This window comes from Saimiri boliviensis, chromosome 1 (assembly GCF_048565385.1).
Source record: "Saimiri boliviensis isolate mSaiBol1 chromosome 1, mSaiBol1.pri, whole genome shotgun sequence".
NCBI lineage: Eukaryota > Metazoa > Chordata > Mammalia > Primates > Cebidae > Saimiri > Saimiri boliviensis.
This window is the reverse complement of record NC_133449.1, coordinates 258,481,348-258,625,526: the sequence shown is the minus strand read 5'-3', so window position 1 is coordinate 258,625,526 and position 144,179 is coordinate 258,481,348. Positions and strand designations below refer to the sequence as shown.

At 35.1% G+C, this 144,179-nt stretch overlaps 1 protein-coding gene and 1 pseudogene across 1 annotated transcript; one reads left to right on the top strand and one right to left on the bottom strand.

Annotated features, from left to right (window-relative positions):
* Positions 1-40,473: 40,473 nt before the first annotated feature.
* FGF10 (fibroblast growth factor 10) lies at positions 40,474-126,390 on the bottom strand. Its single transcript, XM_003925876.3, has 3 exons — positions 125,356-126,390; positions 48,839-48,942; positions 40,474-43,860 (listed from the first exon to the last, which is right to left on the bottom strand). Exons 1-3 carry the CDS (start codon positions 125,681-125,683, stop codon positions 43,663-43,665), a joined length of 630 nt encoding a protein of 209 aa, XP_003925925.1. The 5' UTR covers positions 125,684-126,390; the 3' UTR covers positions 40,474-43,662.
* On the top strand, positions 51,973-52,703 carry LOC101046917 (small ribosomal subunit protein eS6-like; annotated as a pseudogene).
* Positions 126,391-144,179: the final 17,789 nt, after the last annotated feature.

The following is a 144,179-nucleotide window of genomic DNA, read 5'->3' as shown; positions in this document are numbered from 1 at the left end:
AATTGCCACGAAGACCAAGATGAAAAGATAAAGTTAGCAAAAATCATTTGACATGCCTATCAAATCTGTTCTCTGAAAGAAAAATTTCAATTATTTAATGATGAAATCAATATTAGAGGAAATGCTGTAGATTTCATTTTGTCCTATAGTCAAGCAACAATTCAATCTCTATATCTGTTCGTACTTTAGGCAGAACAAAATTAAAATAGACTCTTAAATCTTTCTTTGAGTCAAACTGTAGAAAATTTATAAATTTTTAGTTTTTCTTGGCCTTACATGTTTCCATCTCCCCTTTCACAAAATCAATCACTGCAGATATTCTAATTCCATATTTCTTTATTACATTATGAAAAGTAAAACCAATTTGGGCCAAAGAGTATACTATTATTATGGGAAGATGCTGATTGTTTCCTGGGACGTCACACAGCAGTCCTGGAGGCAGTCTTGGGATGCTTTTCCTGATCCCAAGTCTCTCTAAATTGATGTCTGTGGGGTTCAGAGGCACCATATAAAGCCCAAGAGTTCCTGTATCTTTTTGCACTTTAATTTGGAATGCTTAAGTTGGTGTAAGGCTTTTTTTCAGTGTACCTGAAAGGAGTCTATAGTTACCAGTTTTAACTCACCTGTGCAGAAGATCTTTGAGGAAATATGCCAAATCCTTGGTTTCATCTGTATCTTTACAAAAGGATCTCCCTGAGCCAAAGTGGAGGAATGTTCTCTGTCCACACTGTTGCTAAGAGTTTGTTCTTCATACCCTGCAAGCTCTGCCTTGGGACAGTTCACCAGAGCACCATAAACACTTTTACTTGGAGGGTTTAATGGAGAGATCCCAAAAGAGTAAGACCCAAAGATGGTTCTTGTGGTCAATTATTTGTCAGGAACCCTCCTGAATATAGAAAAGCATATGAATGTGAAAGAAATGGGAATAAAATGTCTGATTACACAATGAAAATGAGGTATCATTTGTTCCTCAAATATTTCTTCGGCATATTACAGACAGCTTATGTCAAATGCAGAGAAGAAATTTTAAGACCAGTTTTAAGTAGAACCTTCAACCCCTAACTAATGCAGACATAGATTTACCAATAAGAATGCAGAATATTAAGGCATCTTTTGTTTGTTTTTTTTAGAGGAGCCCTCAGCTTTTGTTGTGAAATTGTTACTAGAAAGATATCATGCTATTAATAGATAAAGTCAATGACAGGGCTCCAAATTATTGGTAAGTGTTAATCCCCATGCTCTCTGATCAATATGTGAATCAACATGTATTCAACATATGAATCCATCAATATTTGAATAGAACTTCCATTAAGTGATGACTTGGTCGACATCTTGAAAATTCACTTTTCTTGTTATGATTTGTGCACAGTAAAATTGGTGTTGAATAGAGAAACAATGAACAGTAACTTCAGCTGGTAAAAATCCAAAGCCCTGTTTTCCACAGACACATAAAATTAGTTGAGGGTAGCCAGTATTCTAGCCTCTACAGCAGTCTGGATGTGCTCTGTGGGCTTCTGTTACTACATCCTGTCTGCAAACCAGGTGCAGAAAACCTTGCAAGGAAGTGAAGTCTGGTTGCTCGTAATTAATGGAGTTGTTTGGTGAATAAAGTCAAAGTAGTAGCAATATATTATTCTGGAGAGTGTTAGGAAAATTTTCCTGAAGCTACAACAAGACCTTGCAAATGAAAGCTTCCAATCTCAGTGAACTGGGATATTCTTACACTCAATTAAAATTCAATGTTTAATTATCAACCCCTGCTTAAAGAAAAAAAGAGGGAAAAAGACTTTTATGGGGTGCATAAAATGTTCCCTACAAAGAAAATAAAGCAAAATTACTTGTACTGCTCAACTGTGAAAATAATGACCCACTAAACATCTTACTGTGCTTAAGGGCTAAAATTAAGGTTTGTCTCATCTCTACTCTCCAAATGTCCTCTAGATAAGCTGGCTCATGATTGGTGCTAGAATATACACTTTATGTTCTCCCATATTTGTAATTATTTTCTGTAAATACAATCATAATTTGAATCTTGTTTAAAGATAAAGACGTGAGTGCTTGTTAAGAAAAAATGGAAAGAAGTATTAGAAGGCGTTTGTTATAGATAATTTGATTACTTGTGCTGAATATTACATATTTTTTCTTTCATAACATAGAAATGTGTTAAAAATAGTGAGAGTTTTTGGAAGGTTTATGGATCATATATTCATATAATAACTCTAAGCCTCGTTTATAATAATCATGTCAAAGACGATTGAAGGATATGATTCTATGGCTACCAGAGAGTCATCCCATTTGGATTGAGATTCAAATAACTATAGTCGATAATAACTTAATTGGACATTTAAAAATAACTAAAAGTATGTAAGTGGATTGTTTTTAACACAAAGGATAAATGCTTGAAAGGATGGATATCCCATTCTCCATGATGTGGTTATTTCACATTGCATGCCTATATCAAAACATCTCATTTACCTCATAAATATGTACACCTACTGTGTACCTACAAAAACTAAAAATTAAAAAAGTTTAAAACCAAATTGCTAAACAGTAAATGAAAGCAAAAACAAAACAATAAAAGAATAAAAAGAATAAAAAACCTCCAACTTTCTTACCAATTAGAAAAACTGTTACTCTTATATATGAAATGTTTGGTCAAATTTCCAGCTGTTTTTACTAGGAATTATTTTCTCAGTTAACAAGTGCCTATCAGTCCTACTAGATCTTTAACACTGGCCCAGGCTGTGATACTGTGATTTGTAATGGAATCATCTGGGCAGTTTGTAAATGTAAATGACTGGGTTAGGCACCAGAACCTGTTGTTAATCCAATTTGAGCCTATTATTTTAGGGAAGTTATTATAAAGATATGAAACACCTAAGTGAGACACTTTAGTCTTTCTGTAGGGTGAGGTGTCAGGAGAGCTTACTGTATAATTTAGAAGGTTAGATCTTTACACAGTTACAACAGCGGGTAATTGACAATTTGTAATTCTCCTTTGACTGTAAATGTTACCTCCTGATTTTTCCCCATTACAACAGTAAGCTGATGATTAAAATTTAGTCAGTCAGTAAGAGGTGACATATTACTTGCCTAGACCAGTGATGTGTGATCTTTTCTTGATGTTAGTCCCCTTTTGAATCTGATGAAGATTTGAAACTTTTTACAAAAATGTGTATACCAGTGTAATTATTGTAGTTTTAATCAAAAAGAAAAATATTAATAACTACATACATTCAAATTATGACACATATACAATATACATACATATACAAATATACATACATATACATATATATATACATATATATATATATATATGTATATATATACCTGTGTATGTGTGTGTGTATTTTCTATATATAAAAAAGTAGTAAAAACCTCTACTTTTAAACAAAGCAGAGAACCAGTTATTTGGCTTCACTGATAGGTGAATTTAAATTTATTCAAAAATGTAAATGAAAATATCCATGGGAAGTGTTTAGAACACAAAGACAAATGGAATCAGATGAACACTGGAAGACACAAACCATTAGGAAGAAAGGAAAAAGAGAAGTCCATGAAGTAGAATAACAGACAAGAGGAGAAAGGAAAGATACCAGAGAGTATTATGACAGTGATGGGAGAGTTTATCATCAAGGACAGGGTGAATACTAGCACTAAGTGTTATTGAAGTCAGGTAAGATAAAGAGGGCAACCATGTGGTTGTCTGCTTCAGAGAAATAGAAGTAAAGTTTCTAGGATTTGAGGATGTCAAAGATCTACACAAATAGAGCTCAAGTTGTCTTTATGGATTTTGAAGTCCTCTGACATAACAGAAGGGCTTGATGTGAAAATGGTGACGGATCTAGGACTTTTTCATCCTATGTGAGTTAGATTCTGGGAAGAGGTGAATGATAACAATAAGTAAAAAGACAGATCCATCCTGACGTGCAGATTCAAGCCAAAATTGATAACAGAAACCAAACAACAGATCAAAGAGAACACCTAGGTGGATAAATACCAAAAAATCTACATGTAAGTATATTCTATTCAAACTACATAAAACCAAAGACAAAGAGAATATCTTGAAAGAAGCCAGGCAGAATAAAACACTTTACCTATAAGAAACACAATAAAAATTACACAGACTTTTCTATAGAAACCATGCTTACAAGAATACAGTGGAATCAAATATGTAAAGTGTTAAAAGAAAAACTCATTAACCTAGAATTCTATATCCACTGAAATTCTTTTTCAGTAGTGAAGGAGAAATAAAAACTTCTTAGGCATTTCAAGTTGACAGCCAAGTTTGGGAACCACTGGTTTGGGGAAGGTGGCTTATATTGCAAGAATGTATGCAATTATTCTCATAAATAATGTTAGAAAATTTTAACTTAAATTTGCCCACAGCTCTTCCTCTTTCACTGACCACTAAAAAGAATTTTGGCTTTGTGAGACATTTCTCTCCCTCTTACCTTTTTGGAGTGTTTTACATAACACAAAAATAAATGGAAGAGTGGGTAGAGAAAAAGATTAATCGTGACTTAGAAAAACGTTTTATTTCTTTCTCTTGTATATGTGTGTTTTGAGAGATAGCAGCATAAAAGCAGTAGCAATATATAAACTAAATGAGAAAAACTTATAAACCACAAAGGGAGTTTTCAAATAAGTGTTGTTGTAGAGTTTATTTCTTTAATGGTGTTTGAATGATGTAAGTACATAGGTTGAGTTACCTTTTACTTATTGCTCTAGATTCTGTCTCTGGTCTAACACTGGATGAGTTATGAGTTGAATAAGTTTATAGTAAAGATAAATTCCACAGTTACCTGCATAAGATTTTCTGTAAGCTTACTGAAATCACCATATTTGTATTAAGATTTCCATTCTATAGTTGATAGAAATTTTGTTGTGAGCTTGAATTGCCATATATTCAGGGAGGCTTCTACTTGTTTTGGCAAGACATGGCACAAACATCTCATGGGAAAGGCTGCTTCATACCACTTGATTTACGATCCACAGCATATTCATTACAAGGATAATTTGACCACAGAGATATCAATAGATTACTTTAAGTATTTTCAGAAACATTGGGCAATTAAAAAAATTATTTCACAAAAGAGACTATATTGTCATTTTAATGGGATTCAGTTGTTGCACAAGTTTGCCTGAAAACTAAAAATGCACCTTGAGCTTCCAGGGGTCAAAAATAAAATAATATTAGAAATTAGTCAAGTATTAGTTCTTTTCCCAACATTTTAGTCATTTTTCTTTGATTTTATTTTATACCATTGAGGATATAGCTGATAGAGTCTAGGATTATGAAAGGCATTGGACTTATGTACCTTAAGAGTTTGAAACTGATTTGATCTTTTTTTTTTTTTTTTTTTTTTTTTGATATTTCTTTTGCGAGATGAAAAGACTGAATTCATGCTTTGGAGATGAAACTTTCACTTTGACTGTTTCTTTTCAACTCAAACAAAAGCCCTGCACAGGCTACTAAACTAGAGATAGGCCAAGGGGTTTGGATCTCTTAGCAGGAGTGGTGTAGGTCTAGAGTAAACACAACTGTGTTTTTTTGAGCTCTTACTATAGTTGGAATTTCTTTATCCCAGCAGTCAAAGGCTCTATCCAGTGTAAAGTGTTGAAGGAAGCTGGGAAATTTGGCCATTTGCTTATTTCTTCTGCATATAATTAAATGATGTGTTATGATAACTAAGCATATTAAAAGGACACACACAGATACACAATGTAAACACATATAAGCCATATATATATATATATACATACACACACACATATACATATAAAACCTTATTTAATTTTTTAAAAACTGCTAAATTGCACAATATATCTGGGTCAATGGATATACCTGCAAAACAGGTAAGTTATGTTGTATAATAATAAAATGCTTAGGTATGAAACCCAAATCACTGAAGGCTCGTGTGTTCCTCTTTCATCCTAACTCCTTTCTCTCCCTACATCCACTTTACTTAATGTTGTTTATCATTACCTTGCTATTAAAATAGTTTTTCTACTATGTATTAATTCTTAAACAATTGAGCTTTATAAAAATGCTATCGTGTTATGTGTAGCTTTCTGGGCCTCTTTATTTTATTAGTAAGTGTTATGTATCTGTAACTTATCCTTGTTTTTGCATTTCCTGTTAATGCTGAAGGACATTTCAGTTTCCATTGTTTTACAGTTGAAAATAATGTTGCTGCTCTGAATACTTTTATACATGTTTTCTGTTGTACATTTCTTCTGGTGCACATATGTTAAAATTTCTCTGAGTGTTGAATTGCTGTGTTTTAAGGCATACAAATGATTAACTTTATAAGGTAGTGCCTAATTATTTTTTTAAATGGTTACAAAAGTTTACTTTCCCAAAAATAATGTGTAAGGGTTCCTGTTGATCCACATTACCCTCTAATGTTATCAAACTTAAGCACTATCAAACTTAATTTTTGCCAAAGTAGTTGAAAAACACACTCTTCAGAATGTAGAAGAGAAGGAAACACTTCTTAATTTATTTTATGAAGTCATTATTATTCTTTTAAAGAAACCAATGACATTACAAGAAAGGAAAACCATAGGCTGATATTTGTCATGAATACAAGTGTGAAAGTCCTCAACAAAATGTCACCAAATTAAATTCAGCAATATTTAAATATATTACAACACCAAAATTGAGTGGATTTACTCCAAAAAGGAAAGGCTAGTTCAACATTCAAAACCAATTTGGTAATTTAGAAAGTCAATAGACAAGAAAAGCCAAATGATTGTATTTATACAGAAGAAGCATTTGACAAAATTCAATAACCACTCATGATAAAAACACCTGACAAACCAGGAATAAAAGAGAATTTTCTCAACCCAATAAAAGGATATGCAAAAAAAGACACTAAAATAATACTTAAGTTATGTGAAAGACTGAATTCTTCCCTTCTAAGATTTGGAAGGAGAAAAATGCACTCACTCTCACCACTACTCCTATTTAACATCATATTGGAGAACCTAATAAATGCAATAAGGCAAGTAAATTAATAGTTATATAAATACCATAAATATTGGAGAGAAAGGAATACAACTCTGTTTAATGATAAGTTTTCTCATTGTCTCTGAGGTATCTACAAAAAAGATAAGAATTAAAAAGTGAGTTTAGTAAGATCACAGAAAACAAGGTCAAAATATAAAAATTAATCATACTGGCACATATTACTCATGAACAATTTAAAATTGAACTGAAAACCTGAAAAGGAATGTAACTAGTAGCTAGCTACTCATTAATTCAATTAACCTATTTTTCCTGTATAGTATGTGATTAAAACACTTGGTCAGGGTTTGACTTGGATTTTCAGATCTCTTCAAGGAAAATAATTTGTTTATTGGGTTAGATTCTCATGGGTCAATATTCTCTTAGTCTCATTTTAAAATTCTGCAACACAGATTTACAAGAGCCTTTATTTCCAAAATTTGGTCTGAAATAACTTTAATCAAGTGAAAATAATTTGTGGACAGAAAATGCGTCTCATCTGCATCATGGCATCTCATCGCTCAAGAAAATAGGCTTAATACGTTATTTTTTTAAAAGACAGAAAACGAAAGATGTCCTGAATAGAGTAGTTGAAGATAAGATTTAAAAAAACCTCCAGGTTTCTTTGGAATCTAATATATCACTATACATTTCATAAAACAGTGATTGTCTTTCTGAATTGCTTACAGGGTAAAACAAAAATTATTAAATAATAACTTGAAAGTGAAGCACAGATGTGATCTGGCTATGGTTCACCTATTGTTTACTTTTAATGGAAATGTATTTTCTTCAAATCACTGACTTGAAACATGGTGGATTTCTATCTCTTTAATATAGATTTTTTTCAGTCTATGTTCTACAAGTTACATGTTACACTATGGCATTTCCACATTCCTAGACTACTAAGGTGCTTCTCCCAAGTTGCCTTGATGGTAGATGTACTTTTATGTGTCTTCGCTAAAGCTATAAAGCATTGAAATCTTTTCTCAAGGCCCTCAAAAGAGGAAGTAATTATTTTTAAGCCTCCACAATGACCTAAGTAAAAACATCTGGTATTTCTATACTATTATAGTAAAAGGGAAGCCACCCTAGGAGCTACCCAATTTCTGGGTGCATAGTTACTTAGAGACCATTATATATTCCATAATGACATGCTTTTGGTTTTTTTCCCTTATGGATTTTTCTTCCTTTTTTTAAAATTGCATTTGAGGTTTGGGGGTACATGTGAAGAACGTGCAAGATTGTTGCATAGGTACACACATGGCAGTGTGGTTTGCTGCCTTCCTTCCCCTCACCTGTATCTGTCATTTTTCCCCATGCTATCTCTTCCCACCTCCCCACCTCCCTGTCCCTCCCCCACTTACCCCCAACGGACCCCAGTGTGTAGTGCTCCCCTCCCTGTGTCCATGTGTTCTCATTGTTCAACACCTGCCTATGAGTGAGAACATGCGGTGTTTGATTTTCTGCTCTTGTGTCAGTTTGCTGAGAATGATGGTTTCCAGGTTCATCCATGTCCCTACAAAGGACACAAACTCATCATTTTTGATGGCTGCATAATATTCCATGGTGTATATGTACCACATTTTCCCTATCCAGTCTATCATTGATGGGCATTTGGGTTGGTTCCAGGTCTTTGCTATTGTAAACAGTACTGCAATGAACATTCATGTGCATGTGCCTTATAGTAGAATGATTTATGGATTTTTCTATATACATTATTTTATTTGCTAATTCATTCCTCAAATATTTGAGGACTTAGTATGTGTCAGGCAATGAATCAAGTTATGTGAGTAATTGTGTAGGAAACAAAGTGAAAAAGATTATATGGAATTACGCCTAAGAACTAATCAATCCAGAAGAAGCAAAATCTTTAAATCCATAGGCAGTAAAATACTCAGATTAGTTCTGTATAAATACAGTAATGTTACTTTTCCATTCTGCTCTCTAGTACAGAAAAGTTGTCATGGTGCCTAAGACTATCACTGTTATATGGCTTAAATATCATGGGCAATTTTATTACTTCTTTGTTTCAGAGAAGAATGTCAGAGTAAACAGACATTTAAAATATGTTGCCAGAAAGGTAGAGGTCCATCTAGACTCTTATTGCTCTGTCAAAATAACTCAAAAATATACTTGAGCTGGAAGAAAAAGAGATTGACCTTGAATATGTGTATTGGATAGTTGCTTTATCCTCTGGATGGGGTAGCATCAGTTCAGAGACAGAAAAAGCAAGTGTTCAGTAAGTGAAGTCTAAGAAATTTATGTCATAAATGGTTGCTATTCGTGTTCTTGAATTCTGTATACCCAAAGGAAAAACAAGGTCAAAAATCACAGAAAATTTTCATAGGCAGTTTTTGTAGTTCAAAATCAGTTTATTTGCTTTGGTGGCTCTTTTTAAACAAAAATCTCAGTTTTTCCAGCCACAGTAGTCAGAGGAGTATACTCTCTGTAACATATTAATAACTAGGAGTGAATAGCTAGCTGCCACAAATGTGGAGAAGAGAAGAAATAAAACTTAAAACAAACATATTTCTTTCGTATGAATGATGCCATTGGAAAAATAATTGTATTAAAATTAAAGGCAAGACTTAGTACACATAAATGGCATCTATTACTTTTTACAAGGTTGTTTTGAACTCACAATTTAAGTCTGATCTAGTTAGCAGAGTGCATTATTAAAAATCTGCAATCTGGTGATCTCAGTTTAGATAAAGCCAATAAGAGTATATTAAAATTTTCAATAGGGTTTTTTTTTTAGATGAATTTAAGTATTTGCACCATCCAAGTTGATAGGAAGGAAAAACATCACTTTGGTAATAGTTCTTTAAACCAAAGGCTCTTTTGTGGCCAGACAGGATATATTTAAGCTCCAAGAAGTATTGTAATATCTATGGGAACATATTTCTGCTGAAGTTATTGTACCTCTAGTAAAAGACTACTTTGATCAGTTTGAGCTGTCCCCTAGATCTCTAAGAGCATAATGCATATTCTTCATTTGTTAGGCACAGAATATGAGGTCACATATCAAATTGTAAGATTTCATTGACCATGAGAAGAAATTTTAGGACATTAAAAACATCTTACCAAAGATTATCTAAGTTTGGGTAATTATGCATTTATTTTACTTTATTTCAGGAGATATGACAGAATATAAGGAGAGGAGAAATAGCAGAGACTGAAGAAGTGGCATCACAATGTGATGTAATCATATAATGGAATTTGAGTTAGAAGCTAACGTATAGTCAACACAGTGAAGTGTAGATTCCAGAAATACAAGTTCTTGCTTTGGGAAGCAATTCTGCCTCTCTGAATACAGAATTCTCAGATGCAAAATTGGCGAGTATATAGCTTGCAAGATTATGAAAAGCAGTAACATATTTCTTGCTTCTAAGCTTGAAACAGTATGTCTCTATTAATATGTCACTATTACATAAAGCATTTATTGTTCAGTATGGCAGTTATATTTTTAGCATGATGCACTATGAGGTCATTGAGGAATGAACCATTTCTCATTTATATTTATAATTTCAGTATCTTATCATACATCTGGTGATTATAGAGCTTAAAAATATCAAATGAAAGTAGGAGAATTGTTGGTGTATAGAAAGACCATGAAGGGAAATATTTCAAAAATGAAATGTTAAAAGTGATCTAAGCATTATTGGTACCATTACAATGGTAGTCATGTTGTCAGAAAGTCAGAAATGGTTTTAAAATGTGTTGAAGGATTTGAAAGCCAATGAAGTATGGTTCAGGAGAGCTGTTTATCAATCACTAAAAATGTTCATTGGTTCTCAGCAACTCTGTATCAAAAATATGCTTCACTATTCGAATCTCAGTTGCTCCAAGAAATCTTTCCAAGCTCACCGGATCAAATTAACTTTCCCTCTTGGGCTTGCTACCATATTCACAGTGAAAAATATGGTCAGCAACTGTTCAGTAGCAATAGAGTTTGTTGCTACTGTGTTCTAGGCACTGTCCTAAGGTCTGAAGATAGAGCTGAATAAGACAGTCACTTAAGGATCCTGCTGCCATGGAGCTTACATTCTTGCTGGGGTACTAACATTAGACTGAAACCTGATTCACACTTGGTTCTTTATTTCAACTGTATAAATCTTATCTCCACTTTTTTGAATTCCCAATAAAAAATAGCTCCATGAAAATAGAAAATTGTCATATCCTTCTTCCACAGCATGAACTCTTTTTAGGAATAAATGTCTAAAAAACAAGCAAGACAAAAAAAAAAAACCGAGCATCTGGAAAGACACAAGTAAGGTCTCAATTTGCTGCTCTCAGTCCCACCATTTCACCTTGGTGTCACTTGGATAGATTGAGGTTAGGAGATAGAGATGGGTTACTTAGGCAGAGAAGTGGCTAATAATCAAAAGAAAATACGTGAAGTATCAAGTCCACTGTGGGTACTCAATTGACGTATCTTCCAAAATAATGGGTTGTCTTAATTATTGGTCATACTCTTCACTACATATCACAATGTGATAGAAGTTACAAAAATTTTTTTAAATTCTAGCTTGTCAATGAAATTGATCCAGTGACATTCCAAAACCTACATGTTCATAATTATTCTACAAACTATTGAGATGCAGCTGAATTCTTTTTATCCCCTTGGATCCAATGAGCACAGTTATGATGTAACATAGTTGAGAGATTTTCAAATTCATTTTACAGGGTACTCATCTATGTTATGGGTATTATCCAGTACAAAAACATAAAATTATTTAAAAGGTATTCAACAACTTGAAACAAAAAAAATTATAAAATTCTCCTTTTCTCATTTAAGAAAAAAAAGTGCAGCTCACTGAAAGCACTTAATTTTACTTAAGCATGCTCTTTAAGGCTAAAGCAAATATGACTGATATTCAATGTGAAAATACAATATAAAAACTGTTCTTGTAGTTATTTCTAAACAGAATTACCATTAGAATCATCTGTTTTGGAAAAATCAGATTCCTCAAATGAATCTTCAGTCAACCCTTGTTCGAGAGTGATGTTGTTAACATCATACATAAGAATGCTACATTTTCTAGGATGTGACATTTTCAGTGATTGAGAATTACTATATTTTGTAAATGGAAATACCGCTACTAAAAATAGAATGTTATAAATAGAATAATTTCTTTTGCTCCCAAAGTTGGTATGAGCAATGCAAAAATAATAATAAAAGTGAGATACTTTGTGGCAAATTCGTCTTGGGATAGATGCTGCAACCACAAGCACTGCTGGGGAGTATACTCAGGACAAATAGGAAGGTGGTTAATGAAATAGAAAAATAATAGGAAAATAAAATTGTTAAACTCCAAGAAATAATTAAAAGGTAATTAAATTACCTCAAAATAGAATTATATCATTATTTAACATACAGAGATTAGGTTATGCTCAAGCAATAATATCTATGAGCAGTAATTTTCACACATGCGGAAGGTCAAATGAAGTAACAGAACACTTTTCCTAACAAAATATATTGACACAATTAAGGTAAAAAATTATAGAAAAGATTGTTCTTTCCTCAATATCTAGCTCTGTATTTCCAAACATAAAATAAAATCAATGAATAATTTCACATCTAGCTTTAATTGGTAGTGCTTAATAATTTAAGGTAAAACACAAAACATCAGACATTTTTTAAAAATCGAATCTATTAAAATATGCTAAAATTAGACTAAAAGTTTTGCTTCACTGGATTAAACTCAAGGAAGATATCAGATAGGTTAAAATTTTGAAAGAGAATATGAGAATGGTAAACAAAGAAATCATCAGTGCAGTACAGCAGCACCTCACATTAAGAACTCTGGGTAAGGCAAAATTATATCTCTCATCTGTTTCCTTTTAACTGTTCCATATGATAAACTGTTGCGATGTGTTTTGAAAATAACCTGAGTTAACCATTATGGAAGAAACTCAGGGTAAGGGTGAACCTTGGTATTTGTAAAACAGAGTTGAAGCCATAGTTGCAACTTCTTACATAGAATAGGTAGTATCTTAGAATGGGCAGTCATTATTGAAGTGATGGTAAACATGCTCTCCTAAATTAGGCAGTTGATGAAAGTACCAAGATGTTTTTCAGGTTCCTGTATGGTTGAGAGCAACAGGATGAAAATGAGACATATTTTTGTCCCCAGTGGGAAGAACTGATCTTTCTGTTATGCGTAGAAATGTGCTCAGAGAGTAAAGTTGAAGATAATATACAAATACAAGCAACTTCAAAACATAATTATGTTGAATATTAAAATTTATAGATACTATGCAAAAACATGTCTAAAACATGGAAATAACATGATTTCAAAGTAAGTTCAGGGAAACCAAAACAAATAGAGAGGTTCTAAGAAACACTTTCACACTCTGAGTTTTATGAAGGGAAAGAGCTCATTTCCCAAGAAAACCTCTTCATCTCAGAAGAAAAGTTTCATTTGCTTGTGAAAAATGACATGATCATACTTGGATAATAATTTTTTGATATGTAGAATCTAAGAAATCATAGGCTCAAAATCTGGAAGATGTATTGAGGTGGTGGAATTAATAAGAGAAGGAGTTGCATATTTAAAGACCTGGAGGCACCAAAGGTCACAGCACATTCAAAACCTGAAGTAAATTCAGGATGGCTAGTCTTACGTTTGATTCAACAAAACACTGGGGCATTTCTATAGTGGGTATAGAGCAGATAATCACAATGAATCTGTGGTCATGATTTGTGAATATTCATGTGATCTTTAACTACCTATATGCTAAATAATGATTAGTAAATCTAATCTTATGTTGCCTATAGAATAGTTTACAAAATTTAAGGGCAAGCTAATTCTATCTTAGCAATACTGTAATTAGAAGCAAACGTTCTTGTGTATCCAGAGCAAATAAAGAGAAAGATTGCAGCTTAATAAGAAACATACCATTCTACTTTATTTTTACTGAATGAATTACAGCCCTAAAAGATATTATACACCAACATTTTACAAATAAGATAAGCTTGGTTCTCAAAATCCTTTACACTCTAAGATTAGTAGGATCTTGTTATAACATTATTCGTGATTCAACAGAATTCATATAATACTGTTTGATAGTTCATTTAATTCAGGAAATAGTTATTGAAAACATACCTTGTGCCACAAATGAACCTTAAGCATATGAAATGCTCTTTTAAAATTTGATATTAATACTTTAATTTATTTATTATACTTTAAGTTCTGGGGTACATGTGCAGAAAGTGCAGTTTACATTTAAGTATACACGTTCCATGGTGGTTTGCTGCATCCATCACCCTGTCATCTACATTAGGTATTTTTCTTAATGGTATCCCTCTACAATTCCCCCACCCTCTGTTATCCTTCCCCAACCCTCCATCCCCTCGACAGTCCCCGATGTGTGCTGTTTCCCTCCCTGTGTTGATATGTTCTCATTATTCAACACCCACTTATTAATGAAAACATGCCGTCTTTGGTTTTCTGTTCTTGTGTCAGTTTGCTGAGAATGATGATTTCCAGATTCATCCATGTCACTTTAAAGGACATGAACTCATCCTATTTATGGCTGCATAGTATTCCATGGTGTATATGTGCCACATTTTCTTTATCTAGTCTATCCTTGGTGGGCATTTGCTTGGTTCCAAGTCTTTGCTATTGTGAACAGTGCCGCAATAAACATACATGAGCATGTGTCTTTATAATAGAATGATTTGTAATCCTTTGGGTATGTACCCAGTAATGGGATGCCTGGGTCAAATGGTATTTCTAGTTCTAGATCCTTGAGGAATTGCCACACTGTCTTCCAGAATGGTTGTACTCATTTACACTCCGACCAACAGTGTAAAAGCATTCCTATTTCTCCACATCCTCTCCAGCATCTGTTGTCTCCATATTTATTAATGATCACCATTCCAACTGGCATGAGATGGTATCTCATTGTGGTTTCGATTTGCAGTTCTCTAATGACCAATGATGTGCATTTTTTCATAATTTTGTTGGCTACACAAATGTCTTCTTTTGAAAAGTGTCTGTTTACATCCTTTGTCCACTTTAAAATTGGGTTGTTTGATTATTTCTTGTAAATTTATATAAGTTCCCCATAGATTCTGGATATTAGCCCTTTGTCAGATGCGTAGATTACAAAAATTTTTTACCATTTTGTTGGTTGCCAGTTCACTCTAATGATAGTTTCCTTTGCTGTGCAGAAGCTCTTAAGTTTAATAGATCCCATTTGTCTATTTTGGCTTTTGTTGCCATTGCTTTTGGTGTGTTAGTCATGAAGTCCTTGCCTATGCCCATGTCCTGAATGGTATTGCCTAGGTTTTCTTCTAATGTTTTTAAGGTGTTAGGTCTTATGTTTAAATATTTAACCCACCTGGAATTAACTTTTGTATAAGGTGTAAGGAAGAGATCCAGTTTCAGCTTTCTGAATAAGGCTAGCCAGTTTTCCCAACACCATTTATTAAATAGAGAATCCTTTCCCCATTGCTTGTTTTTGTCAGGATCATCAATGATAAGATGTTCGTAGATGTGTGGCATTGCTTCTGAGACCGCTGTTCTGTTCCATTGGTCTATTTCTCTGTTTTGTTATTGTTGTTGTTGTTGTTGTTTGTTTGTTTGTTTTAGCTTAGGATTGTCTTAGCTATGCAGGCTCTTTTTTTGGTTCCATATGATGCTTAAGGTGGTTTCTTCTAGTTCTGTGAAGAAGGTCAGTGGTAGCTTGATGGGGATAGCATTGAATCTATAAATTACTTTGGGCAGTATGACTAGTTTCACAATATTGATTCTTCCTACACAGGAACATGGAATGTTTTTCCATCTGTTTGTGTCTTCTCTTATTTCCTTGAGCAGTGTTTGTAGTTCTCCTTAAAGAGGTCCTTCACATCCCTTGTTAGTTGTATTCCTAGGCATTTTATTCTCTTTGTAGCCATTGTGAATGGTAGTTCACTCATGATTTGGCTCTCTATTTGCCTGTTATTGGTGTATAGGATGCTTGTGATTTTGGCACGTTAATTTTGTATCCTGAGACTTGGCTGACACTGCTTATCGGCTTAAGGAGATTTTTGGACTGAGATGATGAAGTCTCCTAAATACACAATCATGTCATCTTCAAATAGAGACAATTTGACTTCCTCTTTTCCTAACTGAATACCCTTTATTTCTTTCTCTTTCCTGATTGCCCTGGCCAGAACTTCCAATAGTATGTTGAATAGGAGTGGTGAGAGACAGCATCCTTGTCTTGTGTCAGATTTCAAAGGGAATGCTTCCAGTTTTTCCCCATGCAGTATGATATTTGCTGTGGATTTGTCATAAGTAGCTCTTAATATTTTGAGATATGTTCCAATGATACTTAGTTTATTGAGAGTTTTTAGCATAAAGGGCTGTAGAATTTTGTCAATGGCCTTCTCTGCATCTATTGAGATAATCATGCAGTTTTTGTTTTTGGTTCTGTTTATGTGATAGATTACATTTATAGATTTGCCTTGTATCCCAGGGATGAAGTCAACTTGATTGTGTTGGGTAAGATTTTTGATGAGCTTTTGGATTCAGTTTGCCAGTATTTTATTGAGGACTTTTGCATCAATATTCATGATGGATATTGGCCTGAAATTTTCTTTTTTAGTTGTGTCTCTGCCAGGTTTTGGTATTGGGATGATGTTGGTCTCACAAAATGAGTTACAGAGGATTTCCTCTTTTTGTAATGTTCGAAATAGCTTCAGAAGGAATAGTATGAGCTCCTCTTTGCACCCCTGGTAGAATTTGGCTGTGTGAACCCATCTTGTCCTGGACTTTTTTTGATTGGTAAGCTATTAATTGCTGCCTCATTTTCAGACTTTGTTATTGGTCTGTTCAGAGATTAAACTTCATCCTGGTTTAGTCTTGGAGGGTATAAGTGTCCAGGAATTTATCCATTTCTTCTAGATTTACTGGTTTATTTTCATAGAGGTGTTTGTAGTGATTGCTGATGGTAGTTTGTGTTTCTGTGGGATTGGTAGTGATATCCCCTTTATCATTTTTTTATTGCACTATTTGATTCTTCTCTGTTTTCTTTTTTATTAGTCTGGCTAGTGGTCTATCTATATTGTTGATCTTTTCAAAAAACCAGCTCCTAGATTTACTGATTTTTGGAAGGGTTTTTGTGTCTGTTTCTCCTTAAATTCTGCTCTGATCTTAGTTATTTCTTGTCTTCTGCTAGCTGTTGAATTTGTTTGCTCTTGCTCCTCTAGTTCTTTTACCATGACATTATGGTGTCAATCTTAGATCTTTGCTCACTTCTCTTGTGGTCATTTAGTGTTATAAATTTCCTGTAGGCACTGTTTTAAATGTGTCCCAGATTCTTGTACATCGTGTCTTCGTTCTCACTGGTTTCGAAGAACATCTTTATCTCTGCTTTCATTTCATTATTTATCTAGTAGTAGTCATTCAGGAGTAGGTTGTTCAGTTTCTATGTAGTTGTGTGGCTTTGAGTAAGTTTCTTAATCCTGAGTTCTACTTTGATTGCACTGTGTTCTGAGAGACTGTTATGATTTCCTTTTTTTTCTTTTAACACCATATCTATATCTATATCTATATATCTATAATATCTATATCTATGCCTATAGAAATTATCGTAATATCTATAACTATATAGATATTATAGATATAGATATTGTGTTTTAGGTTTTGGGGTACATGTGAAGAACATGCAAGATTGTTGTATAGGTACATACATGGCATTGCAGTTTGCTACCTCCATCCTGATCACCTATATCTGGCATTTCTTTCCATGTTATCCCTTTCCATGTTGGATTCCCCACTGTCCCTCCCCTAGTTCCCCTTGACAGACCCCAGTGTGTGACGCCCCCCTCCCTGTGTCCATGTGTTCTCATTGTTCAACACCCACCTATGAGTGAGAACATGCAGTGTTTGGTTTTCTGTTCTGTGTCAGTTTGCTGAGAATGATGATTTCCAGGTTCATCCATGTCCTACAAAGGACACGAACTCATTGTTTTTTATGGCTGCATAGTATTCCATGGTGTATATGTGCCACGTTTTCCCTGTCCAGTTTATCATCGATGGGCATTTGGGTTGGTTCCAAGTCTTTGCTATTGTAAACAGTGCTGCAACAAACATTCATGTGCATGTGTCCTTATAACAGAACAATTTATAATCCTTTGGATATATACCCAGTAATGGGATTGCTGGGTCAAATGGAGTTTCTATTTCTAGGTTCTTGAGGAATCACCACACTGTCTTCCACAATAGTTGAACTAATTTACACTCCCAACAACAGTGTAAAAGTGTTCCTCTTTCTCTACATCCTCTCCAGCATCTGTTGTCTCCTGATATTTTAATGACTACCATTCTAACTGGTGTGAGATGTTATCTCAATGTGGTTTTTATTTGCATTTCTCTATTGACCAGTGATGATGAGCATTTTTTCATATGTTTGTTGGCCTCATATATGTCTTCTTCTGAAAAGTGTCTTTTCATATCCTTCAACCACTTTTGAATGGGTTTGTTTGTTTTTTTCATGTAAATCTGTTTTAGTTCTTTGTAGATTCTGGATATTAGCCCTTTGTCAGATGGGTAGATTGCAAAAATTTTTCCCTGTTCTTTTGGTTGCTGATTCACTCTAATGATTGTTTTTTTTTTCTGTGCAGAAGCTCTGGAGTTTAATTAGATCCCATTTTTCTATTTTGACTTTTGTTGCCAATGATTTTGGTGTTTTAGTCATGAAGAGTCCACCTATGCCTGTGTCCTGAATGGTTTTGCCTAGGTTTTCTTCTAGGGTTTTTATGGTGTTAGGTCTTAGGTTTAAGTCTTTAATCCATCTGGAGCTAATTTTAGTGTAAGTTGTCAGGAAGGGGTCCAGTTTCTGCTTTCTGCCTGTGGGTAGCCAGTTTCCCCAACACCATTTATTAAACAGGGAATCCTTTCCCCATTGCTTGTTTTTCTCAGGTTTGTCAAAGATCAGATGATTGTAGATGTGCAGTGTTGCCTCCGAGGCCTCTGTCCTTTTCCATTGGTCTATATCTCTGTTTTGGTATCAGTATCATGCTGTTTTGATTACTGTAGCCTTGTAGTATAGTTTGAAGTCAGGTAGTGTGATGCCTCCAGATTTGTTCTTTTTCCTTAGAATTGACTTGGCTATGCAGGCTCTCTTTGGTTCCATATGAAGTTTAAGGTGGTTTTTTCCAGTTCTATGAAGAAGGTCATTGGTAGCTTGATGGGGATAGCATTGGATCTATAAGTTACTTTGGGTGGTATGGCCATTTTCATGATATTGATTCTTCCTAACCATGAGCATGGAATGTTTCTCCATCTGTTTGTGTCCTCTCTTATTTCCTTGAGCAGTGGTTTGTAGTTCTCCTTGAAGAGATCTTTTACATTCTTTGTTAGTTATATTCCTAGGTATTTTCATTCTTTTACATTTATTGAGGAGTGTTTTACTTTCAATTATGTGGTCAATTTTAGAATAAGTGTGATGTGATGCTGAGAAAAATGTGTCTTTTGTTGATTTGGGTTGAAAAGTTCTGTAGTTGTCTATTAGGTCTGCTTGTCCAGATCTGAGTTCAAGTTCTGGATATCCTTGTTAATTTTCTGTCTGACTGATCTGTCTAATATTGACAATGGGGTGTTAAAGTCTCCCATTATGATTGTTGGGGCATCTTCATCTTTTTGTAAGTCGGTAGGAACTTGCTTTATATGTCTGTGTGCTCCTGTATTGGGTTCATGTATATTTAGGATGGTTAGCTCTTCTTGTTGCATCGATCCCTTTACCATTATGTAATGCCCTTCTTTGTCTCTTGATCTTTATTGGTTTAAAGTCTGTTTTATCAGAGACTAAGATTGCAACTCCTGCTTTTTTTTTTTTTTTCTCTCTCTCTCCATTTGCTTGATAAATCTTCCTCCATGCCTTTATTTTGAGCCTACATGTGTCTTTGCATGTGAGATGGGTCTCCTGAATACAGCATACTGATGGATCTTGAATCTTTATTCAATTTGCCAGTCTGTGTCTCTTGATTGAGACATTTAGCCCATTTACATTCAAGGGTAATATTGTTACGTGTAAATTTTATCCTTCCATTTTGATGCTAGCTAGTTGTTTTGCCTATTCATTGATGCAGTTTCTTCATAGTATTGATGGTCTTTACAATTTGGTATGATTTTGCAGTGGCTAGCACTGGTTGTTACTTTCCTTGTTTAGTGCTTCCTTCAGGAGCTCTGGTAAGGCAGGCCTGGTGGTGACAAAATCTCTCAGCAGTTGCTTGTTTGTAAAGTATTTTATTTCTCCTTCACTTACAAAGCTTAGTTTGGCTGGATATGAAATTCTGAGTTGAATGTTCTTTTCTTTAAGGATGTTTAATACTGGCCCCACTCTCTTCTGGTTTATGGCATTTCGGCCAAGAGATTCACTGTGAGTCTGATGGGCTCCTTTTTGTGGGTAACATGAAGTTTCTCTCTGGCTGTCTTTAGCGTTTTTTCCTTCATTTCAACCCTGGTGAATCAGATGATTATGTGCCTTGCGGTTGCTCTACTTGAGGAATATCTTGGTGATGTTCTCTGTATTTCCTGAATTTGAATGTAGGCCTGCCTTGCTAGGTTGGCGAAGTTCTCCTGGATAATATCCTGAGCAGTGTTTTCCACCTTCATTTCTTTCTCCATGTCACACTCAGATACACCTATCAAATGTAGATTTGGTCTTTTCACATAATCCCATATTTCTTGAAGGCTTTGTTTATTTCTTCTCACTCTTTTTTCTCTAATATTGCCTTCTGGCTTTATTTCATTGAATTGATCTTCTATCTCTGATATCCTTTCTTCAGTTTGATTGATTTGGCTATTGAAACTTGTGTATGTTTTATGAAGTTCTCAGGCTGTGTTCTTCAGCTCCATCAAGTTGTTTATGTTCTTCTCTATGCTGGTCATTCTACTTAGCATTTCATCGAACCCATTTTCAAGGTTCTTAGTTTCTTTGCCTTGAGTTAGAACATGCTCCTTTAGCTTGGAGAAACTTGTTATTACCCACCTTCTGAACCATGCTTCTGTCAATTCATCAAACTAATTCTCCATCCAGTTTTGTTCCCTTGCTGGTGAGAAGTTGTGATCCCTTAGAGGAGAAGAGGCTTTCTGGTTTTTGGCAATTTCAGCCTTTTTGTGCTGGATTCTTTCCATCTTCATGGATTTATCTCCCTTTGGTCTTTGAAGTTGGTGACTTTCAGATGGGGTCTCTGAGTGGACGTCCTTTCTGTTCATGTTGAAACTGTTTCTTTCTGTTTGTTAGTTTTCCATCCAACACTCAGGCCCCTATGCTTCAGGTTTGCTGGAGTTTGCTGGAGGTCCACTCCAGATCCTGCTTGCCTGAGAATCACCCACAGGGGCTGCAAAACAGCAAAGACTGCTTCCTGTTCCTTCCTCTGGTAGCTTTGTCCCAGACAGTACCTGCCAGACGTCAGCCAGAGCTCTCCTGTATGAGGTGTCTCCCAGTCAAGATACACGAGGGTGACGGAGCCACTTAAGGAGGCAGTCTATCCCTTATCAGAGCTCAAGTGCTGTGCTGGGAGATCCATTGCTTTCTTCAGAGCTGCCAGGCAGGGACGCTTAAGTTTGCTGAAACAGAAGCCACAGCTGTACCTTTTCCCTGCTCAGTCTGTTCCAGGAAGGTGAGAGCTTTATTTATAACTTCCTGACAGGCTGCTGCCTTTTTTCAGAGATGCCCTGCCCAGAAAGAAGGGAGTCTAGTTGACAATCTGCCTGCAGAGGCCTTGCTGAGCTACTGTGGGCTCCACCCAGGTGACTTTGTTTACACAGGCAAGATTAAAATCACCTATCCGAGCCTTAGCAATGGCATACGCCCCTCTTCCCACTGAGCTTGAATATCCCAGGTTGAGCTCAGACTGCGGTGCTGGCTGCAAGAATTTCAAGCCAGTGGATTATAGTTTGCTGGTTTTCTTCCCGCTGAGCCAGATCACTTGGCTCCCTGGCTTCAGCCCCCTTTTTCATTGAAATGAGTGGTTCTGTCTCACTGATATTTGAGAAGCCACTGGTGTATGAGAACAAGAAAATACTGTTGTGGCTAAAACAGCTACCCAGTTTTGTGCTAGAAACCTGAGGCGCTGACATTATAGGCACTGGAGGGAATCTTTTGGTCTGCGAGTTGTAAAGACCATGGAAAAAGTACAGTGTCTGAGCTAGAGTGCGGGAGTGTTGGAAACATCCCTAATGGCTTCCCTTGGCTAGGAGAGGGAGTTCTCTGGCCCCTTGCACTTCCTAGGTGACTCCCCACCCTGCTTTGGATTGCCATCCTTGGGCTGCACCCACTGTCTAACCAGTCCCAGTGAGATGAACCTGGTACCTCAGTTGGAAATGCGAGTGCAGAGATCACTTGCATTCTGGATTGCTCTCACTGGCAACTGTGGACCAGAGCTGTTCCTGTTCAGCTGTCTTCTCATCTTTATTAATACTCATGGAAATAAAAGGTAAAACATGAAGACAGGTTGATGAATGGGTAAAAATATACAGCTAATGTAGAAGAAATAAGACCTACTATTTTATTGATCAGTAGGGTGACTATAGTTAACAATAACCTACTATAAATTTTTTTAAAGTGCTAAAAGAGAATAATTCAAATGTTCTTAACATAAAGAAAAAATATGTAAGGTAATAAATATCTTCATTATCCTGATTTGATCTTTCTGTATTATATTTATCAATCAAATTGTCATGTGCACATCTATGGGTCAATTTTAAAATCTGGAAAGAAAATACTATCAATTGTAGAGCAGAATAGTTAAAGTAAAACAAGTTATCTGTTCACATTATTATGTTCCTAAAAATAGTTTTTTTTTCAGTTCTGAAAATACATTGTTGGTGAAGATGTGCTATAATAGGAACACCATAGGAATATAAAACTATTATCACTATGAAAACTCATTTTATATAATCTTGTAAGTAGTAAATGCATACACCCCAACAGTTCTACTCCTAAATGTATGAGTAATAGATGTGTTCACAATAGCAAAATGAAAAACAAAACAAAAGTAAGCAAACAAACAAAATTTAGGTTCTTTAATTACAGAATAAATAAATAATTTCTTTGCAAAAACACGCAACAATGGAAATGAATTAACAACAGCCAAACTTACCAATATGAATGAGCGTCAAATCCAGTCTTGAGAAAAAGTCCATAAAAAAAATATGTAATTTCATTCCTTTGTACATAAAGGTCAAAATCAAGCTGAATAAAGCTGTAAGTCATCTAGTGATGCATCAATATAAGTATTATGAGAAATAAGCTGTTGGAGATTGCAACATTCCTTTTTGTTATTATCCTATCCTGTCTTCCTTTGATAGCAGTATTTATTCTGCTTTTTGCTTCTCCTCTCCTCTACTTCATCTAATATTCCTGTATCAATCTTATCATTGTTTAATATGCAAATTTAAATGCCTTTTCTCTGTAATTCTTTTTCTTTTCTGTAATGCTTTTTTTTTTGTATTATTTATCACATTATATCTTTACAAGATTATCTACTTGTCTGTTACAAATTTTATATTGCAGCCATCTCAAAGATTACAGGGCTTTATTTTTACAGTCTTACAACTTTTAGCAATGTTTAGCATATACTACAAACACATACACTTTGTCTGAATTCTATTTAGACTTAAAGTCAGTTTGTTGTAAAAACCTTTAGCAAGCTTCATAATGAGATTTTAGGGTAGGGGAGCAGTTTGCTGAGTGTTTGTAAAGTAAATGAAATGTAAAGTGAGAAATTGTTTTAGATGCAAAGCTATGAAAGTAAATATAGTGAAAATGGAATTAGGAAAAAAGGATTCACTGTATGGATATGTGTGTGTGCATAATGTATATAATTTTCAACATAAAATTATGTAACAATATAAGCATTTCCAAACACTTGATTTTCAAATTATTCTCACTACAAAATTAGTATATATATTTTTAAAAGCTTTACTTTCAAGATTATTGATAAAACTACTTTTAAGAAATAGTGTTATTTTTAAAAAACTTTTATGAAATTATTATTATTGTTTTCAACCTTGTAGTACAGCTAAGAACTTGTTCTAGGAGTACAAGTGTCAGTTCTACAACTTTTTTGATGTTTTCTTTTGCTTCTATTAGTAATGTAATTTTTTATTGTGGCTATTAATAGAAATCTTTTAAAGTCATCTTGTTAGGAGTCATTAAATTAAAAATAGATATTATAACTTATAAATCTACTTAATTGGCCATGTGTAAACTCCACTATATACTAATCTGCTAAAAGCAAAGAAATCTGAAAACAATCACCCTCCTCTTTCCTCGAGATTCCTCACCTACGATTGCTCTTGACAATCAGACAAAAGTTGACAACGTCTGTGTGTTTGTTAGATATTAGGAAAACTTAGTTTCTATATTGTGTTTTCATTAAAATATATAACAATTTTTCTTGTGGCACACAAATTATGTGGCTTTGTACACCCCACTTTTGAGCCTCTATGAATTTATCTCATGACTGTCAATGGAGGGTGGGGAAATGAAGGCCCAACAAGAAATTTTTTGCCTCTTCACTACCCCTAGTTAAGGACCATCATATTAGGTTATAGCAGTCTTTTACTCTAATTAAAGAAAAAAGAAAATTCCAATGAAATGAGCATAAACGTGAAGACAAATGACTGGCCGGAGTTTAAGGCCTTCAAACAACAGTAGTTCCCCAAACAGGATTTTTTAAATGTGTTTTCTTCTACTACATCTTTCCTTCCCTCATGTCTTAACTCATAGAGTTAAAAAAGAAATGTAATAAAATTATGTGTATCAAGTGAGAAGAGATGGGAGGGAAAACACCAGAAAAATGAAAGCTATTGATCATAGAACTATGAATTTCATTTTAATGAACTTTTGATTATTACAGTTAATTTAATTTTTTAAAATTGGAAATTACAGTGTATCAAACATGAGTTTATGCTTAACTCTCTGTAGGAAACAGAAAAATTCATAAGAAACATTCATAAAAATCTATTTCATCAAATTTTATATTAAAACAAGAGTAAATATACTCATGCAGGTGTATACAACACACCAGTGGAGGAGAAAGCAAGATTTCTGGGGCTTTTTGGAAGAGTGGAACATTTGAAGCCAGGCTGCCCAAGACATGTCCTTTCCATCACTTAACTTCTCAGGACCTCGGTTTCATTGTGTCTAAAATGAGTGAGTTGAAGTAGTTAATTTCTAAAATCCCTTCCAATGCTAGCATTATATGAGGTGTATGTGACTGGAAAATTTGCAGGGCAATTCAATTTTTCATTTGAAACAAATATGAGTAGGAAATCTTTTATATTTTTCTTCTTCAAGTACAAATCGTTTCACAGTAACTGAACATTTTCCACAGGCCAGAAACTGTGATAGGAACTTTACATGTATCATTTCAAATTTTTATAAAATCCTTCAAGGATGAATTATAATCTCTATTTTGTCATAAGTAAACTGACCATCAATGCAGCTAAAAAATGACCGAGTGAAGATTTAAATGTAGGTGTCTGACCCCAGTGTTTATATTCTCTCTACCACAGTGAGATTGCTTGTTGAAATAAATTTTGAAAAAAAAATATATTAATACTATTTTACCTTTAGGTGAGGGCAATAATTAAAAGAAATGAGGACTGATAATGATTTTCATTATTGCAGGGTATACTCTTACATTACTGGAAGGAATGGAGAACAGCCCTCTTTCTCAAACTTAGCCACAAAGTTTGGTTTGGTTTATAAAATATTTTCTACATGTGTTTTATTTTTTATTTTCTTGGATGTTTGAAAACTATCATGTGTGTAGACACACCATCATGTATATTTATTCTTGAATCTGAAATTCCATCTAGGTGGCAACAAATCTGTTGCATATTTTATGCTCAATTAAAAAGAAATCTTATGAGATTTCTATGTATTACAGAAAGATCACCATCTGTCCCCTTTTTAATTAGGTCCATCCCGACTATGTTAAATGAATTCTGGCTCCCTTTAAGAAAATTTTCTACATATACATGAAGGAGAAGCTTGTTAAAAATGAATTATCAGCAAGAAACAGGAGATACTTAAACGAAGAAACTCCAAGAAAACCTTAGTAAAGAGAAATATCTTAAACCTGAATGTTTAGATTCAATAAAATAATAACCCTTCCCCTTCACCTCTCATGACTTCCACACCAAAACACAAGTGCAACTTGAAACCAATCATTTCAGAAGATTCAGGAGTTTAGTTAATTTTTCCTTCCTGTTACTTTTCACTTTGGAACACCTTTAGGTTTTTAAAACACATTTAGCCAGGAGGAGAAATGCCAAAATACTATAGGGAAGACTTGTTCTTAGGTTAATTTAGACTTGATTTGAGGAAGTAAATGTTGCTATAAATTTTATGTTAAAAAACAAAAAACAAAAAACTCTGTCCCTGAAATTTCCAGTGGATTTAACAAATGCAAGAATTTCAGATAATAAAAAAAATATAGATTATCATGCAAAAGTAGGGAATTGTTAGAGGCTTCAAGGGAATAAAGGATAACATATTAAGCTCTGGGTCCTGAGGCTTGGGTCTTCTCCTTTGCTTTGTCATTAATTCTCTGATGTTTTCAAACATTTACTCTGAACTTTCCTACTTTAATAATATGTAGCAACAAAATCTCACCATGCCCAGTCACTAGAGATATATAAACATTGTAAGGATGTGAAAATTCCCTTTTTCATTCATTTACTCATTTGTTTGCCAACTATACTCCAGGACTCTAAGTTCTAGAGATATAAAATTAAATAAAAAGTGTCTTCTCTTATGGATCTTAAATTCATTCATTTATACACTTGGTTGCCAAGTATACTCCAGGAGTCTAAGTTCTAGAGATATAACAATACATAAAAAGTGTCTGCTCTTGTGGATCAACAAATAAATATGTAGTATGTTAGATTGTATTAAGTAAACTACAGAAAACTAAATCCATGTAAGAAATATTTTTTATAGAATGTTTAGCAAAAGCCTTTCTGAAAAGTGTTATTGAAGCAGATACCTGATGAGTGAGTGAGCCATGCAAATGTCCTGGGGAAGAGCGCTCTAAAGTAGGATCAACATGTATGAAAATCCTGAGGTGCCCCACATATGTGGGTTTTGAAAGCAGTCAGTATAGTGGAGAGGAGTGAGCATGGTAAAGTGAATGGGAAAGGACCTATTCAGAGTGTTAGCAAGAAACAAACAGAATTCCTAAGTCTAGAGTACATGCTAGTGAAAGAAATAGTAAACAGCAAATTCACTAAAAAGTTGCTATTCTATTACAACACAGAACCATAGCTGAAAGGACTTTGATACTTGATTTTAGAGTTGCTGAGTTTACTCCACACCAAATTGGTCAAGGCAATTGTTAGGAATGTAATTAAAATGGAGGAAACGTGATGAGGCAACTGGCAAAAATTTCCCCTAATTACACTCTGCATTTTGAATAATTCAATCTACCTCCCCAAATGGTGCTGCTTATTCCTCTTCTTTCTTTTCCAAGCCTTGTGTCGCCTCCCCTTCCTTTTCATTCTCTTTGCTTGGTTCTCCTTCCCACCTGTCCTCTTGCTTTTCTTTGCATCCCTTTGCTCCCCCTCTCAAAAGGTAGCATGCTGTATGATTTCATTTATATAACATCTTTGACATGAAAAAAATTGTAGAAATGGAGAACAGATTAGTGGTTGCAGTTGTTAAGGAATGGGAGGAAATGGGCAAGAAACAAGTGCTATAAAAGGGCAAAGTGTGGGGGATTCTAGGACAATGAAAACGTTCCCATACCTTTAATTCTAATACCCTGTTCCTTATGTCATACTGTAGTTTTTCAAGATGTCACCACTGGGAAGAATTAGATAAATTCTGTATTATTTCTTTTGTGACTCTACAAGTATCTTAGAATAAAAGTTTAATTTTAAATAATGAGCATCATGATACTAGAAGACATTTTGAGACACCTGAACTCCCTCACTCACAACATACTTCCCTTATCATATTCTGCTAATGCTGCCTTGGCACCAAATATTTTCTGATATGCTTATCTTTAGTGTAGTAAACTATCATTGTCAATTTAAATTGATGAATCTACTCTCCTAAGCAAGCAAGCTGTGAACTGTGATGGATGAGCTTTATATATTGAGGCTTATGAGTATAGCCAGTTGAAAGCAGAAAAAAACACTCAGATGAACAAAAAAGTTTTTAAAGGAACCAGATAAGCTGATCCAAAGCTCTTATAGGATAGTAAAGAATGAAACATATGGAACATTTTGGTGAAGAAGAAGAAGAAATTAATTTTACTGTCTTCCTCTTTGCCTCTTTCTACCAAGACAATGGCAGTGCATGAGTTTTTCCACTTCACCAAATCTTCTCCAATACTTGATGTTATCAGAATTTCTGATTTTTTTCTAATGTGATGGGTAAAAAGTAGTCTTTTATGTTGTTTTACTTTTTAGGAATTTGTAGAACTTCTTGGTATATTCTGAATACTGATCTTTTTCACTGAAATGTGCTGCAAATATTATTTCCCGTTCTGAAATGTGTATGAGTTTCTATGTGGTTTTGTCTTTTTTAGAAAATGTTTTGCTAAAGCTTACCTGTAACTATTAAAACCTTCGGTCACTCAAACTGTGTGTACAGCAGTAGAAATTGACAAAAATTTAATAGAAGAGGCTAAAGTTTCAAAAAATAGACTCATGTATATATATGTATATGTATGTATATCTATGTCTATCTATCTATCTATCTATCTATCTATCTATCTATCTATATATGAATCCGATTTATAAGTAAAATGGCTGTATGTCCCAGCTTGCTGGTGATACTTCCCACTTATGCCAGCTCTCCAACCATAATTATTAATAATGTCCCCATTCAATTTCAGAAACTTTTCAGTTCAGATGAAATAATATATATGGTCATTCTATGTATGACAGGAGTAGTCTTTAAAATATATAGGGATACCATGGTTATCCATATCAAAAAGAATAAAATTTTATCCATAGCTTACACTGTAACAAAAATAAATTGCACATGAATTCAAAATATAAATGTGAAAATATAGCTTCAAACTTTCAAAAATAATTATGAGAAAACATTTACAACTTTAAGATGGGGAAGAATTTTTTTTTTTATTTATAGGAAAACACAAACCATGTAAAATTTAACATTTAAATATTCCCTTTTGGAGACACTTTAGAGAGCAATGTGACAACCTGTGTACAAGCTCAAATACACTCAAACCCTTGAGTCCACCTTTTGTTATACACTGAAGAGGCTTTCTGCCCTTGTACACAATGGGCCTTCTACAAGACAGTTTACTACGTCAATGTTTATAAATATTTAGAAATTACCTATATATGTATCAGTTTGAAGAAAGATAAATACATTATGGTATCTCATAAATTGGAATGCATTGCATCAGGTAAAACAAATGAACCAAAGAAAAATTTGCACAAAATCATAGGGGCAGATCTTGACCCTTTACTCTCCAAACTGACTGGGTCACCTGTTTGCTATCATCTGCATACAGGGAGTGGTGAAGGCAAATGCACTTTTCATCAAAGGCTATTTCTGTAAAAGTGGGAAAAAAGGAACAGGAGATTTTTTTTATAGCTTACAATTTCTTAGCAAACAGAATTTTTTAAATAAAGCCTGTCTATAGAACATTCTGTGTTAGCCACCAAGTGATATCTTAGATATAATGAAAAGTGTGATCTTAGAAAAAAGTTCAAGGATACATTTTAGAACTTAAAACACTTCCAAATTGCTGTCCTATCCTATAGTAAACAAATAAATATCTCATATTAGTTCATACAAAACTTTGGAGCTCCCAGAAAAAAATACACATGGAAGATAAATTAAATATATATTATTTTCACTTTTCTTGGGTCAATCTGTTATTTACACCATATGATTACTTCTAAAACTTATTTTAATCTAAGATTATTTTTACTTTAAAAGGCTTTTTAATTTCTATCTATATTTCTAACTTTTGGCTGTTGAAGTGTTTTCTCTGAACTATTAAACTAATATTTGCCCTTGCCTCATGGAGCTTTGGTTATCTCCATTGGGGTTAAAGAGTATTTCTGTTTTTCAACTTTGGTTTCACTACTGGCCATCAGCTTAGCATGGTGTTAAAACTGAACATCAGGATGCAATAGAGGTGTCAGTCCTGAAAAAAGTCATCTGCTCTCTGAGATTGGCGATTTGGCATTGACAATAAGGAACTTCTCCATGAACTAAGACTCATCTGTGTCATAAATAGTATTGAAGGTGCAAGGTGGTGGTGCAATAGTTCCTTGGTCAGTTTTAATTTTGCTTCTTCATCTCTAAGCTGAAAGTCTCTCATATTTCTCATTTTTCTTCTAAAAAGCCTTGTCAGATGTCTCAAAGATGACAAAGTTGTTAATGTGAGTATTTGGTGCAGGAAAAATGACAAGGAGGTTTTAGTAGAATAATCAAAAACCTATTTTTCTCTACTTCATATTTTTATTAGAAGTTGGGTTATATTGTCGATAATATGAATTATCCTATTTAGGAACTATTAAAATATACTTTAAAAACCATCTTTCATAAAAATAACCATACTTTGCATTTTATTCTGTGTTTCTTCAGCAGCATTCAGGGTTTGCTCATCAGAACCTAAACTGGCAAATACCAACATGCTTAATGACAGTGTTGCATGCCATTTGACTTGTGAAAAATGCTGTATCTCATTTCTTTGACTTGCTTTGGCTCTTTGGTAATTGTTAGGGAAACATCTGGTTATTGTCACATACTTTAGCATCCAATCTCATTGCATGACATTTTGTTCTGTGATATTTAGGTCCCGCTTGGGACTAGGAATTGGAAACCTAAAACTAAGTTCCATTTCCAACATAATAATAGGGAATTGTCCTGAATAATGATGCTTGAGGTTCCCAGTAATGAAATTTCAACACAGCATATTGAAAACATTGGGAAAAAAATTAGCAAATTGTTATCAGTAATTTTCTTTACAAAAATACAAATATGTAATTAGGCCTCAGAAACTGTTTGAAGAGGCCACTCTGGAACTTTTCTTAGTTTTGAAAATATTACCTTTTGGTTTTTGGACTCAAGATAAATTCTGATGAACTCTTTTACAGTGAAGTTATATATCTACATACCTTTTATTTTTCCCTTTGTATAACTTTTTATTTTCCGTAAAGAAACATTTGGGAATGTTCCTTTTGGAATATCTGAGTATATTTTTCTAACCTTTAGGTTTCCTGCACCATAACTTGTATATTCATAGGTTCTCTTTGCTGTTTCTCCAGTAAAACAAAGTAGGAAAGAACTTAAGAGAATTACCATTTTGCCTCTGCCTAACTTGGCATAGCTCAGTGCCCATGAGCCTCTAATTCATATTCTGGAACCGGATTGTAAATGCACTCTAACTATCCAATACTGTTGCATCTCTCCAAGCTAGTCCTAAAACCTGCTGCTTTCCTCATCTATTTGCTCCTAGATAGAATTGTGTGATTTCAGGTTTCTCCAGGAGACTTATTAAATTCACATGCTATTAGGCTAAAACTGAGGCAACCATGATTCAGAGGAAGGGATAAGCTATTTGCTACAGTTTTCTCAAATAAACCTTTTCCTAAAAACAAAATACACTTACAGAATGTCTTAGAACTAATTCTAGAGGAAGTTGATTTTTGTGGAGATTTTCCTGTAGGAAGTTTATTGAGGAGTGTCTTGGGAGTATGTGAGAAGGAGTGAAAAAATAGGATTAAGAAAAGGAAAGATCTGACATGAGACCAAGACACAACAAATGTCTTAGCTGATCACTCAGGGGATGACTTTATAGAATCAACCCCAACTGAGCAAGGGGGGCACAACTTATGAGCCTTCAATAGATGTCACTGTCCTGCTGGGGACATGCAACTTGCCTTTAGCAGTCAGGGAATAATGCCTCGTGTCTAGAATCTAGGCAGTGCTCCACCCATGTACCACCCAGGATTTTAAAATTTGAATTGTTTACTTAGAGATGATAGGCATGCTTGTCCTCATTTCCCAATTTATGTAAGGATTAAAAATGTAACAGAAGACAGGTGGCTATACAGAGCATAATATTCAAGGTAGATTTGTCCATTTTCCTGTGCCTCTTATTCCCTGAGGGTTAGACAATTATCACTTTCACTTTCTATAAAAGTGATGCTTTCTGTTGGGGTAAAAAAAACTACATTATTGTTAACCCATTGTTGTTTTACTAAGACATATAACTTTTCTAGAATCATTCATGCTGGTAGGGCTCACCCTTCCTTTGAAAAGAACATTATGAAATACCAGTTTCTCTTGATCTTTAAACCAATCATCTAACAGACATTGTCCCTTCCTTGCCACCTCCTGTGGTAAGAATGCCTTGTTCATGCTTTGGTTCTTTGAAAGGCCATATTCCCAAGAGGAAAAATTGTGGTTCAGGAACAAACTACCACCTCATGAGCTGGCCCCGTGCCCCGTAATCCATAGTGCTGAGAGAGACATGATTTTAACATAAAATGATGATCTAGTCAATAATCAGAAAAAGATTTTCTGAAAAAGAAATATTACACAAATCAAACTTCAAATCTGTGTAATAAAGTAATCCCTTGAGAAAATGTGGAGAGTTTGAGGGTGACCCAGTCATTACTTTAGCACATAAGGAAACTTTAATAAATGTTCACAACTGACCAGAAAAGGGAGAAAATCAACATGTGCTGAGCACTTAATTCTGGCCAGGCGTTATACAAAACAGTCAACAAGTAGGATAATATTTAGTCCTTATGACTGTCCCAAGCGTTAGGAATGATTATCCAAGATCTTTGTTCATTTTTCACCTTAAATGAGGTAACTTTTCTGAGTTTACTTCTAGAAATTGGCAGAGTTGGGATTAAAAGTTATGTTTTTCTAATTCAAAAGTCTATGTTATTCCTCCCCCAAAGTATCTGCAATGTAAGAGGTGTCATTAAAATGAAACACCTTCATTATCCTTAGAATTGCATTTCTGAAAATTGAACATTGGGCTATAGAGAATATAGTTCTGATTTATTTTATATTTTGGAAAGTGCATACATAATGGAAAGAAGAATGATTTTAGTTGGACACCAACTTCATTATCTAGCAGTAACCTATAGGAAGTAAAATGAACTTCAGTTTTCTCATTTATAAGATTAATATATTAAAGTAGAAGGATAGGACAGGTGCAGTGGCTCACGTCTGCAGTCCCAGCACTTTGGGAGGCTGAGGCGGACAGATCACAAGTTCAGGAGTTCAAGACCAGTCTGACCAACATGGTGAAACTTCCTCTACTAAAAACACAAAAATTAGTAAGGCATGGTGGCACACGACTGTAACCCCAGCTACTCAGGAGGCTGAGATAGAATTGCTTGAACCTGGGAGGCAGAGGTTGCAGGGAGCCAAGACTATGCCACTGTACTCCAGCCTGGGGGACATAGCAAGACTTAGTCTCCAAAAAAATAATAAAATAAAATAAATAAAGTAGAAGGAGAGCAATAAACATTTCAACTAATTTGCTGCATTTGATACAGCACCCAAATTTTAAGCAAGTTTTCTGGTAATAAAACTATGTTGTATCTTAAAGTCTATTTATGGTATTTTGAATGCTGAATCCTCCTGTAATCATTTAGCATTGGGTTATCCCACCATAATTTTATTTCCTTTGTAGAGGTCTAATTCGTTGAAGGTCTGATATCTCTTTCCTTATTTAACTACTAACAGTTCAATGGAGAGGGAATTTCACATGGTGAAGATAGGAGAATAAGATACAAAGCACTGTCAGCATTTTAGATATTATTGGCTTCACCAGTAAATTGTCAGTGAAGGATGGATTTTTGCCCCAAATATCCACTAGACAACATATATTTCCATGTGAACCTAAAATTACAAACTCATGGTTAGTCAAAATATATAATGAACAAAGATCACCACCAAAACGGAAATCAAAATGGTAAAGATTATCAAATACTTAGCAATAAACCTAATGAGAAATGTGTAGATCATATAACAAGGCTTGAGGAAGTGAAAAATTAAGTATGTGGTTGGTGAAAACTCAGTATTATAAAAATGTTTATTTACCCCAAATTAATGACATTTTTAGCTGTTGCAACTGGTAGAGCATTACTGGCATCTAGTTGGTAGAGGCCAGGGAAGCTGCTAAATATTCTACAAGGTACAGGGCAGTCCAGCATAAAATAATAGCACAGAGGTTGTGAAATCCTTGCCTTGAACAGTGTCTTTAACAGAGAAAATCATTAATATAGACTCTCTCATGGGTCAATTATAATTTGAAAACAAAGGTTCTTGGCCCAATAGTTTAGATTTTTAGTCAAAATATTAAATTCAGCAAACTGACAAAAGAACAGAAAATCAAATACCACATGTTCTCACTCATAGGGAGTATTAAACAATGAGAACACATGGACACAGGGAGGGGAGCATCACATATCTGCTGGGGGCAGCTAGGAGTGGGACAGTGCGGGGTGGGGAGGTTGGGGAGAAATAACATGAGGAGAAATGCCAGATATAGGTGATAGGGGGATGGAGGCAGCAAACCACATTGCCCTATGTGTACCTATGCAACAATCCTGCATGATCTGCACATGTACCCCAGAACCTAAAGGACAATTAAAAAACCAAAAACAAAAAACAAAAAGAAAAGAAAAGAAAAGAAAAAAGTAAAATAATAATAATTTTAAAAAGATATTAAATTTGCTTTTACTTTCCTATAACATTAAAGGACAGTTTGAGTTTTTTGTGTTTATGAAGGAGGAATGATAGATTAGAAAGGCTGTGAAACATTAGGTAGTGATTAAGGAATTATAGTGCTAAACCTGGGTAGATGTTAATGGATCAATTTTATATATATATATATATATATATATATATATATATTTTTTTTTTTTTTTTTTTTTTTTTTGATATGTAGTTTCACTTTTGTTACCCAGGCTGGAGTGCAATGGCACGATCTTGGCTCACCGCAACCTCCGCCTCCTGAGTTCAAGCAATTATAGCCACGTATGGTGGCTTACACCTGTAATCCCAGCACTTGGGGAGGCTGAGGCGGGCAGATCACAAGGTCAGGAATTCAAGACCAGCTTGGCCAACATGGTGAAACCCTGTCTCTACCAAAAGTAAAAAAAAATTAGTCGGGGCATGGTGGTGCGTTGGGAGGCTGAGGTAGGATAATTGCTTGAACTTGGACCCAGGAGGCAGAGGTTGCAGTGAGCTGAGATTGCGCCACTGCACTCCAGCCTGGGCTACAGAGTAAAAGTCCATCTCAAAGAAAAAAAAAAAAAGAAAGAAAGAAAAAAGAAAGAAAAGAAATAAGATATAAGATTATTAGGAGAGAAGGTTTGGCAAATGTAACTGTACTTACAAAGGTCCTTGTAGTTTTTGGCAACGTAACACAAGCATTCCTTTGTTTTATTTATTGTTTGTTCCAGATGAATTTGCTAAAGTGTTCAGAGAAGGGAACCCTTATTATTTACCTATCTTGTAGTTGCACACAGTAGGAACACAGGAAAGGAACGAGTTTAGTAATGCATTTAGACTCAGAAGTTAATTCTGCAATTCTTTTGGGAAAAGGAAGACTGAAAAAGACAGAAGCTAGGACTGTAAATGATTGTGGGACCAGGTACCTCCCTGGTATAAACTTCATGGATAGGATGCAAACCACTGGGATCAAACACATGCATTGGCAGGATGTAAGAGTTGGTTAAGAGAGCATCTAATTTCTAAGATGAAGGCTAATAATATCAATAGTCTTCTAATGTTCTAATCTGAAGTGGGCAATATTTATTTGAATGTATAAATTTTGATATGTTGGCCAGTGTAATTATTTTGTAGTCATGTCTCCTTGATTGTATAATTTCAAACATTTTTGTGTAAAAAATCATTAAGAGATATGTTACTCCATAGAAACTATTATAAATTATCGGAAGTTAATGGAGACAGCCATGAAAAGATTTATATTGTTTGTAATGGTTTGATTGTATTTTTTCTTGTTTCTCTAGTAAACAGATAAGGTCAAGAATTTTAAAAAATCAGACCCTCAATAGCATATCTATTCCACACTCAATTTTCTGGCCTACACCAAACTTACCTAATTTGAATATTGAGATGTAGGTCAAATGTAGTTATTCAAACCTATTATGTGTAGGGCCATTGGGACAAGCATACAAAAACTTTGAGGGAAAAGTGTACCATGGTCATATGTCATCCCTGTGACTATGGGGATACTGCAAAAAAACAAACAATCAAACAAAAACTATGGGTAAAGATTTACTAAGCAAAACTGTACATGCATGCCTTAGGAGGTTCATGTTAACAACGAAGGCATTTTTTTGTTAATATGAAGGTTAGATAAAACAATTCCTGCACTGACTGAAAGCTTTATGATTCCAGGTGTGTCAGACTACTTCCCAACTATAAGTTCTGTGGTCTTAAGTTACAGGCCGTGTATTAGTTTCCTAGGATTTCTGTAACGAAGTAACTGGATGCATTGAACAACAGAAATTTATAATTTCACAATTTTGAGGGCTAAATGTCTGAAATCAAGGTGTTGGCAGAGTTGTTTTTTCCTGAGGGAGAATGTGTGCCACACCTCTCTCCCAGTTTCTGGTGGTTTACTGGCAAGGTTTGGTGTTTCTGGGCTTGAAGACTCTCCACCCCTGTCTCTGCCTTCATGTTCATCTGGTGTTCTTGTTGTAGGCTGAATGCTTGTCTCCCCAAAATTTCTATGTTGAAACTGAATCCCCAATGCAATGGTAGTAAGAGGTGGATGGGGCCTTTGGGAGGTGATTAGGTGATGAGGGGAGAGCCCTCTTAAATGGGATTAGTGCCTTTATAAAGGAGATCCTGGAAGCTTCTTCCTCCCTTCTGTCTTGTGAGGATACAGTGAGAAGGCAGTCATCTATGAACCAGGAAGCGGGCTCTTACCAGAATTCAGCCAAACTGGCACTTTGGTCTTAGACTTCCAGAATTACAAGAAATAAATTTCTATTGTTTATAAAAGCCACTATTTATAATAATATTGTTATAGCAGCTTGAATGGATTAAGACAGTTCTACCTGTGTAAGCACGTCTCTAAATTTTCCCTTTTCATAAAGACATCATTCAGATTAGAGGCCCACCCTATTCTAGCCTGACCTCATATTAACTAAATGCCCTGTTTCTAAATAAAGCCATTGAGCCTGTTTCTGAATAAAGCCACACTGATAGGTACTGGGAATTAGGACTTCAACCCATAATAGTCTTTATGTTTAATTTTTTTCCAATACTAGGATTAATTAATTTAAATGATTAGGGATAATTAATGTTATCACTAGGGAATACTGATACGTGGAGAGAAACAGAAATATTTAAAAATTGGTAGGGAAAATGTAACAATTCTAGGTTCTCATTACTAATTTCCTTTAACGATCTTTACAAACATTACTATGGGGTCTTTGCTCATTTGAAGCAGCCGAGGTAGATGATTGGTCCAAATAAAGTCTATCACTTTCTTGTGAGTCTAATAGAGGAATACATATTACATAGTTACTTATCACCTGGCACTGAAAATGAGGAGAAAGAGAAAGATAAGCTAATTGCTGCAGTTGAAATATACTGATTTGACTATTTCTTAGATTATCTTGGAGGAAGAAATGCAGAACTTTATAAGATGAGGAAAATGATTGCTGACAGTGACTTGAAAATCGCATTTAGTTTCATGGTTTGCTGCATGACAGTAAACAAGTTGTAAAATGTGTTTCATGCCCAGTATCTAATTTGTCAGGACAGCAAATAAGATACCGTTTGTATCTTTATTTACATGCATGCCGTCTTTCAGTGTTTCTCTTTTGTTTTCCTCAGTGGGAAAGCTCCCTAAAACAGATATTTTTCTCATAACAATTTATAGGTATTGACTTAAATACCATTGATATCTGAACATATTGACATGTCACTGAAAAAAATGGCTATCAAGACATTTAGTGTTTATATACCTGATGTTAAAATATTTTTAATGCTGATTTGATTTGATTAGTGACACCAGCCTTAATACTTCTTGATACCATAAAAAAGCAGTCTTTTAAAAATTGTAATACCTCATGAAACACTGGTTTTAATTTGCTTCTCCTTGAAAGACCTCACTAAGAATATTTGCATTGTCAGCAGCTTAAATTGACCACGGAGATAATAACTAAATAATTTAGAAAACTGTAAGATGATTTAGTCATTTAAGATGTGTATAAGGTAATTAAAACCAAACTTTAGGTGGGCTAAGGCTACACTGCAATTGGTTATTCTATATCTAGGGTCACTGCCTAAGTTGTATGAAGGCGTATGTTCGATTTACAGTTGTAATGAGGAACATGGGGTGTTTTGATTCTTCATTTCTTGTGCTCATCTCTAGAGGATGCAATTGCCTGAATTAAACAATGAACATGGTCTCTTTTGTGGCGAATAATAAAAATGTATAAGATAATACATGCCACATGCATGTATGGTTGGCATGTGGCTTTTCTCTGTGTATGAAATTGTTGCCGTTAGTTGCTATCATGAAACAGGCTCATGGAAAACTGTAAGATGATTTAGGCATTTAGGATGTGTATAAGATGTGTACCATTATTAGCCACGTAGGAACAAGACCCATTCCTTTGACATCTTTAGCTAGATCATGATTATTCCATTTTAACTAATACGTGGTATTTATGAAGGTGTTAAGTGCATTTTGCATTTTATTTTTTACTCTTCTGCAAAAGGATAGATAAACTTTAGGTGATAAATTTTTCTTTTGTCACATGTTGAATGTAGTAAAAGACATGAAGCAGGTTTTGTCTTTTTTCTTTTTTTATTTTACAAATGAATGACATCAGGGTTTCAGATTTTTTTCTATATGTTGATATACTTGAAAAAATACGTATATAACATCATGTTGTGATACAGGCTGAAGTAGAAGGACCAGATTTTTATTCAGTGAAAACTTGCATTCATTCAAATGTAAATTTTGCAAAACCCCAGTGAGCCTAGTTGTATACAGGGCCCCACTCTTGGCTTAAAACAAAGCAAAGCAAATATAATCTTTCAATGATAAAGAACATATGGAAGAGAAAGATCTTGAAACCTCTTTGATTTGGACAAATAGGTGAAGACTAATTGGAATTGGTGGGGAATAATTGGAATTGGTGGGAAATAGAAAATGTGCTTATGTTAATAGTCTTGTTTAATAAGATGTAGCAAACAACCATTTGGTTTTTGCACCTGCCTAGCATTGCTGTATCCTTGGTGTACTATTCTTCACTAGTTGCAGTTGTGTGGGCTCCAAAATCTGCACCTTGCCTCTCTGTGGTCATGTCGCTGAAGACTGGCCGATCACAATGCCCAAATTTCTTATACTGATCGGTCTAGAGGTTGTTATGTTATTCAGACCTGGCCAATAAGAATTACAACTAGGATGTTTACCTTTTGGATCTTGTAGTAAAGGAGTTCGGGGTTTTTCAGTTTGGAGTAGGAAAGAAGTAGACTAGAAGCAGTCAGTAGCCAACTAAATAAAACCAATAAAGGGTAAGTAAGAGAAAACGAAGTCTGAGAGGAAGCAGATCTTTGTTGCTTCATTTCTAAGTACTCATAGAACTCAGAGTTCCTTTTTCTCCTGAGCATCCTTCAAAGGTACTTCTTTTCCTTTTATATATATTTTTTGTTTAAGTTGTAAAAGTCCTGCTTCATGAAATAAATAAGAACTCTTAATCAATATGGTATCTGTTTGCATGTTTATGTACTACTTCTAATGTACTAGACATCTTCTCTTAAATATTTTGAGTTTCCTATGTATATGTACATATACATAGGAAGGGTTTAGCTGGCCCAAACTTTGTCTAAATATATATATATATTAGCTGGCCCAAACTTTGTCTAAATATATATATACCCTTCACTAATATGAAAAAGTTAAGTTTTACATTGCTGAATAATTATAAGCCTTGAATTAGCAACATCAAAATTATTAGAACTGTGCAGTATTAATGCTGATCTATTTAAATTGAGTTCATAAACTTGCTTGGGTCCTGGAAACAACTTGCATTATTATGTATTTTTTCTCTCTAATTTTTAAATCAAATTCATTAGTCAGTCATCCCCTTGAAATCAGATTCTGCAACCACCTGGCTATTCTCCAGAAGTCTTCCATTGTTTCACGAGCCATCTTCGTTTCCAATTCATTTTTCTTTATCCACTGTGTAAATTAGGTGGACCTGAATACTCAGAAAAGTTTGAAAGCATTTGGTTGTTATTAGAGTAAGGATAGCTAACTCACACATGTGAAACATTAAAGAAACCTTACAAATCTTTGAGTAATTTTTTTTTTTTTCTGTTGTTGTTTGGGACTGTGGGGCATTTAACCACATCCTGCCATGCACAAAACAGTTGAGCTTCTCTCTTTATTACCAGGTAGAGTTTCTGACTAATAAAACAAACAAGGACAATACTTAAATTTTCTTTTCCAAGCATTTTTATTGTTTTTATTTAAATGTAACATACTATACACTGTGCAGCGTTTTGGGAGGTAGGAGGAGGGAGCGATTCTGTATCTTTATGAGGAGTATTCTCAGAACCAAAACTCAAATGGACACATATTTGTGGCTAATATACCTTAACTGTGTGGGCTGGGACCATGCTCCTGCAGTGGCAGAACTTTCAATATCTCCCATTTTTTTTTTTTTTTTTTAACCTACAACATTCAGGGCTGAAACTTTTTTTTTTCAGTAGTTGCAATAGGAACCAGAATTCTATTTCAATATCAAGCAAATATGACACTTTTAAATGCAAAATAATGTCATTACTCCTTACCAATCTTTCTTTGTCATATCATTCTCTCTCCTTCCTTCCTTTCTTCCTTCCGTCTGTCCGTCCGTCCGTCCGTCCGTCCTTCCTTCCTTCCTTCCTTCCTTCCTTCCTTCCTTCCTGTCTTTTCTCTCTTTCCTGTCTTTCCTATCTTTCCTGTCTTTTCTCTCTTTCCTTTCCTTCTGGCTCTTTTTCACCCAGGCTGGAGTGCAGTGGCAAGGTAATAGCTCACTGTAGCCTCAAGCTCCTGGGCTCAAGAGATCCTTCTGCTTCAGCCTCCTGAGTAGTTGGGACCACAGGTACATGCCACCACACATGACTATATTTGTTTTGTTTTGTTTTATTTTAACAGAAGGATACCTCACTAGGTTTCTCAGGCCAGTCTACAACTCCTGGTCAAGCCATCTTCCCACCTCAGCCTCCCAAGCTGCTGGGATTACAGGTGTGAGTCACCGTACCAGGCCAGTTTTTTGTCTTTCTGTAAGTGGGGGCTGGGGGGTGGGGCGGTTGGTGTGGGAGAGACAGGGAAATGTTTTCTATTTTTGGCCTCTGCAACCTTTAATACATTTTGCAAGAAGCTGTTTCAGTGTCTTGAGTACTATAATGATGACTGTTTACACATAGTCTCTTTGGTAATCTAAATGGCTATGTAAAATAAGAATCCAGTCTGTGCCCTATTTGCTGTCACTGTGGTTATCCAATGTGTATTTATCTCACCAAACATTTAATTTTGGTTGTGGGTGGTCTATGTTCATGTGTCAGGTGCAATTATTGTTTTAAAATAAAGGAAAAAAGATACCTAGTTTTGATAGGAATGCATTACATTATAGCTCACAGACTCAGTTACCAATTAATTATTAACATCCAGATTCCAACCACAAAAATTAAACATTTTTAGAATCTCATTCGTCAAAAAGCAAGTTGGAAGCAAAGTATGATGAAATGCAATTTAAGCTATAAGCCAAAACACAGTGCCTCAAATATGTTTCTTCTGTAATACAAATTTTTTTTGAAGAATAGGAGAAATAATGACCTTTTATGGGATTACTTTATGCAAAAAATTTCTTAATAAAGCAGTTTTTAAAATAACAGATTACCTGGAAGGACTGGTTAAGCATTGACACAAATAAGTTTGTAAGAGAATCACAGAATATCAGCCTTTCCAGAGGTTAAACTTTAGAAAAAAGACACATTTAATGAGTCTTTTTTTTGTACCAAAATACACTGTCCAAACAATAAAAATAAACACTTTTCAAAACAAGAAATATGAAGATAAAACTGTAGCATCAATATACTCTTATAGTTATTGCTTAAAAGTATTTAGAACAAATAATATTTTTCTACATTTTTAAAATCACTACAGACACTGCAAATAAGGCTTATGTATTTATTTAGTGGAATACAATGTGATGATGATTGGTAAACTCTTATGTACTGTTTTCTATACCTGCTCTAACAAAATGAATTTTGATATGATTACATTATAGAACCTTGTAAAGCTCTTTAAATTTATAGAAAACAAGTTTTATTTGGTTTTGTAAAGACTAGATCATACAGCTTGAACAGGTTTTTGTATATGGTTACATGTACACAAGTATATATTTAATTTGCTCAGTTTAAGCCCCTGGGAGAGTTGCACTTCATACCAAATTCTTTGATAGTTTATTTGGGAAAGATGCATCATGCGGGACTTACAGAGATTTTTTACAAATGGAAAAGCGTCTTTACCACCATGACATACGGCAAAAAATCAAGAGTAAATAATGAGGATAGGCTACATAAATGTATTTAGCAATTAATTTTCCTTTTTTAGCATATTCTTGGAGACAAATTGATGTATTGAAAGGGAAGAATTTGGCCTTCTGGTCTATTTCTTGAGACAGGAAGCCTCCGGAGTAATATATGCTTTCAAATGATAGCAGACATCTCTCACTCATGCCATGGCACAGCATTGCCATATTTATTGTTGATGGTTATTACTGCAAACGTGCAAATTAAGTCAACTGATAGCACACAGGCACTCATACTGCTTCCCTAATCTCAACTCCTATTCTTGAAGTGTTGGCCAAGTTTTAAAAACACTTTGTCATGAACATGCGTATGGTGTGCTGAAGAAAAGGAAAAGATAAATCAGAAGGCAGTTGCTGAGGATACTCTTTAAAACCCCAAAAGATATTTAACATCCTATTAAATAAATAACTTAGAAATAGAAAGGGATGAAGGCAGAATGCACAAGCATACCATACTATTTGTATTGTTAGAACAGTTTCACACTAACATGTTTATATTTTTAAATTCTATTCAATTCTTCCATGAGACCACATCCAAAACTCCTTTGGTTGTGCATATGATTTGACCCAAGTGCTTTCCAGTAAATGCTTGCATGTATTACTGCTCATTGATTCATTAAGCTTGAATGATCAATGAAGTCTTTGATATGAGTTCTTATTCCATAAATAACTTTCCCGAAGATCATTCATTCAACAGATTGTTCTATGTCCTTTAAGTTCTATCTCAGAGGTTTAAAAACAAAAACTTAACTATAACAACAACAACAACAACAAAAACCCGGCCACAGTGTTTTTCACTTGGGAATAACATCTATCCCATTCGCTCTGCCTATATCTTGATTATAAGACATGACACAGAACTAATTAAAAGAACATCATATGTCAGCAGTGAGTACAAAAAATCTTCAAAGGCAGGCTTTCTTTTAAGCAAGCAGACATCTGCAATGTGTCTTTGCCTTTCGAGCTACTGTCTTCATGAAGAATATCCACTATTCCTGGCAAAAGAGCCATTGGTTCTACTGTATCCACAGACATTGCCTTCCTCTATGAGTGAACCACCATTGGAAGAAAGTGAGCAGAGGTGTTTTTCCTTCGTGTTTTCTGTCCTCTCCTTGGAGCTCCTTTTCCATTCAATGCCACATACATTTGCCTCCCATTATGCTGCCAGTTAAAGGATGCGTAGGTATTGTATCCATTTTCCTCTATCCTCTCCTTCAACTTACAATCATTGTTAAATTCTTTCTGCAAAGAAAAAAACAGACTCTTTTATTCCTATGGTGATTGTACTTGATTTCTTTTGATACAAACCATCCAGAGAACTCCAGTCCAAGGGTTCTGTTTGTAGTTGCCATTTGTACATAAGTTGTGCACTTAATACATAATGTCAACAATAGAAGAGTAAATCTCAGAACCACAAAACACATTCTGTTTGAAAGCACATGATACATTTTAATTGATCATCATAGTCACTTTTTGAAAGCCCTTTTAAAAGCTGATGTGCTTTGAATATGACATAGTTTAAGTACCTAGAATGATTGTTAAGAAGTAGACATTCCGCTAACAATATTTGTGATGAGTCAGTAATAAAGAATAGTGTTATAGTGCTGCTTTTATAGTAATAACCAGGGGCCTCATGTGAAAAAAATAGAACTAAAGGAAAAATGTGGGCTTATCACATTTGCAAACTTTATCTACAAATCTACGATAAATACACACACAGATTCATAAGAAAGCAGATCTTATTGTAAAGCCACAATAGTTCTATATAACCAAAAAGGGGCGGGGTCTATCTTTCTTTCTTCCAAATACCAAATTTCTTAATTTCAGTAAATTATTTGCAATGTTCTATAGCTTGGAATTTTGACAGATTTTGCTCTGAACTCTAGGAATGATTGAAAAATAGGACATGGGATTCCTCATTTTGTGAACTACTATGTTAAAAAAAACTATGAGCATGGTGAATAGCAATGCCTATGTTGTATAAGCCTAAGGACTTTGATCCTGGAAAGTTTCACTCTACAGCAATAGAGCTTTGGTTTTGTTCAGGAGGCCAGTTGGATTTGAGGAGATATGCCTGGATAAGGCTTCACTAACACTCGCTCCACAAATCCAGGATGTTACTCTGGAGTTAATAACAAAGAGGAGGTACCTCAATGATCTCAAGACTCTGGCTTTAGAAGTAACCCTCTTTTCTTATTCTCAAAGTAATTAAAAAGCTAAGGAATTGGATTACTTGACCTCTGGTTCTACCTTCTTCATCCAAAGCAAGGGCTCCGTGGAGATAGTTCAGTTGAGGCCTCTACTTGGCAGTTTTTCTCACCTTGAGACTTTTTGAAATTTCTACAAGATTCCAAATTCCTGAAAAGTATATGTTTATATACTCAGGTGTCTGTAGGACTGATCAGAATTTTGAACATTATCAGAACCAGAAGAAGCAGATATATTTTATATTAATGTTACCAGCTTAAGTTACCTATCCTGCAATGTATTAGTCTTAAATGCTTCTCTTCTATAAAGTAATATTTAAATATAACATCCAAATGATGACTTAACTGGCTCAAAATAAGAAGGAAAGGTAAATTATTTAAGGTAAGGATTTCGATAAAACAAAAATAATTCTGCATTTGAAAGGAATATAAATCCTTAGTATGGATTTACTTTTATTCTGTTTATTTATCTCAGTTTGTCTAAAACTATAGTTTTCAAAGCAGAGATGATTTTTAAAATATGTGTAATTATATTCATTTCAATAAATGGGGTAGAGTTTAGAGGCTAATGAAGGACTGAGATTATTCGAAGTGATTTCATATTTGAGATGAAACTAACTATGTATAGAAAAGTGGGAGTATATGCTTAATGAATTTTTGTCCCCAAAATTAATTTATAGAGTAACGTTTCTTAAAGTAAAGTGCTCATGTATCGGCCTTTTTATTTCAGGTATTTTTAATATCTGGGACATAGTTCAAAGGTAGCAAAATCTCTAGAGAACGGGGCCTAGAAATATGTTATTTACAGGATCTAAGCAAATCATAAACAGTAATGTATAAAAAGAAAATTCAGGCCTAGAGCAAGGTCTACAAAGCAGGGTTTGGGAAGTTTTTTAAAAGAAGTCTGGATTTTTTCCAGCTACCTGAAAAATTTCTTTGGTACTTAAATCACGCTCTATTAAGGTGTTCATTTAATTCAGTTTTATAATTCATTTACAGAATCCTATCAGTCAGGAGAAAACTCAAAATACCATAGATACATTGCTCAGAGAATGAATAATGAAAATTTAAGAAAGATATACAGTTTCCAAAAGGGAGTAGAGGAAAATAGTTCAAGAGAATCGATACAGAAGTGGTTTAATCAGTCAGCCTGCATGTTTCCCCAAAACAGTTTTTAGGAGGGCTTATGAAATAGATGGATACTATATGAAAAAAAAAAATGAAGGTAGGAATTGTAAGAGTTGTCACCTAATATACAGAATTATATTAGATATGTACTCATAAATTTTGATGTTAGTCCTATTTCACTTTGAGCAGAACATTGAACTTCAGTAAATTTTTTGTTTAATTTGAACAAGTCATAATTTTTTATTATTCCTATTAGAAATGTAAAGTCTCATACACACAAAAAAATAATGTTGTGGGTAGAGAATGAGTTTTCTTTCTGAGACAGGCTGGAATTAGAAACATGTTCTGTAATTGGCTGAGCTACTAGGAGTGGTTAGGTTTATGCAGTGTATAACTGTGCATAAATGCACTTATAACATGGTTCTAAGTGCTGAACAAATAGTGAGAGAAAAGACTGACCTCACCCTCTCCAAGGTCACAATCTGTTGGGAAAAGACAGTGAACAACAAACACATTAATGAGAGAAATCTTACATAAGTGCCACTGCAGACAATTAAAATAGGGTGATGTGATAGAAAGCAACTGGACTCTACTTTAGATAAAGAATTTGAATGAAATAATTCACAGAGCTTAAAGTTCAAGATGAAGCATAAGCACAGTCCATGAGCTATGTTGGGGCACAAGAAAAAAGAAGAGAAATGTAAGGAAAAGTATTAAATATTTTTACGTCAGAGTTTATTTGAAAGTTATCTATTTCTCCTTGATGTCATGTTTTTAAATAAGTATATTTTATCAATTAAAATTATTTAAAATCTTTTATATCAATTAATATTTTCTTTCTTCATCTAAATTAGTGTTAGCTGGCTTTAAGACCCTGGATCTAGACTAAGTATGTGTGTTGATATCTCTTCAAAGAATATATACCTGGTTCTCTTCCTCAATAATTCTGATACAATAGATCAAGGAAGAACCTGGCCATGTTTAATGAAAACATTAAACATGCCTCAAAAGTGATTATGATATGAACCCCTAAATGGCACCACTTTTTATAATTGTCTGTTATTCTTCTGGGCTCATTAGAGGAGCAATGGTAATGGAAAAATTTTAGTAAAATTTCTCTGACCCCCATGCAAAAAAGTATTTATGCTAGTCCCAGGGACCAATTCAAAGTATGCCTGACTCCCCAGTTAAAAATTGACCTGATACTAGTAAAATGGAAGGCTTACTCTATCTATGTCCAGACCAGTGGTTCTCAAAGTGCGGTTACTACATCAGCGGCATCAGGGACATCTAGGACCATGTCAAAAGCTGAAATTCTTGAACCCTACCACAGACCTACTGAATCAGAAAATATGGCTGTGGGTCCCATTATTCTGTCTTTTAGTAAGCCCTTCCACTGATTCTGATACATACTCAAGTTTGAGAGCTGCTAGCTCTAAATGGTCACAACCATCAGCCTTATGCTAATTAACGTAGTATGTTTATTTACAAATTTAAAGTGAAATTGTTTTTGATTACATAAAAGTGTAAAAATGACAGGATCTGTTTAGAAATGATATAAAATTATTTAAGAGATTTGTGTCACAGGTTTATTTCTGGCCATAGATATTATTGCATGTCCTCCAAAAAATGCAGTTGAAATTTTTCCAAGTTTATAGCTGCCTTCAGTATACTCCCCTGGAGTAGAATCCAGAGGAAAAAAATGAAATTCAGTTAGCATTCCCTTGATCTACCTCTGGGAGGGACACAATGAGAAGTATACATGCACAAACTAATATACTCCTGTCATTATTCAAATGACAGCTAAGAGATTGAAACTTTGTTCCCAGCTTTATCATAAGGCTACTTTACTATGCCTGATCTTTTCTTACATGTAACAACCAATCATGCTATAATTATTTCATATTTGTTAATGTTTTCCCCTAAATATAAATTATTTGAAGTCAAGGCCCATTTCTATATTTCTTTCTTGTGCATCTTCGATATGCCAAACAGTATCTGGCATATAGTAGATTTTCATATGATTGACTGTTGTGTTTTTTTCTAAGGACCTGAACAAGATAAATTGTCTCACTGCTTGTAATTTAATTATTATTACAATTTTAATTATAAAACAACTATTTGTTATTTTAAGTGAGATCTTAAATTTGTAAGAAGTTGGTTTAAATGAGTTTGATCCAAGATTGCAGAAGTGGTATTCCAAATACTTAACACTTGGCATGGGATACAGGTGTGGATGTGTCCAAAGCACTGCAGGGATACCTGCTCCACAAGGACCCTATTGCAAGGAATGTTTACACACACACACACACACACACACACACACACACACACACACACACATATATGTGATTTGGAGGCATAATTTGAATTAATGGTTATTGTCTAGGTAAATAAAATTCTAGAGTTGATTGAACAACATGCAAAATAGTGTTTCTGATACATTTCCCAATTTCAAATTTTAGCAAAATGCAAAACATCTGAGCCCTTGTTTTATCTTCAGCCATAACACACACATAATACATGGGTTTCTACTCAATTCAAGATCTTTGTTTTTATTATTTTTTTCTCCAAGTTGTCTGCAATTCCCATGCCAATCTGACCAGATGCTTCCGTGAGAGCCTGAGTTGGTTAGCAGTTTAGAACATTCACATACAAATGCCAGCAGCAGCCTGTGTGGTAGACTAATGGGTGAACAACAGAGGAGATTACAGAATTGGAAGAGATGCTTTGCCAGCCCTTGAAACGGTGGTGACGGAACCACTGTGGCTCTGTTTTACTAGCAATAGAAGGATAACAAAGCTATTCAATGGCTGGAGGAAACATTCCAAAACTGTGGTAATGATGTTCTGCAGTGGATTTGAAAACAAAAGCAGAATACTTACTGAGCCATAGAGTTTCCCCTTCTTGTTCATGGCTAAGTAATAGTTGCTGTTAATGGCTTTCACGGCAACAACTCCGATTTCTACTGATGTTATCTCCAGGATGCCTAAAACATACAATTTTAAAAGGGTAAATATAAAGAATCCTAAATACATTTGGGGAAAAAAAAAGGTAAAATCAAAAGAAACTATCGAGGTTTTGTTTTGTTTTGTTTTTGTTTTTGTTTTTGGTGGTTCTAAAATCAAAAGGCTTAAAACATTGGGAAATAAACAAGCGAACCTTTTTTCAGTGTGTCTTAAAACGCAGCAAAAATATTTCCAGCAAATATATGGCAAAAAGTAATAAGGCTTTAAAAGAATTCCCCTTCATTTTACTCTGAGTATACATAGAAAAATGTTGTTTTAATTAAAATGCTTCCTTTGCTAACTCCGCATTTTCAACCCTATAAATATTGAAACAACTCTACTCATCTTAACCTAGATTTCAGAATAACTTATCAGAGCCCGTATCTGTACTATGGTATTAAATTAAATCTATAGCACCTGTCAATAATATGCCAGACTACCTCAATCTGTAAAAACAGTGGTAAACTATTTCTTCTTTGTAGTACATAGATAAACTAAATCTCTTGGCTGCATTTAACTGATAAATTCATTTTTGGTAAATGTGTTGACATTCTGAGATACAGAGAAACTAATCCCAATATCTCTACTGTCTCTGAACTAGCGGAATCACTGCTCTGTGTTAGAAGAAAATCCACCAACATGGATTTTTAAAGTTTTTTTTTTTTTTTCCTAGGAAAAGTGAAATTCGAAGGAAGTAGTAAGAGATAGACAAGAGTTCCTTTTCCCCTTATACACAAGTTTTGATTGCTGCATCTAAAGGTAATTTTCTTGGAAAAGTTTGTAGATCACTATAGGGAAGGCAGTTTATAGTCTGCTCAAAGTGCTTACTCATTTTAGTTTAAGAAGACCTAAGGAACTAAAACTACTTATTTCATAACTCTAGGCAAAGTTTGTTCAGGGTAGAGAAGTAGCATTGTGATTATCATGTGGCCTCTGGAGCCAAAATGTCCAGGTTTGACTCCTGGCTCTACATTTATTAGTGAATTACCACAGGAGAAGTCACTGAACTCTCCCACGACTCAATTTTATTTGTAAATGGGCAACATATAGTACCTCCCTCATAGTTTTGTTGTGAATATTAAATGATATAGCACCTTTAAAATTACTAGAATTTGCCTGGAGCTTAGTATCTTCTTAATTATCATTAGAGGGGAGTTTTCTCCAACAGTTCTAGATTTTGGAAATTCTTCAGTGGGCTATGTAAATCCTGAACAATACATACAAATTCACATTGGCTTAGTACATAAAATATGAAAGTTGAGCATGTTATCATTTGTCATGTATCATGAGAAACACCTAATGTATACTACATCCTAAATGTAGTCTACAGATTATATGTTTACACTCTGCGCATAGACATAGAGTGGCTTAGCTTATTCTCAAGAGATGCATACCTTCGCTCCTATTCCTTCACAGGTTAGCCTTGTGGATGCTAATAGAAATGCTTGAGTTTCCCTATTGCAAAGTTGACACGACCAGAAACTGCCAAGACTAAATGTCAGAGAGCCTTCTGTCTATGTATCTGTAGGAAGTCTTTAGCCTGACACAGCACTCCTTTTCATCAAAAGAGATATATCTGACTCTATTTGCAAGCCAAAACCAAGGAAAGATTGGGAAGGATGAAGGAGATGTATTTGTTTTTTAACATCCATTTCCCTTATGCTGGTAGTTCCCATAAGGTGTACACACACACACACATACACACACACACACACACACACACACACACATTTGCATATTCTGAGAAGTATTTTCTTAATTCACGTAATAGCACTCTAAGGAGGTATTGTTAGTCTTGATTAGAAATTTTAAAAAATGGAAGTTACTTAGGTTATTTAACTCATATACACACGCAGGTGGTAAGTTGGCAAAGGTCAGTGATAATGGATGTTAACACTTAAGCCTCTGACTTTTAGATGCTCTCGCTCTCATCTCTGACTGCTTTGCCTCCCATTACGTCTTTCCCCTTTCCCACTCCTACAAGGGAATCCTGTTGCAAACCATCTGACAAAATGACTCATCAAGATAATTTTCTTTAATGACTTAATGTGCTGTTCCTCCCAAGGATGATGGCATGCCACAGAGGATAATGTCTGAATTTTAGAGAACAAAATCTAATATACTTTATTTATGTCACAAGCAGAAGATACAACGCAGAGCAGGAGGTAGAATTCAGGGGCAAAAGATTAGGCAGCTGCTTACTTTGGCCAAAAGACAAGTAAGTGCTGTTAGTAAACTGCAAAATATTCCCTAATACATAATTTTAAAACTGAAAAGTAATAGAGCAAAGAGGAATGAAGGAAGATTTTAGGCAAAAAATAAACCAGTATTTTTGAAGGTGCATGTAACGTCGTGGGATCAAACTATCGTAACAGACTGAGCTATAGTAATAGTATAATATCTATTTCTGAATTTTTGATCAATTATTTCTAGAAATGCACTGCATGTGATATTATAGATTACATTTAGCTTAGATACCCCTTGGTTTCTTTCTGATTTATCTGAAATGGGAACTCAATATTCAAAGATTAAATCAACCATTTTTTTTTCCCATGCTGCAACTAGTTTAGGCAAGCTTAAAAAGTTTTAGTTATTATTTTTACATTATTTGGTTATTGTTGTTTTAAAATAGAAAGAGGGAACATATAGGTGATTTAAGGTCTTTTCAAATTTGAAAATAATTTTTTGGACGCAGCATATGGGTCAAGTAAGTTATAATTTGATCATCTTGTGGGTAATGGACAATGACTACACCTATTATAAACATCTGTGAATGTGAAAGGAGAGTTCTGCCCGACTGAAGCATAGAGGGCTTTTTTACATTTCAGAAGGAATTACTCTAGTTTTTCTGTTCCTTGGTGAGGATGATCAAGTTTGCTTATCAAATTATTTTTGGGAAGAAGCTCCAGAACTTTGGGGATTATTGAATCAGTAGCTTATAGTTCTATATGTGTATATATTGAAGGAAAATTAAATGTCAATTCAAAGATCCTCCTGGCAGCTGCTTCAAGATGAAGCTGCACATCTCCTTCCCAGCCACAGGCTGCCAGAAATTCATTGAAGTGGATGATGCCTGCAAACTTCATACTTTTTATGAAAAGTGTATGGTCACAGAAGTTGCTGCTGATGCTCTGGGTAAAGAATGGAAGGGTTATGTGGTCCAAATCAGTGGTGGGAACGACAAACAAGGTTTCCCCATGAAGCTTGACCCATGGCCATGTCCACGTGCTACTGAGTAAGGAACATTACTGTTACAGATCAAGGAGAACTAGAGAAAGAAAGAGAAAATCAGTTCATGGTTGCATTGTGGATGCCAACCTAAGCATTCTCACCTTGGTTATTCTAAAAACAGGAGAGAATGATATTCTAGGACTGACCAATACCATGGTGCCGCATTGCCTGGGGTGCAAAAGAGCTAGCAGAATCTGCAAACTTTTTAAAGAAGATGATGTCTGCCAGTATGTTATAAGAAAGCCCTTAAACAAAGAAGGTAAGAAACCTAGAACCAAAGCACCCAAGATTCAGCATCTTGTTACTCCACGTGCCCTGCAGCACAAACAGTGGTGTATTGCTCTGAAGAAGCAGCTTACTAAGAAAATAAGGAAGAGGCTGCAGAATATGCTAAACTTCCGGCCAGGAGAACGAAGGTGGCTCAAGAGAAGCCCCAGGAACAAATTGCGAAGAGATACAGACTTTCCTTTCTGCAAGCTTCTACTTCTAATCTGAATCCAGTCAGAAATAAGATTTTTTAAGTAACAAATAAATAAGATCAGACTCAAAAAAAAGAGCCCCCTGGAAGAAAGTGAGTGAAGGGCATACTGGGTCTCCTCGTGTTTCTTAAAAGTTTATGACTCCACTATTATCTCAGTATTTGTTTTTTTTTTTTTTTTTTTTAACTCAAACACCTGAAAATTATTAATGAAAGGACACATGAATTATATTTCCCATTCATGTAAATCAGATATTTTGTAAGTTTATAGGCATATTCTTGTAGTGAAATTCTGTTTTTTATATTAAGTTGTAACTCTATTAATTTTTATGTATCTTAAAAAATAAGCCCAAATAGTATTGTAAATCTATTTATGGGTCTTTGGACAGTTTAGTTCAATCACTTAGGAAGACCTAGGAGGAAAAGGGTACTTTTTTTAGAAAAATGAAAATATAAAGTCAAATACATAATGGCTTTTCTCTTGAAAGTCTATGTACTATTGGGAATAAAAGACAAATACACAGAGAATTACAATGAAACATGTTACATGACAGTAAGTGATGACTTAAGATGATGACAAAGGGACTATGGTGCAAAGATAAAGGCAGGTCATACTGACTGGGGCTCCACGATCAACTGACTGCTGAAGATGAGACCTGAACTGAGTGATGAAGGTTGAGTAAGAAGTGTCCAGGGGAAGGATGGAAAGGCAAGAGCAAAATCATTAAAGCGAAACAGTGTATTTTCAATATCCTAAGAGATTTGATTTACCACTGGAGTACAAGGAACAAGGCAGGAAGTTAGGAAAAGCAAAGCTGGGAGATAATGAGAATCAGTTTAGTAAACGTCTTATGCAGATTATAAGAATTTTGACAACTGGGAAGGATTTTGTCTACAAATCTGAAAATTCTTTGAATAATACACTAAAAAAGTAATATTTAGCAAATTTCTTCAAGTAAATAGTAGCAATCTTTAAAGCTTATTTTAGATTATATTTAAAATCTTACAAAATAAAGTTTGATGGACTATATTACAAAAGTGATTATGACAAAAATCAGTTCATGTTACTTTGCAGATGTTCCCTAATGACACATCATCACCTTAGTAATGGAGAAAATTTTGTGACCTGATAATCTCTGAGAGGAATAACTTTGAAGTCACAATGTTCGTGTAAATGCATTTTTTTCTTTTAATACCCATGTATGTAATTGTTTGGGCTGGTTATGTTTTAATGAGTGACTAGTTAATCTGAGAAGGTGGCCATTCACAAGCATCTTTCCAAGCTGCTTCTTCTCATTCTTCTCCTGAAGAGGAGCATTTAACCTACTGTCCCCCTAGCAATCATATTGGACAAAGGCTACTTCTGTTTTGGTGCTATTAGAATAAACAAGCTATTGTCTGGATGGTAACTTTCTCATTAAATATTTTTTCATAAACATAAAAGAAAGTAAATGGCAAATAAAACTTTTATTTAATAGAATGGATATAGACAAGGAAAACTAGATGTGAAAAATTATGCAAAATCCTCCTATCCATTCCTAGATAAATGGAACCAAATATATAATGGAATCCTATAGACTGAGTAAATTAATTTGGCTAATGTGTATTAAGCACTAATATGCAGGGTAGGTATTAGCTCTCATACTGAAGGTTACAAAGGCAAATAAGATATGGTCTTTGCCTCAAGGAGTTTTAAAGCTCTGTAAGATAAGGACACCAATAAGTAATGACAATACAAAAAAAAATGACAATGAAAATATATTAAGTGTGGTATGAGATAAAATATGTTATACATGACTTTAAATAGGGAAGTCAACCTGAAGAAGACAGGTGGTGTTTGAGTTGACCTTTCAAGAGTACGGTTCTAATAAGGGGGATTTAGAAAGTTGAGAGGGAACCTTCCAGGGAGAGAAAGTGCATGCATATAGACAGACATGGAGAGAGAAAGAGCTCAAGTGCTTGAGCAACATTTCTCCCCACCTCCCCCAATTGGCACTTTGCACTTTGAGGTGGCTGCTAGCTAAAACTTAGGGTTCTGCTTCACTGAGTGGTAGTGGTGCTTTTCTGGGTGAGGAATGTACTTTTTGGAAACAATTATTGTGAAACGTGGAAAGTCTCATTAATTCAGGATCAGTCACATCTACTATTTTTCTCTAAACATTTTAACTCAGAATTGATTATAATGCTATATAGTTTTATAGTTTCAGTCAATGTGCTGAAGTATATCATGGTTAGCACAATGTAAGACACAAATACGAACCTCTCTAAATGAAATCTCTCTCTTTCTCTCAAGAATTCTTGTCAAGATCCTAAGCTGATCTATTACATGCTAGCATAGAAGGACCTAGGGAGCTCATTAGGGTTGTTATATTTTTGCTAATACCTCTGGGATTATATGGCCATATCATCATGTGAGTCCAAATGGCTCTAAATGTGGTTTTACCTCACTTTAAAAATGAAACAAAGTTAAATTAACTGAGGCCTCAAAGCATGGGAACTGTAATCGCATGGACCAATACTGGAACTGGGCCACACAGCAGGAGGCAAGCCATAGGTGAGCGAGAGTGAGGTTTCATCTGTATTTAGCCACTCTCCATCACTAGCATTACTGTTTGAGCACTGCCTCCTATGAGATCAGCAGTAGCATTAGATTCTCATAGAAGTGTGAACCCTATCGTGAACCATGCAAGCAAGGGATCTGTGTTGCAGGCTCCTTATAAGAATCTAATACCTGATGATATGAGGTGGAACAGTTTCATCCACAAATAATCCCTCCTATCCGCATTCGTGGAAAAAATTGTCTTCTACAAAACCAGTTTCTGCTACCAAAAAGTTTGGGAATCACTGGCCAATAGCTCATAGGGTTGCAAAGAGTCTCAGAGTAGGTGCTAAATATATTTACTGTCTGCTCAATCAGAATAGTGGCAAATTAACCAATCTTCTATACCAATGGTTCTCAAATGTGAACCTTCATTAGAATCATTTGAAAGACTTGCTTAAAGACAGATTGCTGGGATTTTTGACTTAGTAATTCTAGATTGGAGTTAGAAAATTCATATTTCTAGCATATTTCCAAACAATGCTGATTCTGCTTGTCCAAGGGCCACACACTGTTCTATATGCTATGATTCAGAGACGGACCGGAGCTTTGATGCAAAAAAGTATTGACAGAACATGTGCATAGAAGCAGAACCACAAACAGGAATAGACAGAAGTAATAGCAGCAGCTTAACAACAAGAAAAATTTTAAACAATGTGGAAAATGAGTAACCTTATTTTTGAACAAGTATGGGATTCTTAACATCTAGGTAACTATGATATTGTGAATTTGGAATCTGTGTAAAAATATGCTGTCTTGTTGTTGATAGTCAGGTTTTTAAAGACTTAACAAAAGATGATCAGAATCTTTATTTTCTTCTCCTTTTTAAAGTGTGGAAATGTTGGTGGAAACTTAAGTGCCTTCAACTAATAAGAATTTTATAGGTTTTTTTCAAAGGGCTAATTGTGTTAACATCAAGAATTAAAGGACTGTATGGCCCGCTTAAAGATATGCACATGGTCAAAAAATTGTCTCAAAGCAATAGGGCTTCACTTTATCCCTCACCCTATACACAGAGTTGAAGACATATATTAATACTTCCTCTAGAATGATCTCATTACCATTAAAAGGAGGGTATCAGACTGGGCTAATCAGTAATCTAGGTCTAGTCCACCTTGTACTATTATAACCTCTGGCTGCCTTTCAGTATAATGTATTTGAGTTAGTTTCTCTATCTGTCACAATTCTGTCAATACACTTGATATGCATTTTAGAATTACAAATAGAAATGAGATCTGAATTAGCAGAAAATCCTTTCCATCTCTAGGTAAGATATTATATCTTTCCCAGTATGCTAAACTCCAAAATGACCTTTTACCTTCTCTCCCTATAATTCAAGTCATAGGATAAATATAGTGCTTAGCTTAGCCTTATTGATGAGCACAGTGGCAAATCCTAAAACACTTGTCAATTTAAGGCTATATTTAATTAACCTGTATTGTCATTTAAACATTGTCATTGACCTAACATTAGAAGTATCAGAAACTTTCAATGCAATACAGGGACAATATTCTCAAGTGGTAAATTAATTGTTAAAGTGAGTGAAAGATCAATTTCTTACTGTGTTTTTATTACAAATGAAATGTGACTCCAGATCATTCACACTGATCATAAGTAAACAAATATTTGCAGATAGTCATCTAATACATTTCTTTATAACACTGCGCTAGATGAATAGATTTGGTAAACTTGACATTTTCCTTCTAATTTTTTCCTCACTGGTAGAGATTTTAAAAATGTATTCAACATTATGGAAATACTTCAGGAAATAATAACATCAATATTGTAATAATGTCATGTTTTTAAACATTAGCTTCTCTGTTCTTAGGATATATTCACAGTGAGACATAAGTGACATGTGTCTAGGACAGAAATGGATTTGTAGTTCTTGGGAATTGTCCATAATATTTGCTGATATAAATTTAACTCACAAAGTGAGAAATTATTCTATAGCTAGTTTTGGGTGAAATAAAGATCTAGAAAAGCTTGTGCGCCTCTAGAGATAGAAACTCTACCCTTATTCCAAACTACCAGCAATCCAGCAAACAAACAAAAAAACATATACTACTGGAAACACTTATATGTTTGAGTCATTTGCTGTGACCCAAGATAACTGACATTTGATCTCATTTTGCAATGGGATTAATTGTGGGAAATGGTACAAAACAGAAGAATTAAGAAAGGAAGGCTGAAGATTGCCTTAGAAAAGCCCAGCACAATTTATCTGAATGAGAAATGTTAACAAAGCCATGAGCAAGGCCAAGAGTAATTACTGAAAATATTTCTTCCTGATAGATAAAGATTTCTGTATCAGAAAATATACTTCTATATAAAGTTTTATGTAGCAATTTTTTGGTTTTGCCTTCCCCTCATTTCCTTTAGTAGATAAATCAACCCTTCCACAATTCTGAGAAGTTAAAAGATTTTGGCTTTTTGCCCAGGCATGATGGCCACATCCACTTTTGTCCCTATTCTTATCTCCTGTATTTTACATTTTAGGGAAAATCCCAAGGGAATCTTTGTGTGGCTTCTGTCTTCTCACTGATCATTGGAAGGACAGAAAGTCTGCCATTCTGTATAGAAAGAGTTTCATATACTGACAGTGCAAAAATAAGGGACAATCACTGCATGTTCTCACTTCTGGAAAAATCTATACAGAATGCAAAATAATTTTATAAACATTTTATGCATCGGTAGAAGCCAACCAACCGACTGCCTAGATTAAATGTATTATGATTCAGAAGCTTTGGCAAGCATCTCAACTGTCATACCTTTCCCCAAAATACTAAGTTATTATACATATTTTGAGATATCCTCTATGTTCAATTAAAAACCTCTGATCAATCTAATTTAAAGCATGGATTTCAGAGCCTCAAAATGAGCTAAAAATTACATTTAAAAATAGTAGTTATTATTTTAGTGAGAAAAGTTCAGATCATTTAAGGCTATGTCTTAGCCAATTGTAGAGTCAGAGAAGAGTTTGAAGAAATCTAGAGATTGTCTGTTTCATATTCAATTATCTTTCATAATAGATTACATTGGGAAATTCAGAGAGATTGAGGGACTTATCTGTAAAGGTTACTCAGAGCATTAAGTAAATACTTAGTCTGCCACACCCTGAGGCTCCTGCTAACATTTATAAACAGTTGGCAACCAGGCAGGTATCTTATATCTTATTCATTACACAAAAACAGTTCATTCGATTTGGGCCTGGCCACTGCATTTTATTTATAAAGAGAGAAAAAAAAATTAAGCCAACATAGAGAGTTAGAAGAATTACTGCATGGCATATTTCAATAAATGATCAACCTGTTAATATAGACATTTGCCCTAAAGACATTGCTATAAACTGTCTACCACATTTACTCAAGATTTTATGAATTTCTTTAATATAACTAATTATAATATAGAGTATCTTTTCTCCTCAATTTAAGGAAAAGAATAAAATGTGTCAGTAGAGCATATCTTGATATTGGGTTTCCTGTAAGAAAAAGTCTTACTTGATGCATTAAAGTGTTCACAAATTAGCTAATAATGAATAGCCCTAAGTAGTTTAAAATAATATGGAACAAGTTTGATGGGTTCAAGCTGTAGACTCACTTTGAACATGTGTATTGTAAATTTGACAAGCTTCCAACATGGTATGGAATAATACATAATTGGCCTCTTTACTCCTTCAAAAATTGTTTCCATAATTACTTAGATAGTGGGTAATCATAATACTTATAAGAAATATATATTCCACTGTGTGATATGTGAATTTTGATTTGATTGTACAGAAAGACAATTTATTTATGTATACTTGACAAATGACAACATTGATTTATTTGCCATATATAACTGTATATTTTTGTAACTCAGGGGTCCCCAGCCACTGGGCCATGGACCGACAGTGGTGCATGGCCTGTTTGAAACCAGGATGTACAGCAGGAAGTGGCTGGGGTGGTAAGTGAGCAAAGCTCCATCTGTATTTACAGCCACTCCCCAGCTACTCCCCATCACTCCTTACTGCCTGAGCTCTGCCTCCTGTCAGATCAGCAGCAGCATTAAATTCTCATAGGAGGAGCTCGAACCCTATTATGAACTGCATAATCGAGGGATCTGGGTTGCATGCTTCTTATGAGAATCTAATACCTGATGATCTGAATTGAAGCTGAGGTGGCGATGCTAGTACTGAGGAGCAGCTGCAAATATAGATGAACTGTAGCAGAGATATTTGACTGCACAAAGACAAATATCAGTTGCTTGCAGACTCACATAAAAACCCTATCCGTGAGTGGCAGTGACAATTAAGCTGCATCTAGTGGCAGGCTTTATAGTGGCAGGTGAGTTGCTGTACTTCGATTGTACAGCTGCATCTGGTGGCAGACTTTAAGTCAGAATCTGGCACTTAATTTAGTCCATACATGGCCCATCCATTATTGTATTTACCATTTCCGTCCATGCTTCTTTCCTGCCCTATGGACTTGTCTCAGTCACAGTTTTGGTAAACCCACAAGCTAACCCGGCCAAAATGAGTAAAAAACAGACATCACTGGAGAGCTTCTTTGAAGGAGGGAAAGACTCAGTGATGATAAAACAGCAAAAGACTCTAAGACTGCCTATAAATATAAAGCTTCATTTAAAAGAAAATAACAAGAGTTCTACTTAAATTATGGGTTCATTTCAACAGGTGAGTCATATTCTGCAAGCCTACTTTATATAATACATGGTGACCGGCTATCCAACAAAGCCATAAAACCTTTAAAACTGCTTCACCACATGGAGATTAAGCACCCTGCATAAAAAGACAAGTCTTTGGAGTTTTTCTTTTTTAAGTTAGGATCTCACTCTGTTACCCAGGCTGGTATGCAGTGGTGCAATCTCGGCTCACTGCAACCTCAATCTCCTCCTAGGTTTAAGCGATTCTCCTGCCTCAGCCTCCCAAGTAGCTGGGATTACAGGTGCATGCCACTGCACCTGGCTACCTTTTTATATTTTTAGTAGAGACTGGGTTTCACTGTGTTAGCCAGGATGGTTTCAATCTCTGGACCTCACGATCTGCCGCCTCGGCCTCCCAAAGTGCTGGGATTACAGGCATGAGCCACTGCACCCAGCCCAGAGATTTCTTTTAGAAAAACAATCACCACTAGCAGCACTTTTCAGTGACACAGAATAGGTCCCCAAACTTGCCTACTTGGGTGACATATTGAGTCAGTGAACTCAATCTGTCACTTTAGGGGAGAATGAGAACTGTGTCCAGGTCAGCAGATAAAGTGTCTGCATTCAAAGCCACACTAAAATTACGAGGAAGATGAGTGAACACTGGGATTTCCGACATGTTTTAAATGCCAGTGATTTAGAAAGAGACTGAGCCCATGCCTTCTTTCTCCCACCTGGTGCATGATCACCTATCTCGGGTTTCAAAGAGTTTGAGCATTATTTCCCAACCACAAAAGACCCCCAAACTGGGAAGGAATGGATCCATGACCCATTTATAAATAAGCCAGGTGAACAGACTTTGGCCATGCTAGAAGAGGATCAACTGCTTGAGATCACAAGTGATGGTGTTAAAAATAGTATTTCAAGAAAGTAATAAAACAAATATTAGAACTCAGAATAAAAATCTGACACTGTCGTACAGACAACATGGGAAAAGAAATATTGGGCTAGAGATGGTCTAAGAACAGATACTATTACCTTAACCACATGTGGGGAGGGAACATTACTCATTCTTTAGTGAGATGCAACTAAGGATTGATATTAGAATCCAACATATACCTATTACTGTTTCTTGTAATTATATATGGGAAATGGATTGTTAGGTAAGATTTTATTTCTAAAGCTCATTAAATACTTGTGTTAAGTCTTGAGTTAACAAACTATGTATAAAGAAATTCCTAGAGAATGAGTATAGCCAGACACATTATGATCTGTTTCCTCATGATAGAAAAGACCAGCAATTATACTGTTATCCCATTTTGCTTTTTAGAAATGCGTACATTGTTTTAAAATAGTTAAGAAAAAATATGATCTATCTGATCCAATTTGCAAATAAAAACTGATGGGTAAAGGAAACATTTTATGAGGGAATTGGTGCCACATAATCAACAGAAAAAATTAAGAGAGTTTTAAAAATGTAAAGAGAATAATAAGTGGAGAAAAGTAATGTATATCTCAATGTATCTACCAGTCTATCTACACACAAACAAGTGTTATTTCATAATTCTCTTGGTGTCTTAGTAAACAAGCTTCCACACTGATAATATGTGGTTAACCCTTAACCACATTCCTGAATGGAATATGTTGAAATTTTACTATTTAAGACTAGAAGATAGATTAAAACTACTATGTACTTGAGTTCTTATGCACATAAAATATTGCTAGGATCCAGATTAAAGGACAAGGGAGATAAAGGGGAAGGTAAAAATCTAAAAGTTAAGAGAAGAAATGCTTAAAACAAAATTATTGAACTGACTTGACTTTGTATATATTACATTATTAAATGCATTATTAAAATATATATCCTAGCCGGGCGCGGTGGCTCAAGCCTGTAATCCCAGCACTTTGGGAGGCTGAGGTGGGTGGATCACGAGGTCAAGAGATCGATACCATCCTGGTCAACATGGTGAAACCCCATCTCTACTAAAAAAATACAAAAAATTAGCTGGGCATGGTGGCATGTGCCTGTAATCCCAGCTACTCCGGAGGCTGAGGCAGGAGAATTGCCTGAACCCAGGAGGCAGAGGTTGCAGTGAGCCAAGATCGTGCCATTGCACACTCCAGCCTGGGTAACAAGAACGAAACTCCATCTCAAAAAAAAAAAAAAAAAAAAAGTAAGTAATTTTCCTCAAGTCAAATTTTATCCAAAACTGTAAAACTTTTAAAACTTAGAAGTATGATATTCAGAAAAATGTTATCTTAATGAGTTGTAAGAAGGATTTTAAATTGATTTTCTCACATTTGACTAGCTTCTAAAGTATTGTCAGATAATTATTAAATTCAACTGAAGTAAAATAACTAATTTACAATAATGCATGATGATCAAAATACTGGTACATAAAAATGGGATAGGGGAAAACAGAAGCTGGAAAAGACTGGATAAATATGAAAACAACTTTCAAATTGCCACCAAAATGGCAAAACATAATTCTAGGTAAAATGGTTGACTTTTTAGCAAGTCAGATTAATAAAGTAATGGAAACATCTATAATTCTATTATAGACAGGGGTCTCACTATTTTGCCTAAGATGGTCTTAATCTCCTGGGATCAAGCAATCCTCCCATCTCAGACTCCCAAAGTCTTGAGACCACCCTTAGTTTACTGAAAGAATGCCTCTTCTTTCTTCACAGGGGCCTCATCTACTCTCTTACTTGATGCTGTACTACCAGCACCTGGCTTATATTTCATACGTGCATATATATATAAATTAATTTATTTATTTGAAGACACTCATGTGAAAAGGGCTTATTTCAACTTGGCAAACTCATTTTTTTCCTAGAAAGAGGAAAGAAGAAAGAAGTGCTGGGTGTCCTTTCTGTTCACCTTGGTTCAATTCTCAAGTTGAAAAGGGACACCACAGGAAAAGGGAAGCTGCTCTTCTGTTGTCAAGTATTCCCTATTTAACTGTGTCTCAACTCTGCCCAGGGTACTCAGTGGGGTAAAATCAAAAGTCCTTCCAGGGCAGGCAGGACTGTAGAGCAGCATTCCCTACCCCACTGACCCAATTTTTCTTCAGTCTTTAGTGTGATTTCCAGCCTGAGGCTGAATCCTCACATTAGTTTACATATGCATTCTCAGCTCAAAACAATGAACCAGTATCCTGAGGGACTGATTGCTAAATGTAACCCTGTGAAAATCACACTGACAGTATTTGATGTCTACTCCATTTAAAAGCCATCTACCAAGCATAAAAAGGGTATCTTGTGACTTGTACACTACAGGAAGAGAACAAGTAAGAGTCCCAAGCCTAAATCAGAATTATCCTGCTCAGTCTTCTTCTAAATTTACTTGCTTCAGCCACAACAAAAGCCAAGGACCACTTTGTTCTCTTTTCTTACACAAGTTTGCAGTCATAATAAACTTTTAAAAACAGTTTTAAAAAAGACTCCTTTAACTGCAAAATCCAATATCTCAGTCCACACCGTGGATATTCTTTGTCTCAGAAACTTGGTCAAGGATGTTAAGGTAATAAGGTCTGCTGCAAACATCCAAATATAAACAATGGCTTGTTGACTCTAAACCCTGCTGAGTGTTTTCATCTTGAGTGTTTAACAGCTTTCTGACATGGTAGGAGATCCTATCTTCTTCCTCTAGACAATAAACAGCTTTCTCATCCCTCTTTGCCTTCTCAGTCATTCAACACTTTAACTATAGGGAGGAGGACAAATTCTTTTCTGTATGTGGAGACTTGAAGACTACTAGGAAGCATACACCCAATTCACACCCTTCCTCTTTCATCATTACCAGCTCCTCTTTTTATTGTTTCTCCAGCTTCCCTGTTGAAAAGACAACTGCTAACAATTGCATTTGTGGTACTAGGATAAGAAATCTAATTGTACAGGCTTGTGGCCAGAGATCTTGTCCAGTTAAGCTTGATTTCCAAAAGGAGAGCTACAGAGACTTTCCCTTAGATGTCTTTCCATTCACAGACTTCAAGGGAAGTTCATACTATACTGTTAAATGGCTGCACTTGAAAATTTTTCTCATGTTTTTTTTTTTTTTTCTTTCACCTTTATTTAACCCCTCCAAAAATACTAGCATAGATGTTGAGTGAGGCGTGTACTGCTCACTGGAATCAATAGTTTTCTTTTTTCAGTTGCCCTTGCTGACTAACTACTATGCAAGGTAATCACATTGGAAAGTCAGAAGTATTTTTGCTTGGAAACTGAAGCAAAATAGTGGCACACAAATTTTTTAGGTAACAAATTTGCTGGCAAATTTATTGCAGGCAGAAAAACCTAGAACTAGTTGTTTTCTTTACAACATACTTTATTTCTCAGATTCTGTACATTTCCCTTAACCCTTGCAATTATCTATGGGATCTTAACCCATACTGACAATCTCATGTATATTCATAAAATACTTTTTAAAAGTCTAATGGTCAGGCATGGTGGCTCACTTGTAATCCCAGCACTTTGGAAGGCCAAGGCAGGAGGATTGCTAAGCCTAGGAATTTGAGACTAGCCTGGGCACCATAGCGAGACCTCATCACTACAAAAAAACTGAACAATTAGCTGGGCATGGTGGTGCATGCCTGTGGTCTCAGATACTCAGGGTGGGCTGAGGCAGGAAAATCACTTTAGCCAAGGAGGTCCAGGCTGCAGTGAGCTGTGATTGTACTACTGCACTCGAGCCTGGGTGTCTTTTGCAGCAACATGGATGGAACAGGAAGCTGTTATTTTAAGTGAAACAAGTCAGACACAGAAAGACAAATATGTATTCTCACTCATAAGTGGGGACTAATAATAATAAAAATTATCCGGGCATGGTGGCGCACACCTGTAGTACCAGATACTCAGGAGGCTGAGCTGGGAGGATGTTTGAGCCCAGGAGTTTGAAGCTGCAGTGAGCCATGATTGTGCCATTACACTCCAGCTTGGGTGGCAGGGTTAGACTCTGTCTTTAAATAAATAAATCGTCTAAGAAGAAGAAAATCATGCAAGAGAGTGGATTTCAACCTAGAATAACTACTTGACATATTTGAAGAATTACTAATGTAGATTTGCTCTTATTGCTAGTAAAGAGCTACCTTTCATTGATTCCTTTTGGTTTAACTAAGTACAGTCTTTTCTATATTGTAGATGTAGATCTGTCATTGGCTGGCATAGACTGGTCATAGTTTCTTAACTTAGAATCACTATCTGCTACTTCATCAATGCCTCCAACCTAATTTCCACATGAAAATTTAAATGAAAAAAATCATAAAAATGAGAGTTATCCAATATAAGCAACATTTGCTTTGAAATTGATGGCTCTGACCTTTTAAGTCGTTTTGGAAAAATTACCATCCAGTCTGCAACACAAAGCAGTTGTTTTAGGTGGCAAAATCTTGTCAAGCTGAAGCACCCAACCCTTAAGAATGGGTAATTGGCAAAACCTTGTTCCAATTTATCTTTAGTCTCTACTGAATCTGGGCAAACAACTGTGAATTTGCGCTAAATTCCTCTTCCTATAATAGGCAGCCTGGCTTCCCATGGAGACAGAGTTTTCAGAGCCTTAGTATCCTCAGGGTATCTGCCAGTACAAAGCTGATCTAGGATAAGCCACATTAATAGCGGTTTCCTCTTGTCATTCTTAAGCTGTCCTTTTATATTTATTAGCTCATTCTTGTGAGTTAAATATTTTGGATGTATTTCTGCTACTTTAATATTTATCCAATACTTATTCAAAAACTGTATGTCGTTTAATCCTTTAGTAGTTTTTCAACATTTCCAAAAGTACTGCATTTTGAAATGAAAGTTAAAGAAGCATTATAAACAAGGTGCAAGGAGACAGTGGCAGTCAAGACTTCTCTTTCTCAACATATGGCTTATGTTACAACTGAGTAAGTCCCCAGCTTTTATCTCTGAGAGCTGTGAAGTTGACTGCTCATAAGGGCTCAATGTCTAATTAATCCTTACTTAAAATTCACCTAAGTAAGTATAACAGGGATAGGAAGTTGGTTTCTGTTAGCAGTTCCACCTTTCACCCTACCAAACATCTGGGAAATATTCCGTTTAAGATCAGATCCAAGCCTTTTGGCATTAACTACCTTAAAACATTAAGATATCACCAGTAATTTGCCTCTTTGTCAGAAAATTAAAAGCATATTTGAGATATAAACGTGAGTGTGCCACTAATATTACTGGCAATAATTGAGAGTTGTTCCTTTATTGTAATGAGGGGAAAACAGAGGGTATTCTCAGATGAAATAGGTAGAATAAGTCGAAATGGTAATATTACTCGCCTAAAATAACTGTGTATGTAATGAATGCTAAAAATGAAGCATATTAAATGCTACTGTTTTCCTTCATGGTTATTGTACTGTTATGGTAGACAGTGTACATAGCCTGCATACGCAATATAAAGCCTCGTCTGTCTCTTTGAAAAATATCAAAGTTACAATCTAAACTGTTCAAAATATAAACTAAAGATTATCAGCTTAATTGATCAGACATCCTTTTTTATGAGATTATTGACTGTTTACTTAAAAAAAACGCATGGATGTTTTCTTCAGACTTTGTCTCAGATACAGTATTTTACATTCATATTATTAATAATTAAAGGTGAGATTATGGGGAAAAGACATTATAAATAGTGACTCCTGGTAAAATTTTGACAGCTGGTTATGACTGTATTTATATACTAAAATTAATGGTAAAAGGAGAGATAGGCAAATGAGAAGTGCTTTTCAAAAGTTTGAAGACATAGTTCTGAAAAATTTCCTTGGGAGCTAAATTTAAATTTCTGACAAGCTTCTTCCATTTGTCAAGTTACAAATTAAGCCAGACTAGATAGTCCTTAAAATTTTTGCATACTTATTTTAGGAGCTCCTTTCTTTCTGAGGCCACTCCACCAAGACTTTGCTTATTATATTTTTCATTTTGGAGCTTTGCTTAACATTTCAGACTCTTCCTTAGAAACTGCTTGCAAAACATCTATCAGTATCCAAATTCTTATGCCCATAAAGTTCATGTGATTTTAGGCTTTATTAAATAATTCCATTGATAATAAGAGAAAGAGGAAAAGGAAACTGGAAATGTGACCGTGCCTTTAATTGGAGGTTCCAAAATTTTTCTCAAGCAATTTTCATGTTTGGTTCAATGTTTTCTAAAAAAGCATTGACATTTAAAACATTCTTTAAAAGGTCATTTTGAAGACATGTGAGCAAGTTGTACTGAGGGTGTTGTATGTGCAATTAGGGTTCTTTTCTCTGTAAAGCCTTGCCAGTTCCCTAGATGAATGAGAATCCACCAGCTCAGTTTTCATCACCTTTTATGTCTCTGAGTCTGACACAATGTTGTTGATCCTATTTTGCATGCGAAAAACATGTGGGATTGAAAATTAAAAGCAGTTACCAGCCAGGCTGCTCATAACACATAACCAAAGATCATCGAGAGCAGAAATCATGGTAGCATCATGCTAAAAGGAATGTTGAACAGTGCCATGAATATTGTGGTTACTCAATACTTACTGATTGGTTGATATTTACATGTGGACACTTTTGGGCTTGAGATGGAGACATCCAAGCTGTGTTCTGATGGTAGTGTAGCTGAATATAAATAACTTGAAGGGAAAAAAAAACCCTACCAATTCCTTCCTGTCTCTCCACCTCTTCAGAAACAGCTAATACTATTAAACCTAATAGAAGTGTAAAGCACAAGTATGAACCCCATTTTTCCATTTAAATAATACAAAGAGGTGTTTGGCATCACGTTAAAGTCCCCCCACCCCCCCATCTTTGCGTAGAAATTTTGTTGGTAGTAGTTCCAGCTTTGGCTTGGCAAGTAGGAAGCTGTATGAATTTGAAACAGCCAGTTAATGTCTAGGAGTTTCCTTCCTTATCTGTAAAATAAGTCAGTTTCCCCAGAGGTGATTATCAAAGCCTTTTCCAGCTTTAGAATTCTATGATCTATGAACAAGAGCCAAAATCACAATTTAGGATTTGGCACCTGATGTTATACTATGCTAGTGCCATGGAACTGCTTATTTCATTAATCTCACATGTTGAATTTCTCTATGTAACCTGGTTTGACTTTGTTGTTTTTTCCTTTAAAGAAACTAACCATACTATCCATTTGGCAACCGAGAATGGTTCTTAAAAGAGCTTTTAATTATACTTGGGAAATAAATGCAATGCCAGTGGCACATATGTCCTACTGCCCTCTAGTGGGTAAAACCATATCTTCCCTGGAAGAGTTACAAGTTTGGTTAAGATAGCACTTCTTAAATGATGCAAATCACCTGGGGTGACCTTAGCTTGTGCTTTACAAACTCCCAGTTTATTTCAATGCTGCTGGTCCTAGGACCACACTTTGAGTAGCATGAGTTTACGTGATTGTTTTTGGTACATAATTAAGGAAGGAAACATATTTGGCACATGATATGAAAGTTGGCACATATGAAAGAAGTTTCTAGTTAGAAGATGCAGAGGAAGAAACAGAAACAGAAAGAAGGAGGAGGAGGAAGAGAAGGAGGAGAACGAGGAGGAAGCGGGATAACAGCAAGAGAAGGAGAAGGAGAAGGGGAAGACTATGAAGAAGGAATTAAATCCATCAGATTGAAAGGGCTCATGTGGCAAAACTACATAGTTCTTCACCACTGGCAATCTCTAGAAAGTTTCTGTGTCTAGGCTTAATATGACAGTATATGCATTAGGACTTACATTGTGTCCCTCTTATGTTTTATTATATTTTAGTAAATTTTAATTAAAATGTAGGCCTGACCAAAAAAAATTACTACTAGTTGAACTAAAGATTTTACAATTCTATAATTGTGCAAAAATATACATTAAAATCAGTCTAGACATAAAATACTACTTCTGTGTATTTTATTACAGAAGTAAGCTGTGTTGATGGAACATTGAGTATCTACATCCAAAAGCACTTAACTCTTGCATAGTGAGATTTCTTACCAGACAGTAGAATGCTCAAAGTTAAGCAACAAAAACTTGTATGTTCAAAGGACTGTTCTGAGTACTGAGAATACAGACCAAAGCAAGGAAGCCAACTCAGCAGTGATATTTTGTCATGAGTTCATTCCACAGAGAAGAAGAGAAAAATCACTATGTTAAAGTATAACAAAATTTATAGGTTAGTAATAGTCCCATTTATGGGGCATCACTATGTCCTTGACCCTGTGCTAAGCAAACATTGGTCATTATTTTGATGGCATCATTATTTTGATGGTCCCATTATATTCTCCATTATAAGCATGAGGAAGCTGAAACTAAAAGAGGTTAGAGTCAAGGTCCAAACTCCTGTATGACATCAAACCTTAGCCACTAGATTATGTTGCATTTTGTTAATTTTCAAAATGTTAACTCCACCTAATCAACAGATGAATGGGAATCCTTTCCCTTTGTGTTCCATATTTTCAACAGCTACCTCATTAGTACAACGAAAGATGATGGGAGGTTGTCAGTTTGAATAATAAATAATGTGTTAGTATCTCAGCATCTTTTTGTTTGTATTCAATGTGTGAGGAGTGTGGCTTGTAGGAAGAGACAGGAGGAGGGAAAGCAGAGACTGAAACTAGTATCTCTGTTTTAAGTCTGGTTCCCTACTCTACCCCTTCGTTAGCTTTCATCCTAGTCCACTAAATCTTCTGGCCCACACCCTCTTTCTTTTCAGAAACAAATGGGCACATGGGGTAAAAGGTGATTCTCTTCTGACGCTGCAACTAGGAGGAGTTCCATTTCCTTAGAATAATGCTAAATATTACTCCAAATTTACCTTCCCAGTTTTCTGTTTCCAGGCAAGCCTCAGTTACTTGTCTTAAAACTTTCTTATGCCCCGTTTTGAATGAGTATATAGTGCTCTATCCTATGTCTACAACTTTAGGCCTTATATATGTTCCTGTTTAACCATATTATCCTGTACTTCAGAGTGAGAATCCATTTGAAAATACTGCTTCTTCTAGTTCTTTCAGAGAATATTCTGAGTTTATTTCTGAAATATTCTCAGGCATTGTCTACAAAGATCTCTTGAAATCCAAAACCAACATAAGGTCTCTCCTAGGTCACTTAAAAAAAGAATCACCAGCCATCTTCTTATCCCACCTACATAGGGGAATATGGCTACTTCTCACAGGAAAAATTTAACTCAGAAATGCCTTTGAAGCTTACCAATGGAAATTTCTTTAGAGGTGATATTAAAGAATGTCAGTAATTTGGATTGAACACAATGAACGTCCTAATGGTTGAATGAATTACCTAGCTTAACACAACTGGTGGTTAGGCTAGCTGAAATTCAAACTCATATTTTTTTTCAATAGCTGCCAAATGCTCTTTTTCTAGCTCTAGAAAAATGATATTATTGCAGAGTAGCTACCACCTAATATGGTAATGCCTAGCGAACAAGAAAGCTGGTGTCTGACATTGTTTAGTCAGCTGACAAATAAAGATACTTGCATAAACAAGCCCAGGAAGAGCGCAGTGGAAAATGATCATGAAAGTTGGGAGAAAATCGTGAATAAGCATAAGGTAAATCCCTGTATCACAGAACTGTTCCCTTTTTTTGTCTCTCTTAATCAGTTTCAGTTAAACATTTTCCTCTACTAACATTAGTATTTTAAAAAGATATAAAACTGTATTTGATTTAATGTAATGTTTTCCATATACTTCCAGGCTCAAAATTTAACCTCATCATGAAAAACTAATGAATAATTGCAAGATGTGAACATTTAAATCTGAATAGATTGTCTTTTTTTAATCATCAGTTATAAATGAAATTTGGTTTTAAAACTAGGCTTACAGGTAGGAATATGTGGATCATAACATAACAATAATCATTCATAACAATGATCATGCACCAAGAGGCATTCATGCATCTTTTCTTTTTTTTTTTTTTGAGACGGAGTTTCGCTCTTGTTACCCAGGCTGGAGTGCAATGGCACGATCTCGGCTCACTGCAACCTCCGCCTCCTGGGTTCAGGCAATTCTCCTGCCTCAGCCTTCCGAGTAGCTGGGATTACAGGCACGCACCACCATGCCCAGCTAATTTTTTGTATTTTTAGTAGAGATGGGGTTTCACCATGTTGACCAGGATGGTCTCGATCTCTTGACCTCGTGATCCACTCGCGTCGGCCTCCCAAAGTGCTGGGATTACAGGCTTGAGCCACCGCGCCCGGCCCATGCATCTTTTCTTAATGGTGAGAGGAAATGGCCTACTCTCCCTTCCCTTCCCTTAAGCATGCCCAAGTAGACTGGAGAGCCCCAGATTTTCCTTTTCGTATCAGGTTAAACTCTAGTGGCTCTATTTTCTATCCCATTCATAGCTAGTGTTCTACTTAGTATGCATCTTAATATATAACAAAAAAAATTCTTTCATTATTCAGGGCACTTTATAAAAATAAAATAAAATTTAAACAAAAGTTCTCTTGAGAATTCTACTGGTAAGAATCATTTAGATTTTATGTTCCCAATTCTAAAAAAATTACAAATGTAGTTTTTCTCATGTTAAACATATTCATTGATTTACAACCTGAGCATTATTAAGAGAGGTCAATTATATTCTATTTATTTAGATTATTTTTTTAGCACATGAATGCTAATTATGGAAAACACATCCTTTGTATCAATTCATAGAGCAGTTAAGCCATATGATTAGAGTTGCCTGTCTAGCTTTAATTTACTGCTTTCCACTCCACTGATTATACATGTTGGAAAAGTACAGATTGTGAAAATGAAAAATAATCTGTAAACAAATGTTATAGAATATGCTACTTACCTAGGCATACCCATTTTAGTAACTCATATAACCATTCATATTATTGAATATTTAAAATATCATAATTAGTGAATATTAATAAAAGTAACTTCAACAGAAGTCTAAAATATAGGACAATTCTATGGACTCAAATACTTGACAGACTAGAAAGTAAAAGGAAAGAAAACTGAAACAAGGTAACATAAAATATGTACCATTTTTAATGTGAGTATTGGACCACAAGTTTGTGGATGAATAAGATATAACTGTTTTATCCTTATCATTGCATTTTAATGAACCTGAATGTTTTTCATCATATTTTAAAACCAAATTTTCATCAGCATTTCATTAATGTTTTGGAGAGCTGTGATTCTTATAACTGCCAATTATTAAGTTCTTTATGTGTGAGTTTGATTCTCTTTCATTTTTTATTTCTAATTCATTTTATCTCTTCAATGAAAGTTTCTTAAAATATGTAAATTTTTTCTGAAAAGTGATTTTAAATAGTCTAAGAAATACTGATATTTTCCAAAATTTCTTTCACAGTATTTAAATGCATAATTTTGTGCTAGTTTATGTATTTTATTCTCATCTTTTTGTGGTTTGGTTTCATAATATTGAGAGATAATCACTTTTAAATACTGTGATCAAAATTACTGATTGTCACATTCTATGTTTGTCTGCTTTGTTTTGTTGTAATCATATCACTTCATTTGTGGAGGACAACTGTCTCAGCAAAGGTTTCTCTAATGAGTACCATAAGTGACAGAAAGACTATATAAAGCAATGCTTATACATTTGAACTTTGGAAACCTGGAGTTCAAATCCTGGCTCCACCACTTATTATTTTTGTAACCTTGGATAAATAAATTTAAGCTTGCTAAGCTCAGTTTTTTTCATCTGTAATATGAGATGAAAATAGAATTTAGAACTGTGGTGAGGATTAAATGACATGATGCCTTAAAAGTATGCAGAAGAATGATAAAAGGATATGGTAAAATGACAGTTATTATTATTAATCTTGTTTTGCATATTTCAGAAGTCAGCAACTTTTCATCTGAGTTATGTTCCATCTAAAGTGAAGTCTAGGTAGAGGAAGTGACATGGAAAAGTGCTTACTAACCAATTTAAGAAGTGGCAAAGCAGAATGGTAAACCAGAAAATAACCAAAGATGAACCTCAAATTTTCTTAGATCCTCCCCAACAACTGAATCAAACTGAGAATGAGAGCTATCTTATTTAAGATAGAGTACCACTTACTACCACTACTATTACAACAAACTTCAATCCCCAAAACAGGCCTTAAAATCCAATTGTTTTACTTGTGAATATTATTAAATGTTCTAAAAATAGGTAAGCTTATGTTATATTAGTGATCCCAATTTATTTTGCAAAAGAATAGCATAACTCTGATACTGAAATATAATTAAGATAACACAAAAAGAAAGATACTATTGAATCCTAAATAACACTAAGAATTCCATAGTCTATTATAGAAGATGTCATTATGATCAATTGAGATATATCCCAGGAATTCAAATGAGGTTTACTCTTAGTAAACTATACCCACTGACACAACTAGTATTTAAATTAACTCACTAGTCCAGGTCAATGCAATGTAACATTAAACAAAAATTAGAAGGATAAGAGGAAACCATACCATCGTTGCCTTTTGATGATAGAATTGCCTAACTAAAACACAAAACAATCTACCGAAAACCTTTATTTAATTTTGTTCAATTAAAAGTACTTTACATCATTATTTTTCTATATGCCAACCACTATTAGAAAATAAAATGGTCAGAGATGCCAAGAACAGATTTAGATATTAAAAAGCATATTAGGGCTCAGCATAGTGGCTCACACCTGTAATCTCAGCACTTTGGGAGGCCAAGGTGGATCACGAGGTCAGGAGATTGAGACTATACTGGCTAACATGGTGAAACCTTATCGCTACTAAAAATACAAAAAATTAGCCAGGCGTGGTAGCATGTACCTACACTCCCAGCTACTCAGGAGGCTAAGGGAGGAGAATCACTTGAACCCGGGAGGCGGAGGTTGCAGTGAGCCAAGATTGCACCACTGTACTCCAGCCTGGGTGACAGAGTGAGACTATGTCTCAGAGGAAAAAAAAAAGGCATATTAGAATTATTATGTGTAATAATGACAAACTGAAAAAAAATCTAAATGTCCAGCTAAATGTATGTGTTACATAAATTATTATTCTAGCATGGTTAAAATAGCATTAATGATTTGAGGAATTGCTAATAATGTAAGCTTTAAATATGACATTTTATGCTTGCAATTCTATAAAAGCTGCAATTTAACATATTATCTTAACACAGTTTTTATATATCAGAAAGAAAAAAGATAATCTAAAATAACAATGATTGCTTCTATGTGATGACATTATTGGTTATTTTTATTTTCTTTGTACTCTCCTGTATTTTCTACAACCAGTATTTAGTACTTGTTTTTCAGAGTACAAAACTGATTTTCAGAAAATATGACAATAATCAAATTTGAAGGATACCAAAATAAATTATATGTAGACCTCCTGGTTTAGAGTTCCTGCAGTGACCGGAGGTCTCTGCCATTTAGAGGAGATAAATGCCATATCCACATTGAAAGATGTGGCACAGATACCATTCAGGTTGACAAAAGTATCTGTCCAGCATGTTTAGCTTCCTAAGGCTTTGATGTGTTTAAAAGATCAGCAGAGCTTTTCCCTTGTCTTCCCTCATCACAACACAAGTTCAAAGAAACATTTGTTATGAAAAGTCTAAATTGTAACAAACATTTCTTCCCAGATTTGAATTACAATTTAAAGTTTCTCTATAACTTATCAGAAATGCCCCAACAGCTGAGTACTCTACTAATTTTCATTAGCTATCTGTGATTAATATGTTCTAAGTATCAAAGACAAAAGAATGAGACATATTATTGTTACTGATCGAGGTATGTAAGAAGATAACATAGAGAATTAATGTAGAAAAGCAAACTATATCTAGATTGAGATTGCCTATCCAGCAACTTAATAATGAATTTAAAGCATGTTAAGAACGTCAGTTAGAATGTGGATAAATGGTCATGTAAAGCCAAATCAATGAATCTAATTTCCTGTTCATTTAAAACCAACTATATTTAATTTTAAACAGCTTTTTTCCTTTTACTGTTTTCTTTTTCCTAAAAGTGATCAAAGCACACAAGGAATATGATTTAGAGGGTACTTTATGAAAATTTCCAAAATATCTCATCTATCTATCTAATCTATCTTTAAAGAGATTAAAATCGAAGCACAAAGAACATTTTAAACTTACTTTTATTTGAAGTCTTCATATCTCGGGTTCTAAATGTTGTACAAATATGACTAGAATAGTTAAATTATCTTAGAGTTCAGTAGTACTAATAAGTATACATTAACCCACCACTCAAAAACTGTTACACATATTATAATTTAATTGTTTTTTAACTTTTGAATGTAGAAATGATAACTGTCTTCACAGTATATTAAAGAAATTTAGAGTGAGGACAAGAGAAAAGCCTCACAAATGTAAAAACCTTTAGTATAAGGCATACTATTGGGGATATTAGCTTTCTTTATATAAGTGGGTTTTGTTCTGGTATAGAAGACAATTTTCATTGTGTATTTGCAGATTATCTAAAATGTAGTGATAACCTCCTATCAACACTCTATTTGTGAAACAGTAACCTATTAGGCCCATACTGAAAATTTTTCACTTCTTTTTCTACTTTGTGATTCTTTGAATGATGTCTTCTTATCTTCAAGGTTTCCTCTGGCCATTTGACCCCTATTTTTAATGTCATGCTTTCTGCTCTTTGCTGTTCAGCTCCTCACCTTCCCACTTTTGGTTAAATTCTTCCCTTCTTTCACAGTCCTTATTATCTCAGACAAAGGACTGGCACTGGAGGCCTTCTGCCCTTATTCTTTTCATGTTCCTATCAACATCCATCTCTTGCATCTGAAGACTCAGGTCTTCATTCTTATGCATTACTTTAAATTAAGGTAGAGCTTTGCTCATTTCTCTTGACTAACTTTCTTTCTCTACTATTTGGCTAGTTAATAGGACGGAAAAAGGGAAGAAATCAAGATTTATGAGAGACCAGAGTAAAGAACTTTAGAATGTAACCTTGTCTTTGCCCCGGTGACCACTTGCCACTACTGCCAAAGTGGCCATGAAATTTTCCATTTCACACACATCTACCACTTTGGACAGTTAAGGAGAAGTAAAGGTAAAGAAGAGAGGAGTCTATAAAAATGACAGGAATGGATAAGACTGAGATAGCAGTGGAGGGAGAAAGCAGGAGTTGGTATCAACATAGAATTTGGAAGGTGAAATGAAAGTAGCCCAAATAATAGGAGTAACATTCCTTGGGCTTGCTTCTTTCCCTGTCCCTTCAAGAATTTCCCAAAAGTTATACACTTGATTGAGGTTTTTAAGCCTTTGAAATTTACCCTTGTAGCCATAAAGTGCCAACTTTTTAGCTCTTGGTGTACTTTCCTTTAGCTCTTTTAAAAAAACATACAGCACCAACCTAATAGCAAAATAATATGAGATATAATAAAATATTGAAAGTTCAATGACATTATATGCAGCATGAAAGGAAGTGTTTAGTAACAGGACACAGATAAATGTGTATTTACCATGATGGCTACAGATATTGTCTTTTTTCAGTGTGATAATTTTAATTTTCATTATTCTGACAAAATTGACATAAATGATTGATAGTTCCTGGCTCTCACTTTAGGATAACAGAGTGTTACTAGACATGAAATTCTGAAAGAAAATGCCTTTGAGATTTTAGACTCTGATGGAATAAATTTCTTGATACATAGCTAACCGTTTTCTTTTTAGGAATTTAAAATCTATCACCTTGGGTTAACTCAGAAATGTCAGGAAGAAAAGAGAATTAGAAGTGTATTTGTTGTCCTTTACCCAAAAGCGGGGAAAAAAAAAAAAGAAAGAAATGACAGTCCAAGGAAGAAGAAACCCAAGGTGGAAGGGGAGACACAAAATGAAACAAAGAAAAACCATGTCCATGTATAAACCTTAGGAATTAACATGAGAACCAGCCCCCAGTTAAGGATTGGTTTACATGATGACTTGAAATATACTTTTCATTTAATATGAGAAAAATATATTCTAATCAAGTCTTCCTTTGTTCTTATTTTTTAGCATTTCTGGAGTCTATCTGATTTCTCAGTTCTAGAGTAAAAGTTTGCACATGAATTCTAGGTGAAATAAATGGAAATAAATGCTTGTTAATCTAATAACTATTACAGCATAATGTTTTGTAATGGAGTTTCCCTCTTTCCTACAGATATTATGCAGATTCATTAAACATATCTTCTTCTCAAAAATGTGGTATACACAAGGAATGCTGCATTGGATAAAAATTGGTAAAATTCAGCTTGTAGGGAATTCTTAGCAGCAAGAATGTAAAAAAAATAAAACTACACCCCTCACTTCTACTTTATTACGTCATGTATCCGGTTTACTGAATACAGTGAAGAAGAAATATAATATGGTTTATTATCTTATATATTCACATAGATAATAATCTGAGCTCTTTCCATAACTCGCCTCCTTGTTATTAAAAAAAAATAGTGTTTTCATGTAGGTAAATTATTTTAGTCTATTCTTTGAAGTGGAGCAATGAAAGCTCTATAATGTCCACATTATAGAACAACCTAACACAATGTAATCATCTTGAAAGAGATTTAACATCCATTATCTGAAGACCTAAAATCACTAGGGAACTGTTTGGTTGCTCAGTACTGCTATAGGACCTAAATGTAATAACAGAAATATTTCTGAATGAGATCCAGAGTGACTGGGGAGAAATCATGGGATAGTGGGTTCATCATAGAATTTAAAATCAGAGAAACCTGAACCAGGTCTGTATTATACTGACCTGATTTTGAGTGATTTTGAACAACCCTACTTCATAGGATCTATATAAGTAATACATTATTTAAGATATGGAAAGTATTCAACAAATAGTGGCTATTTCTAAATCCTACCTAATCCTGTGTGCTTTGCAGAAAGACCATGCGGTGATGACAGAAGGTAGACATGGGAAAGCAAAATTGTCTTTTCTATATTATTCTTTAAAAAGAATGTATGTATACCTTAATAACCTCACTGTAGCAATATCATTTGTGAATTTAAAACTATCTGGAAGTTAGTAAATTTATATTTTCAGTCCATGCTATCATGTACTCCTTAGTTAGCTGTCTCCTGTATAAAATTATATTATTTTAGTCTTAAACTTGATATTCATGAATAGCACAGAAAAATCAATGGCCACTTGTGAAGTAGCTCATATGTATTATTAACTATAGGACACAAAAAAATAGAAGTCACATGCCAGCATCTAGACTTTACTTGAACTTTAGTCATTGAAATTCAGTGCACATTGTGTTAAGCACATTTGTCAAAGGACAAAACAATTTGTGAAAGTTAATAAATATTAGATATAGATGTCATAAGTCCTTTATAATATATGAGTTTCTGAATAAATTGTATGAAAGATAACTTCAATTGGAGTTAAAGGGAACAAGGATTTTGGATTAAGAAGTTTATAGAACGTTTCAGGGGGAAAAAAAAAAAAAAAAAACTAACCAGAATTCATTTTTCAAAGTGTAGTATTTATTGACTGCCAGCTATGGGTTAAGCATTCTAGTTAACTACAGGCAGGAGGAAGCCAGAGTACCCTTACATAAAGGGATTGAAAATATTTAGGAAGTTCATAACCTTGCCCACACTAGCGTTCATCTACATCAAAAAAATAAATAAATAAATAAGTTTCTTGCTTTGAGATATTTCAGTAATTTAAATTAGAGAATGTTGCTCTCTAAAGAAGATCCATGATGTCTCCAAATTTGGGGATGTCAATCTCTGTTGTTATGTGAGTTAACAGAATCTAGAACAGCAAACCAATTCTTGTGGAGTGAAGTTAGTCTCTAGCTTTTATGGCATTGTCTACTAGTTCCAAAGCACGAATATGCTTCCCCAAATGCATCACATAATTTGGTAGGATCTCATTAGTTTTATAATGATTTCCTCACCATTCCATCAACGTTTTCAAACTTCAGGAAATAAACATCTCCAGAAATGGGTGCAGAGTCAAATAGATGTGAGTGGGTGTATGGTACCCTTACATGAACAAATAAAAATAACTAGTCTAGAGTTTATAGATAATGGCAGGCATTTTGTTTACAAAAATAATTTTTCATTTAAAATCCCTAATTAAAAAACAATTTTTTGCACCTAAAAACTTTATATACAAGTTAGGTACTATTACTCATTCCCCACTGAAATCTATGCTATGAAGCTGAAAGTCTTATGAAATGACAAGAAAAAGAAAAATTGTTGCAATCCTAACTTATCTTGGATACCTTAAGTCTAAAGATCCTTAAAGTCTGTTTCTAATGAGGGAATGTATTCTCTTTCTGGGTCCATGAGGGGGTGTAGTTTTAAGGGCAAGAATTTCCCAGCACCATGCCCCTCCCACCTCTCTCCATCCAGGAAATTTAAGGGTTTGTGTTTAAATTTCGTGGGCATGGGAAGAAACTAAGAGTCAGTCACTCCAGTGGAAGTTCTAAGGAACTGCTTTCATTGGGGGTCATAGAGAAGGTGGGGGTTCCCCCCAAGTTGAAAGTCCCCTTCTTCCACACCCTTTCGGACTCCATGTTTGGATCCCCTTCCACAGACACTCTCATGCTCATGGAATCTGTTTTTCTCTATCCTGGATTTTCCCTCTGGAGTCCCCTTCCACATACTCTCATGGAAGCCTGTCTTCTCTTCCTAAACTTCTTCTCTATTCCCTAACACTCTCATGGAAGCTGCTTTCCTCTCCTGGAGTCCATCTTTCTGGATTCTCTCACTGAGTGTGAGAGTTAGGTGTTTCTTTTTCTCTCCTTCTCCTGTTTTTCTCTCTTTAAATAAATCACTTCTACAAACAAACTTTTGAGTCCAGCATTTACTACGAACTGCACTGTGGTCCCCTCTCTCATTCTTGAGAAGGTAGGAAACCAAGAACCTGGAGAAATGTCCTTTCAGGGGAGCTGAGGGAACCCTGAACCCCTGAACCCCAATATTACACTAATACAGTTCAACCATAGGAAATATGACTGAAGATCATATATTAGCCCGTGGTATTATCCAGTTTTATTCGTGTTTAGCAAAAACTCTCTGATAGCTAACTTTACATTAAAATACTATCTTCTAAAACACATAACATTCTAGATGTTGCATGCTATGTTGAGGGCATATAAGATGCTTCTGAAGTGGCACATACATATAGTATGAAATAACATTAAATCATAAAACGAAGCACTTCCCGTTTTTCAATTCTTCTGATTATGTCAAGGAAAATCTCAGTTTATTTCTAATACGTCCTTAACGCTGCTGGAAAGGTTGCTTATCTGCCTTTCTAACAAATGAAACCTGAGGCCTCAGACTTAGATTCTTTTGCCAAAACATAGCATACAGCTAGAACATGGTGTCTTGTTTTTAATTACATTTCATTCTGTGATCATTTTCTATTTATGGCAACAGATATTGGCTTTCCCTTTATTCGAGTGATATAACTTTTTAAAAATAAAATTAATTTTAGTATACAAAATGAGTCAATTTAAAGGAAAAAATTAAGGAAATAATAGGTTAGGGTCCTGACAAATATGGCATTTGTTGTAGTAGTATGTGAATGACTGGTGTTGAGAAAATGCTACTAATGATGGTTTAACAATCCAGGCAAGTAAAAGCTCTTGCTGAATGCAGACAGATCACTGCATAATTCTGATTAAACAACTAGAGGTGAGCAAATGTGAATTCAGACATAGGGGCCAACAGAACAAGCCAAGCTGGATGGTCAGAGATCTGGTCATAGTGCAAACAAAGAGTCATCCATAGAGAACAGTGAGACAGGTGAGACTGAAAACACAGAAAAGCTGTCCACTCCAAGGCTTAGGCAAGCTGCTAGTCCAGCCCAAGTACGGTAATGCATCCCTTTGCCACAGTCTAATTTTATGGCTTCATGCTTGAATAGGGATACATTCAGGTAGATGATAATACCATGTCCGATTGGTATTTTCTAACAACTGTTAGAAAAATAGCATTTGAAGCAATTGTATTTGTTATTAGGGTACTATAAAACCGTAAGATGTGTTATTTGAAAGTTGTTAAAAAATTTAAATGAATGGTTTTTTATTACAAAATTTCAAACAGTAAAAATATCAGATTTGAGATGAATTATAGTTGGGGCAAAGTCAAACTATTTTTTTTTTCCTTTACCAAAATTAGAGTTCTACTGTTTTGTTTTCTGTGTTTGTGTGTGTTTTTAAAACCAACTCCCTGACCCACTTCTGCTTCCAGGGTCAAATATTTTGTATTTCCAATACTTAGGATTGAGAGAGTACAAGTTTTCCTTCATGATGATTTTCTGTGGAACATTTGCTAATAATAACAGTAAGTTTCAGTATTGTTCTGATTTTATGGTATGTACTGGGTCAGTAGTTTCTAGGGGTCAGTAACAGAAAGGAAGTTCTGGAACTTTCAAAAGATTTCATTTGAAAAAATAACTTTTTAAATTTGGATAATAGCACTTGTGTATTACTTATAATTTCCATGATTCAGGCTATATACACTGTATACAATTACTTGTTAGCTCCCTTCTTTTCATATTGCATATAGACCACAAATCTGTGGCCTTGGATCCCTAAAAAACTTGAGTTATTACAATTGAGAGTCACATGAGACATTGTCAATAACTTGAGTCAGCATATCTTATGTATATACACTACTTTCAAGTATATATGAATGTTTTTAGTGACAAAGTGATAAAATTTATTTTAAAGCATCCACAGTAGCTTTTCATAAAAATGTAGGTATAATGACTCCATGTGGGAGTCTGCAAAATATCTTCACCTTAAAAATTGTCTTCAAATTCCAAAACAAACAATATACTGTTGGAAAATAATGAAAAATAGAATCAGAAAATGGGAAGACCTGATTTGAAGATACCTTGAGGAAAAAAATCATTAAAACAAAACCGAACAAATAGAATTTAACCAAGAATATCCTATTTCAGCTAGGTTTTATATTCTTCTGTTGACAAGAATATTAATACCTTATAATTTTCCATTATTATTGAACTTCCATTCATCTTAACCTAAGTGAATGACCATTACCATCATCAATATCTGACGGTACAGGATCATTCTCTGTAACATGCTTGGGGATCTCTTCACAAAAACAATCTTATTTTGATCTCAAGCTTTCCTCCAAATTCCTCTCCTTTTTTTTCTTTGCTTCCCTTCTCAGAAAAAGAAAGTTTTTCCCCATTGTTTACTGTTCATTCTCTTTCTCAGCTAAAAAAAAAAAAAAAAAAAAAAAAACACACACACAAGAAAACTGAAGATCTACCTGCCTTTCATCAGGCACCCAGTGCTGCTCAGTTCCAGCAGTCATCTCATCTTACTCCTCCTTGCACAGCATTCACTATAGCTGACCCTCTGTATTTGGAAACGGTTTTCTCATCTGTCTTCTGAGATATCACTCTCTTGATTTTTCTCTCATCCCTTTTGTACTTCTAAGTCATTTTCCTGTTTTCTTCTCTTGCTCTACTCAGTATGAAAATATTGGGTTGACATTAGACTCAGGCCTGTGTTCTATGTTGCCTCCCAGGCACTTCTGTTCCTTGACTTTAAATTCCATACATATGTTGGTGATATCCAGACATACATCTCCAGCCCTGACCTCTTCTCTAACCTCACAAACCTCTAATCACTTAATGGCCACCCTTGAAATTCTAATAGTGATCTTATCTCCAAAATTAACTGATTTGTCCTCCTAAAGCTGTTCCTTGTCCCACAGCTGCCTTCTCAGCACAAAGCAACCCCACTTAATCTTTTTCTCTTACCTATGTACCTCCCACCCCTATTTACAGTCAAACATGAACACTTATTTGTTCTACCTCCAAAACGTTTTGACTCTTTCATTTCTCTACAGCTCCACTGTCAGTGCTGTCCAAAGCCATCATTTTTTCTCATTTGCATAATTCCTTCATTTTTTCCAGTCCCCAAAATAGTCAAAGTGATTTTAAGAAACAAACAAAACTTTATCCTGTTATTCACTTACATTAATCCATTCACTAGCTTCCCAAATTAACTCATCAGTTAATTCTGGAGATAAGATCACTATTTAGTTAAAATAAATGTCAGACTTCCTAGCATGGCCTACGTGGCCACAGTCTACTTTCCAAACTTCTCCCATTGCTCTCTCCTTCACCCAATATTCTCCAGCCTACTTGGCCTTCTTTCTTTTTCTTAGACACATTGATTTCATTCTTCAGAACTCAAGCACTCTGCTTGAGCTTTAGTTTCTTGATTTTGTATAGCTTACTCTGCTTTATCATTCAGGTCTCAGTGCAGATATCATCCATAAGTAAATAATCTGATAGAAATAATCTGTCTCAAAGTAGCTCCGTCTTGAACTTTTTGCAACAATAGAAATGTTTGATAATTTATGCTCTTCAGTACGAATGTTGAGCACTTAAAATGTGGCTAATAATATTAAGAAACAGAATAATTTTATTTAGTTTTCATTTACTATGTCAACTAATTTAAATTAAAATAGGTACGCTTGGCTAGTGACTACTAAATTGAATGATGCACTTCTAGCACAGCATCTTATTTTATTTCTTAAAAAATAAAACTTAAAATTTTAAATTTTAAAAAATTAATGTACTTTTGAAAAAATTATTTTTCCCCTCTACAGTGTAACCACCATGACAATGGGGATATCTTTGTCTATTTGCTTTCATATAATCAGTACCCAGAAGAACTAGGTACTAAACATAGTAAATAATAAATATTTGTAGAAAAAAATAGATTAATGAATGAATGGATGAAGCCCTCCCTCATGAAGTTAAGCATGAGTCATAATATCTCCAGTTCAGCCTAGTATAACTGCATCCTCCCTATGCTCCCTGGGACGACTCTTGCCTCACTCGGATGTCTCCTTCAGGTCACTGTCAAAGTGATCACTCTGAATTACATATGGGATCAAGTCACACTCTTCTGCCTAAAACACTTTGGTTTTTATGTCACCATCATGAAGAAGTGCGAGCAAATCTTTATAACATGGCGACTTTTGCCTAGTCTGGCTCTGGCCACCTCACGTTTTACGCGAGCAATGCTGATGTACTTGCCATTTTTCACACATCGTAGGGTAGTATGAATCAACTTCTTTTTGTTTGGCAAATTCCTGTCCATCCTTCAAAAACTCTGAAGACTGTTCTTTGTGATGCTTCTTCCCTGGAAAATCTTTCTTCTCTTGCTAAGAATCGCTCTTTTCTTTTTGGACACCTTTTATACTTTGACCAAATATTGATTGCCACATGAATAAATCATACATGACAGCATGGACTGTGACGTACTTTGTAACTTTAGCATGGTGCAAAAAGTCTAGCTACAGCACAAAATAAGTGCTGAATCAATAATTGCTAATTAAACTCATCTCATGCCCTTATAGTAGGGTTCCCCTGTGCTAGTAGAGGGGACCAAATGGCCCTGTCTCAAGGTTTTTCTTGTTCCTGTAGAAAAATGATTTATTTTCTTTTCTACCAATTGTCTTATATAGAACAACTGTTTTTAGTGTCTGTATACTATGATTTTACTTATGTTGAGAATGTGCGATATTTTTATTTAATTCAGAAAGTCAATATAGGAACCTTCCATACAATTGTTCTGGAATATGCTTTTTTCCTAAGACTGCCGCAGTTTGGTATACAATGTAAATAGAATGTGGGCAAAAATATTTGACAAATATGTGGATGGTTAACAGAAGCTCCTGAGGATTCTACCTGCCTTCTTTCTATACAATGGATGAAGTAGTTAATAAGACACAAGTAGACTAGCAACTTTTTTAAAAAAAGAAATGTCTCAAATTTTCTGAAGAGTTGTGCATATAAAGGTGGGTTAGTAGTGAATTATTAAAAATATAATATGTTTTTTGAAACCACTGGCAATAGTAGGATGAAATATTCCATAAGTATTAAACAAAGTTAACACTAATAAAACTTACTAACGGAATAGTCTTGCCATACTCACTTGCCATAGTAATACAACTTACTAATGGGATAGTCTTACCTAGTTCTGAGAACAGAACTAGGGAGAGAAGAAAGGGCACTTAACATGGGATCTGGATTTTATAATCGTTCTGACACTAATTGTGCATATTTGTGTTCACCAGACCCTCTGAGTTGTAAAGAAATTTCAGTGCTAGTTTCTATCACTCCCATCCTAGATAAGGTGGAACTGTCCAACTTTCCCATTATCTCTAGAGTTTCTTAGGAGCAGGTTGCCAGACTTAGCAAATAAAAATACAGAATTCCCAATTAAATTTGAATTTAAGATATATAATGAATGGCTTTTTATTTTAAGTGTATGCAATATTTTGGACGTATTTATAAAAAGAAAATTTGTTATTTATCTGAAGTCCATATTTAATTGGAAACCATTTAATAGAAATCCATATTTAATTTTTATCTGGCAATTCTACATGGGAAGAATTCTGGGAAGTAGTGACTTATGCTTCCCCTTATCACCTATGATTCTAAATTCTGGCTTACCCTAAATGCTCAACCTTACGTGTCCACTAAAATTCGAATCTCATTTTCTATGTCTCTTCTTCTTTATTCTCTGAACTGGTTGCATTGTGAACCAGGGTTTCTCTTCTGTAACGTTTCCCTCCAAAACTTGATCAAGAAATTTATGTACATAGCAGACTTTGCTTAACATTTGCAGCTAAAGCGGGGCTATAGAGCTGGCCAGTTTAAATAATTTAAGATTAAATGAAAGATGTACTTATTTTCCAGGATACTTTGGTTACACTCCCTGCCCCTCTCCCACTTTTTACTTTGAGAAAATTTTCCATAAGTACTTCCTCTATAATCCTTTGTCTCTTTCTATTTTGTTTTACCACCTGTTTCAGTTCTTCAGCCATTGCCTCTATCTCGCTGCTTATCCCAGCAGCCAGGTCTTTATTAAGTTTATATTCAAAGCAATTTAGCTGTCTTTTCTTTTTTACCATCACTTTACAAATTAAGGTCTTTAGGGTCTTAATACTTTTAACAATGGTAATTCTTACCTAAGAAAAAGGAAAAGCATTATATATATATGTACATATATATATATATAATATATGCATATGTGTATATATATATATCTTAGCATATACAGATATGTGTTTACATATCAGAATATACGGATATATGCATATATATATATATATATATATATATATATATATATATAATTTTATTTGCTCTGCTAGACTTCAGTCTCTTTAGAATTTGGCCAAGATGAACATGTCATATCAGTTTGATTCATACATCATTTTGAAAATAGCTTGATATTCTACTTTTGCTAAGGCTAAGTATCTTTATAGAAAACTAAAAAGCTCTTTAGGAATATCTATCAATAACTTAAACAAATTGAATACTCTTAGACCTAAAAAGTTGGTTTCTAGAGAAGTATTTGAAAGCATTGAAATTGAGTGGTTAAGGTCATAGTCTTTGGATTCCTACAGATCTGGTTCAAATCCTAGTTTTGCCACCTACAACGTGAAAAGTCTAAGTCTCATAAGTTTGTTATTTGAAGGTACTGTATTGAATCATGTGAGTTTCTATTTTTCTAGAATATATTTGGAAAAGTATACTCAATAGCGTATGGCTCAATGTAATAATGTATGGCAAAATATGAATGACAGTTTCATTCCTTTTTTAAAATGACACACATACACAAACATGTACACAATCTAGAGCTCAAATTGTTTACCTTGAAAATGAGATAATCAGAATATCAATCTAACAGGATTATTATGAATATAACTATTGATATATGTATCTTTTAAATATATAATAAATAAATATTATATATTATATACATGAATGGTTAAGAAAATTCTGACATAACTAGAAGTCAGAATAAGAATTTTAAACTAATACATATGAATATTTTTAATGATATGAAAATGTACCCATGAGAAAAGACTATACCCAGGATAAAATGTACTGTATATAGTATAATATCTCCTCAGATTATCAATTTAATATATAATTATATAATCATAGATACAGGGAAAGAAATAAAAGAAACTCACCAAAATAGAACAAGAGGTTCTTCTAGGTAGCAGAATTATGAGTAGTTATTTTAATACCTCTTTATCTACATATTTCTAACAATGGGCATGCAATACTATTAGTGATCAAAAAGTATATGTGTGTACATGTATAAACATAAGTATACATAACATATACACACATACAACATATAGGGGTGTGTGTGTATATATATATATATCATATACATATATGTCTTTAAGTTGTATATATTATTCATGTGTATTATTTTAAATAAATGTATCCAATTTAAAATGATGTATAAAAATTTTTTAAATAAAAGCATTTTATTCTATCCATAATTCATTTCATTAAAAAAAATCAGTATCTAGGTTTAGCAAAGAACTTATCAAATTACTATGGCTTATTTTTGGTTTTTTTTTTTCCACGTATTAGATGGCGCTTTGGTTATTTTTGTTTTGTTTTGAGATGGAGTCTTGCTCTGTTGCCCAGGCTGAAGTGAGTGTCACAATCTCGACTCACTGCAACCTCTACCTCCCAAGTTCAAGTGATTCTCTTGCTTCAGCCTCCTGAGTAGCTGGGATTACAGGCATGTACCATGCATGGATAATTTTTTGCATTTTTAGTAGAGACAAGATTTCACTATGTTAACCAGGATGGTCTCCATCTTCTGATCTTGTGATCTGCCCACCTTGGCCTCCCAAAGTGTTGGAATTACAGGCGTCAGCCACCCTGCCCAGCCCTGGTGATTTCTTTGAAAGAATGTGATTTTAGTAACTTCCAGATTGAAAGTTTCCAAGTTCAGATGTTTGTATCATTTGATAGCTTAGTAAATAATGCCCAGTGAAAATAATTACGTATATTATATTTCACATGGTTAAGAATTTTAAAAGTACTTAAAATAGGTAAATATATATTAATTAAAATTAACCTTCTTGGGTAAGATTGCTTACTCTGGCATTGTTAAATGAAGAAAATTGAACATTAAAATTTGAATTCTCTTTCATCTAAAAATACTCTTATTCTCTTATCCTTTTTCTTTAGGAAGAAAATGCTAACCTATGGTAAAATGTCTTATTCATTTCATTCAAAATATACTAATCAGATACACAAAACATGTTTTAAACACATGACAGTATGTATCAATTTTCCTATATGAAGAAGTAGTTTAATTTCTCACCTAACAATAAACAGATAATAAGATAGATACATAACTGGCAAAATGAATCAGCAGTTCACGCTCACATTCTTGATAATTAGAGATTATATTGAGAGGTCCTATAGCAATAAAATACATCACATTCTCTGATGTATTCCATTTGATAGAATCTTTTTTTAAGCAGTTACATTGTTTTTGAAAGACTTAGAAATATCTCTGAGAATTTGTGAACTATAAGTAAAACTTCAGTTAGATGTTCGATCTCAAATACTGTTTAATTAACCAGAGAAACATGCTACTTTGTAAACTTCTCCTTTGAAAACTAAGTCAGTGCTTTTCACAGCAGCCCCATCATTGGAATCTTACCTGGTTAAGGAAGAAAACTTCCAGATTACCTGTGACTACTTTCTATGCTAACATTCCTATTAATATTTGACTACCATTCTTAGTTTGAACTCTATGAATTTCCTTTCTTGCAGGATAAATTTTGAGAGATGGAGTCAATAGTTTCTGATTCAATCTAATAATTTGTGCCAAAAGATAAACAGGTACATTCTTTTCTTTAAATTACACACACACACACACACCCCTAGAATTAAATATTTACTGATTTATCTCTTGATTTTTAAGTATTGGGTTTTCCAACAAGTGTTAACTATATTTTAATTTCAATTCAATAGTAAAAGAAACTAATAAATATTTATAGAATCAATCAGTTATTCCATTTTCAGTAATTCTGTCTCAGACTAAGTAAAGCCAAAAATTAATTAGAAGCATAGTCCATGAAAGAGGAGCACATTTGGGGATGCATTGCATGGGTGACCATCATTCAGCATTGGGCTCAACATGGGACTAATAAACAAAGATAACACCGTGCCACTTACACAGTTAGCAGGGTGAGGATTTGAGGGACTTTTGATGCAATTCTTTGAACTCTTGTGCTCTGACAATAGATTTCAATGGTTTAGTCAAAGAGTTGCTTTTATATAATGCCAAAGCTGCCACAGAGGGAGTGTATGCCTGGCCCTTCATACCTCTAAAAGGGAACACCAATACAGAGCTAGCATGATCCTTACCTGGACCAGGGTACAAACCTGGCTCTTACGTTTTGGGAACAAATATCAACTGTGCATATCAGGAACTCCACCTGACTCCTACTCAGCTGCTGACAGAACTCTGCTTGAAATAGCTGATTTTTGAGATCAACAGTCTAAAGCTCAAAAATATCCCTGTGCTAGTTTTAAAGCTTCAAACCCACCCCTGTGCTAGTTTAGGTCAGTGGGAGTACATGATTTGAGCATTCTCCTGGGAAATTTCTAAGTCCCATAATTACAGGTACCCAGGCTTCTTATGCCAAGAAAAAAATTTCCAGATACATTTTGATTCTACCAAGAGAAGCTTCCAATTTAGAAGCTATCTGAGAGAAGCTCTCATTACAATAGTTGAAAGTGCCCCCAGGATTCTCCCTGTGACTCTTTTTTCTCATCAGTAAAATGTTATTTGTACCTAACAAAATGATTTTTCTGAGATTTGAATGAGTTATACTATGTCCGCAATAAATGCTAACAGAAGTTGTTTTTGACACTATTAAAAATAAAAACTTTCAGTCTTCCTTATATTATATCCTAGGCTTGTCACAAGAATTGTTGAGAGACTTTCTTAGAGAAAATGCTGTCTAATTCAAAAAGATTTCTTAATATGACATAGTGCCATCTGTAGGTACAATGGAACCAAATAGTCTCTGTTATCATTTTTCTTACAGAGATGCAACTTATTTCATAACAATCTTCTGATGATTATGAATGAAATTATGCAGGTAAATTTCCTAGAACAATGTCTGGTGAAGACTTTCTTCTTAGTTAATACTAGTTTTCTAATGCGTAGTCCACATCCCTCCTCACTTTCTACATAAGGATCCAATGCCAGGATATATTTGTTTATTGTCTAAATGACCTATTTATTGTTACTGTTGTTAGTTTTCCTGCTTTGCTTACTATGCTTTGTGTTTTGTTAAGAACTATATGGTTTGTTCTGCTTTTTCTTTTTCTTTACATTTCAATAAGCTTAGAGCTAAATGTTATGATTTATAGGAACCTCCCTCACAGTTTCCAATAAAACTATTGCAACTAAACCCTCATTAGTCAGCTTTTATTCTCATTTTCCCATTTTATTTGTTTTGCTTTGCATTTGTATTTTTAAATTGCCTCAAACCCCGTGGTAATTATGTAGAAATAATAAATTTTAGAAAGTAAATCCTGAGAGTACATTTTTAACATTATAATAAGAATTCAGATACCTTCTAATTTAAAAGAGCCTCTTAATAAAATTAGAATGTATCTAGAAAATTTTTCATCAGCAAAAGTAGCTGGTAAGTAAGGAAAGTGGTAGAAGTTCTACCATCTCTCCCTGTTTGCTTTAAGATTAAGTGAACTGTCTACTAAGCCATCAATGAGAAGAGAGAAACTCAATAATTTAACATGAAAGAAAAGGGGCTCTTGTTTTCTCTACTAGAATACAGCCACACTTGATTGAGGACTTCAAGTTTATCCAGCTAGCTAACATGCTTCCATTTCTTAAATAAAAGATATTTGTAAAAAGTGTACTTATTATGTCATAAGTAATTTGAGGATTTTTTTCCCTCCATTTTTGTCTTTCTTATTGGTAATACATACAACCAAATAATAATGCAAAGATAGAGTAAGATAATGAATAATAAGCTGTAACTCTCTGGAGTTATTAGTCTAGGTGAATTAAAATATGTTGGCTCTACTTTACCCTTTGAATATTAAAATATTCCCTTTTCTTAAGAGAATACAACTGACCCCTTAGCAAAGAATATACTAGATCCTTAAGTTGCTTCTCTAGTAACACCTTTGTAGTAAAACTCTTAAATAGAAAGTAGAGAGTAGATGGCTTGTTGAACACTTCTGTGTTAACTCTTACTAAAATGCTTTTGTCTAGCAGATATGCTGCCTTAAATTATTATTAATGGCATTTCTCACATGGACTAAGATGAAGGTATATTTTTAATTAAAAGTACTTATTAAATCATTAAAATAATATAATCAGTACTATATTATAGTTAATACTCTGTTACATCTTCCCTGTCTCTACAATGATCTCATACTAAAGGACAGTTATTTGAGCTTTTTTGGGTCAAATAATCACTTTACTCTTAAATCTAATTGCATCTGAAAATCTTCAGAGCCACTAATTTTATTCATTGTCAGAAAGTATCCAAATAGAACCTGTCCTCACATGAGTGTTAAAATCTCTAAAAGCAGTGATAAGGTGTGTTTGGCTGTAGCAGTAAGACATGTGTTGAAATTTGCTCCATAAGGAATGTTACAATGCAGCTGAAGTTTTAATGCTAAATTTGGGATGGATAAAACCCAATGCCACTGGGTCAGCTACTGCCTACCCTGAGTCACACTATCTTCTCTCCAAGACACATGTAATATATTAACAATCCAACAATTAGTGCACAGTCCTGCCTGCTTCTTAAAACCTCACTCCCAGATGCAGCTTTGGTCAGATCTTGGTTTTATTAGCTTTCATAATTCACTACCATTGTGATACCAGTTTCCTTTTCATTCATTAGGCTTTCTATCTAGCTAGGCAGTGTTGATGTGAACACAGAACTTTAAAAGGCAGTGACGTTTTCCTCTTTGCGTATACCTAGTCTCTAAATTATGTGTTCACATAGTATGTACAACTATGGTTTAAAATGCATAAAAAGAAAATAAGATTTATAAGAGCATTCATTTCACTTGTATTTAGAGTTAGAAAAATGGGGTAGGAAAGAAGATAATTTGATTCACCAAGCATAACCATTGTCTCCTGGGCTTTTCAAGATGTGTAAAATCTCATCTTACCAAACCACTTTGATGTATGTGGCTCCAAACTAATATTTAAAATGATCTTCTAAAGGGGGTATGTAAAGTCAAATTGTATTCCCTTTGTACATAGGTTAAACATCTTTATTGTAGGCATGATAAAAGAACAGATCAAACACAAGGAAAAAACAGATTATGGTGATCTGATATGAAAAGTCTCAAGTAGAACAGAGAGCTTATAGAGGACTCTGAGAATGCATATATATATATATATATATATATATATATATATATATATATACACACACTCATAATACATATTTAAATATACATGCAATATATATATTTACAATCTATATTTAAATAATGCCATTTACTAAGAAAGTAGATAACTAACAAACATCTCAGACTCATAGTGCAAAGCAAAGGAAGACTAATTGATTGTTAGTATACAGAAGGTATAATACAAACAGGGAGAAAATAATGCTCTATATTTTTATGCAATATGTAAACAAAACTAAAATGAGAACAGCAAAGCACAATGCAGCGTGGAAGAGAGGACCTCTTTCATATGACTCCACATGACTATACTGAAAGCAGGGTGTATTTATATTTAAAGCATCATGATTCAGTTTTTCTATGCTGCATCTTATAAATAAAAAATTCAGTTAAATTATCCTAAGTAATACTGTGGGCCAAATATTCAAACCACATTGCAGCTTTTCCCAAAAGACTTGATCCACTAATACTTTAATAAGAGAATGCTGGTCATACAATTCTCAGTGTCAGGAAAAAGAGGGAAGTGAAATTATTACAATTTCCCTTAGGAAATAAGTGATGGGAATCTAAGCATTTAATTTCAGCCCCATTCCTAAACTTTCACCATCTCCATTCCAGCTCATAGTCCATAGGTCAGCCAACAGGGACAATAAAAAATATTCCTTGCCAACTGCATTTTAACAAATTTGAGAATCAAAATCAATTAAATAGATGATCATTAGCAATTCAGTTGAGATTGGCCAGCTTTTACCCCTGAAAGGGAGTGGTTCCCATGGGTAATATCTAAAGGCTCTTACACTCTATTATCAACAAAAAGTTGGGTATGTTTCAGTTTATCAGAAAATCAACTCCCTTTGTCCCCACTGGGTAGTGAATTAAACCCCAATTCAACTTAGGTTTAAGTCTAAAGTAAGTAATTTTATTAGCTGATCTACCTAACACTTTATTACACAATGCATTCAGTGTTGTAAACATGGTTTTTGGCAATCTCTTACTTTAGCTCAGGAACTTAGTTGGAAAACACTAGACAACATTTGGATAATGACAATTTCATCTTGTCTTCGTTGGAGAGTAATAATGTAAACAAAATGAGCTCTTTACTGGCAGCCAAATGCAGTGGAGTTTGTGTCTGTTCCTTTTCTAATATCGGTGTCCCAAGGCTATTTTCTAACAATGTTTCTCAAGGCAGAAAGACTCCATGCCTTTGTTCAATATAAGAATATCATACAGCATTATCAATTGTGTTTCTCAGACTCTTCTAGTAAAAAGTGTTACTCAAGAAAATCATTAATTTGTCTGCTATTTTTAAAAGCAGTTATAAAATGCTGGTGCTTTAATAGAGGAAGTGTCCATGAAAAGGTGTCTAGGATGGTTTTAGTTGTTAGGAAGGGCAAGGGAGCCTTATCAAACTGATGCAGTATTGCCCAACTGCCATTCTGAAGAAGCCAGAATGAGGTGAGAGAGAAAAGAATTACATACTTAAAACTAACCAGGTGACCTTACATCCCTTTCCCCCAGTACACTTGGCTTTCAAAAATCTAATGTTTCACTTCTTCCTGCTTCAACTGCCAAAACTGTTTGAGAAAAAAAAAAAAGATTATTACAAAGAAAATATATGTATGTGTAGGTAAAAGATGCCATTTAGATCACCAACACTACCTGTAATTTCCTAAGATTTTTATGAAAAAAAAAATTCTAATGCAATTTGGAAATATAATGAGTTATTTTGGCTTAGCAGTAACAAAACGCTAAAGTTGGGAAAACTGAATGTTACACCTGAAAGGGGTCACCATTGATCTACTTCAACTTCTTTCTTTTGCAAAGCTGAGGAATTTTAACCCCCCAAAAAACATGTTATTGCACAAAGTCACAGCTTGCCAGTGCTGGGCTAAGAGTGAGAAGTTATCTTGTAGTTTCCCCAGGTTTTATTCTAGTTAGTTTAATATATAAAAGTTGACCTATACATAAGTGACTAATAATGAACTTTCTATCAGAGAAATGGATGGAATTGAGAATTCACAGTTAAAACTGTATGACACTTACTAGGTGGCAAATATCAAGTAATTTAACCATCACGATACCCTTGAGTGAGGTCCTTATGAGTACCTGTTTTACATTTTACTGAGAGGTAATAGGCACATGAGGTTCAATAACTTGCCCAAGGTCACACACCTCGTAAGTGGTGAAGCCAGGGTTCAAAGTCAGCATCTGATCCAGTGTCCTTGCTCTTTAACCATTATGCTATATTGCCTCTCTTTGTGAGATGCTTAGGTAGTTTTGAGACAAAGATGCCAATTAGGAACAAAATTCTCCTGCTTTGTCAACATCTTGGTGAATATAGAATTTTTCCTTATAGCTAAGTATAGTTAAGTAAGTGGTCCTGAGGGCCTTTTCACTTAAAAGGCCCTCAGGACCCTCAAGCTTCCTAATCTTTTCTGCCATGAAGATTCTTAGGAAGACCTGTTGGAATAATGTATTTTCGCCTGTCTCCTCCAGAACTTACCAAACCTACCACATTATAAGATTATGCAGAGTTCATCTCAGGTAAAGTAGAACTGGTATACCCAAGAGGCTGAGTGACTTCAAAGTCAGGAATCTTAAGGGGGACAAAGGCATTCCTGGATTAGCTTAGACTAGTCTTTTTCTACCCTTCTTTTGTTTAAGAACAGAAAGAATGTTATAGATAAGAACATTATGGTTCATTGACAATTAAGTTTCTACATGGCATAGGTTCCAACAGATAACATACGACATACGCAAGGGAGAAGATCTTTAGCGTGTGTTCATTGGCTAATTTCTTCACAGCACTTCTGCAGGTTAGGATGGCTCCCAGTGCCAGCATGGACTTTGAAATTCTGGGTAAACACTAGCGTGCTTTCCCCTAGATTCAATGGGCTGTTGTCCTGGGGCACATAATCTTATATTAAGAATTGTTCTTAGATATAGAGAATTCATATTCAAGATTTGAATCTCTTCATTCTTCACTGTTTGGCTTAATTAGTATGTAAGTGTACATTTGATTAAGAATACATTAAATAAAACAGATGGGCTATGTGAGTCAGAAGCTCTAAAAAACAAAAGGACATTATAGAACACAGACAGCTAGCTGCTTTCTTGTTCTGCTAATAAAGGTCTCCCTCCAGACTGTTTATGTAGTATGCACAGTGTCAACTGATGTGGAATTGTACTGGAAACTTTCAGACATAATTAACCCCAGTAGCCTCGTAATGCAGTTTCACCAATAATCCACAGCCCAGGCTGTACCCCAGAAGAATCTAACAGCTAGCTCACCCCAGGATTGCAACATTTCATGAAGAATCTGTGATTAAAGCCAGACATATAGACAGTAAGAAACCATGTGGTGCATATTATCTCCACACATCAGTTTTAATGGTACATGCTCTACTCATGACAACACAAAAAGTCAGTACATTGTATCTAAAATTGATATGTCTACTTTAAAAGCCAAGAAAAAATGTAAATTAGATAATTAATAGGATTACCCTCCTAAAATAAAAATCTCACAGTAACATTCTCCAAGAAAGACTCTGCTTTTGTGGTACATTTGTTCTCTATGTGATGCAATACATATATGCTTATCCTTGGCATACACAAAAGCTCAAGTCTTTTAGCAGTTGATTATGTGCAGTGTCATACCCTGGTGAGAGCCTCCTAACAAGACCTGAAGTCCAGCAAAGTCAAGTTATCATCTTAATACTTTTTTTCTACCATCTATAGCACCTTGCAGAGTGCTTATATTTAGTTTATGTGCCAGTGAAGTTTTGAGGATTGCTACTAGGTATGCTCAAAACTTGCACATTTTTGCATAAAAGATTTTCTAACAAAAAGTTATATTGGCACACACAGAATGCATTACAGAAACGACATGCATATTCAAAGATAGTGACATAGGATATTCTGAATCCCGTATGGAAAACAATTATTCTTCCTGAGATTTGTCATCACTTAGCTTTCCAGTAAAATCACTGAATCAGAAAAACTTCCACACTACCTGGAAGAAGGAAAATGTGAATTAGATAAATATTTTCTGAACCAATCCTGCAGATTGAATCCAAGGGAGGGTGTTGTACAGTGGACTTTTCAGTCTAATAGACTGGGCTAAGTCTTAAATTCATTAGTGAGGTAGCTTCAGTAAATTGGCTTAGTGTCTTAAAATCTTATTTTTTCCTCATTATAAAATGGTGATAATGCCACTTTCTTCAATGGCTTACTGTAGGGACCTGACTGGACTGGAAAAATCTCTTTTTAAAAAAATTATATAAATTTATGGGGTACAAGTGCAATTTTGCTACATGTGCAGTCGCCAAGTGAGGGCTTTTATGGTACCTATCACCTAAATAACATACATCATACCCACTATGTAATTTCTCATCATCCACCACAACTTTCACTCCCTAACTCTTCCAAGTCTCCACTCTCTATCATTCTACTTTCTACTGGACTAGAAAATCTAATTACAGCCTGAAAATATGTGATCCAGGGTTACTCCTGTGGTTGTTTAGAAAATACCACCTTCCTTAACTTCCTGAATCACCTTAGAATACCTATATCCTTTTAAGAACCCTGAGAGTTGTCCCTCAGTTCATCCCAATCCTCAGAGTGCTGAAAAACAGAAACAAATTTACATTGACCAGTATTCATTCAATGCTTTGGTTCTTGATGACAGATTGTGACTTCAAGGGATAGATTTTGCCAAAATGCACTTGGAGAATTTTGAAGTCCAAGTGTTACAATTCATTATGCCACTGTAAAATAACAGCTTAATCACATCAGAAGCATCTTTAATTAAAACAGGTTTCACTTAATTGTTTGAAATATACTCCATCAAGAAAAGTAGTTTTAAAGGGCAAGACATTTAATGTGTTAATGAGTTTTCCTACTTATCCTGACATTTGATATCTTCTGATGGCTTTTGATATTCCCATTTAGCTTTCCCTGCTAATCTTTAACACTCCCTTCCCTAGGGCAATCATTCATTCAACCATAAGCATCTGGTCCTTGATCCCTGAAGGTAACAGCCACATTTGTAATTTAAGTCAAGGCCAACCCTTTGAATTCCCTGAAGCCACTTCTTTAGACTCAAGGCTTCCTTCAAAGAATACCTCTTGTCTACCTCATGGCTTCTTGTGCCTACCTCTGTATTAATTTTATGTGCCATTTCATTTGCACTCAACAATTAGGAATTTATATAGATATTTATCAGGATACTACCTGCCTTGTTTTCTAACTAATGGCAAGACTTTAAGCATCGGAGCTGAAATCTTGTGTCTCTTTATATGATGCCTGCAAGGATGTAGTGAATATTTGCAAGGCATGATGACAATTGTTAACACTACTACTAAGAAAAGCAAGTTACCTCTAGCAACACGATCACCAACTGAGTAAGTGGGAAACCATATTAATGGCATGACTTCTTTATTGAGCAAATATTCGGTCTTAATGATATTTCAAAATGTGGATCTTCTAAAGAGGCCTGCTGCTGCAGAAAGCATAAGTAAATTCTCTAATTTTCCTAACTTCAATTTCGAACTTTTCTGAATGAATGTCTTCCTAGTTATCTCATTGACCCAATGCAGAATTCAAACCAAAGTGCCCAGAAATATCTATGTTAAAAGATACTCTGTATACTTAAAAGCAATAGAGAACATTTTATATGATAACAGTTGCCTTGCAGCAGCAACTCTGTGTCAAGATTATTTTTCAGTGCTGAAATCTTGACTGGAATGATGACAATCAGAGGGTTTGCTAGTTCAGATAAAAGCAGCTTCTGCTGCCCTACAGAAGCTCCCTTGGTCTTCTTAGCTTGTAGTTTATTGCTTTCTGAGTTCAAACATTTTTAAGCTGGAGAAATAACAGCTGAGATTTTTCAGGCACTCATGAGAGCCTTCTATTTTAATGCTGAGGCATTTGAAGGCCACTCAAGGGGTCCAACCCACCCCTCTCCTCCCCAGAGGCAATGTCATAGATATGAGTCTGACAGTCCAGCCTCTAAGAACTACTGGGTGCATGGGGATGACCCACAGTGTTAATTAGGAGAGCATAGTTTGGTGCATCACTCTGAAACCTCAATAGGGAGTAAGAGTTCCACTCCAGATGATTGATCATCAAATAAGAATTTGGAAGGGGTCAGAGCATCTGGAATTATCTCTGCAGATAATAGCTGTGTTTAGGAGCTGAGCCAGGGAGGAGAGAGAAGTCTGTCTTGCATAGTCTGGCAAGATTTGGAAACATTGGGCTTCTACAGATTCTTTGTGCCTTACAAACTCATTATTATATTTCACTTAATAAATCTGCATTTGCTATTTTCTGTAGTTTGCTTGAAAATTTTCCCTGATTTTGGTTTGTCTATTCAGCAGTTTTGTAGTCTCCATTTTCAAAGCACCTAGATACCATTCTCATTTCCCTTTGTCTGCATTTGCAAAATGTCTGTCTCTCAAATACATGTGCACATGGAGTTACCTCCTACCACTCTCTCAACTGCTCCCTTTACCAGAAAGCTGATCCGTATTTATTTTTCCCAAACAAACCTCATGCCTTTATGGCTCCTGCTTCAATTTCTGAAGCTCCGTGAAGAGACTATACTCTTCAAAAAGAGTATACTCCTTGTCAAACCAGATAAAACACATAGAAGAGAGATGACATTTCATAATAATCAGGGTCAAGCTTGGCGTCATGGCTCTGCTACTTACCATCTTTAGGAGCTTGGACTAGTTACTCCTTAATTCTTCCGAAAAATGAAAATAACATCATCTGCTTCATTATGTGTGCTATTTTCCATCCTCTATTCACAATGTTCCCAGTGTCTTGGAGGTATTCTATATATCTTTGATCCTTTGCTAAAGAGGTTTTCTCTTGAAACTTGAATTGAAACCATTCCTTTGTGAGTGTTCTTGCTTTAAAAACACAGACCTAGGTAGGGTTAACTCTTCTCTAATTTTTTTTTTGGACCTCTGTTTTCCTGTTATTCTAGCATTTACTGTAATGTTATTATTTTTGATAAAATTAACTAGGACCTAGGAACAACTCCTATAACCTAGTGAACAGCACAAAACACCTTATTGTATTTCCTCATATTTGATAGTTACTAGTGTTATTCACAGGAAAAGGTCTTGTATTCCTTTTGTCTTCTTATCCTCTGTATATATCACAGAGTATCAATGGATACTATATGTTAGAGAACAAATACTCCCCTAGCATAACAAATTGTTGTAATCTTATCTGCCCTTATAGATGCTGCTTTCCCTCCTCTATTCACAATGTCCCTAATGTCTTTGAAGAATCCTGTGTATCCTTTACCCTCTGCTAAAGACATTCCCTCTTGGAGAAACTTGAATTGACACTATTTACCTCTGAGTGGTCCTGCCCCACTCAGACCTAGGCAGGGTTGTATCTTCCTCTCTCTTTTTGTGCCTCTGCTGCCCTGTTATTCCACCACTTACTGTACTGTATAATTATGTGTTTATGTGTCTGTCTCTGGTTTTAGTGGGAGACAGCAATTATTAATTATGTTGTCCCCAAAATATCTCACAGGGCCTGGCATGTAGTAAATACTCAAGTAGTTGTTGAATAATGAATGTGCTTCTAAATGGTGCCCTCTGTAACTTTTCCAGTGTTCCACAACAATATCAACTTTCCTGGAGTTAATTTTTGTGAAAAACAACAGATGAATATGATTTCCTAAGTATTACATGTCATTAAAAAGTTTTGTTTCGCTAGCCTCAGATCTCTGAATTTCTTTCATTGAATTCACTGTTAATACAGTTTTCAACTTGCAATATAAAACATAATGCTCTTTAAGTGAAAACTTGTGGTAAATCTCAATTAAACACAATCATCTTTAATGGCTAATTGTGAATGTCACCTGGAAACTTAGATAAATAGAAGGAATGAAATGGGAATTTTAACCTTTCATAAGGAAATTCAATTATACTTGGAGTTAAGCAGCAGGACTCAGCCATTAGGCATTCTTGAAATCAACAGTAATTTGAAAAATATAGATTGAAAAATTTAAAGACATTTCAAAGCTTGATTCTCTAAATTTTCTGAGTTATTTATACAAGCAAATTTCACAGAGTTTGGGACTTCACATGAAATATTTTATACACTCAAGAAGTACCTAATATATATATATATATATTTGTTGAAAAGCCAAAATAGAGCATGAAGGATTCATCCACTTTAAATGTGACTTTCCAATAAGGTCACTGACAATATCTTCCTTCATTGAAAGAGCCTCTCTTCACATGAAATATTTTATACACTCAAGAAGTACCTAATATATATACATATATATATATATGTATGTATTTGTTGAAAAGCCAAAATAGAGCATGAAGGATTCATCCACTTTAAATGTGACTTTCCGATAAGGTCACTGACAATATCTTCCTTCATTGAAAGAGCCTCTTTACAATATGGAAAAGTAGCTTTTAGCAACGTGGGTATTTGTCCTGTCATTAGAAAATCTATTTTTAACTTAGAGGGTGGGCAATCAGTACATATTCACTTGAAATCATTCTTAATTTCATATATAGTTTTGGTTGCCAGGAACATTTTCCTTCATAGTTTATATATCTCCTATAACCTCAGTTACACAAATAAGATAGCCCTAGGTCACATGGTAATGAAGCAACAAGTTGTACCTGGTAATAAACATGATTTCCTTATATTTAAATTGCATTATAGAATTCACTATATATTTCAGAAACTCACAACATCAGGGAGCACCATAAAAAAGAAAGAAAATCTCAGGGCTCAGACCCTGGCTATCCACCAAGGTTGAGGTGACTAAAAGACTTTCAAAGCTCATCTGAGTTACATTTTCTTCTTTTGAAAAGTGAACTTCCAAAAAAAAAAAAAAAAGAAAGAAAGAAAGAAAGAAATAGCATTTCTTACTGTGACTCTTTTTAAAGCAAAAGTGGAAAATTACTTTTTGATGGAGAACTAAAGGCCTTAGAAGTTTTAAGAAAAGGTATTGGATTATATCCTCTGTGAGGTAACAGGTATTGTCAAAATTAAAAAAAAAAATGATAATCGTATGTACATTAAGAGGAAGATGCACATCTTATATTTAGAGAATCTTATGGTACTTAATAGAAATTAAATACAGTTATTCTGCAAAGATAGCCAGATTATCAATTCCTCAGCCTGTGACAGTTTTTGGTTGTCACAACTAGGAGGGAAGTGTTACTGGCATCCAATAGGTAGAGACCAGGGATGCTGCTAAACATCTCACAAAACTCAGGGCAGGCTCCTACCACGAATATTTACCTTGTTCAAAATAGTACTGTGGCTAAAAAAAAAATTCTTTATCTAAGATGAATGTGATAGTTCAGTGTAAAGATTACTAATTAGAGATCAAAGAAAGAGAATTCTAGTTTAAGTGAAGTCAGATGAGGTTTCTCACATACATAATGAAGACATTACCATATACACTGCCTAATTAACAGTGTTATTCTGAAAACTAAATAAGATCATACATGTAAAATTATCTTGTAAACCAAATAAAGTATCCAAATGAATTGAAACACAATGTGAGTCCTTTGAGTTTAAGGAAACCAAGGTGGAAATTTGATAATGTTATCTCTGTAGGTGGTTTTTCCATAGAATATGTAAAGCTTTTAAGTAGGTTATTTAGACCCAATTATTTCTCATGCTTACTGAGGAGAAACCAATGCAAAATGAGCTAAAATGAGAGAATAAGGGATTTAAGTTTAAAAATATATAGATAAAATAGGTATAGCCAAACACTAAAATTGGAAATTAATAGATGCTGTCAATTTTCCAATTATAACTAAGATTGTCAAATGTTGGCATGGGCAGGAGCTGTCTAAAATAACATAGGGTGTGGTTTGTGGAGTGAGATTGAAATGACCTAAATGACCTGTGAAAGCTCCTTCCATACCTAAGACTTCCACTCAGACTTTATACCCCAAGATTAGCTGTCAACAGGCTTTGGCAGGTTGTCTTGTAGGATTCCAGACTTTGCCACATTCGGGAGCTCACTCAAAGATACATGAGGAGACCAAAGGAGCTGATTGATTAAATCAGCTCCTTTGGTCTCCTCATGTATCTTTCCTGGTGGTCAATTTGATTCTCAAATAATTTGCAAAGAAAAAAAAGAAACAAACAAAAAGCTTCCTTTTTGTTATTGTTTCTTTCTTCATAAATCCTGATGCTGTAATGCTATTTAAAAATACATTTGGAAGGAAACTCAAAACCTTATTCTTGTACCTCCCCTTTCTTGCTCCATAAAATTCCTATTCCACTGTGAGCCATGACTAACATGTACAGTATGCTTGAAATGAAAAAGGTTTTTCCCCCTAATGCCCTAACTCCAGATTTTCAATCTTATAACTCTAAGTTTTGATTAAGACTTATGTTGAAAGTATGACTCTGTTGTCATCCCAGTCTTAGGTCCTTTGCCACTGAAGTCCTTGATTGGAAGATCTAACCTTACTGCATATTACAGTTCATTTCAGTGTGGAGAACCACAAATAACTAATGCTACTAAAAGGGGGAAATGTACATGGTTAGAGGGGGAGAACTAACTACAAATAAAGTTAGCCACATATGTGATTGTGTGTGTCTGGGCAATAAAAGTCAGAGAACATTTGGCTCTTTCTTCAAAGTACAAAAATAAATGTAAACATGAGAAGTGTTAAAAATAATATAGCTTGTGCACAGTTGGCCACAGTTGAACAATTTCTGGGTGCATAAAATTAACATAAATTATTTCTCCCCCATTTATTAGTATTTTATTAATCACCTTGGATTTGATCTTTTGAAATTGCTCTTCTGTCATTCTGATTATAATATTCCCAGACTTTAGCCAATCCAATGTTAAAAGTTTACTCACCTCTATATCAATTATTTCCTATTTTTTTTCTATTTTATTTTTCCCTCCCTCTTCTTAATGGAAACCAATTAGAATAATGAGGGCAAAAGGTTATATATACATCTGGTCCCTGCATTTAACATCCTGGTTTATCTTTTATGCTTTGTTGAGAACAATGGTGAAAGGTGGGCAGGGATACCCCTTGTATATGTTGTCGATGCAAATAAAAAAAAAAAGACATCCTGCATTTTCACGATTTTCACATATGTGACATCTGAAATAACTCAGACATGGCAACATTAAGGAAATCATTGCTTCTTAGTTTCATGTTTAATTGTCAGAGCCAGGAAAGAAGGAGGTGAAGAAAGAAGGCAGGACTAGCATGGGCTGACGCTTTGAGGGACTAGGCTGGAGCAGGCATGGCTTTCATTATATTTAAGTGAATTAGTCTGTTTCCTTTAAACAGGAGAGATTAACAAGCCACCAAGGGCCTGCTGTGGGATTCTGACACTTTTAGTGGCTTGTGACATATGATTTGTGAATATCAATTGGCCTTCAAAAGCAAAAAGCAAATCTACTATTAGTACAAGGTATACCAAAAGTTGATTCTAGGTTAGTTTGGTTGAAATTCATTGGGAAAAATATTTGCCAAGATGAGGCTATTATTTGATAGTGTCTGGATAATTTTTAATTTATACTTTAGACTTAAAAATGGCTAAGTATAGATGTGGGAGCTTAATATGTATGACTTTCTTTAATAAAGATAATATTTCAAGTCCTGAACTTAGGAACTATGGGAAGATTAAATAAAGAGGAAAATAAATATCAGCAATCCTAAGTTAACTTCTCTTAAAATTTTGCTTTCTTTGTAAAAGAGTATGTCTTCAGGCAGTTTGGCACCAAGACAAATATTTCTCAAACTGCAAGAAAACAAATAGTTTTCCTCGTATGTGAGAAGGTTAAAAATCTTTGATATTAAATAAATGACATAAATTTCAAACCGAAAGAACTGATAGAAAATGAATTCATACTATAAAAGTATTTTCTAAATGTTTTCATTTGTTATTCTTTGAAAAGATAACTACTGAAAAAAGTCAGATTTTTTCATCTGTTTCTTTTTTAACAATCATGAGTTTCAAAATAAAAGTGGTCAGGAGCCAGACATTTTTAACTGCAGGTAAACATTTGTAGATGTCAAGAAGAGATCTTTTTTTTGTTCTTTATATAGGCAAAATTTGTTAAGAAAGCACAGAATACACTCCAGAAGTTTTCTCTAGCTGTAAAGTTTAATTTGCTGATGTAGCATAGTGACTAATTTGCCTCTGTCTAATTGAAGGATTTCAAATTAGACTGGTTGCATGTTATTGAAGGGCATAATAGCTTAGTGATTAAGTGTACAGAAACTGAAGCCACACTACCTGGGTTCCAATCCTAGTCTCATCACTTATTAACTAAAAGCCTTTGGTGAAGTTACTCAGCTTCTCAGTAGCTTCAAAATATCCCATCAGTACAATAGGATAACCTGGTATCCACACCCTAGGGTTGTTTTGAACACTAAATGAATATACATATAAAGTACATAGGCCTAAGCATTCAATATCATTAGTTATTAATATTTTATCCTATTCTAAAAACAGAACTGAAACAATATCTAAAACCAGGAGCTAGATATCAGTAAAGACCATTCACCCAGTTTGCATTAATCATGCAAGGCTACCTAACATAATTTTGTATACTGTTTTTTTTTTTTTTTTTTTTTAAGTTTACCTGTTTTTTTAAATGTAATGTGCTGATACACAAAGTATCTTTTTTTAAAAAAAACACACAATGGCTTATATAAGAGCACATATGTTGAATAAAACTGAACTGCCTTAAAACCTTTCCTAAGTAAGATCAACACAGAGAAACAAGGATGTTTTTTTTTTTTTTTTAGTCAATCTAACATATTATAAGAATATAACTTTAATAACAACCTATTCCCAGTTCTCATTTTTCTCTTTCTGGTCCCTAGTCCACTTCTTCACATTTCTTCACAAAATGTCAATATTATTAATTTAAAAGTTTATTAATTCAAAGTGCCAGTCACTGAATGAGGACGTGATAAGGATGGGCTAGGACAGAGGCAGTACGTTTCTATTCTGTGATCACAGTCACTAAAAGGGGAAGAGAAAAATACATAATAAGACAATTGATGGATGGCATTTTCCAGTGTCTAAAATGGAAAGTTTGCAATTCAGATTCTTTAAAGTAGAAATAATTTAATGCCTTCTTTGGAGCACAAAACATTAGGGCAAAGATATCTTTGGCTAAGTGCCTCATACAACGTATCACAGCAGCATATAACAAATAATTTCAGCCTCCCCCCAGTTGAAGTCTTTTAGGATTGTGAAAAACCCAACCACACTGTGGCTTTAGGTTGTTCAATACAATAATGATCTCAGACTAATAAGTTATGGCCATTGTCAGTGGCTACAAACTGCTAAATTCAGCTGAAACTATTCTGGTTAAGTTTATTAAATGACTTTGAAGCCTTCAATATGAAGAAAGAATATTTTTTAAAGATTCATAGAAAAAAATAATTCGATGTGCTATGTGTTGTCAATTTTTTTGTTGTTTCATTTTTTTGAGACAGAGTCTCACTGTTGCCCAGGCTAGGGTGTAGTGGCACAATTGGGGCTCACTGCAGCCTCATCCTAAGCACAAGGGATCCTCTGGCCTCAGCCTCTCAAGTAGCTAGGACTACCAGCAAGCACAATCACCACGTGTGGCTAATTTTTATTTTTTTTATTTTTTTTTAGAGATGAGGTTTCCTTATGTTGTCCAGGCTGGCCTCAAATTCCTGGGCTGAAGTGATCCTCCTGCCTCAGTCTTCCAAAGTGTTGAGGTTACAGATATGAGCCATTGCTTCCATCCCACGTTGTCAATTCTTTATTAATATCTTCATATTCATATTTCCTATGACTTTACAGAAGACATTCCATGAATTATACAGAATATGAATGTGGCATTAGGTGTCTTTTGTAGGAATAAAGAAATGTCACTTACATAGACATGAGCCTATAATTTGCATACTCATGAAACATCCAAGGTGGACAGAGTCACAGCTTTGACTGTAGTCCGAGTTTTAGTTACCTGAGAAAAAGGCCATCTACGGTAACTGAAAACTCAAATAATCTCCACAGCTGAAAGAAAGAATGCCTCACAATAGAGGACTTTTTCTCAGTAAACCATAAGACATTAAAGAACTGTTTGAATTCAAAAGATGGTTCTTGAGGAAACTATAGAATCTTGTCAATATTCCTTCATGTTTCCAGTTTTGGAGGCTGGGCTGCAAATTCAAGTGATCATTTTGAGGACTAGGTTCCTGCCAACACTCCTGGGGTTAGAGGCACATATGCACAAATTCCTGTGGCTTAGAAGAAGAAGAAAGGAAGAGCTCTAGATCTCTGAAAGTTTGTTTATAGGACTGTCATTTGGTATAGCATCCTCAGCTCTTCCTCATAAATAGCAGTGGTGGAGCACTCTGACATGGTAAGAAAACAACCAGTTTTTGATGAGTATCATATCTTCTCTTCCCTTCCTCCAGCTTTGTCACACAGGCACTCAGACACGAGAGTAAGCTGAAAACAGACCTAATCTCAGATTTATCAGAAAATCTCTTTCACCAAGCAGGGAACATTTACACTTAAGCATATATTTTAACTTACTTTAAAAATTACTTCCTTTTCATTGAATATACTGGTACTTTCTACCTTTCGAGAATACGTGCAAAAACAGAATATGTATAAGCCTGGAATATGTGCATGAAATTCATTCTGCCAAAAGACCTTTCTTCCCATCACCTCAACACTTACTTAAGTGTCACTCTTAATTTTACTGTTTTTTAGAGATTATTAAAGTTCAGATTTCTATGTGTGAACATATTTGCCCCCTCGCCTCCATTGTCAACTTTGCATAGCACATCTAGAATGAGACTTTTTATAATTTACATTTTGAGCAAGCATACCAGTTCATTCTGAGCATGTGGTCTAAAGACCCAGGTTTGAGAAGTATCTGTTGTTGCCCATTATTATTATTACCTATTGCCAATCTGGCTTTCCTCTCCTGCTCCAAGCCTCTTTTCTAAGTGCTCATTAGAAGAAATCTTCTTAAAAATAGAAATAGATAGGCGATAGATCTCAAATCAGAACGTGCAACTCTATCTGTGGGCATTCTATCTCTAAGAAAGTTTCAGAAACCTCCTGGGGATTGGAATGAACATATGCATTTATTTGCCTAGTCTTAGGGAACATAAGTAAAAATCCTTGAATGGCACCAGGGTTGGTAGAATTGATTCTCATGCTAGTGTGCTCGCTGTGCTCAAGGTAATCCTGAGTCACATCTCTTATCTAGCTCTCTTGCACTAGAGCCCAATTCCTAATTGCACCACCTTTTCCAATATCACACCGTCACCTCTCTTCTCAAATTACTATAGTCCCAGCACTCAGTAGACAATGAGTGTTGAGGAGAAAAAGAAGTAACTCCGTAACACTCTAAACGAGCAGCTGTTTCGTCAGCCTCAGCTCCATAAAAGACCCATTACCCTAAGACTTGACAACAAAATATGTATCTGCTATCTGCAACTTCATAGTCCCTATTACTGTGAGAGAAACAAATTTTCTGTAAGAGGAAATGCCAGTTTTAGAATCCTGTTTTTTCCCAGGCCATAAAAATTCAAGTGATATAAACAAAGATGCTAATAAATTTTAGGAGAGTTGTACTATGTATTAGGGAAGCATTTTGAGATATGAGAGGCTTAAATGTAGGATGTTAAAGGAATTCTATACATAGTGAGAGAAGATAGATGATAAAAGATGTTAGTTTCAAAGAGTAAATACACAGTAACTTCAACATATTTAAATGTTGAAAAATCCTTCAGAAAGTACCAGTTACTAAAATTTAATTACATCTGCTATGGTTTGAATATTCGTCCCTTCAAAATTCATTTTGAAATTTAATCCCCAGTGTGGCAACACTGAGAAGTGGGGCTTTTAAAAGGTGACTGGGTCATAAAGGCAGAGCCTACATGAATTCATTAATGGATTAATTGATTAATGGATTATCATGGGAGTCGGACTGGTGGCTTTATAAGAAGAGAAAGAGGAACCTGAGCTACCACACTCAGGCCCTTTGATGTGTGATGTTCTCTGCTGCCACAGTGCCCTGCAGAAAGTCCCCAATAGCAACAAGACCCTCAGCAGATGTGGCTTCATGACTTTGGACTTCTCAGACTTCATAAGTATAAGAAATAAACTTTGTTTCTTATGCATTACCCACTTTCAGGTGGTCTGTTTTAAGCAACAGAAAATGAACTAAGACAGCATTAATTAGCCATTTTTAAAAATTGATTTTCTCTCACCCTTAACTATAAAGGGGCTTCTTTAAATAGGAAAGGTTCCTATTGGTTTAGCACCCATCTTCAGAAAAGGGGCTCTTGGGCCAGATTAATAGAAACCCTTAAATCAAGTCAGATTGAATTTATAGCCCAAAGGAAAAACAGATCACTTTTATGGACAGATTCTATATCAAACAACTTAAGCCCTTTGCTTTTGTAGTGCCTAGAAGTCAAGATATTGTAAGCAAATAAACTATATTTTAAAATAACGTTTTTCAAACATATAGTCAATTAAACTTGTTACCCGTTAGATTCAACTAAAATTTGAGGTTCCATTATAAACCTGACACTTTGCTAGATACTTTTCATAGGTTATTTAATTTAATCTTCATAGATGGAATGAGGAAACAAAAGTTTGGTGACTTTTCTCACTCACACAATTCAGAAGGGGTAAAGTGTTGGAAATTACATCTACTTGAGTCCATGCTTAGTGCTATCTATCATAAGATACTTCTTTGCTTTTGTCAAATTATCCTTAATTTGGGCTGCACAAAGTTGTTATAGATTCCAAATTACTTTTCTAGGGCTGATATGACAAATTACTACAAAGTTGATGGCTTAAAGCAACAGAAATTTATTCTCCCAGAGTTACGGAGGCCAGAACTCTAATATCTGATTTCCTGGGCTGAAATTAAGATGTTGGCAGGGCTGCATTCCCTCTAGAAGCTCTCCAGGGAAGCATACAATGCCTGCCTCTTTCAGCTTCTGGTGCCACATTCCTTGGCTCATGACCTTACCACTGTTCAAAGCCAGCAGTGTAGCATCTTCAGATCTCTGCTTCCAACTTCAAATCACTCTCTGCCCTCTGTGTGTACATCTAATCTCCCTTTGCTTCTCTTTTATAAGGACCTTTGTCTTGGTATTTGGGGCCCACTGGAATAATCCAGGATAATCTCACCTCCAAATTCTTAATTTAATCACATCTACAAAACTTTACCTTATAAGGTAATAGTCACAGATTCCTGGAATTTCAGCTGGATATTTTTGTGTGGCCATTATTCAGCCTTCTATATCCTACCTAAATTAAAGTCCAAAATCTCATTTAAATGACAGCAGCTCAAAAATCTCAAATAATATAATGTAAATGATGGAATTCAGGTATGGATGAGACTCTTGAGTATGATCCATCCTGGCAAAATTATTCTCCATTACTGAATTCATAAACCTAGAAAACAAGTTATCGGTTCCTGAAATGCCATGATAGAACAAGCTTGGTATAACAGTTATAAACATTCCTATTCCAACAGGAGAAAAATGTAAAAAAGAAAGAAGTCATTGGTCCCAAGCAATTTCAAAATCCAGCAGAGTAAATTCCACCAGGTTTCAAGGCCTGGGAATCATCCTCTGTGACTTGAGGGTCCTGCCTCTGTGCATATGGCTAGAGTCTCTGCCTCTATGCTTCTGCACTTCCTTCGTATCCAAGGCTCTGCACTCACAGTAATCCTTTTTCTTTAAAGCTATCACGTGTTTGCAGCTGAATAGTTTTATCAACCTATTTCTTGCCTGTAGAATTTTGGGAGTCTGACAGCCTTCCTTCAACTTGCTCTGTCTTTGTCTATTTTAGTGCAAGCTGGTAGTGTTTCTGCTAATACAACACTCTCAAAACCTCTGTAGTCCTCCTATGTGTGTCACAGGAATTCATGCCTTGAAAGAGTCCTCTATAGATCTTTCCTAGATAACCTCATCTCTGTTCCTGACTTCTGCTGAGATGACTGAGGGAATCCATCCAGCACATGTTTCATTTCTGCAGTACTATCATAAGGTTATCTAGTCATACCCTGAGCCTTCTCTTCAGAGCATGCTTTCCTAGCAGTGAACCTCCTAACTCAGCATCTTTTGCAATCCGGATAGGCTGAGAATTTCTCAAATCATCAAGTGCTGTTTTGATTTTGCTTAATAGTTCTTTTCTTTACTTCTTTTACTTCTTCCTTTTGTATTTTACTACAAACAGGAAGAAGAAACCAGACTGATCCTTCAACACTTTGCTTAGAAATTTCCTCAGCTAAATATCCAAATTCATCACTTACATGTTCTGTTTTTCAAACAACATAGAACACACTTCAGCTACATTTCTGCCACTATATAACAAGGATTGCCATTCTCCTATTTTTCTTTTCTTTTCTTTTTTTTTTTTTTTGAGACGGAGTTTTGCTCTTGTTACCCAGGCTGGAGTGCAATGGCGCGACCTCGGCTCACTGCAACCTCCGCCTCCTGGGTTCAGGCAATTCTCCTGCCTCAGCCTCCTGAGTAGCTGGGATTACAGGCACACGCCACCATGCCCAGCTAATTTTTTGTATTTTTAGGAGAGACGGGGTTTCACCATGTTGACCAGGATGGTCTCGATCTCTTGACCTCGTGATCCACACGTCTCGGCCCCTCAAAGTGCTGGGATTACAGGCTTGAGCCACCGCGCCTGGCTCGTTCTTCTGTTTTTCAATAACATACTCTAAATTTCCTTCTGAGTCCTTACTACAAGCACTGTTAATATTAATATTTGTTTATGATGTTATATGTATTCTTTAAATGAGGTAGTCATTTCTACTGTGCCTCACACCTCCTGCTAAATCTTCACCTTAGCACCTTTTATCTTCATATTTCTAATAGAAGTCTGTTTAAGGAAATCCAGGCTATTTATCATGTGCTTTAAAATCCATACAGCTTATATCCACTACCCAATTCCCAAGCTACTTTCACATTTTTAGGTTGAGTTACAGCAGCACCCTGCTTTAAGTACCACATCTGTATTGGTTTCTTATGGCTTCTGCAACAAATTACCACAAAGTTGGTGTCTCAGACTAACATAAATCTATTCTCTCAATGTTCTGGGGACTAGGTGTCCAATATCAATGTTTTCTGGTCCTAGAACAAGGTGTCAGCAGGGCCAAACTCCTCTGTAATTTCTAGGGAAGCACTCTGTTCCTTTCCTCTTCCAGCTTCCTTGGCTCATGACTCCTTTGTTCATCTTCAAAGACAACCACACTGTGTTTTTAAATCTGTCTGTTTCCATAGTCAAAATGCCTTCTGCCTTCTGTTCTGTGTATGTCTAATCTTCTTGCCTTTCTCTTATAAGGGCACTTGTTATGGCATTAAGGACCTACCTGGACAATGATGATAATCTCCTCATCTCAAGATCCTTAACTTGATTTGCAAGAACTTTACCAAATATAGTAACATTCACAGGTTCTAGGGATTAGAACCTGATGTCTTTGGGTGGCCAGTATTCAGAATCATATAGCTATATTTCCTAATATAGGTATGGTCAAGGAATTTGATCCTTAGTCTATGAAATAAATATGCTAAAGTAAAATATTTTAATAATCATTTATTCAATACAATCATATTATAGATTAAGTCTCTGAGGTTGAGACAAAGTAAATGACCTACTTAAGATCCACAGTAAATGTTTTGACACATACAAGATCACTCCCTTTCCTCTCTTTGCAGCACTTTATCCTCTCTAAAATAATTACTAAGAATTGCTAATTTTTCAGTAGCCACCAAATTATCCAGGAATCCAAAAACACAACTCTGAAACTAGAAATAACCATGTTATAGCAGGAATTTTAAAGGGGATAAAGTAATTTTTAATCTCTACTGAACATTATCAGTAGTAACCTTAGATAGGAAAATTAGAGAAACATGAAAAATGATTCATTTCATGATTACACATTTTTATTCAGAAAGTTGAATGAATTTAAGTATTTAACAATCTTTTAAATAATGACCACCCTACTAACTTATTTTTCAAGTTCTCAGAATTGTAGAATTTAAAACTAAATGAAATTTTAAGAGCTAATTTACTTTGATCATCATTTTTAGGTAGGTAGCATATTAATCACATTTTCCAGACCAGGTGACCAAACTTTGAGTCCAAGTAAGTTGATCAAGACCATGCATTTAAAAGGAGTAATTTACTTAGTAATATATAGAAAGAGGACTTACTGTATGCCAAATACTATATTAAGTGCCTGCATGTAAAAGTCAATGAGATATAGTTCTCAGTCTAAACAAGTTTTCTGTTTATGAGGAAATGAGATGGGTAAACAGTCAACTAACCAAGTGTAGTATTGTGTTATAATACTACTACGTATAGGGTTTTTGGAAGCACGGGTCTTGAGAGGACAGCAGGAAGGTTTCCCAGAGAAGACATCTAAGTGAAATCTGAAAAGAAGATGATCTGGGAAAGGAGGCAGGGACATCATTCCAGGCAGACCTAGCAGTGGCTGGCAAGGCTGAACATGAAGGGACAAGGCAAGTTCTAGAACTGAAATCAATATAAAACAGCTATAATGGGCACCATAGTAAGAAAAGAGGTGAGGGAGTTGGTAGGGACCCTCACATGAGGGTCTTACATGACATGTGAAGGAGTGTAGAGATTATATGATATTATATGACATAACATGAGATTTAGTGGAATGTACTAGTATGTGAGATGGAACCAGCTTATGTAGATTTGTTCCTTATATAGACCATAGTGACAAAGACTAGGATGGTCTTGTGATACTACACTGAGACTGAACAGGTATTAATAATAAACTGCCAGAACAAGAGGCATTTACTGGGACTGTCGCAGGCAAACAAAGATAGAAGATCACTGTTGCTAAGACTGGCCTTGATTTTAATCCTCAGTTATGCTGACTATATAATGTCAGCCTGGCACAATAACTTTTAGGCCTCGTTTTCTCATCTAAACATAGTATGGGTGTAACAATGATTATCTTACCCATATTACAAACTTTTTCTGAGAATCAACTGATGAAAGCATTAATCTGCCTAATCTTTTGTTATTTCATTATTTAGGGATCTTGTCACATAATGGAATAGTTAGTAACAAGTAGTCATGGCAAAAAAGAGTAATGAGAACTAACATTAAATGGTGTTAGGTCCTATATTTAGTATGACTTTACATTTATCATCTCGTTTATAAATATATGACTTATTCTTCCAACAGTGGTGTGATGGGTGATATTAGTATCTAAACTTAAAAAATGCAAAGTCCAAGACCCAGGGATTAACTTGGCCAAGATCACACAGCTATGAAGTTTTATAAATAACCCAGATTCTACACCAAGAAGTCTGACTCAAGAGCTCATGGTCTCAGTAGGGGGTGTAGATGTACATATACTGTCTGTATGCTTCTCCTACTTTGCTTAAAAGATATTTTACATGTACTCTTTTACCAAAAAAAAAAAAAAATAGTGTACTTTGTTTCTTTTTCTGATCATCTCAACCAAGTGAATCTAAGACAATTTAGAATACAAATGGCAAAAATAATAACCACAACTAGAGCAAGAAAAACTGATGCTTCGGGTGTGCCTTTTGGGAATTTGCTGGAAATTACAAAACCTCTTCACAGTGAAATATACATATTAAGATCTTTTGAAGTTCTGAGTATTTTAAATATTAAAATAATGCTCATTTGGCAAATCGGAAATACAAACAGTAATGTCATTTTAGTGAAGAGCAGAACTGCTTCTTTTCTATGTTCCTAGTATAAAATTAATTCTTTTTTCTTTTGATTAAGCTACAATTCCTTGCAATTTACTCTTTATATTGTCAATTTTAATACAGCTAATACTAGTTTCAAATATTCTTCTGCTTTTTCTTTTACTTCAAAAAGTAAAAATGAAAAAAAAAAGCAAAGGCTGAGTTTAAATATAATTCATGTCAATGTAATATTTTGCTAGAAAGTTTAGATCCTCAAATATAAGGATAAATTTACATACTTCCCTCTCACATTATAGTATCTTCTACTGTACTTTGCTTTGTCTGTCAGAAAATGCCTACCTGCATGCAAACTTTCTGTTCCCTGCCTGTGGTTTCCTGAAAACTTCATGTTTCATTCCGCACCCACATACTTCTGTGCCTTCTTTTAGAATATTCTTCTTCCTCTCATTTTATCTCTGTCTAGGTGGAGTCCCTTGTCCTCAGTGTGACCCTCTGATGTCATGCATCCCTCCCTCAGAGACTGCTGTTTACTCAAATTCTGCCCCGTTTCTTAGCATTGAGTATAAACTGCCTTATATGCTCTTCCAACTCCCTGTGATGAGCTCCTCTTTCTAGTTCTAGATTGCAAATGCTTTACAGATACAAGGTCACAGTCACAGGATGAAAAGGGTCACAGTGACAGGATGGGAAACAAGGAAGAACCACCAAGTTCACTAAGAACTACGTATCTGTGATCATCTTCGTTCAAAGCTATAAGTTGAAATAAAAGATTTATTCTGAAATACTTAAAAATTAAGAATTACTTTTCTTTGTTGCCTTCTATTCTATAATCATCAAATCTTTATGGTTTTGCTCTTCTTTTCTTTCTTTCTTTTAGCCTTTTACAGATTGTGTCCTTGAAAATATTCATCTTCTATTCCTTATTTTCAGCACCTTGCTCGCTCCTCAAGTTACCTTCAGTTTTCAAATACAGATTGAATGTCCTTTATCTGAAATGCTTGGGACCAGAAGGGTTTCAGATTTTGGATTTTTTTCAGATTTTGAAATATTTGCATATACATAATATGATATCTTGGGGATGGGAACCAAAGTCTAAACACAAAACTAATTTGTGGTTTATATACATACAGCCTGAAAATAACTTTTAAAAATTATTTTAAATAATTTTATGCATGAAACAAAGATCATATACATTAAACCATCAGAAAGCAAAGGTGCCACTATCTTAGCCACTGATGTAGATAATCTGTGGTGTTTGGTATCACTATCATTCATGACTCTGAATTTAAATGCTACTGATAAGCAATAATTTTCTTACACTTATTCAAACATAAGTACTTAAGAGTAAACAACATGACATACCACTATTAGAGTAAAAAATAATGTGTTTGGGGTAACTAGGCAGCAAAGTAGTATCACCAGAATACCTGTATCAGCTGTTAAGCAACAGCAGCTGAAGAGGGATGAGAGGGTCTTTTTTCTCTTGGGGATGCTGAATAAACTGTGTCCCTTGTTTGGACTGTGATCTGTCATTTGAGGGCAGGTTTAGAATTTTCCACTTGTGGCATCATGTCAGCACTCAAAAAGTTTTGGATTTTGGATCATTTTGGATATGAGATTTTTGGATTAGGAGTACTTGATCTGTTTCTTCTACCAATGTCTTAAAGAATCAAGCCTCCACTCTTTCCCCAAAACTTCAGAACATTATAAATATTGCAATTCCAAATCAAATTTCAGGTAGTTTTAATATTTTCCTTTTTAAACAAGAGCCAGGTATATTTCTCCTTCCTGCCTCTTTCCTCAATTCCAGCATTGTTAATTCCCACTTCATCAAATAATATAGTTGTTGCTTTCCTGATGTTTTCCCCTGATATAAGAGAAAACATCATATTTACTTTTACTTTATATAGTATCCTTTTGATTAAGGCTTATTATATGCCAGGCACCATTAAGCTGTGTGGGTGTGTCAATTCAGATGTTTTCAAACTTCTGTCCAGCCTCAGTGTGCCTTCTTTGTGCTTCTTGAATGAGGCACCAAACCCTCCCTTTGCTGTTCCCTTCTCACCTCTTCAAAAGGCTTCTCTAACAGTGCTGTTTGGAGTAGTTTCCAGTTGTTTTCTATTAAAACATCATACTTTTTTCATTGATAGCACTCACCTGAATTTTTTGTCATATCATCTCTTGGTTTAATTGGCTTTTAACACTATCTGTGGAGAGTGTAAGCTCTGTGAGAGCAGAAAGACCAACTGTTTTCAACAGCGCATTTACTCAGTGCCTCACACACTATCTGACACAAAGCAACCACTCGAATTTCAGTTGAATGAATCAATGAATGAATATATGGTCTCATTTAATCTTTACCTTGTAGGAAAAAGGGGAGGTAGTGTTAATATCCTTGTTTTACCAATGACAACTTGCCTGAAGTTATCCACTATTTGACTACAGGTCTGTGGTTTCAAAGCCTGCTTTTTTTCCAGGGCTATATTTTTTAATACTTTGAATCAAAGCCCATACTTTTAATCACTCTATCATACCTCTTTAGCAGGAACTGGGACTTAGCTTTCCTTCCTTCGATAGCCTGGCTGCAATGACTTCTGTGGAACTCCTCTTAGATCATAGGTTCTCATTTCAGTTAATTTAACATCCAGTTGAATGCCAGGGCTTGGGTTATATTTCCCTCACACCTTTCTTGTCATGTCAGCCCTTTTGCAGTGCTACTCATTAGCTTGATCTCTTTCCTGGGAGTTCAAAACCCTTGTCTTCATCACTCCAACAAAGCATCTTCTCCTCCTTTCGCAGTATGTGTCTAAACACTCTAGGACCTCTTCTCCTTTTCTGCTTTCCCTCTGGCTTCTAAAAGTTTCATTACGTGATCTTTACCATCTCTCTTGCTTCCTGGACGTCAGCATATTTGAGCTCTAAAACACTATTTTTGTTTATCAAGTTTTTATACTATAATGTGATTAACATCACTAGCACTTTTCTCTCATATTTATGGAATCATATCCTTCTGCAGAGATGTTCCCACAAAATGCTGCCCCAAATCTGGTAATGACTGCTATGAATACCATTATGAATGTATCTTACCTTAGATCATAAATAGTATGCAAATTGGTGTCATATGTTACCATTTACTCCATGTTACAGAATATTAATTCTTCTTTTAATAATTCTGTCAATAAAGTTACTTAAAATTTGAAAACAATTGCAAAAACAAGCTTGGCTTTTTAATTATTATTACAGTAACAGATAATTTAAGAGCATGCCAATAGTCAGATTCTGCACATGATAAACATAATTTATCATTCAGTGCCAAAAAATTATTTCTTAGAAGACATATATGAAAACACGGAATTATTTCAGATTCTAACTCCTGCTGGTGTTTCAAAAATTCCTAGTAAAGGCATATGCATTTCTATTTTTGTTTTACCTTACATACATATATATATAAATATTTTACATTGTTTCCTGATTGAAAAACAGTTTTATTGAGAACCTAGGCTTTATTTTTAAAAGCCGCATATATTTGATAGGGGTACCTTAAAAAGCTTGATAATTTAAGTGACATTCTGGAAGTTGGGAATATCAAAGACTTCCAAATCAGCATTCATCTTCTTTAAAATAAATGATTAAAATAGGAAAAAATAAAAATAAGTGTTCAGGCTGGGTGTGGTGGCTCACACCTGTAATCCCAGCACTTCAGGTGGCTGAGGCTGGAGGATCCCTTGAGCCCAGGAATCTGAGACAAGCCTCAGCAACATAGTGAGACACTGTCTCTATAAACAAACAAACAAAAAACAATTAGCAAATTATCCAGGCAGGGTGGTGCATGCCTGCAGTCCCAACGGCTTGGGAGGATCACTTGAGCCAGGAGGTTGCAGTCCCAACGGCTTGGGAGGATCACTTGAGCCAGGAGGTTGAGGCTTCAGTGAGCGGTGATCATGAGTGAGACCCTGTCTCCAAAATCATCTTCACTTTGTTTCTTTTATGGTAGTCCAGACAAAGGCAAAAATGTAAGAAAAATGACAAAGTAACTAGTAAGTGTTGTGTATGCAAAAAATTTTAAAAACAATAATAGGAAAAGTAGGAAGGGTTATTGGGAGCAAAAATTTAACTTGGAGGAAAAATGCAGAATGATGATCAAGTAATGGGATAATCAGCACTCTGATGGTTGCTTATCTGTGGTTTATCCACTTCACTTACAGCAGAGCTTAAAAGAAATTGACCTGAAATGCTGGGATAAGAAGGAAGTTACTGCAGAATCAAAATGAGGATATGGTCCTGATGGAGTACATTGAATTTACGCCATTGAAGATTTTTATGCAAAATTAAAATAAAACTATCAGTTTTAGATGACACGCATCTGAAAACGTCTGGGCCTCTGGCCCTGAATGTTACCTTGGGTGCCAAGTAATACTAATGAATGACTCCCTGGCCTGAAAAGTATGGAGCCAGTTCAGCAGCCAGAGAAAAGAAATAAAAAACAAACAAAAAACCCAAGGAGGGGAAAATGATGGAATGAGGAAGAAATGATAAACTATTAGGGATTTACAATGCCTCAGAAGTAGGGTTGTCACAGACTGACTCAAAACAAAACTATTAGGAAGAAGTCAATGAGCCTTGAATTGTAAAGACTCTATGAATATGTCAAGTTGTCCTCGACACAGGAGTAAAAAAGGTTAAGGATGAAATAACATGTTTGTTTATCAGTAAAGCATGTTAACACAAGGTCCTCTTAAGTAATAATAATTATAGAAAAACATTAAAAATACCTTCCTTAAAAAGTTCTAAATCTTGCAGCAATCCCACACTAATCAGAATTAGATGGCATTTAACCCACCCTATTCATAATTGGATTCCAGTTGTATTGAAATTGTTAGGTTTGTTTAGTTGACCATTCTTTGAAATTTGGGTATATCAACTTAATACTTTGCCTTCTATTAGGATTAGATGATTCATTAATAGCTCAATGACATAATTCGTTGCAGGAAGCATGACAAAACTTTGAAAATTACTCATTAATAATGAACATACTGACAGAATGTGTATAGGTAAAGGTGGACAGGTTTGGGTTGAAGAATTATTAGGTGAACTATAAAATAAGGCAATGCTTTACTGCCAACACTATGAATCTATCAGATAGTAATTGGATGCACGTGTTAACAGCAGTAAAAAGTCACTGTCCAGTTGTCCACCTTACATGGGAATCTACTCTGAGTGTCTTCTTTGATTTATTGTGCCAATTAGAACACAGCATTCAAAGAAATAACACAACTGATCTGATTTAAAAGCAAGGGAGCCTTTAAGTCCATTATTTTGTGGGCGACCTGGCTCCCTTTTAGATATCCTGAAACTTTCTATTTATGTAAAATCTATGCAAATCAAGTACTGGGTTTTAAACTGATTCTGTAAAACATCAACATTTTGTATTTATTAATTCAGTATCAGAGTGTCACTGGTAGCTTCCCAAGATACATATATATTTCCTTTCACTAATTTTAAAGGCACATTTCTATGTTATTCTTTGGTATACTGACTGACTGGCACAGATAAAGGTAACACGCACTGAAAAGAAAGAGTGGCTATTACAAAATAAATGTTTTAAATCTGCCAAACAAAGTAATAAACACCCATGGTCAAATGTCAAATGTAAATTATCTCAGATCATTGCAATATACCATGAAATATATGAAAACTTCTGCATAAATGACTTGAACAAAATGAAGTTGATTACGTCTAGATTATGATAAAACTGTATTAAAATTACATAAATATGAATTGTATGTCCCATCTTACTGTAAAATTAAACAGATCTGTAATTTCTGGAAGGAAAATTCTAATATTTTACTTATATTAAGCAAACATCAACTATTAATGTTGACAAATGTTGGAACAGTAACACTAAAAATGTCATATGAATTACTCTTCATTGCAGAGTTCACAGAATTAATGTTAAGATAGATTAAAATCACTTTGAACTAATATACATGTATTACTCTTCTTTCTGAAGCATAATAAAGAAATATTATTTGTACTACAATGTCAGATAAGCATACAGTCATTTAAGGCTTAGGAAAGATGTAGTTATTCATAGGCAGCTCATAAATGGGAGGAACATTAGTTCCATTTCAAATGAGCTGTCAACTTTTTTTTTTTTTTTTAACATTTTGGCCTGTGGAAAGTTAGACATTTGGATAATAAATGGGGTTTGCTTCTGAACATTAAAGTAATTGTATAGGAATTTAAAGTCCTCATTCATGTTCTACTATAAGTTCTTGAAATTCTGAAGAAATGCACTGGAATAATGTTTTTCAGTCTAAACTGGATAGTATAAATGTAGAAGAAACTATGAAGACAGTGGAGTTTATTTGATCCTATAAGACACAATTCTTCTACTTCTTTTCCTTTTGTTAAAATTCTGTGCCTAAACATCATTTTGAAAACACCTGCTTTTAAAGAATCATCCACACCTTTAGGTAATAGTTTACTGAAATATCCAAGACCTAGAACTTGGTGTCTGAATTCTCATGCTCCAATACAGGCACGTGATTCCTGACAACTGTTTCCTTAAGTTTCTCTTCATAGGTTGTTATCAATCAGGTTTATGAAGAGGAAATTCTCTTGAATTGTGCATTTTTAATAGATTTATGATAAAACCATCAAAGTGGAGGGTCCATATGGTAGAAATGCAGTAAAGGTAACAGGACAATGTCATGTAAACATTAAATACAGTGCCTTCCATCTTCATAAATCCTCAATGTTCATGATTAAATGCTGCCGGTTATAAATTATGCAACCAAATTCTAGAAACAACCACAACTGAAATAAGACACCAGTGGAAGCCATAAATTGTCTATAGTTTTTCTTCCCAGAAAACTCTTGTGTCTTTATTAGGAGATAATTTTTGAGTTCCTATTTTCCTTAACAATTATTTTTTCTCACTTCATTTAGCTTCCTATAATAAGCTCTAGTCCTGGTTAAAAAGTAGTAGTCCAAACCTTTAATTCCAGACAATAGTCTGTCATTTTATATGGTAATGCACCTTTTTGATTTGCAGGTATCTTTTAAAGTTTTCTTAATATAGCTTAAGTCCCTAAGATGTCACCCTTTTTAGAGTCATGTATCAGATGTTTCTGCCACAGTCCAATTTCTCACAGGTATTTACAATCAAATTATTTTATTACGCATGGGAACAATTAAACATTTGGCCCTCAGCTGTAAACAATTACTATATAAAATGACATTCATGGATTTTTTTCTTAAATACTCATGTATTCCTAATGACCTCTGTTAACATAAGTGAGATTGATGTATGTGTATTTTATGTGTCTCTATAAACAATTATATTCCCAAACAGTATCAAAAGAGAGAGTTTAGCTAGAGAATACACTAATCTTGTCTGATATCATGTGGTCACCTGCAATGATACATTTCATGTATTTGTTTTTCTTCAATTGTCATTTTATTTCTGTTCCAATTTAATTCTAAAGAATTGCTGGTGTTCACAGCAAGGAACAAGTAAGGATTTGGATAATTTGTCTTTTTAAAGATTTGGGGTGTCAAATTTGAATAAATTGATATCCATGTTGGAAGTACCAGACAGGTACAGTAAATAAGGAGAGATACAACCAATAGGTTGGGGCTTGAATCTTGGTTCTGCCCATTTCTAGTTGAATTACCTTGGGCAATTTACTTTTTTCAGAATTAGTTTGGATAGTTATAGGACTATTATGATTATTAAATGAAGTATGTGTTTAAAGAGATTAAGCATATACTACATACTCATTACATATTAATTTCTCTGTTGCCTCCCATACATCTTTCCCAGAAAGGCCTATGTGCCTTTTTTTGTGACTTTCCCTTTTGGGAATGTCTATCCTTAGTTGTCTCATGTTTAGGGATACATTTTCCATTCACTAGATCCCTCTTATCTACAAATGACAACCATGGAAGAAGCTCACAGATTTCTCTATTGCCTCTCATACTTCTTTCCCAGAAAGGCCTATGTGCCTTTTTTTGTGACTTTCCCTTTTGGGAATATCTATCGTTAGTTGTCTCATGTTTAGGGATACATTTTCCTTTCACTATAGATCCCTCTTATCTACAAATGACAACCATGGGAGAAGCCCACAGCTGTTTTCCTCACATCCAGAAATAAGTCAACTGGTCCCAGTTGCAAGGATACCTAACAGCTGTATCCAGCCTAAGAGGTCAGAACTAAAGCTAAGTGGTAAGGTTTCAAGGGCAAAGCTCTAGATGTAAAGAATGATAAAACAAAACCTAAATGAGCCTGCACATATCTAGTGACAGATACACCACAGCTATTCTAAATTATTCAAGCTTTCTCAGACTTCTAGCAGGAGAAAAATGATTCATCTCTGCTCTCTTTATTCTACTCTCATATCATGGCAAAGAAGCAAACAAAAAGTATAGCCCCCTCAAAAAACATTATAATACCCATAGAGAGAAGAGCTTCTTTAGTACATGTGGTATTTTTAGAACCATCGAATTTCTGGGAACTAGCTTTGGAAGTAGAAGTTAAAAATGATTTTGCAATACTTAAGGGTGATTGTCTTACTTCCCTTTTGTTAGCATTCTGCTGGCAAAACGCCAGTAAAACAGTTGTTTAATTACCCAGGACATCAAAAACATATAACCTCTTAGATAAGCTGTAACTGTATTTTAGCAGCAATAATACTAAGGTCAAAAGTAACAACAAAAATTAACCTTCAAATAAGCAAACCTCAAAAGAACAGTTTTGTATATTGAGAATAATTAATAACTTGTTTAGGAAAATGTTACTGAAATGTGGTTTTTGGAAAAGGAACTGACACTCTTCAGAGGTCAGATATCCGAGTATTTAACAGGCTACCATTTGGTGGACAGGCTAGCTGGCTACCCTGTAGGCATCACAAAAGTTTGTTCACATGTTATTATGCAACATTTATACAATATCTTAATGATACCATGTAGTTCAGCTGAATCAGTCCAGCTGGAAATTGTAGCAGCATTTAGATTACCCGGCCACATGTGAAATTAAGCCTTTTTCAGTCTCTTATTTTTACTTGCTATGTTTTGATACAGATATTCTTGGAAAGCCTAAATTATTTACAGTTTGACAAGATTTAGCGAAATGAACCCTTCCCCTTTCGCTTTTAACCATTGATTAAGATTGTATTACCATATAAGATATTTAGCTTGTCATTATAAGAAATGCTTAATATATTTTATTACATAGAAAATAAAATATTAGTATATTTTGGACAGTTAGGATGGAACTTTTCTACACCCCTTTTATACAATATATATTGTATATTTTCCTTCTATGCAAATAGTTCCTATTGTAAAGATGAAATTCAGTGGGTACTGTGGAAATCATTTTACTGTGCAGCTAATCACACATGATTATTATTCTAGAAAATAGCAATTTAAGTTGTGTAAACTAAAACAGAGCAGATTTGTCCTTAAGTCACATCATAAAGACATTTAAAGTATAGCACAAACATTTTTTAAGAAGAAAAGGGATTGCTCGAGGATAACACTGTAATTTTATCATATCTCTTGAGTTTTCTCCATGAAAAATAAGAAATCAGTCCATGGGAATTTTTTTTTTTTTTTTTTTTTTTTTAATTCCCAGCTCACTCTGTCCAGCCCAGTGTTTGGACAGCTTCTTTCCCATCCTCCTAACTGAATGAGACCACACCATTTTATGTTAGAAGTAAATGAAGATTTAAAAATTTTTAATTGAAAAACCTTAAAGGTTATACATAGGATCCAGTGAATTCAAGTAACAAATTACTTTTAAGAAAAAACAGTTGTCATCATTATAACATGATTTCAGCTACTTTCTATGAATCAGGTATGGAATAGTTAATATCTCTAGTATGAAACATAAAATGAAACACTTTAAAAACATTTCTATGCATATTTTTATTTAGTTGTAAGCATATTGTGAATTTTAGTAAATAAAAGTAGTGGCTGAGGAGGAATAGAAGTTAATGATGAATGTGTATGCATCCCCACAGAAGAAAACTAAATCTTAATTCCTGTAAATTTGTATTAAAAAATAAAATGCTAAATTCTGTTCAACTGTCATTCCCATTTGTACCTGGTACTTTCTAAACCAAGGAATCTTGAAATGTGTGACTCATGTATTAAAGTTAGCTGACAATCTACGCTTAGAATTGCTGAACGACTAACACAATAAGTCCCCGTTAAAGGTGACTTCGAATTTACCATTGAGATAATGCTAAATGGTCACTAAAGATGTTTAAACATCATTGTCTACTGTCTTCAGTGTGCCATTACAGAGCCTTGGGTTCCTTTCAAATAACAATCAATAGGGGATGAATAAGTCTCACCGCTTGAAAGTAACTGAGAAAGGAAGTCAACAGAGTAATCTGGCTTTGCAGTTGATTCAAGAAGAGACACAATATCCACCTCTCCTCTTCTAGGTTTCTCTACCCCAACCAGCCCACACCCCTGCAAGAAAGAAACAAGGGAAAGAGAGAAAGAAGGAAAGAGAGAGGGCAAAGGCAAGAACAAAATCTAGGGATCCCAGGCATAATTTGTGCTGAGGAGGAAACGTCACGCTGTGGGATAAACTATAGCCATGGAAACAGACTTATGACTTTTACTTTGAAAATAAAAGAATGACAATGAAATTTGTGTGAGGTCTGTGTGAATCCAGTCCCAGATGTTTACAATGTCGTAGTAGTATGGCTCTGCAATATGAGAGGTTTCACAAGAAACAGTACAACAGGACACCACAAAGCAGCGCATAGGCTATTGACAGTGCAGACATGAGCATCATGTTACCAAGAGAGAAGGCAGGCAGAAGACAAATAGCAGCGGTGGTGCCTGAAAAGCTCACTTCATGGACTGAAATCACTCAAACTAAAATAAGGGACCCAAAACAAAACAAAACAAAAATCAAAACCAGAAAAATGCTTTTCGCTGATATCTAGAGGTGGTGGAGTAAAGGGATGGGGGTGGGGAGAGAGTGGAATTGACTTTTTTTCCTTAAAGTTCCCACAAAGCCCCTATAATTGACAGTGGATAATTATTTTCAGCTTGAGGAGCCTGCCCCAAAACTCTTAACAAGAAAGAGAAAACGGGGAAAAAAATGTGTTTACTTGAGCCATTTCCAGAAGGAAGGAAAAAGAGCTCTTTGGATGAGGTGGGAAGGGCAGTGGAGAGAAAGAGGCATCTTTGCACTTCAGCAGCTCTCTTGGCCGCCCTGCGTGGTCCGGCTAGTGACAGGCTGGAGGGAAGGGGTGGATAGGGCGGCAAGGGGTGGGGGGTGTGGAGGGAGCGCACTTAGGGGAGGGGATGCGGCAGCACAATGTATACACGGGAGGGGGGTGAATTAGTGTGAAAGTATTCCACTTAATCATTTTACAGGGGTTGGGGACGTAAATATTTAGCTGGCCACATCTGGAACAGATTTTTCCCCCCCGTGTGGGCTGGGGGTGGATAATTGGAAGGAAGGGAGCACGCATTTGTTACTTACTGTACGGGCAGTTCTCTTTCTTGGTCCCGCTGACCTTCCCGTTCTTCTCGATCTTGAGAAAGTACTTGGTGAAAGAGAACAGCTTTCTCCAGCGGACATCTCCTTGAAGATGATTGTAGCTCCGCACATGCCTTCCCGCGCTGGAAGGAGAGGAGGAGGAGGAGGAAGAAGAGTTGGTGGCCTCTGGTGACACCATGTCCTGACCAAGGGCTTGGCAGGTGACAGGAATGGAAGACACCAAGAAGAGTAACAAGAAGCAGCAGCAGCAGCAGCCGCCGGGCAGGTGGGGAAAGGCTGAGGCACAATGTGTCAGTATCCATTTCCACATTGTACTGAAACTCTCGGCACTGGAAATTGTCGCATCAGAAGGAACATACTGGAAGGGTAAGATCTGGTGCAAAGCAAGGAGAGAGCTGGAGGTGGTGGCTGCTGGTTAGCTCCCTCTGGGCGCGGATCTGGCCAGAAGTGAATGCACCAACATCCATAACTCCTCGGAAAAGCCGGCTGCCTCCCCTCGTTCCTTTCTCGGATCCGCTGCCTGAGCCTCTGGAGTCTCCCAGTGAACGGTGGATGTGGGTGGCCGCAGCAGCAGGAGCTGGTGGTGACGGTCGTGGTGTTGGTCACCAGCGCTCTTCGCTCCCCCAGGAGTTACTTTGTTCTCTTCTTTACTCCTTTCTTCATGTTAGATGCCAAAAAGGTCTGAAAAAACAGATGACAGCACGGTGAACAAAACCCAAGGGAGGTGGGGTGAGGGGCAGGGGGAGATATCTGCACCCCTCTGCGGCTGGCACCTTCTGGTCTCTCTCTGCGGAGCCCCAGCCTGCGAGCCACTTCTAAAAGTGTATCCCTTTGGAGTTGTCAGAACTGGAGGCAGCTGCCCAGTCGCCGTTGTTTTCTTCCCTCTCGTCCTTTCTCTTTTTAGTGGTGCCTGCCGATTTGAAAGTCACTTTTTGTTTTGGGGGACGGCGGCTGGTGTTTTGTTTGGACCTATCCCCCACCCCCTTCCTTTGGAGAGTCCACTTGTAAACAGGTTGAAGCCTGGAGTCGAAATGTCAGTGATTCTAAGCCAGAGGTGGGCTCTGCCTCTGCTGGTCAAACCTCATTTGCAGGGGTGGAGAAGAGGGGGGAGGGGGTCAAACTACGGTGGGACATCTGAAACCCTAGGCTGCTGGGAACGCCAGGGAGAGGGAGGGTGAAAGGGGCAGAGAAGGGGGTGGGGGAGCAGGGGAGCGAGGAGAGAGCGGTGCCTTTGCTCCCAGCTCGGGGCTGCCAGGTCCCTTCCAAGGCTTGGCTGTCGCAGCCGCAGCCTCCGCCTGCGCCCCCAACCCTGGCTAATTCTCGGCTAAAGCGTCCTGTGCTCGCAGTATCCTCCTGCTTTCCGAATTTTACTGTCTCTCAGCCTGAACCAATCCCCTCTGGGGAGCCCCTTTCTCATTTGTTTTCCAGCATTAGGATCTCCTCCCCCCACACCCATTTCTTTTGGCAGTGAAGTACTTGAGAGCCACCTGGAGCCTGGTGCTTGGCTGACTTTTCCCCCCTTCTCACTCCCAGAAGAGGAGAGGGCTGGGAGAAAGCAGAAGATGCTGAGGATTTTAAACCCTTCAGAGCAGCAGATTATAAACTGGTCGGAGCGAGCACAGAAAAGGAAGACATAATTAGCGTCCTTTCCTCCTCTGCTGCCAGCTTCCAAGGAGGTCTCCGCTTTAATGAATCACTGATTTCTCGCTTCCGTTGCTGAAGTAAAAAGTTCACACTTTGGCCCTCTCTGCCTTTTAAGCTCAGGGAGATTTATCATCACCCTTAAAAGTTGCCTCTCTCTTGGCGCAAATGAAATCAGGGACCCAAAGAACCAATTTCTAATTGCTAACATGAGCCCTTCACGGAATCACGCGTGCACTTCAAAGCGAACGCACTTTATTGAGATTGCAAAGATTTTACCATACAATTTGGCTGAATATCCCTGCTGTCTGTTTTCTTTTCTATGCAATTTCCTTCGCACTTTGTCATAAAGAGGAGGGATTTTTTTTGTTTGTTTTTTTGTTTTTTGTTTTTCTATCTTCACATTTAACGTTTAAAGGAGCCTGCTTTACAATATAAATGCACTATCAGTCTTCCTCTCTTCTCACACTCTTTCACACCACCCCAGCGCCTCCCTTGCTCACAGAAACTAGCTCACAACCCAGGTATTGACAGAACTAAGTCCAAGGCTAGGAAGACTTTGCCAAGAATTAAGAGTCTCAAAAACGGAAATACTGTGATAATCCATTCCAATCTGAATAAGAAACAGCTCCTAGAGGACCACTTCTTTAAGGAGGACTCTAAACTAGGGAAAGTGTAACTGAAAGGAATGCCTAAACATGTATTGGAATAAAGTCTTTATGTCGCAGAGGACAGCTGGACTTTTGTATTTTGTTGAAGCCCATAAAATTGCCAATATTTTGAGGTTTTGCACCTACAAAAGTGGTAATTTCATATGGTTCAACCTAAATTTAAGCTGCCAATATAAGACAGAGAAACACTTCAAGGTGAACTGGGAGTTTAACAACAGCAACTATAATTTGGAGGGAACTAATTAGAAGAGCCTGTGTTTACACAAGCCAGGATCCCTATAATGGTGTTTGACCTCCATGTTGGTTGTGAACCAGAGGAAATGCAAAGAAATAAAAAAAAAAAAAAAATGGCTTTAGAGATGGGCATTAGGAATGATTGCTCAATTAAGCATTTAGTGACTTGAAAAGTGGGTTTACATGAATGTTCCTAAATTTTTCTGTGCATTCAAAGCCTATGAAATAGAATCATTTGACCCACCTGGGCAACATGGTGAAACCCCATCTCTACTAAAATACAAAAAATTAGCTGAGTGTGGCAGCTTGTGCTGGTAATACCAGCTACCAGGGAGGCTGAAGCAGGAGAATCACTTGAAACCATTGCAGTGAGCTGAGATCGCACCACTGCACTCTAGCCTGGGCCACAGAGAGAGACACCATTAAAAAAAAAAAAATAGAATCATTTAATACTAGAATCGGGATTTTAATTACATTAGTTATAACTCATTGTAATGCTTATTTAGAAGATTTCAACAATGTGGTGAATATTACAATAGTTTTTTAAGTTTAATATAATTTGCTCTAATTTCTGTAGTATTAATTGGAAAGTTAAGCAAATAAACAGCATACATCAAACAAGTTTTTTTCTTTAGGATATTGAAAAATGAACCAGCAGTGCTAATTTCAATTTTTTAGTTCACAGTTTTATACCTGAAAAGACAAATGCCTGAAAGTAAATGTACTGTTTACAGGAGATTTGGGTTTCAGCCCAGTGGTCCAGAAGAATCCAAATGTTTGAATTGACAACTAATTAAAACTACATGTTTTTTAAAAATTATGTTTGATGAAACCATACAAAAAAGATTCTGCTGTGAAAAGTTACAAAACACAGGAAGTTATTATTTTGGGGTTTCTCTACAATAGGAACCAACACTATTGATGCCAGCTTGGAATTTAAACATTTTTTTGTTAAACTCGCCCTAGACATTCACCCCTCCAATCCAAAGCTAGTCTCTTTCCCTCTCTCTCTCACACACATCTAGCAACTTTACGTTCCAGTCGAAGAAGCTATTCAGATCTTTTAGCTATGAGTTTCTTTTTTTCTTTTTTTTTTTCCTATCTGAAATGAGGGAAAAGACATCTTTAAACTTTCATATTAAAATCTGGTTGCAGCAGGTGCAGTGTTTGAAAGTTCTAGAGCCCCTTCGCCACTCTTCTGTGCAGCTTGCTGACAAGAGGGCATTTACAAAACAGCCCAAAGGAAAAGCTGACATAGCTTTTTAGATTATATCTCATTCTTCTCTTTCTTTTCTGTACAGCCTTTCTTTTACAGCACAGTTGAATCCCTAAATACCCTACTACTTTGCATTGTTAGGTCACCTCTTAGGTTAGCCCGAGAAAGCCTGAGAAAAGTTCCACAGGAAAGATGCACTATTTAACGGAATTCAATCTCTCCCAATAGATTTGAATCACTAACATAAATGTATGAATGTAGATTATATCTCTGTAATGAGGCCTGAATCATTCTCAGTTACTTCAAAGGACTGAAATTCTACCTTCCTTTTTTAGCTGCAATAATCAGGTCTTAATGGGTTCCTTTATTAATTGTTTCTTTGCTAGGATTGAAAAGGACAGTACAAGCTTCAGATTAGAGTGGTACCTACTAATTCTCAAAGGCTGTTTTACTCTTTTATCCAGCTTCTGGAAGGCATGCTTTTATTTCTATGCCCTAAACATATCTACTACTACTAGATTAGCTCTGCATTGAGGAAAATAGATGCAGCCTTTTGTTATACATACTGTCTTGAGAATGATTTAGGCTTTTTAAAGAAAGACCATTGAAGAATCCTAAAACCTGGCTCTTGAACCTCAGAGAAGCAATCAGTGTGTGTACTAGCAGTTCCTTCAGTAGCTATTCTGTTTGAGCAGTTTACTGTTTACATATGTATTGCCTGGATTCTTCACGTTGCTCAGCACTATCTGTGGTTCACTTACAAGATGTGTGTCCTAATATGTGTGATGTTATTGGCAGTCAGTAAGCTGCTTCAAATGATGCTAAGTTAGGTCAAAAATCAGCCAGGCTGTTCAACAATTTAGACATGTGCAGGCCTCATTTTTTCAGCCTGTGGTACAGCCCTTATGAGTATGTGTTCCAGCCCATTTTTCGGTTTTGGACATAGGATATGCCAGTTTGAAGGCATTGTTAAGACTTGTGCACTTCCCAGGCTGCAGCTAGAAATGATGCTCAGAATCACTCACATTTGGGTGAATGAAGGAGTGATATCTTATTGTTTTTAAACCAGGAGCTTCAAGTGAACACATCAGAGGTGTTATCCCACAGAGAGTAGTGTGCAATGCTTCAGAGCCATTGAGAATCTTAGCTATAACTGGATCCAACACATGCATTTTATAGCTGAATAAGCTGATACTCAGGTCACTCCATGGTAGACCAGAATTTGTAACTCCTGTCATAGATGGTAGACTACTACCCTAATTTTTGCAACATATGTCCTGTTTATTTTCTTTATCTCCCTCCCTGCTCCCCTTCTTACCACTGACCACTCATCATTCTAATATGTCTAAGATGCCAGAGTAGAAATGATAAAAAGGGTCAGGGCTTTAGTTATGGAAAACCAATTATATCTTTGCTGTAATAAATTAACAGAGAAAAGTAAAAAGTAGTTTGGTGTTGAATTATTAAGTACCAGCTGTTTAGCCAAAATAAATATTGATATATGCTTGGCAAGGTGGGATATTTTATCAGTGCTTCTGAGGTGAACACAAAAAGCAATGAATACCTCATATTTTCAGGAGAGCCAAATTTTTTTTTAAATAGAACCTGAATTTATAAGTTCCCCTCTAGGAAATTGATGCCACTTTCTAGAAAAGTAGATTTATAATTTGATTCAGGTCTCTGTGTTCTAGTATTAATTTTCCACAAAGTAGTGTGATATTTCAAAGCATAGATTGCTTAAAGAATTTTTTTCAAAGTTGGAAACTAAGGTTAGTTTTCTGTTCTCTCACTTTCAAACAGACTTAATGATCTGTCATTGGGAAGGAAATTTGGCCAAAGATGATAAAAAGGATCTTTTGAAACAAAAAAAAAATTCTATATAAGAATGTTTAAAACGTATAATAAATCACCACAAATTCCTGGAAACTGAACTTCGCATCTTGGCACTAAACACAACAAACATATTTTCACAAAGCTGCTATTTGTCTCCTCCCAGCTGATGGTAAACATAACCTTCCCTTGACAAAGCTGTGAAGTTTCTGAAGAGTTGTGTTTGTTTTTCTGTGTTCCCAGCTGTGGTGCCTCCTTCTACTTCAAGCCCTCTAGCCATCTTAGTCCTGTTGCCTATGGCAAAATTGTAAACATTCTGATATTAGTCATTTATGTTTGTGAATTAGTTGGCAGATTATAGTATTTTCTTTAAAGTTTTGATATCATGACAACTGATGTGTAACTGTTTTTTATTTAACTAGTATTAATTGAGTGCCTACTATATGCTAGGTAGGCATTGTGAATGCTGTAAGGTTTTTGCAATAAATAAGACAGAGAAACTTACCCTGTAAAGAGTGTGTATACAGGATTGAATGCATGACTTGAGGCAGTTTAATTAATACCTAATTAAATTAATGGGCAGTTTAATTCTGCCCATTAACGATGGGCAAAATATGGTTATCTTAGGATTCAGAAAGCAGATATTGGAAAGAAAGATATTGGAGAGGAAAGAAGAGTGCCCAAAAATTCTTTCTGATTATCCCTTTCTCTACAACAAGAGCTAAGGGAAACTGTGACTTCTATTTATGGCTTCATGAAGGATTTTGAAGAGACTTGATTTTTCTCTTGTTTTATGTCCATGGCACAATTCTTTTTTCTGGATTTTCCCTGCATTGTGGAGATGTTGGTTGCATCCCTTCTGTCAACTCAACCTGACTTCCTCTCCTTTGCTTCTGCTCCCTGACTCCTAGAAACATATGTCTTGTTTTCTAGCTTATTATTTTAGTTACTTCCACATAAAAGTTTCCTAATCCATTTACTGTTCTCTGTGCCTCCTATTATGGAATATAATTTGATTTGATATCCATTCTATTAGAAAAAATTTGCCTAAGTGAATTATGACAAAAAGGATGTATTTTCTATGAATTAGTATTAAGAGAAAAATTATTGTGTTGGGGGCAATGCAATATTTGCTGTATTGGATTTCCTTGGATTGGCCCGCAGACCCATTCTTTCCCCTTCTCTGCTCAGCTCAGTACTGACATCTTTGAATCACCAGTGCTTTTTAATATAAGACTTGGAGCCAGTTTTGTCAGTGGTAGAATGGAATCTTTAGATCAGCACACACAAGGTGAGAGAACTCTGGTTATTTCTTCCTCTCCTCCTCCTTTATGTTTTAGTGACACTTTTCTGGCAGTGACTGTATCCCTTCAGATTTACACTTCTCACTGGGTGACCCCTCCTCTAGGACTGACACTGACATCCCTAAAATATTTCTTCCCCATCATCCTTAAGCTCAAGGACTGGTAGCAGTTCCTGTCTGTTGCTGGCTGATCATCATCATCCTTTGTTTCTTTCACCTTACCTACACCTTTGTAACTGGTTACTTTATTAAAGCCTCTTTATTTAAATCAACTGGGAAGAATTCTGTCTTAGTCAGGACACTAACTTCAAACTGCAGTACATACCCTCAGAGTAAGTAACCAGTTCATAAAATGTGGTTTATTGGATATATAAGATAACAGGAAGGTGTGCCTTATTACAAGGCAGGTTATAAAGCATCTAATGCTTGCTTGGTGATGTACAGGATTCTTTGAACCATACGAAAGGTAATGCTGCATGACATTTGCCCTCTAGAAACTTATAATCTAATATTGAATTTTGATTGATTATTTTAGAGCTTTTTATTTAGCTAATGATTTTGAGGTCTAAAATCAAAGAGTAAATTATTTTGATTGCTGACTGTTCAATAAAATACATTTACATAAATGACCTCAGAAAAGGAATCCAGTAAAGTAGAAATTATGTTCATAAATGACATACATTTGTGGAAAACTCAAGTTCTCAATTAAAATCAGCTTTTTTCTTTTTAGTTTAAATATTTCCTAATATTAATCTTTACTAATATTTAAAATTATTAATGTTTTCATAAGCAAACATGTTATACTGACATTTGCTAATAGTCTGATGTAGAAAAGAATGGGGGAAATTATTATTGTTATTTTGTAGCCTACTGAGAGGTATTATTCAAACATGTTCTTTTCAACTAAAGACAGTTCTTTAAAAATGAAGAAATATGCAGCCCTCAATTGTACAGTTAGGTGCAAAGGCTAGGTATAGCACCAAAAACTCCAAGATGAAATACATTTGCAGATTATTTTGTATATTGCTCACTATCTAGACAGTGCCACACATTTCATAAACAAGTGACTTCTTATAGAAATCAACATAGCCTAGAGTCTATGAAGCCCAGTTCAGGGCTTAGTCTTTCATCCTCTCATATTATAACCCTGAGAAATCACATAATTTTGTACCTTTATAGCTGGAAAATACTGTAACTCTCTTAGTTCTACTGCCCTTACTTTACAGGTGAAAATATGTATACACACACACACACACACACACACACACACACACACACACACACACATTTGGGAACATGAACTGAGTTAGCTGCCTAGGATGACAGGGCCGATAGTGACAAGATGCTCCCTTGCACTAACTTGGTGAATGGCAGACACTTCAACCTTACATACTTATGGATACAATGCACTTCCAAGAATAACAGTGGCCCCTTCTGAGGCTGTGGGGCAGTAAGGGAGAGAGGGAACATTTCAGAATCTCTGGGGCATTTGGCACGTGATGTTTGGAAAATTCTTAAGGTGTATTGCAATGTGTGCCTTTGGAAGATTCTGTCCTTCTGGTTGAAAACATTCTGGGCTATCCCTAAGTTAGTACAGCATCTTGATATATCTCTTGAATCTTAGCTAGGGGTGAAGGAGACTGCTTTCAGGTTAATGGTTCAACAGTAGGCCCTTTTCAAATTCATTTCTCCTCAAAAATCTATAATGTCTCCTCCTTACTGATATGTTAATTATAAATTCTGGCTTTCATATTCCTATTGCAGTGATCTGGTTTGGCTGTATCCCCACTCAGATCTCATCTTGAATTCCCACATGTAGGAGGGACCCAGTGGGAGGTAATTGAATCATGGGGGCTAGTCTTTCCTATGCTGTTCTGATGATAGTGAATAAGTGTCATGAGATGTGATAGTTTTAAAAAGAGGAATTCCCCTGCCCAAGCTCTCTCTTTCCTATGCCTGATGCCATCCATGTAAGACATGACTTGCTCCTCCTTGCCCTCTGCCATGATCGTGGGGCCTCCCCAGGCATATGAAACTGTAAGTCCGATTAAACCTCTTTCTTTTGTAAATTGCCCAGTCTCAGGTATGTCTTTATCAGCAGCGTGAAAACAGACTCATACATTCAGTTATAAGCAGAGGTTTTGCTGTTTTAATTTGATATTTGAATTATATTGGCAGGGGAAGAAAGAACGTAGAAATATTTATTTGGCCAACTTGTGAGAAAGAAACATTCTTTTGCATTACACCACTGAAGCCATGTTCATTTGTGGGTGAAATAAGGTAGATTCTTCCTACTTTATAGCACTAGATAGTAATGTTTATTTATTTAGCAGGTATATTTTTAGTGTTTCACCTATACTTGCTGTTTCATATATATATTCTAAAAATAGGAACATGTATATATAAATATATAATTTCCTAAAATATATGTGAGAAATATTTTAATCATGTGTTTTCTACGATTTGAAACTTAGTTGTGGGAAATCACCCAACTCATTCCTGTCATTTTACACACACACACACACACACACACACACACACACCCCTTCAAGGAACTCTTGTTAGACATCTAGTCTTGTTTTAAATTTGAAAAATAAAGCTTGTCAGATCATTAGGAATAGATTGAAAAAAATAATCAAAAAGCTTAAAGACTTACATATATAATTTTGGCACAGTTCAATATCTACCTATAACAGATAAATGTTATTTATATTAATTATGGCTAGATTCTGTGTTTTAGAGGTCAGCTTCTAGACTGACAGAAATAATGCTAGTAAAAGAATTGCATAGTAGGAAAATATAAGTAGAGCATTGTAATTGGAAGGCAATTATAAGCATTTGATTTATCAAAGAAATTTAAGTGTTTTATGAATAGATGTGTAAGTTATTTGCCTCCAGTCTGACAAGATGGGGGAGTAAGTAGAAAGGAAAATGTATCTTAGATACACAAGCCCATGTCCAGGCAAATGAAGTCACTTGCCCAAGTGCCTGACCCAGTATTTATTTCCATCTTCTGACACAATCCTCTGCTTAGAAAAGCCCTGGGCACCCAAATTCAAAGTCTGTGGGACTCCATGTTGAGAGAGTCTAAAAAATAAGGACAGTGGTACTTCGCATTGTGTCTTTTTACATTTTTCTCTTTCAGGTGCCTGATTTTGTTGATTATAGAAAGCTCTGAGTTCTGAATGTATACTTAAATGGAAGCAATTCCTCTGCTTCTCTGTTTCATTCACAAATGTAGAGGTTTGTTCTGCAGAACCACCTGCTCTGTTTGATTATTGATACTACAACAGTAGCAGTAAAGAGAGCCCTTGTCCCAGACTTGAGACTCTGCTCTGTGTCCAATTAACCCTTCTTCTTCTTTCTGTTGGAGTCAGAGACCTAACTCCTGGGCTACTTTTGTACCAAGATGAAAAAAACCAATTGATTATTTTGCTTAGAAACCTAAGGCTAGATAGTGCACATACATTCTACATAATTAGTGGAGAAAAACTTTTCAAGCTAGTTGATGATATTCCCTGAGAGCATTTCAAGTTTATTTAGTGAAGATTCTTAAAATGACATCAAGGGGGCTATAAGAAAAAAAAAATCTCTATTTACTCTTTACTTAAGAGTTAGAATTTAGCTAACAAACTCTGCTGCCATTCTCACCTCTGTTTTGGTACTTCGAATGTGTCAGTTGAATTTTAGCTACTGCATTTTTAAAGTAAGTAAAATTTTCAAGTAATAAAACAAGTGTCAACCTAAAGACAGAATCTCCTATTATCAAAGTCCAAAATGAAATTGTTTATAAGGTTAAAAAAATTAAAACTAAGCAAAGCCAGAGGAAAAAGTGACTAGTTTATCTTTTGGTAAATAAGCAAGGGAAATGAAATGCAGACAGCAAGGAAACCACATTTTTGGTAAAGTTAGAAACCTCAACCTCAGAGGTTTTTTTTTTTCTTTTTTTTTTTTTTAAATAAAGCAACTTTTAGATTTAGCAATATAAAGTGTAATTTGTTTTGGTACTTAGGAATATTTTATTGATAAACACTATCCTTTTAGGCCTGCTAAAAACACACACAGTTGTATCCCATGAAAGCAGATAAAGGTTTTAGGAACAAATTAACTGTTTAAAGTTTTGGGAGCCAATCTCATCTTCATTTTTCTGTCTCTAAAATATTTGCTTCTGTCATTTGGAGGACAGCTTTTCTCCTAGTTGAACTGTCTTTCTTACAAAATGAATTTTTCAAAGCTATCTAACTGAGGAAAGGTGAATGACTATTAGAAAAAATGAAACATTTATGGCTGACATGATGTTGGTGAAAAGCAAAGAGAAAGCTGTGTACCCCAATTTCGATTAGGAAAGAGCAGAAGCTGGAAACAGAACATTACGTTCAGAGAGAAGGAGGGGCAGATGGAATGTTTTGTCACAGGGCTGCTCTCTATAATGGTCTAGTGAAGGGAGGGGTGCAGAGAGCCCTCCAGCAGCATGCAAATGGAAGGGACTCTGATCCAAATCCCTGCCTTTGATCAAAGCATCTCAAGACCAAGAGCCAGGGCCCAAGCACTTTCCTCTGTGATGAAGAGAAGTGGATGAGGCACTCTCCTCAACTTCAGGAGTCTATGAGGTTCCTGTAAATAAGTTGTATGCTTAAGTAAGATCCTGACAGAAGGGAGTGGGTACCTTTGAACACGTTTTCCAAAAGTGACATTATTTAAGACCCTGATATGGTTTGACTGTGTACCCACCCAAATCTTGAATTATGCCATAATTTCCATTGTCATGGGAGGGACCTAGTGGGAGGTGATTGAATCACGAGGGCAGGTTTTTTCTGTACTGTTCTTGTAATAAGTCTCATGAGATCTGATGTTTTTATAAAGGGGAGTTCCTTTGTACATGCTCTCTCTTGCCATGCAAGACATGAATTTTCTCCTCCTTTGCCTTCTGCTATAATTGTGAGGCTTTCTAGCCATATTGAACTGTGAGTCCATTAAACTGCTTTCCCTTATAAATTACTCAATCTCAGGTATGTCTTTATAAGCAATATGAGAACAGACTAATACAGACCCTTTACCTAAATTAACCTTTTTTTAAATAATGTTTCATTTCTAGCACTGTTGTGTAAATATTAAAGTTAGTACAAGTAACATGATTTTATTTGAGAATGAGTTTTGAACTAGTAGATTTTTAAATGATTTTCCATGATGAAATGACCTAAAATACATAGAGTATGGAAGTAATGTGTTTTTAACTGGATAAAATTTGGAAACAAATCAGTGTTTTCCTCAGTAGATGTGTGTGCTGTGTGTTGTTGAACATTATTCTGGATTTATTCTCCAACAACGTGTATTTCTTGGAACTATTTCTTGTAAGAAAATATACAGTTTCTTAGCTTTCACTTGTAGACTTTTCACATTGCTGAAGAACAAGTCTATTGAGGATGAAAGAGAGCTATGGAATGACTAATGCCTGATAACCCATGCTTTGATAAACTCTGCTACTAGTATATTCTGTCACATGGGAAGGAAAGAGTAATTCAAATACTTGTCAGGCTTATATAGTTTTTTATATTTTCAGATGAATGGGAAAAGAGGAAAAGGGTGCTAAATCAAAAAATTAAGAAATCTAGATTATATTTCTGGTTCTGATACTCATAATTTTGTGTCTTAGGGATAATATTTAGGCAAAGGGATAGAGACTTTTTGGCTCTAAAATTTTCTAACCTCTGAGACCCAGAATAATAATGTATGTACTGTAGTAGCACCACTTAATGGCAATAGTAAAAATAGACAGGTCATTAACATGGAAAACACAGTCTAGTTACTTGGTTATTTCACAGAATCACGGAATTATGGAACTGAAGGCCTGTCTTAAATGAAGCTCTATTTTCATATTTTTTATGCAGTTACAAATGAAACAACTGTGGTTCATAGAGGAAAAATTACTTTCCTAAGATTATCTAGTTAATTAATGACAGAATCCTTAGAAGCCATGTGCCCCAAATGTCTAGTATTCTTTTTACAAATACCAGTATTTTATAACAGCAAACAGTAAAATTTTGTTGTTTTTTGAAAAAAAGATAGTGAGTAATATAGTGAGAAAATGCAAAGATTGATAAAAGGGAACTCTGACTAAATGGATTTTGTAAGTTTTATGCAAGCTTCTATAAGAAGGTATTGCATAAATGTAGGTATTTTATGATGAGAAGGGATTGGAAGTCAAACCTGTGGTACTTGCATAAAGATAAGAAACTGAGTAATAGGAGTTAACCCTGATGAGATGATACTACCCTGTTTGTTTACATTTTAATATTTCAAATTTCTTAATGGCACTGGTGTTTTAGGCAATTGGAAGTTTGTAGCCAAAAGGAGTTAATTGCCAAGAAACTACGAAAAACTGCATTGATGAACAGAAAAGTATAATTTCTAGGAATTTATTCCAAGGAAAAAATACTTGGCCTTCACTTCATCTGAAAAGATGACTTAATTTTTAATACGAATGACACTCTTGAACTAACTGGATCTAATTACTAGCCTATTTTGGTCCTGTCCTTTCCTAGGAATACTTCTGTAAACAGAGAAGTTTATCATTAAATAATTATTTTTATTACCACTCAATGAAAAACTTTTGTGATAGTTAATTGGTATCAAATTGACGAGGCCACGAAGCACCCAGATATTTTGGTCAAACATTATTCTGAGTGTACCTTCGAGGGTGTTTGCGGATGAGATTAGTATTTAAATCAAGACTGAGTAAAGCAGATTTCCCTCTCTAATGTGGGTGGGCCTCATCCAATCAGTTGAAGGCCTGAATAGAAGAAAATAGCTCCCATAAATAAGAGGAAAGTCCCCTTTCCTGACTGGGTAAATTAAGACATCAATCTTTTCCTGGCCAAGCACGGTGGCTCATGCCTGTAATTCTGTAACTTTGAGAGGCTGAGGCAGGTGGATCACTTGAGGTCAGGAGTTCGAGATCAGCCTGGCCAACATGGCAAAACACTGTCTCTACTAAAATACAAAAACTAGCCAGGTGTGGTGGCACACACCTGTAATTACAGCTTCTCAGAAGGCTGAAGCACAAGAATTGTTTGAACCCAGGGGGTAGAGGCTGCAGTGAGCAGAGATCACAGCCACTGCACTCCACCTTGGGTGATGAAGTAAGACTCTGTCTAAAAAAAAAAAAAAAAATATCTTGCCTTCAGACTGAAGCTAGAAAAGTAGTTCTTGGGTCTCAAGCCATGACCTTTCAGACTGAGACTTACACCATCAGCTCTATGAGTTCTCAGTACTTCAAACTCTGATTGAAACTACAGCATTGGCTTCTGGATCTTGAGCTTTCTAACTATAGATCTTGGAACTTCTCAGCCTCCATAATCCTGTGAGCCAATATATAGATGTATTATGTGATAATAAATATATTTATAGCTATGTGTAGATAGATAGATAGATAGATAGGGAGGGAGGTAGATAGAGATCCTATTCATGCTATTTCTCTGGAGAACTCTTTAATATAACTTTATTTGCTTTTCTCCCCCGTGAGAAAACTTACTGTAGACTTTTTTACAAAATCTTAGTCTAATAATTTCTTTTTCCATATTTTTTGTCATAATGATTATATGCTAATCTATATACCTTAGAATACTCTGCTTATTCTTTTTAAACCATGCTTAGAGGGTCTATATCATCAACTTTAACCAATACTGATCTCATTCCTATTTAGGTGGCTTTGCAGTTAGATGAAAATAAAACTGGTTTTCATTTTTTTAATTTCCCAATTCTATTTTCAAAAAATTGTTTAGCAATTAATTTTAACAGTTCCAAATGATACAATTCTGTGGTCCATGATTCTCGTGTTAGTCTATATGGAAGATACTATTGGCTGCCTATCAGAGAATGACAACCAGCTGTTTCCTTTGTGGCAGAGTCTCTAGTTTATTTGTTGAATCAATCTCCTCTTCAAGGCCATATAACTCACTAAACCAAAAGTAATATACAATTGTTTTTTCTGGCAATTGGACTTAGAATGGACATGTGACATAGTTGTGGCATAGGGGAAGTTTTCTGGCAACCTTACTGATGAATAAAAAGACATGTCTCCTTTATTATGCCAGGCATTGTCTTATATAGATACAGCTCCTGGAAGTATGACAGAGTTTGTGACTAGGAAGGGAGAAGTGGAATTTCTCCTGGGCATAAGTCAATGCAATTAGGTATCTGAAGAACTGGATGAAAAAGATTTTTGAAACCTAAAAAGAAACTCTGGGATCCATACCACAATGGTGTCCCAAAAGAGAGAAAGGAAAACATGTGGCACAAAACAAGAATAAATAGTGTCCAAAACTTCCTCAAGTAGGTGAAAGATCCAAATTTATAGATTTAGTGAAGTTCAGTGACTCCCAGCTTATATGAATAACTGCCCCATATGTCTTAAATAAATTTAATTTGTTAAAGAATATTTTATCACAAAAGAAAACAGGCCTAGACATTGCCACTGATGAATCCTAAGAAGTATTGATGAAGAAATAACCTATTACACAAGATATTTTCATTAAAAGAAGATAACCTGCTACCCAACTTGTTATGAGAGTAAGAGTAGGTCTAACAAAGGCATTGCAAAAAAATTAAAGACAGATAGCCCTCATAGACACAAAATAACTAATAAAATATTACCATATGGAATCAAGCAATGTAAAAGCACTTTAAATCTTGAATAAGCAGAGTTTATTTCAAGAATGTCCATTGGTTTTAACATTTAGAAAAAATCTACAGAAATCACCAAATTATTACAGTAAATAGGACAAGTCAATTTCAAGAAATGCAGAGAAAATATTTGGGGAAATAGAGCCCCTATTTATAATAAAAAATTATCAGTAAGTAAGAATATAAAGGGATTTTCTCAACCTCATAATGGACATATACAAAAATTTACAAGTAATTTTTTATAGTGGTAAAATAGTTAATATTTCCCCCAGGTATTGGGAATAATGCAAAGATGCACACAGTCACCACCATTTGTATTCAACATTGTATTGAAGGTTCTAATTACTGAAATAATAAACTTGAATTTTCTTTTTTCTTAATTGATCTAACAGATCATAGTTTGTTCAAAATAATAATAGTATTGTATTCAACAATATCAATAGTCACCTTAAATATCAAGGTCTAAATAACCATATTTAAAGGAAGAGATTTTTAAAGTAGATAAATAAGAACCAAATATATGTTGTCTGAGGAAACCCACTTTATATATAAAGACACATACAGATTAATAGCGAAGGAATGTAGAAAGGTATGCTAAAACTAATTTTTGAAAAACAGGAGTAGGTATTTTACCTTCAGAAAGAGCAGACTTCAGAGCAAGGAATGTTGTCAGAGATGAAGACAGGCACTATATAATGATAAAGAGATCAGTTCTCCAAGAAGACATCATAATCCTTAATGTATGCGCACCTACCACCAGAACATCAAAATACTTGAGGCAAAAACTCATAGAATTTAAGGAAAAATAGATTAATTCATGATTATTGTTGGGGACTTTTATACCCCTCTGTTAGAAATGGACAGATTTAGGAGACAGAAAATCATTAAGAAATCATTAAGTGCATAGTTGAACTCAACAACACCATCAGTCAACCGGATATATTGCTCACCTGTAGACTACTTCATCCAACCACTACAAAATACAGAATCTTCTCAGTCTCTTATGGAGCATTCACCAATATTGACCACATTCTGGGCCATAAATTACACCTTCACAAATCTAAAATAAAAATTGTACAATGTCTGCTTTCAGAATACAATAGAATTAAACTAGAAGTTAATAACAGAAAGACAACTGAAAAATTCCAAAATACTTAGAGATTAAGCAACACATTTCTTTTTTTTTTAATTTAATTTTTTTTATTGCATTTTAGGTTTGGGGGTACATGTGAAGAACATGCAAGATTGTTGCATAGGTACACACATGGCAGTGTGGTTTGCTGCCTTCCGTCCCCTCACCATTTCTAACACATTAGTTAAAAAAAGAAATCTCAAGAAAATTCAACAAATATTTTCAACTAAATAAAAATGAAAGCCTAATTTATCAAAATTTGTAGAATGCTGTAAACTAGTGCATAGAGAAAAATTTATGGCACTGAATGCATATATGTAAAAAAGAAAGAGCAAAAATAAAGTTTCTAAGCATCTGCCTTAGGGAAACTATAGTTTTAAAAAGTGCAAATGAAATCCAAAGTAAGCAGAACAAAATGAAATAATAAGAATTAGAGCATAACTCAATGAAATTGAAAGCTGGAAATTAATAGAGAAAAATCAATGAAACCAACAGTTCTATGAAAAGATCAGTAAAATTGATAAAACTCTGGTAGGTTAAGGAAGGAGAGAGAAAATGTAAGTCATTAGTATTAAAATGAAAAAGGAAATATCACTATAGATCCCATGCATATCAAAAGGATAATGAAAATATTATGAAAACTTTTTCCTCACAAATTCGATAACCTAAATAAAATGGACCAATTTCTTGAAAGACACCACCTGTCAATGCCCATGCAAGAAGAAACAGATAATTGGAATTAGGCCTATGTCTATTAAGAAAATCGAATCAATATTTCACAACCTTCCCAAATAGGGAGCAACAGGCTCAGATGGCTTCATTGACGAAGACTACCAAACACTTAAGAAATAAATTATACCAATTCTCTACAATCTCTTACATAACATAGAGGCACAGGAAATTCTTCCTAATTTGTTATATCAGGTTGGCATTACCCAATCAAAACCAGATAAAGACATTACAATGGCCAGCCATGGTGGCTCATGCCTGTAATCTCAACACTTTGGGAGGCTGAGGTTGGTGGATAACTTGAAGTCAAGAGTTCAAGACCAGCCTCATCAACATAGTGAAATCCCATCTCCACTAAAAATACAAAAATTATCTGAGTGTGGTGGAAGGCACCTGTAATCCCAGCTACTTGCAAGGCTAAGTCAGGAGAATCACTTGAACCCAGGAAGCAGAAGTTGCAGTGAGCTCAGATCCTGCCACTGCAAGCCTGGGCAACAGAGCAAAATTCCATTTCAAAAAAAAAAGAAAAAAGAAAGAAAGAAAAGACAATACAAAAAAGGAAACTACAGACCAATATCACTCATGAACATTGAAACAAAAATCTTCCAAAAATATTAGCAAATTGAATTCAACAATGTATAAAAAGAATTATTCACAATAACCAAGCAGGATTTATCTCTGGTATTCAAGCCTGATTAACATTCATTGTAATACATCATATCAACAAGGTCGAGAATAAAAATCACACAATCATATCAATAGATATAGAAAGATCATTTGACAAAATTCAACACCTATTTATTTTAAAAACTATCATGAAATTAGGAATAGAGAGAAACTTTTTCAACTTGATAAAGAACATACAGACACACACACACACACACACACACACACACACACACACACACACAGAGAGAGATCCACAATAACATAATAATTATGAGAAACTTGAAGTTTTCCCACTAAGATGAGGATTCAGGTAAGATCATCCCCTCTCACTACTGCTATTAAACATCGTATTGAAAGTCCTAACTAATGCATAAAGACAAAAAAAGGAAATAAAACATACAGAAATTGGGCAAGAAAATATAAAACTGTCTTTGTAGTTGACAAGATGTAGACAATATGAACAAAATAAACAAAAATACTCTTAAAACCAGTAAGTGATTATAGCAAGGTTGAAGGAAACAAATTTAGTATACAAAAGTCAATCACTTTTTAATGTACCAGCAATGAATAAGTAGAATTTTAATTAAAACAAAATTTTGTTTACATTAGCATCCCAAAAATGAAATACTTAGTTGTAAATTTGACAAAATATGTATAAGATCTGTATGAGGAAAAACCATACAACTCTAATGAAAAATA

Bases quoted from the DNA above. Each gene is read 5' to 3' on its own strand.
- FGF10 (XM_003925876.3), bottom strand. From the start codon at position 125,683: ATGTGGAAATGGATACTGACACATTGTGCCTCAGCCTTTCCCCACCTG. The intron at 48,943-125,355 runs GTAAGTAACAAA...TGTATGTTTTAG, and splicing joins GAAAGAGAACTGCCCGTACA to GCATCCTGGAGATAACATCA. The intron at 43,861-48,838 runs GTAAGTATTCTG...TTTTCTTTGCAG, and splicing joins AGGGGAAACTCTATGGCTCA to AAAGAATTTAACAATGATTG.